This window comes from Petromyzon marinus (genome assembly GCF_048934315.1).
Source record: "Petromyzon marinus isolate PM22_M1 ecotype Great Lakes invasive population chromosome 70 unlocalized genomic scaffold, UKy_Petmar_22M1.pri1.0 chr70_unloc.4, whole genome shotgun sequence".
NCBI lineage: Eukaryota > Metazoa > Chordata > Hyperoartia > Petromyzontiformes > Petromyzontidae > Petromyzon > Petromyzon marinus.
In genome coordinates, this window is record NW_027422606.1 from 242,222 (window position 1) to 386,400 (window position 144,179).

Consider the following 144,179-nt stretch of genomic DNA (forward strand, 5'->3'; position numbering starts at 1 on the left):
ATATATAGAGCTGTGTGGTTTATATATAGAGCTGTGTGGTTTATATATATATATATAGAGCTGTGTGGTTGATATATAGAGCTGTGTGGTTGATATATAGAGCTGTGTGGTTTATATATAGAGCTGTGTGGTTTATATATAGAGCTGTGTGGTTTATATATAGAGCTGTGTGGTTTATATATAGAGCTGTGTGGTTTATATATAGAGCTGTGTGGTTTATATGTAGAGCTTTGTGGTTTATATATAGAGCTGTGTGGTTTATATCTAGAGCTGGTTTATATATAGAGCTGTGTGGTTTATATATAGAGCTGTGTGGTTTATATATAGAGCTGATTTATATATAGAGCTGTGTGGTTTATATATAGAGCTGTGTGGTTTATATATAGAGCTGTGTGGTTTATATATAGAGCTGTGTGGTTTATATATAGAGCTGTGTGGTTTATATATAGAGCTGTGTGGTTTATACATAGAGCGGTGTGGTTTATATACAGAGCTGTGTGGTTTATATGTAGAGCTGTGTGGTTTATATATATGGAGCTGTGTGGTTTATATCTAGAGCTGGTTTATATATAGAGCTGTGTGGTTTATATATAGAGCTGCGTGGTTTATATCTAGAGCTGTGTGGTTTATATATAGAGCTGTGTGGTTTATATATAGAGCTGGTTTATATATAGAGCTGTGTGGTTTATATATAGAGCTGTGTGGTTTATATATAGAGCTGGTTTATATATAGAGCTGTGTGGTTTATAATAGAGCTGTGTTGTTTATATATAGAGCTGTGTAGTTTATATATAGAGCTGTGTGATTTATATATAGAGCTGTGTGGTTTAAACATAGAGCTGGTTTATATATAGAACTGTGTGGTTTATATATAGAGCTGTGTGGTTTATATATAGAGCTGGTTTATATATAGAGCTGTGTGGTTTATATATAGAGCTGTGTGGTTTATATATAGGGCTGTGTGGTTTATATATAGAGCTGTGTGGCTTATATATAGAGCGGTGTGGTTTATATATAGAGCTGGTTTATATATAGAGATGTGTGGTTTATATATAGAGCTGTGTGGTTTATATATAGAGCTGGTTTATATATAGAGCTGTGTGGTTTATATAGAGAGCTGTGTGGTTTATATATAGAGCTGTGTGGTTTATATGTAGAGCTGGTTTATATATAGAGCTGTGTGGTTTATATATAGAGCTGTGTGGTTTATATATAGAGCTGTGTGGTTTATATATAGAGCTGTGTGGTTTATATATAGAGCTGTGTGGTTTATATATAGAGCTGTGTGGTTTATATATAGAGCTGTGTGGTTTATATATAGAGCTGTGTGGTTTATATATAGAGCTGTGTGGTTTATATATAGAGCTGTGTGGTTTATATGTAGAGATGTGTGGTTTATATATAGAGCTGTGTGGTTTATATCTAGAGCTGGTTTATATATAGAGCTGTGTGGTTTATATATAGAGCTATGTGGTTTCTATAGAAAGCTGGTTTATATATAGAGCTGTGTGGTTTCTACATAGAGCTGTGTTGTTTATATATAGAGCTGTGTGGTTTATATATAGAGCTGGTTCATATATAGAGCTGTGTGGTTTATATATAGAGCTGTGTGGTTTATATATATAGAGCTGTGTGGTTTATATATAGAGCTCTGAGGTTTATATATAGAGCTGTCTCGTTTTTAAATAGAGCTGTGTGGTTTATATATAGAGCTGTGTGGTTTATATATAGAGCTGTGTGGTTTATATCTAGAGCTGGTTTATATATAGAGCTGTGTGGTTTATATATAGAGCTGTGTGGTTTATATATAAAGCTGTGTGGTTTATATATAGAGCTGTGTGGTTTATATATAGAGCTGTGTGGTTTAGATATAGAGCTGTGTGGTTTATATATAGATCTGTGTGGTTTATATATAGATCTGTGTGGTTTATATATAGAGCTGTGTGGTTTATATATAGAGCTGTGTGGTTTATATATAGATCTGTGTGGTTTATATATAGAGCTGTGTGGTTTATATATAGAGCTGTGTGGTTTATATATAAAGCTGTGTGGTTTATATATAGAGCTGTGTGGTTTATATATAGAACTGGTTTATATATAGAGCTGGTTTATATATAGAACTGTGTGGTTTATATATAGAGCTGTGTGGTTTATATATAGAGCTGGTTTATATAGAGAGCTGTGTTGTTTATATATAGAGCTGTGTTGTTTATATATAGAGCTGTGTGGTTTATATATAGAGCTGTGTGGTTTATATATAGGGCTGTGTGGTTTATATATAGAGCTGTGTGGCTTATATATAGAGCGGTGTGGTTTATATATAGAGCTGGTTTATATATAGAGATGTGTGGTTTATATATAGAGCTGTGTGGTTTATATATAGGGCTGTGTGGTTTATATATAGAGCTGTGTGGCTTATATATAGAGCGGTGTGGTTTATATATAGAGCTGGTTTATATATAGAGATGTGTGGTTTATATATAGAGCTGTGTGGTTTATATATAGAGCTGGTTTATATATAGAGCTGTGTGGTTTATATAGAGAGCTGTGTGGTTTATATATAGAGCTGTGTGGTTTATATGTAGAGCTGGTTTATATATAGAGCTGTGTGGTTTATATATAGAGCTGTGTGGTTTATATATAGAGCTGTGTGGTTTATATATAGAGCTGTGTGGTTTATATATAGAGCTGTGTGGTTTATATATAGAGCTGTGTGGTTTATATATAGAGCTGTGTGGTTTATATATAGAGCTGTGTGGTTTATATATAGAGCTGTGTGGTTTATATATAGAGCTGTGTGGTTTATATGTAGAGATGTGTGGTTTATATATAGAGCTGTGTGGTTTATATCTAGAGCTGGTTTATATATAGAGCTGTGTGGTTTATATATAGAGCTATGTGGCTTCTATAGAAAGCTGGTTTATATATAGAGCTGTGTGGTTTCTACATAGAGCTGTGTTGTTTATATATAGAGCTGTGCGGTTTATATATAGAGCTGGTTCATATATAGAGCTGTGTGGTTTATATATAGAGCTGTGTGGTTTATATATATAGAGCTGTGTGGTTTATATATAGAGCTCTGAGGTTTATATATAGAGCTGTCTCGTTTTTAAATAGAGCTGTGTGGTTTATATATAGAGCTGTGTGGTTTATATATAGAGCTGTGTGGTTTATATATAGAGCTCTGTGGTTTATATATAGAGCTGTGTGGTTTATATGTAGAGCTGTGTGGTTTATATATAGAGCTGTGTGGTTTATATCTAGAGCTGGTTTATATATAGAGCTGTGTGGTTTATATATAGAGCTGTGTGGTTTATATATAAAGCTGTGTGGTTTATATATAGAGCTGTGTGGTTTATATATAGAGCTGTGTGGTTTAGATATAGAGCTGTGTGGTTTATATATAGATCTGTGTGGTTTATATATAGATCTGTGTGGTTTATATATAGAGCTGTGTGGTTTATATATAGAGCTGTGTGGTTTATATATAGATCTGTGTGGTTTATATATAGAGCTGTGTGGTTTATATATAGAGCTGTGTGGTTTATATATAAAGCTGTGTGGTTTATATATAGAGCTGTGTGGTTTATATATAGAACTGGTTTATATATAGAGCTGGTTTATATATAGAACTGTGTGGTTTATATATAGAGCTGTGTGGTTTATATATAGAGCTGGTTTATATAGAGAGCTGTGTTGTTTATATATAGAGCTGTGTTGTTTATATATAGAGCTGTGTGGTTTATATATAGAGCTGGTTTTTATATAGAGCTGTGTGGTTTATATATAGAGCTGTGTGGTTTATATATAGAGCTGTGTGGTTTATATATAGAGCTGTGTGGTTTATATATAGAGCTGTGTGGTTTATATATAGAGCTGTGTGGTTTATATATAGAGCTGTGTGGTTTATATGTAGAGCTGTGTGGTTTATATATAGAGCTGTGTGGTTTATATATAGAGCTGGTTTATATATAAAGCTGTGTGGTTTATATATAGAGCTGTGTGGTTTATATATAGAGCTGTGTGGTTTATATATAGAGCTGTGTGGTTTATATATAGAGCTGTGTGGGTTATATATAGAGCTGTGTGGTTTATATATAGAGCTGTGTGGTTTATATATAGAGCTGTGTGGTTTATATGTAGAGCTGTGTGGTTTATATATAGAGCTGTGTGGTTTATATCTAGAGCTGGTTTATATATAGAGCTGTGTGGTTTATATATAGAGCTGTGTGGTTTATATATAGAGCTGGTTTTTATATAGAGCTGTGTGGTTTATATATAGAGCTGTGTGGTTTATATATAGAGCTGTGTGGTTTATATATAGAGCTGTGTGGTTTATATATAGAGCTGTGTGGTTTATATATAGAGCTGTGTGGTTTATATATAGAGCTGTGTGGTTTATATATAGAGCTGTGTGGTTTATATGTAGAGCTGTGTGGTTTATATATAGAGCTGTGTGGTTTATATATAGAGCTGGTTCATATATAGAGCTGTGTGGTTTATATATAGATCTGTGTGGTTTATATATATAGAGCTGGTTTATATATAGAGCTGTGTGGTTTATATAGAGAGCTGTGTGGTTTATATATAGAGCTGTGTGGTTTATATGTAGAGCTGGTTTATATATAGAGCTGTGTGGTTTATATATAGAGCTGTGTGGTTTATATATAGAGCTGTGTGGTTTATATATAGAGCTGTGTGGTTTATATATAGAGCTGTGTGGTTTATATATAGAGCTGTGTGGTTTATATATAGAGCTGTGTGGTTTATATATAGAGCTGTGTGGTTTATATATAGAGCTGTGTGGTTTATATATAGAGCTGTGTGGTTTATATGTAGAGATGTGTGGTTTATATATAGAGCTGTGTGGTTTATATCTAGAGCTGGTTTATATATAGAGCTGTGTGGTTTATATATAGAGCTATGTGGTTTCTATAGAAAGCTGGTTTATATATAGAGCTGTGTGGTTTCTACATAGAGCTGTGTTGTTTCTATATAGAGCTGTGTGGTTTATATATAGAGCTGGTTCATATATAGAGCTGTGTGGTTTATATATAGAGCTGTGTGGTTTATATATATAGAGCTGTGTGGTTTATATATATAGCTCTGAGGTTTATATATAGAGCTGTCTCGTTTTTAAATAGAGCTGTGTGGTTTATATATAGAGCTGTGTGGTTTATATATAGAGCTGTGTGGTTTATATATAGAGCTCTGTGGTTTATATATAGAGCTGTGTGGTTTATATGTAGAGCTGTGTGGTTTATATATAGAGCTGTGTGGTTTATATCTAGAGCTGGTTTATATATAGAGCTGTGTGGTTTATATATAGAGCTGTGTGGTTTATATATAAAGCTGTGTGGTTTATATATAGAGCTGTGTGGTTTATATATAGAGCTGTGTGGTTTAGATATAGAGCTGTGTGGTTTATATATAGATCTGTGTGGTTTATATATAGATCTGTGTGGTTTATATATAGAGCTGTGTGGTTTATATATAGAGCTGTGTGGTTTATATATAGATCTGTGTGGTTTATATATAGAGCTGTGTGGTTTATATATAGAGCTGTGTGGTTTATATATAGAGCTGGTTTATATATAGAGCTGTGTGGTTTATATATAGAGCTGTGTGGTTTATATATAGAGCTGTGTGGTTTATATATAGAGCTGTGTGGTTTATATATAGAGCTGTGTGGTTTATATATAGAGCTGTGTGGTTTATATATAGAGCTGTGTGGTTTATATATAGAGCGGTGTGGTTTATATGTAGAGCTGTGTGGTTTATATATAGAGCTGTGTGGTTTATATCTAGAGCTGGTATATATAGAGCTGTGTGGTTTATATATAGAGCTGTGTGGTTTATATATAGAGCTGGTTTTTATATAGAGCTGTGTGGTTTATATATAGAGCTGTGGGGTTTATATATAGAGCTGTGTGGTTTATATATAGAGCTGTGTGGTTTATATATAGAGCTGTGTGGTTTATATATAGAGCTGTGTGGTTTATATATAGAGCTGTGTGGTTTATATGTAGAGCTGTGTGGTTTATATATAGAGCTGTGGGGTTTATATATAGAGCTGGTTCATATATAGAGCTGTGTGGTTTATATATAGATCTGTGTGGTTTATATATATAGAGCTGTGTGGTTTATATATAGAGCTGTGTGGTTTATATATAGAGCTGTGTGGTTTATAAATAAAGCTGTGTGGTTTATATATAGAGCTGTGTGGTTTATATATAGAGCTGTGTGGTTTATATATAGAGCTGTGTGGTTTATATATAGAGCTGTGTGGTTTATATGTAGAGCTGTGTGGTTTATATATAGAGCTGTGTGGTTTATATCTAGAGCTGGTTTATATATAGAGCTGTGTGGTTTATATATAGAGCTGTGTGGTTTATATATAGAGCTGTGTGGTTTATATATAGAGCTGTGTGGTTTATATATAAAGCTGTGTGGTTTATATATAAAGCTGTGTGGTTTATATATAGAGCTGTGTGGTTTAGATATAGAGCTGTGTGGTTTATATATAGATCTGTGTGGTTTATATATAGATCTGTGTGGTTTATATATAGAGCTGTGTGGTTTATATATAGAGCTGTGTGGTTTATATATAGATCTGTGTGGTTTATATATAGAGCTGTGTGGTTTATATATAGAGCTGTGTGGTTTATATATAAAGCTGTGTGGTTTATATATAGAGCTGTGTGGTTTATATATAGAGCTGTGTAGTTTATATATAGAGCTGTGTGGTTTATATATATATAGAGCTGTGTGGTTTAGATATAGAGCTGTGTGGTTTATATATAGATCTGTGTGGTTTATATATAGATCTGTGTGGTTTATATATAGAGCTGTGTGGTTTATATATAGAGCTGTGTGGTTTATATATAGATCTGTGTGGTTTATATATAGAGCTGTGTGGTTTATATATAAAGCTGTGTGGTTTATATATAGAGCTGTGTGGTTTATATATAGAACTGGTTTATATATAGAGCTGGTTTATATATAGAACTGTGTGGTTTATATATAGAGCTGTGTGGTTTATATATAGAGCTGGTTTATACATAGAACTGTGTGGTTTATATATAGAACTGTGTGGTTTATATATAGAGCTGTGTGGTTTATATATAGAGCTGTGTGGTTTATATATAGACCTGGTTTATATAGAGAGCTGTGTTGTTTATATATAGAGCTGTGTTGTTTATATATAGAGCTGTGTGGTTTATATATAGAGCTGGTTTTTATATAGAGCTGTGTGGTTTATATATAGAGCTGTGTGGTTTATATGTAGAGCTGTGTGGTTTATATAGAGAGCTGTGTGGTTTATATATAGAGCTGTGTGGTTTATATATAGAGCTGTGTGGTTTATATATAGAGCTGTGTGGTTTATATGTAGAGCTGTGTGGTTTATATATAGAGCTGTGTGGTTTATATCTAGAGCTGGTTTATATATAGAGCTGTGTGGTTTATATATAGAGCTGTGTGGTTTATATAGAAAGCTGGTTTATATATAGATCTGTGTGGTTTCTATATAGAGCTGTGTTGTTTATATATAGAGCTGTGTGGTTTAAATATAGAGCTGGTTCATATATAGAGCTGTGTGGTTTATATATAGAGCTGTGTGGTTTATATATATATAGAGCTGTGTGGTTGATATATAGAGCTGTGTGGTTGATATATAGAGCTGTGTGGTTTATATATAGAGCTGTGTGGTTTATATATAGAGCTGTGTGGTTTATATATAGAGCTGTGTGGTTTATATATAGAGCTGTGTGGTTTATATATAGAGCTGTGTGGTTTATATGTAGAGCTGTGTGGTTTATATATAGAGCTGTGTGGTTTATATCTAGAGCTGGTTTATATATAGAGCTGTGTGGTTTATATATAGAGCTGTGTGGTTTATATATAGAGCTGATTTATATATAGAGCTGTGTGGTTTATATATAGAGCTGTGTGGTTTATATATAGAGCTGTGTGGTTTATATATAGAGCTGTGTGGTTTATATATAGAGCTGTGTGGTTTATATATATGGAGCTGTGTGGTTTATATCTAGAGCTGGTTTATATATAGAGCTGTGTGGTTTATATATAGAGCTGTGTGGTTTATATCTAGAGCTGTGTGGTTTATATATAGAGCTGTGTGGTTTATATATAGAGCTGGTTTATATATAGAGCTGTGTGGTTTATATATAGAGCTGTGTGGTTTATATATAGAGCTGGTTTATATATAGAGCTGTGTGGTTTATAATAGAGCTGTCTTGTTTATATATAGAGCTGTGTAGTTTATATATAGAGCTGTGTGATTTATATATAGAGCTGTGTGGTTTAAACATAGAGCTGGTTTATATATAGAACTGTGTGGTTTATATATAGAGCTGTGTGGTTTATATATAGAGCTGGTTTATATATAGAGCTGTGTGGTTTATATATAGAGCTGTGTGGTTTATATATAGGGCTGTGTGGTTTATATATAGAGCTGTGTGGCTTATATATAGAGCGGTGTGGTTTATATATAGAGCTGGTTTATATATAGAGATGTGTGGTTTATATATAGAGCTGTGTGGTTTATATATAGAGCTGGTTTATATATAGAGCTGTGTGGTTTATATAGAGAGCTGTGTGGTTTATATATAGAGCTGTGTGGTTTATATGTAGAGCTGGTTTATATATAGAGCTGTGTGGTTTATATATAGAGCTGTGTGGTTTATATATAGAGCTGTGTGGTTTATATATAGAGCTGTGTGGTTTATATATAGAGCTGTGTGGTTTATATATAGAGCTGTGTGGTTTATATATAGAGCTGTGTGGTTTATATATAGAGCTGTGTGGTTTATATATAGAGCTGTGTGGTTTATATATAGAGCTGTGTGGTTTATATGTAGAGATGTGTGGTTTATATATAGAGCTGTGTGGTTTATATCTAGAGCTGGTTTATATATAGAGCTGTGTGGTTTATATATAGAGCTATGTGGTTTCTATAGAAAGCTGGTTTATATATAGAGCTGTGTGGTTTCTACATAGAGCTGTGTTGTTTATATATAGAGCTGTGTGGTTTATATATAGAGCTGGTTCATATATAGAGCTGTGTGGTTTATATATAGAGCTGTGTGGTTTATATATATAGAGCTGTGTGGTTTATATATAGAGCTCTGAGGTTTATATATAGAGCTGTCTCGTTTTTAAATAGAGCTGTGTGGTTTATATATAGAGCTGTGTGGTTTATATATAGAGCTGTGTGGTTTATATATAGAGCTCTGTGGTTTATATATAGAGCTGTGTGGTTTATATGTAGAGCTGTGTGGTTTATATATAGAGCTGTGTGGTTTATATCTAGAGCTGGTTTATATATAGAGCTGTGTGGTTTATATATAGAGCTGTGTGGTTTATATATAAAGCTGTGTGGTTTATATATAGAGCTGTGTGGTTTATATATAGAGCTGTGTGGTTTAGATATAGAGCTGTGTGGTTTATATATAGATCTGTGTGGTTTATATATAGATCTGTGTGGTTTATATATAGAGCTGTGTGGTTTATATATAGAGCTGTGTGGTTTATATATAGATCTGTGTGGTTTATATATAGAGCTGTGTGGTTTATATATAGAGCTGTGTGGTTTATATATAAAGCTGTGTGGTTTATATATAGAGCTGTGTGGTTTATATATAGAACTGGTTTATATATAGAGCTGGTTTATATATAGAACTGTGTGGTTTATATATAGAGCTGTGTGGTTTATATATAGAGCTGGTTTATATAGAGAGCTGTGTTGTTTATATATAGAGCTGTGTTGTTTATATATAGAGCTGTGTGGTTTATATATAGAGCTGTGTGGTTTATATATAGGGCTGTGTGGTTTATATATAGAGCTGTGTGGCTTATATATAGAGCAGTGTGGTTTATATATAGAGCTGGTTTATATATAGAGATGTGTGGTTTATATATAGAGCTGTGTGGTTTATATATAGGGCTGTGTGGTTTATATATAGAGCTGTGTGGCTTATATATAGAGCGGTGTGGTTTATATATAGAGCTGGTTTATATATAGAGATGTGTGGTTTATATATAGAGCTGTGTGGTTTATATATAGAGCTGGTTTATATATAGAGCTGTGTGGTTTATATAGAGAGCTGTGTGGTTTATATATAGAGCTGTGTGGTTTATATGTAGAGCTGGTTTATATATAGAGCTGTGTGGTTTATATATAGAGCTGTGTGGTTTATATATAGAGCTGTGTGGTTTATATATAGAGCTGTGTGGTTTATATATAGAGCTGTGTGGTTTATATATAGAGCTGTGTGGTTTATATATAGAGCTGTGTGGTTTATATATAGAGCTGTGTGGTTTATATACAGAGCTGTGTGGTTTATATATAGAGCTGTGTGGTTTATATGTAGAGATGTGTGGTTTATATATAGAGCTGTGTGGTTTATATCTAGAGCTGGTTTATATATAGAGCTGTGTGGTTTATATATAGAGCTATGTGGTTTCTATAGAAAGCTGGTTTATATATAGAGCTGTGTGGTTTCTACATAGAGCTGTGTTGTTTATATATAGAGCTGTGTGGTTTATATATAGAGCTGGTTCATATATAGAGCTGTGTGGTTTATATATAGAGCTGTGTGGTTTATATATATAGAGCTGTGTGGTTTATATATAGAGCTCTGAGGTTTATATATAGAGCTGTCTCGTTTTTAAATAGAGCTGTGTGGTTTATATATAGAGCTGTGTGGTTTATATATAGAGCTGTGTGGTTTATATATAGAGCTCTGTGGTTTTTATATAGAGCTGTGTGGTTTATATGTAGAGCTGTGTGGTTTATATATAGAGCTGTGTGGTTTATATCTAGAGCTGGTTTATATATAGAGCTGTGTGGTTTATATATAGAGCTGTGTGGTTTATATATAAAGCTGTGTGGTTTATATATAGAGCTGTGTGGTTTATATATAGAGCTGTGTGGTTTAGATATAGAGCTGTGTGGTTTATATATAGATCTGTGTGGTTTATATATAGATCTGTGTGGTTTATATATAGAGCTGTGTGGTTTATATATAGAGCTGTGTGGTTTATATATAGATCTGTGTGGTTTATATATAGAGCTGTGTGGTTTATATATAGAGCTGTGTGGTTTATATATAAAGCTGTGTGGTTTATATATAGAGCTGTGTGGTTTATATATAGAACTGGTTTATATATAGAGCTGGTTTATATATAGAACTGTGTGGTTTATATATAGAGCTGTGTGGTTTATATATAGAGCTGGTTTATATAGAGAGCTGTGTTGTTTATATATAGAGCTGTGTTGTTTATATATAGAGCTGTGTGGTTTATATATAGAGCTGGTTTTTATATAGAGCTGTGTGGTTTATATATAGAGCTGTGTGGTTTATATATAGAGCTGTGTGGTTTATATATAGAGCTGTGTGGTTTATATATAGAGCTGTGTGGTTTATATATAGAGCTGTGTGGTTTATATATAGAGCTGTGTGGTTTATATGTAGAGCTGTGTGGTTTATATATAGAGCTGTGTGGTTTATATATAGAGCTGGTTTATATATAAAGCTGTGTGGTTTATATATAGAGCTGTGTGGTTTATATATAGAGCTGTGTGGTTTATATATAGAGCTGTGTGGTTTATATATAGAGCTGTGTGGGTTATATATAGAGCTGTGTGGTTTATATATAGAGCTGTGTGGTTTATATATAGAGCTGTGTGGTTTATATGTAGAGCTGTGTGGTTTATATATAGAGCTGTGTGGTTTATATCTAGAGCTGGTTTATATATAGAGCTGTGTGGTTTATATATAGAGCTGTGTGGTTTATATATAGAGCTGGTTTTTATATAGAGCTGTGTGGTTTATATATAGAGCTGTGTGGTTTATATATAGAGCTGTGTGGTTTATATATAGAGCTGTGTGGTTTATATATAGAGCTGTGTGGTTTATATATAGAGCTGTGTGGTTTATATATAGAGCTGTGTGGTTTATATATAGAGCTGTGTGGTTTATATGTAGAGCTGTGTGGTTTATATATAGAGCTGTGTGGTTTATATATAGAGCTGGTTCATATATAGAGCTGTGTGGTTTATATATAGATCTGTGTGGTTTATATATATAGAGCTGGTTTATATATAGAGCTGTGTGGTTTATATAGAGAGCTGTGTGGTTTATATATAGAGCTGTGTGGTTTATATGTAGAGCTGGTTTATATATAGAGCTGTGTGGTTTATATATAGAGCTGTGTGGTTTATATATAGAGCTGTGTGGTTTATATATAGAGCTGTGTGGTTTATATATAGAGCTGTGTGGTTTATATATAGAGCTGTGTGGTTTATATATAGAGCTGTGTGGTTTATATATAGAGCTGTGTGGTTTATATATAGAGCTGTGTGGTTTATATATAGAGCTGTGTGGTTTATATGTAGAGATGTGTGGTTTATATATAGAGCTGTGTGGTTTATATCTAGAGCTGGTTTATATATAGAGCTGTGTGGTTTATATATAGAGCTATGTGGTTTCTATAGAAAGCTGGTTTATATATAGAGCTGTGTGGTTTCTACATAGAGCTGTGTTGTTTATATATAGAGCTGTGTGGTTTATATATAGAGCTGGTTCATATATAGAGCTGTGTGGTTTATATATAGAGCTGTGTGGTTTATATATATAGAGCTGTGTGGTTTATATATAGAGCTCTGAGGTTTATATATAGAGCTGTCTCGTTTTTAAATAGAGCTGTGTGCTTTATATATAGAGCTGTGTGGTTTATATATAGAGCTGTGTGGTTTATATATAGAGCTCTGTGGTTTATATATAGAGCTGTGTGGTTTATATGTAGAGCTGTGTGGTTTATATATAGAGCTGTGTGGTTTATATCTAGAGCTGGTTTATATATAGAGCTGTGTGGTTTATATATAGAGCTGTGTGGTTTATATATAAAGCTGTGTGGTTTATATATAGAGCTGTGTGGTTTATATATAGAGCTGTGTGGTTTAGATATAGAGCTGTGTGGTTTATATATAGATCTGTGTGGTTTATATATAGATCTGTGTGGTTTATATATAGAGCTGTGTGGTTTATATATAGAGCTGTGTGGTTTATATATAGATCTGTGTGGTTTATATATAGAGCTGTGTGGTTTATATATAGAGCTGTGTGGTTTATATATAAAGCTGTGTGGTTTATATATAGAGCTGTGTGGTTTATATATAGAACTGGTTTATATATAGAGCTGGTTTATATATAGAACTGTGTGGTTTATATATAGAGCTGTGTGGTTTATATATAGAGCTGGTTTATATAGAGAGCTGTGTTGTTTATATATAGAGCTGTGTTGTTTATATATAGAGCTGTGTGGTTTATATATAGAGCTGGTTTTTATATAGAGCTGTGTGGTTTATATATAGAGCTGTGTGGTTTATATATAGAGCTGTGTGGTTTATATATAGAGCTGTGTGGTTTATATATAGAGCTGTGTGGTTTATATATAGAGCTGTGTGGTTTATATATAGAGCTGTGTGGTTTATATGTAGAGCTGTGTGGTTTATATATAGAGCTGTGTGGTTTATATATAGAGCTGGTTTATATATAGAGCTGTGTGGTTTATATATAGAGCTGTGTGGTTTATATATAGAGCTGTGTGGTTTATATATAGAGCTGTGTGGTTTATATATAGAGCTGTGTGGGTTATATATAGAGCTGTGTGGTTTATATATAGAGCTGTGTGGTTTATATATAGAGCTGTGTGGTTTATATGTAGAGCTGTGTGGTTTATATATAGAGCTGTGTGGTTTATATCTAGAGCTGGTTTATATATAGAGCTGTGTGGTTTATATATAGGGCTGTGTGGTTTATATATAGAGCTGGTTTTTATATAGAGCTGTGTGGTTTATATATAGAGCTGTGTGGTTTATATATAGAGCTGTGTGGTTTATATATAGAGCTGTGTGGTTTATATATAGAGCTGTGTGGTTTATATATAGAGCTGTGTGGTTTATATATAGAGCTGTGTGGTTTATATATAGAGCTGTGTGGTTTATATGTAGAGCTGTGTGGTTTATATATAGAGCTGTGTGGTTTATATATAGAGCTGGTTCATATATAGAGCTGTGTGGTTTATATATAGATCTGTGTGGTTTATATATATAGAGCTGTGTGGTTTATATATAGAGCTGTGTGGTTTATATATAGAGCTGTGTGGTTTATAAATAAAGCTGTGTGGTTTATATATAGAGCTGTGTGGTTTATATATAGAGCTGTGTGGTTTATATATAGAGCTGTGTGGTTTATATATAGAGCTGTGTGGTTTATATGTAGAGCTGTGTGGTTTATATATAGAGCTGTGTGGTTTATATCTAGAGCTGGTTTATATATAGAGCTGTGTGGTTTATATATAGAGCTGTGTGGTTTATATATAGAGCTGTGTGGTTTATATATAGAGCTGTGTGGTTTATATATAAAGCTGTGTGGTTTATATATAGAGCTGTGTGGTTTATATATAGAGCTGTGTGGTTTAGATATAGAGCTGTGTGGTTTATATATAGATCTGTGTGGTTTATATATAGATCTGTGTGGTTTATATATAGAGCTGTGTGGTTTATATATAGAGCTGTGTGGTTTATATATAGATCTGTGTGGTTTATATATAGAGCTGTGTGGTTTATATATAGAGCTGTGTGGTTTATATATAAAGCTGTGTGGTTTATATATAGAGCTGTGTGGTTTATATATAGAACTGGTTTATATATAGAGCTGGTTTATATATAGAACTGTGTGGTTTATATATAGAGCTGTGTGGTTTATATATAGAGCTGGTTTATATATAGAACTGTGTGGTTTATATATAGAACTGTGTGGTTTATATATAGAGCTGTGTGGTTTATATATAGAGCTGTGTGGTTTATATATAGAGCTGGTTTATATAGAGAGCTGTGTTGTTTATATATAGAGCTGTGTTGTTTATATATAGAGCTGTGTGGTTTATATATAGAGCTGGTTTTTATATAGAGCTGTGTGGTTTATATATAGAGCTGTGTGGTTTATATGTAGAGCTGTGTGGTTTATATATAGAGCTGTGTGGTTTATATATAGAGCTGTGTGGTTTATATATAGAGCTGTGTGGTTTATATATAGAGCTGTGTGGTTTATATGTAGAGCTGTGTGGTTTATATATAGAGCTGTGTGGTTTATATCTAGAGCTGGTTTATATATAGAGCTGTGTGGTTTATATATAGAGCTGTGTGGTTTATATAGAAAGCTGGTTTATATATAGAGCTGTGTGGTTTCTATATAGAGCTGTGTTGTTTATATATAGAGCTGTGTGGTTTAAATATAGAGCTGGTTCATATATAGAGCTGTGTGGTTTATATATAGAGCTGTGTGGTTTATATATATATATAGAGCTGTGTGGTTGATATATAGAGCTGTGTGGTTTATATATAGAGCTGTGTGGTTTATATATAGAGCTGTGTGGTTTATATATAGAGCTGTGTGGTTTATATATAGAGCTGTGTGGTTTATATATAGAGCTGTGTGGTTTATATATAGAGCTGTGTGGTTTATATGTAGAGCTGTGTGGTTTATATATAGAGCTGTGTGGTTTATATCTAGAGCTGGTTTATATATAGAGCTGTGTGGTTTATATATAGAGCTGTGTGGTTTATATATAGAGCTGGTTTATATATAGAGCTGTGTGGTTTATATATAGAGCTGTGTGGTTTATATAAAGAGCTGTGTGGTTTATATATAGAGTTGTGTGGTTTATATATAAAGCTGTGTGGTTTATATATAGAGCTGTGTGGTTTATATATAGAGCTGTGTGGTTTATATATAGAGCTGTGTGGTTTATATATAGAGCTGTGTGGTTTATATATATAGAGCTGTGTGGTTTATATCTAGAGCTGTGTGGTTTATATATAGAGCTGTGTGGTTTATATATAGAGCTGTGTGGTTTATATCTAGAGCTGTGTGGTTTATATATAGAGCTGTGTGGTATATATAGAGAGCTGGTTTATATATAGAGCTGTGTGGTTTATATATAGAGCTGTGTTGTTTATATATAGAGCTGTGTCGTTTATATATAGAGCTGGTTTATATATAGAGCTGTGTGGTTTATATATAGAGCTGTGTGGTTTATATATAGAGCTGTGTGCTTTATATATATAGAGCTGTGTGGTTTATATATAGCGCTGTGTGGTTTATATATAGAGCTGTGTGGTTTATATATAGAGCTGTGTGGATTATATATAGAGCTGTGTGGTTTATATATAGAGCTGTGTGGTTTATATATAGAGTGGTGTGGTTTATATATAGAGCTGTGTGGTTTATATGTAGAGCTGTGTGGTTTATATATATGGAGCTGTGTGGTTTATATCTAGAGCTGGTTTATATATTGAGCTGTGTGGTTTATATATAGAGCTGTGTGGTTTATATCTAGAGCTGTGTGGTTTATACATAGAGCTGTGTGGTTTATATATAGAGCTGGTTTATATATAGAGCTGTGTGGTTTATATATAGAGCTGTGTGGTTTATATATAGAGCTGGTTTATATATAGAGCTGTGTGGTTTATAATAGAGATGTGTTGTTTATATATAGAGCTGTGTAGTTTATATATAGAGCTGTGTGATTTATATATAGAGCTGTGTGGTTTAAACATAGAGCTGGTTTATATATAGAGCTGTGTGGTTTATATCTAGAGCTGTGTGGTTTATATATAGAGCTGTGTGGTTTATATATAGAGCTGTGTGGTTTATATCTAGAGCTGTGTGGTTTATATATAGAGCTGTGTGGTTTATATAGAGAGCTGGTTTATATATAGAGCTGTGTGGTTTATATATAGAGCTGTGTTGTTTATATATAGAGCTGTGTCGTTTATATATAGAGCTGGTTTATATATAGAGCTGTGTGGTTTATATAGAGCTGTGTGGTTTATATATAGAGCTGTGTGGTTTATATATATAGAGCTGTGTGGTTTATATATAGCGCTGTGTGGTTTATATATAGAGCTGTGTGGTTTATATATAGAGCTGTGTGGTTTATATATAGAGCTGTGTGGTTTATATATAGAGCTGTGTGGTTTATATATAGAGCGGTGTGGTTTATATACAGAGCTGTGTGGTTTATATGTAGAGCTGTGTGGTTTATATATATGGAGCTGTGTGGTTTATATCTAGAGCTGGTTTATATATAGAGCTGTGTGGTTTATATATAGAACTGTGTGGTTTATATCTAGAGCTGTGTGGTTTATATATAGAGCTGTGTGGTTTATATATAGAGCTGGTTTATATATAGAGCTGTGTGGTTTATATATAGAGCTGTGTGGTTTATATATAGAGCTGGTTTATATATAGAGCTGTGTGGTTTATAATAGAGCTGTGTTGTTTATATATAGAGCTGTGTAGTTTATATATAGAGCTGTGTGATTTATATATAGAGCTGTGTGGTTTAAACATAGAGCTGGTTTATATATAGAACTGTGTGGTTTATATATAGAGCTGTGTGGTTTATATATAGAGCTGGTTTATATATAGAGCTGTGTGGTTTATATATAGAGCTGTGTGGTTTATATATAGAGCTGTGTGGTTTATATATAGAGATGTGTGGCTTATATATAGAGCGGTGTGGTTTATATATAGAGCTGGTTTATATATAGAGATGTGTGGTTTATATATAGAGCTGTGTGGTTTATATATAGAGCTGGTTTATATATAGAGCTGTGTGGTTTATATAGAGAGCTGTGTGGTTTATATATAGAGCTGTGTGGTTTATATGTAGAGCTTGTTTATATATAGAGCTGTGTGGTTTATATATAGAGCTGTGTGGTTTATATATAGAGCTGTGTGGTTTATATATAGAGCTGTGTGGTTTATATATAGAGCTGTGTGGTTTATATATAGAGCTGTGTGGTTTATATATAGAGCTGTGTGGTTTATATATAGAGCTGTGTGGTTTATATATAGAGCTGTGTGGTTTATATGTAGAGATGTGTGGTTTATATATAGAGCTGTGTGGTTTATATCTAGAGCTGGTTTATATATAGAGCTGTGTGGTTTATATATAGAGCTGTGTGGTTTATATAGAAAGCTGGTTTATATATAGAGCTGTGTGGTTTCTATATAGAGCTGTTGTTTATATATAGAGCTGTGTGGTTTATATATAGAGCTGTGTTGTTTATATATATAGCTGTGTCGTTTATATATAGAGCTGGTTTATATATAGAGCTGTGTGGTTTATATATAGAGCTGTGTGGTTTATATATAGAGCTGTGTGCTTTATATATATAGAGCTGTGTGGTTTATATATAGCGCTGTGTGGTTTATATATAGAGCTGTGTGGTTTATATATAGAGCTGTGTGGATTATATATAGAGCTGTGTGGTTTATATATAGAGCTGTGTGGTTTATATATAGAGTGGTGTGGTTTATATATAGAGCTGTGTGGTTTATATGTAGAGCTGTGTGGTTTATATATATGGAGCTGTGTGGTTTATATCTAGAGCTGGTTTATATATTGAGCTGTGTGGTTTATATATAGAGCTGTGTGGTTTATATCTAGAGCTGTGTGGTTTATACATAGAGCTGTGTGGTTTATATATAGAGCTGGTTTATATATAGAGCTGTGTGGTTTATATATAGAGCTGTGTGGTTTATATATAGAGCTGGTTTATATATAGAGCTGTGTGGTTTATAATAGAGCTGTGTTGTTTATATATAGAGCTGTGTAGTTTATATATAGAGCTGTGTGATTTATATATAGAGCTGTGTAGTTTAAACATAGAGTTGGTTTATATATAGAGCTGTGTGGTTTATATCTAGAGCTGTGTGGTTTATATATAGAGCTGTGTGGTTTATATATAGAGCTGTGTGGTTTATATCTAGAGCTGTGTGGTTTATATATAGAGCTGTGTGGTTTATATAGAGAGCTGGTTTATATATAGAGCTGTGTGGTTTATATATAGAGCTGTGTTGTTTATATATAGAGCTGTGTCGTTTATATATAGAGCTGGTTTATATATAGAGCTGTGTGGTTTATATAGAGCTGTGTGGTTTATATATAGAGCTGTGTGGTTTATATATAGAGCTGTGTGGTTTATATATAGCGCTGTGTGGTTTATATATAGAGCTGTGTGGTTTATATATAGAGCTGTGTGGTTTATATATAGAGCTGTGTGGTTTATATATAGAGCTGTGTGGTTTATATATAGAGCGGTGTGGTTTATATACAGAGCTGTGTGGTTTATATGTAGAGCTGTGTGGTTTATATATATGGAGCTGTGTGGTTTATATCAAGAGCTGGTTTATATATAGAGCTGTGTGGTTTATATATAGAGCTGTGTGGTTTATATCTAGAGCTGTGTGGTTTATATATAGAGCTGTGTGGTTTATATATAGAGCTGGTTTATATATAGAGCTGTGTGGTTTATATATAGAGCTGGTTTATATATAGAGCTGTGTGGTTTATATATAGAGCTGTGTGGTTTATATATAGAGCTGGTTTATATATAGAGCTGTGTGGTTTATAATAGAGCTGTGTTGTTTATATATAGAGCTGTGTAGTTTATATATAGAGCTGTGTGATTTATATATAGAGCTGTGTGGTTTAAACATAGAGCTGGTTTATATATAGAACTGTGTGGTTTATATATAGAGCTGTGTGGTTTATATATAGAGCTGGTTTATATATAGAGCTGTGTGGTTTATATATAGAGCTGTGTGGTTTATATATAGAGCTGTGTGGTTTATATATAGAGATGTGTGGCTTATATATAGAGCGGTGTGGTTTATATATAGAGCTGGTTTATATATAGAGATGTGTGGTTTATATATAGAGCTGTGTGGTTTATATATAGAGCTGGTTTATATATAGAGCTGTGTGGTTTATATAGAGAGCTGTGTGGTTTATATATAGAGCTGTGTGGTTTATATGTAGAGCTGGTTTATATATAGAGCTGTGTGGTTTATATATAGAGCTGTGTGGTTTATATATAGAGCTGTGTGGTTTATATATAGAGCTGTGTGGTTTATATATAGAGCTGTGGGGTTTATATATAGAGCTGTGTGGTTTATATATAGAGCTGTGTGGTTTATATATAGAGCTGTGTGGTTTATATATAGAGCTGTGTGGTTTATATATAGAGCTGTGTGGTTTATATGTAGAGATGTGTGGTTTATATATAGAGCTGTGTGGTTTATATCTAGAGCTGGTTTATATATAGAGCTGTGTGGTTTATATATAGAGCTGTGTGGTTTATATAGAAAGCTGGTTTATATATAGAGCTGTGTGGTTTCTATATAGAGCTGTGTTGTTTATATATAGAGCTGTGTGGTTTATATATAGAGCTGGTTCATATATAGAGCTGTGTGGTTTATATATAGAGCTGTGTGGTTTATATATATAGAGCTGTGTGGTTTATATATAGAGCTGTGTGGTTTATATATAGAGCTGTGTGGTTTATAAATAAAGCTGTGTGGTTTATATATAGAGCTGTGTGGTTTATATATAGAGCTGTGTGGTTTATATATAGAGCTGTGTGGTTTATATGTAGAGCTGTGTGGTTTATATATAGAGCTGTGTGGTTTATATCTAGAGCTGGTTTATATATAGAGCTGTGTGGTTTATATATAGAGCTGTGTGGTTAATATATAGAGCTGGTTTATATATAGAGCTGTGTGGTTTATATATAGAGCTGTGTGGTTTATATATAGAGCTGTGTGGTTTATATATAGAGCTGTGTGGTTTATATATAAAGCTGTGTGGTTTATATATAGAGCTGTGTGGTTTATATATATTACTGTGTGGTTTATATATAGAGCTGTTTGGTTTATATATAGAGCTGTGTGGTTTATATCTAGAGCTGTGTGGTTTATATATAGAGCTGTGTGGTTTATATATAGAGCTCTGTGGTTTATATCTAGAGCTGTGTGGTTTATATATAGAGCTGTGTGGTTTATATAGAGAGCTGGTTTATATATAGAGCTGTGTGGTTTATATATAGAGCTGTGTGGTTTATATATAGAGCTGTGTGGTTTATATGTAGAGCTGTGTGGTTTATATATAGAGCTGTGTGGTTTATATCTAGAGCTGGTTTATATATAGAGCTGTGTGGTTTATATATAGAGCTGTGTGGTTTATATATAGAGCTGGTTTATATATAGAGCTGTGTGGTTTATATATAGAGCTGTGTGGTTTATATATAGAGCTGTGTGGTTTATATATAGAGCTGTGTGGTTTATATATAAAGCTGCGTGGTTTATATATAGAGCTGTGTGGTTTATATATAGAGCTGTGTGGTTTATATATAGAGCTGTGTGGTTTATATATAGAGCTGTTTGGTTTATATATAGAGCTGTTTGGTTTATATCTAGAGCTGTGTGGTTTATATATAGAGCTGTGTGGTTTATATATAGAGCTCTGTGGTTTATATCTAGAGCTGTGTGGTTTATATATAGAGCTGTGTGGTTTATATAGAGAGCTGGTTTATATATAGAGCTGTGTGGTTTATATATAGAGCTGTGTTGTTTATATATAGAGCTGTGTCGTTTATATATAGAGCTGGTTTATATATAGAGCTGTGTGGTTTATATATAGAGCTGTGTGGTTTATATATAGAGCTGTGTGGTTTATATATAGAGCTGTGTGGTTTATATATATAGCTGTGTGGTTTATATATAGAGCTGTGTGGTTTATATATAGAGCTGTGTGGTTTATATATAGAGCTGTGTGGTTTATATATAGAGCTGTGTGGTTTATATATAGAGCTGTGTGGTTTATATATAGAGCTGTGTGGTTTATATATAGAGCTGTGTGGTTTATATGTAGAGCTGTGTGGTTTATATATATGGAGCTGTGTGGTTTATATCTAGAGCAGGTTTATATATTGAGCTGTGTGGTTTATATATAGAGCTGTGTGGTTTATATCTAGAGCTGTGTGGTTTATATATAGAGCTGTGTGGTTTATATATAGAGCTGGTTTATATCTAGAGCTGTGTGGTTTATATATAGAGCTGTGCGGTTTATATATAGAGCTGGTTTATATATAGAGCTGTGTGGTTTATAATAGAGCTGTGTGGTTTATATATAGAGCTGTGTAGTTTATATATAGAGCTGTGTGATTTATATATAGAGCTGTGTGGTTTAAACATAGAGCTGGTTTATATATAGAACTGTGTGGTTTATATATAGAGCTGTGTGGTTTATATATAGAGCTGTGTGGTTTATATATAGAGCTGTGTGGTTTATATATAGAGCTGGTTTACATATAGAGCTGTGTGGTTTACATATAGAGCTGTGTGGTTTATATATAGAGCTGTGTGGTTTATACATAGAGCTGTGTGGCTTATATATAGAGCGGTGTGGTTTATATATAGAGCTGGTTTATATATAGAGATGTGTGGTTTATATATAGAGCTGTGTGGTTTATATATAGAGCTGGTTTATATATAGAGCTGTGTGGTTTATATAGAGAACTGTGTGGTTTATATATAGAGCTGTGTGGTTTATATATAGAGCTGTGTGATTTATATATAGAGCTGTGTGGTTTATATATAGAGCTGGTTTATATATAGAACTGTGTGGTTTATATATAGAGCTGTGTCTTTTATATATAGAGCTGTTTGGTTTATATATAGAGCTGTGTGGTTTATATATAAAGCTGTGTGGTTTATATATAGAGCTGTGTGGTTTATATATAGAGCTGTGTGGTTTATATATAGAGCTGTTTGGTTTATATATAGAGCTGTGTGGTTTATATCTAGAGCTGTGTGGTTTATATATAGAGCTGTGTGGTTTATATATAGAGCTCTGTGGTTTATATCTAGAGCTGTGTGGTTTATATATAGTGCTGTGTGGTTTATATAGAGAGCTGGTTTATATATAGAGCTGTGTGGTTTATATATAGAGCTGTGTGGTTTATATATAGAGCTGTGTGGTTTATATGTAGAGCTGTGTGGTTTATATATAGAGCTGTGTGGTTTATATCTAGAGCTGGTTTATATATAGAGCTGTGTGGTTTATATATATAGAGCTGTGTGGTTTATATATAGAGCTGGTTTATATATAGAGCTGTGTGGTTTATATATAGAGCTGTGTGGTTTATATATAGAGCTGTGTGGTTTATATATAGAGCTGTGTGGTTTATATATAAAGCTGCGTGGTTTATATATAGAGCTGTGTGGTTTATATATAGAGCTGTGTGGTTTATATATAGAGCTGTGTGGTTTATATATAGAGCTGTTTGGTTTATATATAGACCTGTTTGGTTTATATCTAGAGCTGTGTGGTTTATATATAGAGCTGTGTGGTTTTTATATAGAGCTCTGTGGTTTATATCTAGAGCTGTGTGGTTTATATATAGAGCTGTGTGGTTTATATAGAGAGCTGGTTTATATATAGAGCTGTGTGGTTTATATATAGAGCTGTGTTGTTTATATATAGAGCTGTGTCGTTTATATATAGAGCTGGTTTATATATAGAGCTGTGTGGTTTATATATAGAGCTGTGTGGTTTATATATAGAGCTGTGTGGTTTATATATAGAGCTGTGTGGTTTATATATAGAGCTGTGTGGTTTATATATAGAGCTGTGTGGTTTATATATAAAGCTGTGTGGTTTATATATAGAGCTGTGTGGTTTATATATAGAGCTGATGTGGTTTATATATAGAGCTGTGTGGTTTATATGTAGAGCTGTGTGGTTTATATATATGGAGCTGTGTGGTTTATATCTAGAGCAGGTTTATATATTGAGCTGTGTGGTTTATATATAGAGCTGTGTGGTTTATATCTAGAGCTGTGTGGTTTATATATAGAGCTGTGTGGTTTATATATAGAGCTGTGTTGTTTATATATAGAGCTGTGTGGTTTATATATAGAGCTGGTTTTTATATAGAGCTGTGTGGTTTATATATAGAGCTGTGTGGTTTATATGTAGAGCTGTGTGGTTTATATATAGAGCTGTGTGGTTTATATATAGAGCTGTGTGGTTTATATATAGAGCTGTGTGGTTTATATATAGAGCTGTGTGGTTTATATGTAGAGCTGTGTGGTTTATATATAGAGCTGTGTGGTTTATATCTAGAGCTGGTTTATATATAGAGCTGTGTGGTTTATATATAGAGCTGTGTGGTTTATATAGAAAGCTGGTTTATATATAGAGCTGTGTGGTTTCTATATAGAGCTGTGTTGTTTATATATAGAGCTGTGTGGTTTAAATATAGAGCTGGTTCATATATAGAGCTGTGTGGTTTATATATAGAGCTGTGTGGTTTATATATATATATAGAGCTGTGTGGTTGATATATAGAGCTGTGTGGTTTATATATAGAGCTGTGTGGTTTATATATAGAGCTGTGTGGTTTATATATAGAGCTGTGTGGTTTATATATAGAGCTGTGTGGTTTATATATAGAGCTGTGTGGTTTATATATAGAGCTGTGTGGTTTATATGTAGAGCTGTGTGGTTTATATATAGAGCTGTGTGGTTTATATCTAGAGCTGGTTTATATATAGAGCTGTGTGGTTTATATATAGAGCTGTGTGGTTTATATATAGAGCTGTGTGGTTTATATATAGAGCTGTGTGGTTTATATAAAGAGCTGTGTGGTTTATATATAGAGTTGTGTGGTTTATATATAAAGCTGTGTGGTTTATATATAGAGCTGTGTGGTTTATATATAGAGCTGTGTGGTTTATATATAGAGCTGTGTGGTTTATATATAGAGCTGTGTGGTTTATATATATAGAGCTGTGTGGTTTATATCTAGAGCTGTGTGGTTTATATATAGAGCTGTGTGGTTTATATATAGAGCTGTGTGGTTTATATCTAGAGCTGTGTGGTTTATATATAGAGCTGTGTGGTATATATAGAGAGCTGGTTTATATATAGAGCTGTGTGGTTTATATATAGAGCTGTGTTGTTTATATATAGAGCTGTGTCGTTTATATATAGAGCTGGTTTATATATAGAGCTGTGTGGTTTATATATAGAGCTGTGTGGTTTATATATAGAGCTGTGTGCTTTATATATATAGAGCTGTGTGGTTTATATATAGCGCTGTGTGGTTTATATATAGAGCTGTGTGGTTTATATATAGAGCTGTGTGGATTATATATAGAGCTGTGTGGTTTATATATAGAGCTGTGTGGTTTATATATAGAGTGGTGTGGTTTATATATAGAGCTGTGTGGTTTATATGTAGAGCTGTGTGGTTTATATATATGGAGCTGTGTGGTTTATATCTAGAGCTGGTTTATATATTGAGCTGTGTGGTTTATATATAGAGCTGTGTGGTTTATATCTAGAGCTGTGTGGTTTATACATAGAGCTTTGTGGTTTATATATAGAGCTGGTTTATATATAGAGCTGTGTGGTTTATATATAGAGCTGTGTGGTTTATATATAGAGCTGGTTTATATATAGAGCTGTGTGGTTTATAATAGAGATGTGTTGTTTATATATAGAGCTGTGTAGTTTATATATAGAGCTGTGTGATTTATATATAGAGCTGTGTGGTTTAAACATAGAGCTGGTTTATATATAGAGCTGTGTGGTTTATATCTAGAGCTGTGTGGTTTATATATAGAGCTGTGTGGTTTATATATAGAGCTGTGTGGTTTATATCTAGAGCTGTGTGGTTTATATATAGAGCTGTGTGGTTTATATAGAGAGCTGGTTTATATATAGAGCTGTGTGGTTTATATATAGAGCTGTGTTGTTTATATATAGAGCTGTGTCGTTTATATATAGAGCTGGTTTATATATAGAGCTGTGTGGTTTATATAGAGCTGTGTGGTTTATATATAGAGCTGTGTGGTTTATATATATAGAGCTGTGTGGTTTATATATAGCGCTGTGTGGTTTATATATAGAGCTGTGTGGTTTATATATAGAGCTGTGTGGTTTATATATAGAGCTGTGTGGTTTATATATAGAGCTGTGTGGTTTATATATAGAGCGGTGTGGTTTATATACAGAGCTGTGTGGTTTATATGTAGAGCTGTGTGGTTTATATATATGGAGCTGTGTGGTTTATATCTAGAGCTGGTTTATATATAGAGCTGTGTGGTTTATATATAGAACTGTGTGGTTTATATCTAGAGCTGTGTGGTTTATATATAGAGCTGTGTGGTTTATATATAGAGCTGGTTTATATATAGAGCTGGGTGGTTTATATATAGAGCTGTGTGGTTTATATATAGAGCTGGTTTATATATAGAGCTGTGTGGTTTATAATAGAGCTGTGTTGTTTATATATAGAGCTGTGTAGTTTATATATAGAGCTGTGTGATTTATATATAGAGCTGTGTGGTTTAAACATAGAGCTGGTTTATATATAGAACTGTGTGGTTTATATATAGAGCTGTGTGGTTTATATATAGAGCTGGTTTATATATAGAGCTGTGTGGTTTATATATAGAGCTGTGTGGTTTATATATAGAGCTGTGTGGTTTATATATAGAGATGTGTGGCTTATATATAGAGCGGTGTGGTTTATATATAGAGCTGGTTTATATATAGAGATGTGTGGTTTATATATAGAGCTGTGTGGTTTATATATAGAGCTGGTTTATATATAGAGCTGTGTGGTTTATATAGAGAGCTGTGTGGTTTATATATAGAGCTGTGTGGTTTATATGTAGAGCTGGTTTATATATAGAGCTGTGTGGTTTATATATAGAGCTGTGTGGTTTATATATAGAGCTGTGTGGTTTATATATAGAGCTGTGTGGTTTATATATAGAGCTGTGTGGTTTATATATAGAGCTGTGTGGTTTATATATAGAGCTGTGTGGTTTATATATAGAGCTGTGTGGTTTATATATAGAGCTGTGTGGTTTATATGTAGAGATGTGTGGTTTATATATAGAGCTGTGTGGTTTATATCTAGAGCTGGTTTATATATAGAGCTGTGTGGTTTATATATAGAGCTGTGTGGTTTATATAGAAAGCTGGTTTATATATAGAGCTGTGTGGTTTCTATATAGAGCTGTTGTTTATATATAGAGCTGTGTGGTTTATATATAGAGCTGTGTTGTTTATATATATAGCTGTGTCGTTTATATATAGAGCTGGTTTATATATAGAGCTGTGTGGTTTATATATAGAGCTGTGTGGTTTATATATAGAGCTGTGTGCTTTATATATATAGAGCTGTGTGGTTTATATATAGCGCTGTGTGGTTTATATATAGAGCTGTGTGGTTTATATATAGAGCTGTGTGGATTATATATAGAGCTGTGTGGTTTATATATAGAGCTGTGTGGTTTATATATAGAGTGGTGTGGTTTATATATAGAGCTGTGTGGTTTATATGTAGAGCTGTGTGGTTTATATATATGGAGCTGTGTGGTTTATATCTAGAGCTGGTTTATATATTGAGCTGTGTGGTTTATATATAGAGCTGTGTGGTTTATATCTAGAGCTGTGTGGTTTATACATAGAGCTGTGTGGTTTATATATAGAGCTGGTTTATATATAGAGCTGTGTGGTTTATATATAGAGCTGTGTGGTTTATATATAGAGCTGGTTTATATATAGAGCTGTGTGGTTTATAATAGAGCTGTGTTGTTTATATATAGAGCTGTGTAGTTTATATATAGAGCTGTGTGATTTATATATAGAGCTGTGTAGTTTAAACATAGAGTTGGTTTATATATAGAGCTGTGTGGTTTATATCTAGAGCTGTGTGGTTTATATATAGAGCTGTGTGGTTTATATATAGAGCTGTGTGGTTTATATCTAGAGCTGTGTGGTTTATATATAGAGCTGTGTGGTTTATATAGAGAGCTGGTTTATATATAGAGCTGTGTGGTTTATATATAGAGCTGTGTTGTTTATATATAGAGCTGTGTCGTTTATATATAGAGCTGGTTTATATATAGAGCTGTGTGGTTTATATAGAGCTGTGTGGTTTATATATAGAGCTGTGTGGTTTATATATAGAGCTGTGTGGTTTATATATAGCGCTGTGTGGTTTATATATAGAGCTGTGTGGTTTATATATAGAGCTGTGTGGTTTATATATAGAGCTGTGTGGTTTATATATAGAGCTGTGTGGTTTATATATAGAGCGGTGTGGTTTATATACAGAGCTGTGTGGTTTATATGTAGAGCTGTGTGGTTTATATATATGGAGCTGTGTGGTTTATATCAAGAGCTGGTTTATATATAGAGCTGTGTGGTTTATATATAGAGCTGTGTGGTTTATATCTAGAGCTGTGTGGTTTATATATAGAGCTGTGTGGTTTATATATAGAGCTGGTTTATATATAGAGCTGTGTGGTTTATATATAGAGCTGTGTGGTTTATATATAGAGCTGGTTTATATATAGAGCTGTGTGGTTTATAATAGAGCTGTGTTGTTTATATATAGAGCTGTGTAGTTTATATATAGAGCTGTGTGATTTATATATAGAGCTGTGTGGTTTAAACATAGAGCTGGTTTATATATAGAACTGTGTGGTTTATATATAGAGCTGTGTGGTTTATATATAGAGCTGGTTTATATATAGAGCTGTGTGGTTTATATATAGAGCTGTGTGGTTTATATATAGAGCTGTGTGGTTTATATATAGAGATGTGTGGCTTATATATAGAGCGGTGTGGTTTATTATAGAGCTGGTTTATATATAGAGATGTGTGGTTTATATATAGAGCTGTGTGGTTTATATATAGAGCTGGTTTATATATAGAGCTGTGTGGTTTATATAGAGAGCTGTGTGGTTTATATATAGAGCTGTGTGGTTTATATGTAGAGCTGGTTTATATATAGAGCTGTGTGGTTTATATATAGAGCTGTGTGGTTTATATATAGAGCTGTGTGGTTTATATATAGAGCTGTGTGGTTTATATATAGAGCTGTGGGGTTTATATATAGAGCTGTGTGGTTTATATATAGAGCTGTGTGGTTTATATATAGAGCTGTGTGGTTTATATATAGAGCTGTGTGGTTTATATATAGAGCTGTGTGGTTTATATGTAGAGATGTGTGGTTTATATATAGAGCTGTGTGGTTTATATCTAGAGCTGGTTTATATATAGAGCTGTGTGGTTTATATATAGAGCTGTGTGGTTTATATAGAAAGCTGGTTTATATATAGAGCTGTGTGGTTTCTATATAGAGCTGTGTTGTTTATATATAGAGCTGTGTGGTTTATATATAGAGCTGGTTCATATATAGAGCTGTGTGGTTTATATATAGAGCTGTGTGGTTTATATATATAGAGCTGTGTGGTTTATATATAGAGCTGTGTGGTTTATATATAGAGCTGTGTGGTTTATAAATAAAGCTGTGTGGTTTATATATAGAGCTGTGTGGTTTATATATAGAGCTGTGTGGTTTATATATAGAGCTGTGTGGTTTATATGTAGAGCTGTGTGGTTTATATATAGAGCTGTGTGGTTTATATCTAGAGCTGGTTTATATATAGAGCTGTGTGGTTTATATATAGAGCTGTGTGGTTAATATATAGAGCTGGTTTATATATAGAGCTGTGTGGTTTATATATAGAGCTGTGTGGTTTATATATAGAGCTGTGTGGTTTATATATAGAGCTGTGTGGTTTATATATAAAGCTGTGTGGTTTATATATAGAGCTGTGTGGTTTATATATATTACTGTGTGGTTTATATATAGAGCTGTTTGGTTTATATATAGAGCTGTGTGGTTTATATCTAGAGCTGTGTGGTTTATATATAGAGCTGTGTGGTTTATATATAGAGCTCTGTGGTTTATATCTAGAGCTGTGTGGTTTATATATAGAGCTGTGTGGTTTTGTATAGAGAGCTGGTTTATATATAGAGCTGTGTGGTTTATATATAGAGCTGTGTGGTTTATATATAGAGCTGTGTGGTTTATATGTAGAGCTGTGTGGTTTATATATAGAGCTGTGTGGTTTATATCTAGAGCTGGTTTATATATAGAGCTGTGTGGTTTATATATAGAGCTGTGTGGTTTATATATAGAGCTGGTTTATATATAGAGCTGTGTGGTTTATATATAGAGCTGTGTGGTTTATATATAGAGCTGTGTGGTTTATATATAGAGCTGTGTGGTTTATATATAAAGCTGCGTGGTTTATATATAGAGCTGTGTGGTTTATATATAGAGCTGTGTGGTTTATATATAGAGCTGTGTGGTTTATATATAGAGCTGTTTGGTTTATATATAGAGCTGTTTGGTTTATATCTAGAGCTGTGTGGTTTATATATAGAGCTGTGTGGTTTATATATAGAGCTCTGTGGTTTATATCTAGAGCTGTGTGGTTTATATATAGAGCTGTGTGGTTTATATAGAGAGCTGGTTTATATATAGAGCTGTGTGGTTTATATATAGAGCTGTGTTGTTTATATATAGAGCTGTGTCGTTTATATATAGAGCTGGTTTATATATAGAGCTGTGTGGTTTATATATAGAGCTGTGTGGTTTATATATAGAGCTGTGTGGTTTATATATAGAGCTGTGTGGTTTATATATATAGCTGTGTGGTTTATATATAGAGCTGTGTGGTTTATATATAGAGCTGTGTGGTTTATATATAGAGCTGTGTGGTTTATATATAGAGCTGTGTGGTTTATATATAGAGCTGTGTGGTTTATATATAGAGCTGTGTGGTTTATATATAGAGCTGTGTGGTTTATATGTAGAGCTGTGTGGTTTATATATATGGAGCTGTGTGGTTTATATCTAGAGCAGGTTTATATATTGAGCTGTGTGGTTTATATATAGAGCTGTGTGGTTTATATCTAGAGCTGTGTGGTTTATATATAGAGCTGTGTGGTTTATATATAGAGCTGGTTTATATCTAGAGCTGTGTGGTTTATATATAGAGCTGTGCGGTTTATATATAGAGCTGGTTTATATATAGAGCTGTGTGGTTTATAATAGAGCTGTGTGGTTTATATATAGAGCTGTGTAGTTTATATATAGAGCTGTGTGATTTATATATAGAGCTGTGTGGTTTAAACATAGAGCTGGTTTATATATAGAACTGTGTGGTTTATATATAGAGCTGTGTGGTTTATATATAGAGCTGTGTGGTTTATATATAGAGCTGTGTGGTTTATATATAGAGCTGGTTTACATATAGAGCTGTGTGGTTTACATATAGAGCTGTGTGGTTTATATATAGAGCTGTGTGGTTTATACATAGAGCTGTGTGGCTTATATATAGAGCGGTGTGGTTTATATATAGAGCTGGTTTATATATAGAGATGTGTGGTTTATATATAGAGCTGTGTGGTTTATATATAGAGCTGGTTTATATATAGAGCTGTGTGGTTTATATAGAGAACTGTGTGGTTTATATATAGAGCTGTGTGGTTTATATATAGAGCTGTGTGATTTATATATAGAGCTGTGTGGTTTATATATAGAGCTGGTTTATATATAGAACTGTGTGGTTTATATATAGAGCTGTGTCTTTTATATATAGAGCTGTTTGGTTTATATATAGAGCTGTGTGGTTTATATATAAAGCTGTGTGGTTTATATATAGAGCTGTGTGGTTTATATATAGAGCTGTGTGGTTTATATATAGAGCTGTTTGGTTTATATATAGAGCTGTGTGGTTTATATCTAGAGCTGTGTGGTTTATATATAGAGCTGTGTGGTTTATATATAGAGCTCTGTGGTTTATATCTAGAGCTGTGTGGTTTATATATAGTGCTGTGTGGTTTATATAGAGAGCTGGTTTATATATAGAGCTGTGTGGTTTATATATAGAGCTGTGTGGTTTATATATAGAGCTGTGTGGTTTATATGTAGAGCTGTGTGGTTTATATATAGAGCTGTGTGGTTTATATCTAGAGCTGGTTTATATATAGAGCTGTGTGGTTTATATATATATAGAGCTGTGTGGTTTATATATAGAGCTGGTTTATATATAGAGCTGTGTGGTTTATATATAGAGCTGTGTGGTTTATATATAGAGCTGTGTGGTTTATATATAGAGCTGTGTGGTTTATATATAAAGCTGCGTGGTTTATATATAGAGCTGTGTGGTTTATATATAGAGCTGTGTGGTTTATATATAGAGCTGTGTGGTTTATATATAGAGCTGTTTGGTTTATATATAGACCTGTTTGGTTTATATCTAGAGCTGTGTGGTTTATATATAGAGCTGTGTGGTTTTTATATAGAGCTCTGTGGTTTATATCTAGAGCTGTGTGGTTTATATATAGAGCTGTGTGGTTTATATAGAGAGCTGGTTTATATATAGAGCTGTGTGGTTTATATATAGAGCTGTGTTGTTTATATATAGAGCTGTGTCGTTTATATATAGAGCTGGTTTATATATAGAGCTGTGTGGTTTATATATAGAGCTGTGTGGTTTATATATAGAGCTGTGTGGTTTATATATAGAGCTGTGTGGTTTATATATAGAGCTGTGTGGTTTATATATAGAGCTGTGTGGTTTATATATAAAGCTGTGTGGTTTATATATAGAGCTGTGTGGTTTATATATAGAGCTGTGTGGTTTATATATAGAGCTGTGTGGTTTATATGTAGAGCTGTGTGGTTTATATATATGGAGCTGTGTGGTTTATATCTAGAGCAGGTTTATATATTGAGCTGTGTGGTTTATATATAGAGCTGTGTGGTTTATATCTAGAGCTGTGTGGTTTATATATAGAGCTGTGTGGTTTATATATAGAGCTGGTTTATATCTAGAGCTGTGTGGTTTATATATAGAGCTGTGTGGTTTATATATAGAGCTGGTTTATATATAGAGCTGTGTGGTTTATAATAGAGCTGTGTGGTTTATATATAGAGCTGTGTAGTTTATATATAGAGCTGTGTGATTTATATATAGAGCTGTGTGGTTTAAACATAGAGCTGGTTTATATATAGAACTGTGTGGTTTATATATAGAGCTGTGTGGTTTATATATAGAGCTGTGTGGTTTATATATAGAGCTGGTTTACATATAGAGCTGTGTGGTTTACATATAGAGCTGTGTGGTTTATATATAGAGCTGTGTGGTTTATACATAGAGCTGTGTGGCTTATATATAGAGCGGTGTGGTTTATATATAGAGCTGGTTTATATATAGAGCTGTGTGGTTTATATAGAGAACTGTGTGGTTTATATATAGAGCTGTGTGGTTTATATATAGAGCTGTGTGATTTATATATAGAGCTGTGTGGTTTATATATAGAGCTGGTTTATATATAGAACTGTGTGGTTTATATATAGAGCTGTGTCTTTTATATATAGAGCTGTTTGGTTTATATATAGAGCTGTGTGGTTTATATATAGAGCTGGTTTATATATAGAGCTGTGTGGTTTATATATAGAGCTGTGTGGTTCATATATAGAGCTGTGTGGTTTATATATAGAGCTGTGTGGTTTATATATAGAGTTGTGTGGCTTATATATAGAGCTGTGTGGTTTATATAGAGAGCTGTGTGGTTTATATATAGAGCTGGTTTATATATAGAACTGTGTGGTTTATATATATAACTGTGTGGTTTATATATAGAGCTGTGTGGTTTATATATAGAGCTGTGTGGTTTATATATAGAGCTGTGTGGTTTATATTTAGAGCTGGTTTATATATAGAGCTGGTTTATACATAGAGGTGTGTGGTTTATATATAGAGCTGGTTTATATATAGAGGTGTGTGGTTTATATATAGTGCTGTGTGGTTTATGTATAGAGCTGTGTGGTTTATATATAGAGCTGGTTTATATATAGAGCTGTGTGGTTTATATATAGAGCTGTGTGGTTCATATATAGAGCTGTGTGGTTTATATATAGAGCTGTGTGGTTTATATATAGAGTTGTGTGGCTTATATATAGAGCTGTGTGGTTTATATGTAGAGCTGTGTGGTTTATATATATGGAGCTGTGTGGTTTATATATAGAGCTGGTTTATATATAGAGCTGTGTGGTTTATGTGTAGAGGTGTGACGGGAGGGGGTACACGTGGTTGTAGGGCAGTGGTTACAACCACGTCCGCTACGGACCACCCTGGGGGGCTCTGGGGGACGCTGGGATCCCTCCCGAGACCCCGCCCCTGAGTGAGGGACGCTGTAAAGGGTGGGAGCCGGGGTGCTGGGGTTGAGCTCGACTCACGCAAGACGAAGCACCGGTGAAGAAGGAAGGTCGGCTGGCTAGACCCTGGAGCTCCTTTGGCCCCGATGCCCTTCTGAGGGCCGGACTCGTGTGGCTGGTGGCCGTGACCTACGCCGTAGCGGGGCCAGGTCACACAGCCTCGGGAGATAGGCCCAGGTGTGAGGGAACCAGGGAGCTAGAGTCGTCTTGGGCCGTTCCCTCTGTAGGGTGCAGGTGGTGAGGCCGTCACCTCTCCAGGCATTAGATCCGTTACTGCGATCGAAGTGTTGGTCATAAATACGCGTTGCCTCTACGAACAGTCTCCGACGTTATTAAGGCCCACTACACATACACACAGCAGACGTACAACATGCATGCAACATACATACAACACGTATACAACATACACACGACTTACAGCATTCATACAACATGCATGCAACATACATACAACACGTATACAACATACACACGACTTACAGCAGATGTACAACATGCATGCAACATACATACAACACGTATACAACATACACACGACTTACAGCATACATACAACATGCATGCAACATACATACAACACGTATACAACATACACACGACTTACAGCATACATACAACATACATGCAACATACATACAACACGTATACAACATACACACGACTTACAGCATACATACAACATGCATGCAACATACATACAACACGTATACAACATACACACGACTTACAGCATTCATACAACATACATGCAACATACATACAACACGTATACAACATACACACGACTTACAGCATACATACAACATGCATGCAACATACATACAACACGTATACAACATACACACGACTTACAGCATTCATACAACATACATGCAACATACATACAACACGTATACAACATACACACGACTTACAGCATACATACAACATGCATGCAACATACATACAACACGTATACAACATACACACGACTTACAGCATACATACAACATACATGCAACATACATACAACACGTATACAACATACACACGACTTACAGCATTCATACAACATGCATGCAACATACATACAACACGTATACAACATACACACGATAAAGTCACCACGTAGAATGAGAATACAATAATAAATTGATAAAATAAAATAACACAATAATATTCTCACTGTCAATTTGTTGTTTTAATCTCATTTCTACGTGGTGGCGACTTTACCGAAAGAACCAAAGGAGATGATGAATCCTTGCAGTCACGAAAGCTTTCAATCGAAACATACAACACGACTTACAGCACACGTACAACATGGGTGCGTGGTGACTCCCTCGGAGACAGGGCTCTGTTTTCCACACCACACGCCAGCCACGCGCCCGTCTCTCCACGCGGCTCCACCGACCCCAGAAGAGTCCGCAGGCCGCCTGGCTAGCGGCGTCTCGACGGCGGCGACGGACGGCGGCACGGCAAGGCGGCGGCGGAGATCCACTTCCAGCGACAGCCCCGAGCTCCAATGCCGGGCACCCCTCTCGTCCTCGCTCCGGCCTCGCCACGCCCCCCTGGAACCTACCCGTCGGCTCTGGTCCTCTCCTCAGATCTCCTTCCCCCCGCCGTATCTCCCCTCTGCCGACGTGTGGTACCGGCCTCTGCTTGCCGGTACCACTTCCCCGCCAGCAGAGCCAGCGTGGTTACACCGCAGCACCCGGCTGACCCGGGGACCCCTCGACGCGAAGGGGGGGGGCCCTCGGGGCAAGAGACTCTCGGCCAAGCGCAGCGAGGGGAGCGCAGGGGCGGAGCGTCGTCAACGAGCCGAGCCTCGGCCGCCCCGCGGGGGGGTTAGCGGAGCGGCGAGAGGCGGAGCGGCGGAGCGGCGAGAGGCGGAGCGGCGAGAGGCGGAGCGGCGAGAGGCGGAGAGGCGGAGCGGCGAGAGGCGGAGTGGCGGGGAGAGGCGGAGCGGCGAGAGGCGGAGAGGCGAGAGGCGGAGCGGCGAGAGGCGGAGAGGCGGAGCGGCGAGAGGCGGAGCAGCGGGGAGAGGCGGAGCGGCGAGAGGCGGAGAGGCGAGAGGCGGAGCGGCGAGAGGCGGAGCGGCGAGAGGCGGAGCGGCGAGTGCCCGGCAGCCCCGCCCCGCTAGCCGGCGGAGCGGCGAGAGGCCGCTCGGGCGTCGGGCGCGGGGACCCCTGCGGACGGGGCAGAGCGCCGGGCGCCCGCCGCCGCTCCGGAGGGGGCGAGGCCGCCACGTGCACGGGGTGAAGCAGGCGGCTTCGACGGGAGGCGACGGGGAAGCAGCGAGGCCCCGGGGGGCGCCCCGGGGCCCCGGGGGCGCCCCCGGGGCCTCCGGCGGAGTCTCCCGTTTCCGTGCCTGCCGCCTTCCGGGATTCCCTTGGGGCCGCTTCGCGCCGATCGCCCGGGCGTGAGGTGCGTGGGCGAGGGTCGGGCGCGTCGCCACCCTGACCCGAGGGGAGGCGGAGGAAGCCGTAGAAGTGCGTGGGGTGGGGGGGTGGTCCGGCGCTGTTTTTACCACAACCCCGGCCCCCCGCCCCCCGCCCCGGGCTGGCTGAGAGTCCCTCCCGCGCCGCTAACGCTGCAGCTGACGTCACTCTCCGGGTGAACAAAAGCGCAGGGCCGCTGCACCTCCTTCCGCTCCGGTGGTGGGAGTACACCCAGGACCCCATTCAAACCCACAGCGGCCTGGTCTCAGCTATCGGATGAAAGTTGCGAGCGAGAATTTCATCGTCGCTTGCGGCTGGGATTGGCATCGTTCCCCGACTCCTCCTGATGTCGAGGGTAAATGGGCGAGGTTTAGGACTGTGACTCATGCAGCTGCAACGGCTGCTTTGGGTACGCGGTCCAGACCTCCCCAGAGACCCTGGCTGACAGAGGAGGTGTTCAGGATGGTTGAGAAAAAGCGACAGGCCCGCTGTCATCGGCTACAGAGTCCCACGTCAGAGAATGAGGAGGCTTACCGCAGCCTTCGCTCGGAGGTTCGGAGAGCCGTGAGGCGCTGCAAGGATGGGTGGTGGTCGCGGGTTGCTGAGGAGATGGAGTCTGCCTCAGTGGCCCCCGATCACAAATCTCTATTTAACTCCATCAAAAAAGTAACCTGCAGCGCCACACCTATTACCGTCATTAGGCGAAAAAAAGGTGATCCAATCTCCGACCCCCAGGAACCGGTTTGCAGATTTTCTGAGCATTTCTGTGAGGTCCTGGGGGAGGGAAAATCCCTCAGCCAAGAAAACATCGTGGCACAAAGTGAGGATGACCCTGCTGAGGCGGCGGTGCCTCAAATATGGGAAGAAGTCACCCCCTGTGAGTGGCTGGCTGAGGTGCCATCTGTTGAGGAAGTACTGAAGGCGATCCGGAGTCTGAGACCAGGAAAGGCAGCGGGCAGAGATGATCTCCCAAGCGAAATGCTGAGGGAGGGTAGCGTTTGTGCACAGACTGCCCTATATGACATCATAACAACAGTCTGGACCACTGGACGGGTTCCGCAGGATTGGAAGGATGCCCTGGTGGTCCCCCTCTTTAAGAAGGGGGACCGCACAGACTGTAACAACTACAGGGGCATCTCACTCCTCAGTGTGCCGGGAAAGGTCCTGGCAAGGATTATTCAGCATCGCCTTGCCAGGCACGCTGAGGAGAGGCTTGCGGAGCCCCAATGCGGTTTCAGGAAAGGGCGGTCCTGCACAGATGCCATATTTTCTGTCCGTCTGCTACAGCAGAGGTATAGGGAATTCCAACAAGACCTACATCTCTGCTTTATATACCTGGTCAAGGCCTATGAAACCATCAGTAGGCCTGGGCTCTGGGTCGTTCTTCGTGCTTTTGGAGTACCTGACCCTCTGCTCACGATCATTAAGGACCTTCATGATGGTGAGCGGGCCCGGGTAAAACTACGTGGCCGGGAGTCAGAGCCATTCCCTGTACACCTTGGGGTGCGACAGGGATGTCCTCTGGCTCCCACATTATTTAACATCTATTTTGACCACGTAGTTCGTGAAGCCTTCAATAGCTGTACCGGGGGAATCTCCACATGGTACAGATATAATGGGAGGCTAATCGATGCCCGGGTGCGGTCAAGGGATGGCTCCCTATTGCTCAACCACGTTATGTATGCTGATGATTTGGTAATAGCTGCTCAGTCAGAGGAGGAGTTGGAGACGCTGCTGCTGAGACTGGAGCGTGCCACTAAGAGGTGGGGCCTTACCATCAGCCCCACCAAAACTAAGCACCTGCCTGGGTATTTTGTACCATCGGACACTCCACCCCCACAACTCCCAATCGGTGATGGGGCAGTTGTGGAGAGAGTGGAGAGTTTCCAATACCTGGGCAGTGTGCTTATGACTGGCTCCAGTTTAACAGCAGAGGTCTCACTCCGAATCAGTCGAGCGGCAATATCTTTTCATCGGTTGCGTAACGCTGTGTGGAAGCTACCTGGTCTGTCGCTCCGCACTAAGCTTCAGGTCTTCTCGGCCACGGTCATTCCCTCCCTTCTCTACGCTTGGGAAACGTGGACCCCCCTAATGGAACATCTTCGCCGGTTAGAAACATTTAGGCTGGCCTGCCTACGATCCATCCTGGGTTTAACCAGACTGGATTGTGTGAGGAGCTCACAAATCCTTGAAAGATCTGGGCAGGGTCCCATCGGTGAGCTCCTCCGGCAGGCAAGGCTGCGATGGCTGGGTCATGTAGCCCGCATGCCCAGCCACCGCATGCCGAAACAGCTTTTGGTTGGCCGGATTGAGGGGGCTAAGCGGGCGCGGCATGGGCTAGAGAAGAGATGGAGTGATGTGGTACAGGAGGACGTGGAGCTGAGTGGACTTGCCGATGACTGGTACCAGCGGTGTCAAGATCGGCCTCTGTGGAGGAGGCTCGTGAAGGATGCTACTGGGCAGTTGGAGGCAGTCGCCCTCCAACAACAACGGAGGGCGGAGGAGCGACGCTCAGAACAACGAGCGGAGCGCCGGGTGGCTAAAGCACAGCAGGTTGGCACAGTAGGGGGCACAAGTGGTGCATCAGCCAGTCAACTCAGTCAGTCGACCCGTGGCACCTGGGTCTGCCCCGTGACCTCCTGCCAGCGGGCGTTCGACACTTCACGTGGCCTCAGGGTGCACATAGCCTGGCACAAGCGTCGTGGTGACGTCACCGCCACTTAGTGGCGAATGGCGGTTGTTGTGTATATGTGTGTGTGTTTGTGTGTGTATGTGTGTGTATGTACGTGTGTGAGTGTGTATGTGGGTGTGTATGTGTGTGTATGTGTGTGTATGTGTATGTGTGTGTATGTGTGTATGTGTATGTATGTATGTGTGTATGTGTGTGTATGTGTGTGTATGTGTGTATGTGTGTGTATGTGTGTATGTGTGTGTATGTGTTTGTCTATGTGTGTGTATCTGTGTATGTGTGTGTATGTGTGTGTGTGTATGTTTGTGTGTGTGTATGTGTGTGTATATGTGTGTAGTCCGGCAAAACAACCCCCTACCTCCTCGCGGTGCCGGACGGGCAACTCTGTCGTGGACAGTGCTGTGGGGGGCGATCCAATTTTGATTGGCTCCTCCCCTCATGGCATATGTGTCCACCACAGGGGCTAAACGGGGGCTCTGGATGGGTGCGAGGGGCTGGTAACCCCTCCACCTTCAATTAATTACCACGAAACCACGATTTAAACTGAAATATTTAAATAATAAGCTTGTCCTGGAGGCCCCGGGGGGCCAGGCGTCTATGACGTCTCCTGGCCAAACCCCAATTGACGGAGCCAGGAGATTGAATACCTACCCTCGGGGCTCCTCCAGAAACAACGAAAAGCCACTACGGGTGGCCACGTGGAATGTTCGAACGCTCACTGCGGAGGAGAGGCTGCCACTCCTCTGTCGGGAGCTGGACCGGTACCGCCTGGATCTATGCGGCATTCAGGAGGTCCGGTGGACCGGCTCTGGCTCCTGCCACCATGAGGGGTGGACAGTCCTCTACTCGGGGCAGCAGATTGCCAAACAACAGGGTGTGGCTCTTCTTTTGAACAAAAGAATGAAGGGGGCGTGGGAGCGTGGCGGTGAGGTGTGGGAAGCTGTTTTAGCCCCAGGCTACTTTAGGCTCGCCTTCCCATCAACCGGAGGCGAGGAATGGTGGTCGTGGTTACTTATGCCCCCACCGAAGATGAACATCCATGGAGGGATGCAGGCAAAGCCGATGAGTCAGATGCCTTCTATGACCTCCTGTCACAGGTGCTGGCTAAAGTGGCCCCTCGGGATAGAGTCATCATGTTGGGTGACTTCAGTGCCCGAGTTGGTCATGATACTGGCACCTGGTCTGGAGTGATTGGAGGGCATGGGCCAGATCAGCTCAATAACAACGGTAGGAGGCTGCTAGATTTTTTTGCAGCCCATGGGCTTGTAATTACCAACACGCTGTTCCTGCATCGGCGCATCCACACAACATCATGGATGCATGCCGGGTCCAAGCAAGAACATCAGCTGGACTACATAGTGACGGACCAGCGGATGCAAGCCCATGTCCTTGACACCAGGACCTACCGTGGAGCTGATCTGCCCTCTGACCATCGACTAGTCATCTGTAAGATGCGTCTGCCATTCTTCCACTCCGGTGGTGGGTGTACACCCAAGACCCCATTCAAACCTAAAGTGGCCTGGTCTCAGTTATCTGATGAAAGTTGCAAGCGAGAATTTCATCATCGTTTGCGGCTAGGGTTGGCATCGTCCCCGACTCTTCCTGTCATCGAGGGTAAATGGGCGAGGTTTAGGACTGTGACTCATGCAGCTGCAATGGCTGCTTTGGGTACCTCCCCAGAGACCCTGGCTGACAGAGGAGGTGTTCAGGATGGTTGAGAAAAAGCGACAGGCCCACTGTCATCGGCTACAGAATCCCACGTCAGAGAATGAGGAGGCTTTACCGCAGCCTTCGCTCGGAGGTTCCGAGAGCCGTGAGGCACTGCAAGGATGGGTGGTGTGAATGTCTCTGCTCTTACATTGACGTGTCAATGTCTCTGATCTTACATTGACGTGCGAATGTCTCTGATCTTACATTGACGTGTGAATGTGTCACTCTAACATCACTAGCCCCGCCCACTTCGCTGATGACCCGTGGGCTCCACCCATCTGAAGCTTCAGCTCTCCCGCTCTTTGTGCCCCTGATGACGATTGCCTGCGTTGCGATGGAAACGTGTTTTCTTGTTTTTTGTGTGTTAATTTTATTTGAACCGAACAACATCACTTTACCGAAAGACGCAAGCATATTAATAGGAATTGCTACTCCTACTGCTATTACTATAAAATAATTATTATACAAAGACACCCACACACGTTCTTTCCATTATAACGTCTTTAATAACGTCTTTAATAACAGCTGTGAAAGATGGTGGTGGTGATGGTGGTGGTGAAGATGGTGAAGGTGATGATGTTTATGGTGGTGGTGATGGTGGTCGTGATGGTGTTGATGGTGGTGATGATGGTGTAGGTGGTGGTGAAGATGGTGAAGGTGGTGATGATGTTGTTGGTGATGATGATGAAGGTGATGATGTTTGTGGTGGTGGTGGTGGTGATGGTGGTGGTGATGGTGAATGTGATGTTGATGGTGGTGATGATGGTCAAGGTGATGGTGGTGGTGATGGTGATGGTGATAATGTTGATGGTGGTGATGATGGTGAACATGATGGTGAAGGTGATGGTGGTCGTGATGGTGATGATGGTGAAGGTGATGGTGGTGAAGGTGATGGTGGTGGTGATGATGTTGATGGTGGTGATGATGGTGAAAGTGATGATGATGGTGAAGGTGATGGTGGTGATGGTGGTGATGGTGATGATGTTGATGGTGGTGATGCTGCTGCTGCTGATGATCCCACTCTCACGACGCCACCACCACCATCACCACCATCCAAGCGTCTTCTCACTTGGTCTGCTGCGGCTGCTGCTGCTGATCCCCCTCTTACCACAACAACACCACCACTACCACCACCACCTCCACCATCACTACCATCACCACCACCACCACCATCACCCACCTCCACCTCCACCACCTCCACCACCTCCACCGCCACCACCACCCCCACTACCACCGCCACCCCCACCACCACCCGCACCACCACCACCACCATCACCTCCACCATCACCTCCACCATCACCTCCACCATCACCTCCACCACCACCCCCACCACCACCATCACCACCTCCACCACCACCACCATCACCACCACCACCACCACCACCACCACCACCACCTCCACCACCACCACCACCCCCACCACCACCACCACCACCTCCACCACCCCCACCACCCCCACGTCACTTCGTCTTTTGCACCTTCTGTGCCGACTTGGTGACTTTCCCCTGCGAGGCGACCTTCTTCTCCACCTGCTTGATGACCCCCACGGCCACCGTCTGCCTCATGTCGCGCACCGCAAAGCGCCCTGGAAACAACAACAACAACAACAAAAATACACAACAACAATACACAACAACAACAATACACAACAACAATACACAACAACAACAATTAACAACACACAACAACAACAACAATAAACAACAAGAACAACAACAACAATTAACAACAATACACAACAACAACAATTAAGAATACACAACAACAATTAACAACAATACACAACAACAACAATTAACAACAATACACAACAACAATTAACAACAATACACAACAACAACAATTAACAACAATACACAACAACAACAACAATTAACAACAATACACAACAACAATTAACAACAATACACAACAACAACAACAATTAACAACAATACACAACAACAACAACAATTAACAACAATACACAACAACAATTAACAACAATACACAACAACAACAACAATTAACAACAATACACACCAACAATTAACAATACACAACAACAATTAACAACAATACACAACAACAATTAACAATGGTATTGGTGTGTTGGTGTGTTGGTGTGTGGGTGTTGGTGTGTTAGTGTTGGTGTGTTGGTGTTGGTGTGTTGGTGTTGGTGTGTTGGTGGCGGTGTGTTGGTGTTGGTGTTGGTGTGTTGGTGTGTTGGTGTGTTGGTGTGTTGGTGTTGGTGTGTTGGTGTGTTGGTGTGTTGGTGTTGGTGTGTTGGTGTTGGTGTGTTGGTGTTGGTGTGTTGGTGTTGGTGGCGGTGTGTTGGTGTTGGTGTGTGGGTGTTGGTGTGTTGGTGTGTGGGTGTTGGTGTGTTGGTGTTGGTGGCGGTGTGTTGGTTGGCGGTGTGTTGGTGTTGGTGTGTTGGTGGCGGTGTGTTGGTGTTGGTGTGTTGGTGTGTGGGTGTTGGTGTGTTGGTGTTGGTGTGTTGGTGTTGGTGTGTTGGTGTTGGTGGCGGTGTGTTGGTGTTGGTGTGTGGGTGTTGGTGTGTTGGTGTGTGGGTGTTGGTGTGTTGGTGTTGGTGGTGGTGTGTTGGTTGGCGGTGTGTTGGTGTTGGTGTGTTGGTGTTGGTGTTGGTGTGTTGGTGGCGGTTTGTTGGTGTTGGTGGCAGTGTGTTGGTGTTGGTGTGTTGGTGTGTGGGTGTTGGTGTGTTGGTGTTGGTGTGTTGGTGTGTTGGTGTTGGTGTGTGGGTGTTGGTGTGTTGGTGTGTGGGTGTTGGTGTGTTGGTGTTGGTGTGTTGGTGTGTTGGTGGCGGTGTGTTGGTGTTGGTGTGTTGGTGTTGGTGTGTTGGTGTTGGTGTGTTGGTGTTGGTGTGTTGGTGTTGGTGTGTTGGTGGCGGTGTGTTGGTGTTGGTGTGTTGGTGTTGGTGGCGGTGTGTTGGTGTTGGTGTGTTGGTGTTGGTGTGTTGGTGTTGGTGTGTTGGTGGCGGTGTGTTGGTGTTGGTGTGTTGGTGGCGGTGTGTTGGTGTTGGTGGCGGTGTGTTGGTGTTGGTGTGTTTGTGTTGGTGTTGGTGTGTTGGTGTTGGTGTGTTGGTGTTGGTGTGTTGGTGTTGGTGTGTTGGTGTGTTGGTGGCGGTGTGTTGGTGTTGGTGTGTGGGTGTTGGTGTGTTGGTGTGTGGGTGTGGGTGTGTTGGTGTTGGTGGCGGTGTGTTGGTGTTGGTGTGTTGGTGGCGGTGTGTTGGTGTGTTGGTGTTGGTGTGTTGGTGTTGGTGGCGGTGTGTTGGTGTTGGAGTGTGGGTGTTGGTGTGTTGGTGTGTGGGTGTTGGTGTGTTGGTGTTGGTGTGTTGGTGTTGGTGTGTTGGTGTGTGGGTGTTGGTGTGTTGGTGTTAGTGTGTTGGTGTGTTGGTGGCGGTGTGTTGGTGTGGGTGTGTTGGTGTTGGTGGCGGTGTGTTGGTGTTGGTGTGTTGGTGTTGGTGGCGGTGTGTTGGTGTTGGTGGCGGTGTGTTGGTTGGCGGTGTGTTGGTGGCGGTGTGTTGGTGTTGGTGGCGGTGTGTTGGTGTGTGGGTGTTGGTGTGTTGGTGTTGGTGTGTTGGTGTTGGTGTGTTGGTGTGTGGGTGTTGGTGTGTTGGTGTGTGGGTGTTGGTGTGTTGGTGTTGGTGTGTTGGTGTGTGGGTGTTGGTGTGTTGGTGTGTGGGTGTGTTGGTGTTAGTGTGTTGGTGTGTTGGTGTTGGTGTGTTGGTGTGTGGGTGTTGGTGTGTTGGTGTTGGTGTGTTGGTGTGTTGGTGTTGGTGTGTTGGTGTGTTGGTGTGTTGGTGTTGGTGTGTTGGTGTTGGTGTGTTGGTGTTGGTGGCGGTGTGTTGGTTTTGGTGTGTGGGTGTTGGTGTGTTGGTGTGTGGGTGTTGGTGTGTTGGTGTTGGTGGCGGTGTGTTGGTTGGCGGTGTGTTGGTGTTGGTGTGTTGGTGTTGGTGGCGGTGTGTTGGTGTTGGTGTGTTGGTGTGTGGGTGTTGGTGTGTTGGTGTTGGTGTGTTGGTGTTGGTGTGTTGGTGTTGGTGGCGGTGTGTTGGTGTTGGTGTGTGGGTGTTGGTGTGTTGGTGTGTGGGTGTTGGTGTGTTGGTGTTGGTGGCGGTGTGTTGGTTGGCGGTGTGTTGGTGTTGGTGTGTTGGTGTTGGTGTTGGTGTGTTGGTGGCGGTGTGTTGGTGTTGGTGGCAGTGTGTTGGTGTTGGTGTGTTGGTGTGTGGGTGTTGGTGTGTTGGTTTTGGTGTGTTGGTGTTGGTGTGTGGGTGTTGGTGTGTTGGTGTGTGGGTGTTGGTGTGTTGGTGTTGGTGTGTTGGTGTGTTGGTGGCGGTGTGTTGGTGTTGGTGTGTTGGTGTTGGTGTGTTGGTGTTGGTGTGTTGGTGTTGGTGTGTTGGTGGCGGTGTGTTGGTGTTGGTGTGTTGGTGTTGGTGGCGGCGTGTTGGTGTTGGTGTGTTGGTGTTGGTGTGTTGGTGTTGGTGTGTTGGTGACGGTGTGTTGGTGTTGTGGTGTTGGTGGCGGTGTGTTGGTGTGTTGGTGTTGGTGGCGGTGTGTTGGTGTTGGTGTGTTTGTGTTGGTGTTGGTGTGTTGGTGTGTTGGTGTTGGTGTGTTGGTGTTGGTGTGTTGGGGTGTTGGTGGCGGTGTGTTGGTGTTGGTGTGTGGGTGTTGGTGTGTTGGTGTGTGGGTGTTGGTGTGTTGGTGTTGGTGTGTTGGTGTTGGTGTGTTGGTGTTGGTGGCGGTGTGTTGGTGTGTTGGTGTTGGTGTGTTGGTGTTGGTGTGTTGGTGGCGGTGTGTTGGTGTGTTGGTGTTGGTGTGTTGGTGTTGGTGGCGGTGTGTTGGTGTTGGAGTGTGGGTGTTGGTGTGTTGGTGTGTGGGTGTTGGTGTGTTGGTGGCGGTGTGTTGGTGTTGGTGTGTTGGTGTGTGGGTGTTGGTGTGTTGGTGTTAGTGTGTTGGTGTGTTGGTGGCGGTGTGTTGGTGTGGGTGTGTTGGTGGCGGTGTGTTGGTGTTGGTGTGTTGGTGTTGGTGGCGGTGTGTTGGTGTTGGTGGCGGTGTGTTGGTTGGCAGTGTGTTGGTGGCAGTGTGTTGGTGTTGGTGGCGGTGTGTTGGTGTGTGGGTGTTGGTGTGTTGGTGTTGGTGTGTTGGTGTTGGTGTGTTGGTGTGTGGGTGTTGGTGTGTTGGTGTGTGGGTGTTGGTGTGTTGGTGTTGGTGTGTTGGTGTGTGGGTGTTGGTGTGTTGGTGTGTGGGTGTGTTGGTGTTAGTGTGTTGGTGTGTTGGTGTTGGTGTGTTGGTGTGTGGGTGTTGGTGTGTTGGTGTTGGTGTGTTGGTGTGTTGGTGTTGGTGTGTTGGTGTGTTGGTGGGTTGGTGTTGGTGTGTTGGTGTTGGTGTGTTGGTGTTGGTGGCGGTGTGTTGGTGTTGGTGTGTGGGTGTTGGTGTGTTGGTGTGTGGGTGTTGGTGTGTTGGTGTTGGTGGCGGTGTGTTGGTTGGCGGTGTGTTGGTGTTGGTGTGTTGGTGTTGGTGGCGGTGTGTTGGTGTTGGTGTGTTGGTGTGTGGGTGTTGGTGTGTTGGTGTTGGTGTGTTGGTGTTGGTGTGTTGGTGTTGGTGGCGGTGTGTTGGTGTTGGTGTGTGGGTGTTGGTGTGTTGGTGTGTGGGTGTTGGTGTGTTGGTGTTGGTGGCGGTGTGTTGGTTGGCGGTGTGTTGGTGTTGGTGTGTTGGTGTTGGTGTTGGTGTGTTGGTGGCGGTGTGTTGGTGTTGGTGGCAGTGTGTTGGTGTTGGTGTGTTGGTGTGTGGGTGTTGGTGTGTTGGTTTTGGTGTGTTGGTGTTGGTGTGTGGGTGTTGGTGTGTTGGTGTGTGGGTGTTGGTGTGTTGGTGTTGGTGTGTTGGTGTGTTGGTGGTGGTGTGTTGGTGTTGGTGTGTTGGTGTTGGTGTGTTGGTGTTGGTGTGTTGGTGTTGGTGTGTTGGTGGCGGTGTGTTGGTGTTGGTGTGTTGGTGTTGGTGGCGGCGTGTTGGTGTTGGTGTGTTGGTGTTGGTGTGTTGGTGTTGGTGTGTTGGTGGCGGTGTGTTGGTGTTGGTGTGTTGGTGGCGGTGTGTTGGTGTGTTGGTGTTGGTGGCGGTGTGTTGGTGTTGGTGTGTTTGTGTTGGTGTTGGTGTGTTGGTGTTGGTGTGTTGGTGTTGGTGTTGGTGTGTTGGTGTGTTGGTGGCGGTGTGTTGGTGTTGGTGTGTGGGTGTTGGTGTGTTGGTGTGTGGGTGTTGGTGTGTTGGTGTTGGTGTGTTGGTGTTGGTGTGTTGGTGGCGGTGTGTTGGTGTGTTGGTGTTGGTGTGTTGGTGTTGGTGTGTTGGTGGCGGTGTGTTGGTGTGTTGGTGTTGGTGTGTTGGTGTTGGTGGCGGTGTGTTGGTGTTGGAGTGTGGGTGTTGGTGTGTTGGTGTGTGGGTGTTGGTGTGTTGGTGGCGGTGTGTTGGTGTTGGTGTGTTGGTGTGTGGGTGTTGGTGTGTTGGTGTTAGTGTGTTGGTGTGTTGGTGGCGGTGTGTTGGTGTGGGTGTGTTGGTGGCGGTGTGTTGGTGTTGGTGTGTTGGTGTTGGTGGCGGTGTGTTGGTGTTGGTGGCGGTGTGTTGGTTGGCAGTGTGTTGGTGGCGGTGTGTTGGTGTTGGTGGCGGTGTGTTGGTGTGTGGGTGTTGGTGTTGGTGTGTTGGTGTTGGTGTGTTGGTGTGTGGGTTTTGGTGTGTTGGTGTGTGGGTGTTGGTGTGTTGGTGTTGGTGTGTTGGTGTGTGGGTGTTGGTGTGTTGGTGTGTGGGTGTGTTGGTGTTAGTGTGTTGGTGTGTTGGTGTTGGTGTGTTGGTGTGTGGGTGTTGGTGTGTTGGTGTTGGTGTGTTGGTGTGTTGGTGTTCGTGTGTTGGTGTGTTGGTGTGTTGGTGTGTTGGTGTTGGTGTGTTGGTGTTGGTGTGTTGGTGTTGGTGGCGGTGTGTTGGTGTTGGTGTGTGGGTGTTGGTGTGTTGGTGTGTGGGTGTTGGTGTGTTGGTGTTGGTGGCGGTGTGTTGGTTGGCGGTGTGTTGGTGTTGGTGTGTTGGTGTTGGTGGCGGTGTGTTGGTGTTGGTGTGTTGGTGTGTGGGTGTTGGTGTGTTGGTGTTGGTGTGTTGGTGTTGGTGTGTTGGTGTTGGTGGCGGTGTGTTGGTGTTGGTGTGTGGGTGTTGTTGTGTTGGTGTGTGGGTGTTGGTGTGTTGGTGTTGGTGGCGGTGTGTTGGTTGGCGGTGTGTTGGTGTTGGTGTGTTGGTGTTGGTGTTGGTGTGTTGGTGGCGGTGTGTTGGTGTTGGTGGCGGTGTGTTGGTGTTGGTGTGTTGGTGTGTGGGTGTTGGTGTGTTAGTGTTGGTGTGTTGGTGTGTTGGTGTTGGTGTGTGGGTTTTGGTGTGTTGGTGTGTGGGTGTTGGTGTGTTGGTGTTGGTGTGTTGGTGTGTTGGTGGCGGTGTGTTGATGTTGGTGTGTTGGTATTGGTGTGTTGGTGTTGGTGTGTTGGTGGCGGTGTGTTGGTGTTGGTGTGTTGGTGTTGGTGGCGGTGTGTTGGTGTTGGTGTGTTGGTGTTGGTGTGTTGGTGTTGGTGTGTTGGTGGCGGTGTGTTGGTGTTGGTGTGTTGGTGGCGGTGTGTTGGTGTGTTGGTGTTGGTGGTGGTGTGTTGGTGTTGGTGTGTTTGTGTTGGTGTTGGTGTGTTGGTGTTGGTGTGTTGGTGTTGGTGTGTTGGTGTTGGTGTGTTGGTGTGTTGGTGGCGGTGTGTTGGTGTTGGTGTGTGGGTGTTGGTGTGTTGGTGTGTGGGTGTTGGTGTGTTGGTGTTGGTGTGTTGGTGTTGGTGTGTTGGTGTTGGTGGCGGTGTGTTGGTGTTGGTGTGTTGGTGTTGGTGTGTTGGTGTTGGTGTGTTGGTGGCGGTGTGTTGGTGTGTTGGTGTTGGTGTGTTGGTGTTGGTGGCGGTGTGTTGGTGTTGGAGTGTGGGTGTTGGTGTGTTGGTGTGTGGGTGTTGGTGTGTTGGTGTTGGTGTGTTGGTGTTGGTGTGTTGGTGTGTGGGTGTTGGTGTGTTGGTGTTAGTGTGTTGGTGTGTTGGTGGCGGTGTGTTGGTGTGGGTGTGTTGGTGTTGGTGGCGGTGTGTTGGTGTTGGTGTGTTGGTGTTGGTGGCGGTGTGTTGGTGTTGGTGGCGGTGTGTTGGTTGGCGGTGTGTTGGTGGCGGTGTGTTGGTGTTGGTGGCGGTGTGTTGGTGTGTGGGTGTTGGTGTGTTGGTGTTGGTGTGTTGGTGTGTGGGTGTTGGTGTGTTGGTGTTGGTGTGTTGGTGTTGGTGTGTTGGTGTGTGGGTGTTGGTGTGTTGGTGTGTGGGTGTGTTGGTGTTAGTGTGTTGGTGTGTTGGTGTTGGTGTGTTGGTGTGTTGGTGTGTGGGTGTTGGTGTGTTGGTGTGTTGGTGTTGGTGTGTTGGTGTGTTGGTGTGTTGGTGTTGGTGTGTTGGTGTGTTGGTGTGTTGGTGTGTTGGTGTTGGTGTGTTGGTGTTGGTGTGTTGGTGTTGGTGGCGGTGTGTTGGTGTTGGTGTGTGGGTGTTGGTGTGTTGGTGTGTGGTTGTTGGTGTGTTGGTGTTGGTGGCGGTGTGTTGGTTGGCGGTGTGTTGGTGTTGGTGTGTTGGTGTTGGTGGCGGTGTGTTGGTGTTGGTGTGTTGGTGTGTGGGTGTTGGTGTGTTGGTGTTGGTGTGTTGGTGTTGGTGTGTTGGTGTTGGTGGCGGTGTGTTGGTGTTGGTGTGTGGGTGTTGTTGTGTTGGTGTGTGGGTGTTGGTGTGTTGGTGTTGGTGGCGGTGTGTTGGTTGGCGGTGTGTTGGTGTGTTGGTGTTGGTGTTGGTGTGTTGGTGGCGGTGTGTTGGTGTTGGTGGCGGTGTGTTGGTGTTGGTGTGTTGGTGTGTGGGTGTTGGTGTGTTAGTGTTGGTGTGTTGGTGTGTTGGTGTTGGTGTGTGGGTTTTGGTGTGTTGGTGTGTGGGTGTTGGTGTGTTGGTGTTGGTGTGTTGGTGTGTTGGTGGCGGTGTGTTGATGTTGGTGTGTTGGTATTGGTGTGTTGGTGTTGGTGTGTTGGTGGCGGTGTGTTGGTGTTGGTGTGTTGGTGTTGGTGGCGGTGTGTTGGTGTTGGTGTGTTGGTGTTGGTGTGTTGGTGTTGGTGTGTTGGTGGCGGTGTGTTGGTGTTGGTGTGTTGGTGGCGGTGTGTTGGTGTGTTGGTGTTGGTGGCGGTGTGTTGGTGTTGGTGTGTTTGTGTTGGTGTTGGTGTGTTGGTGTTGGTGTGTTGGTGTTGGTGTGTTGGTGTTGGTGTGTTGGTGTGTTGGTGGCGGTGTGTTGGTGTTGGTGTGTGGGTGTTGGTGTGTTGGTGTGTGGGTGTTGGTGTGTTGGTGTTGGTGTGTTGGTGTTGGTGTGTTGGTGTTGGTGGCGGTGTGTTGGTGTTGGTGTGTTGGTGTTGGTGTGTTGGTGTTGGTGTGTTGGTGGCGGTGTGTTGGTGTGTTGGTGTTGGTGTGTTGGTGTTGGTGGCGGTGTGTTGGTGTTGGAGTGTGGGTGTTGGTGTGTTGGTGTGTGGGTGTTGGTGTGTTGGTGTTGGTGTGTTGGTGTTGGTGTGTTGGTGTGTGGGTGTTGGTGTGTTGGTGTTAGTGTGTTGGTGTGTTGGTGGCGGTGTGTTGGTGTGGGTGTGTTGGTGTTGGTGGCGGTGTGTTGGTGTTGGTGTGTTGGTGTTGGTGGCGGTGTGTTGGTGTTGGTGGCGGTGTGTTGGTTGGCGGTGTGTTGGTGGCGGTGTGTTGGTGGCGGTGTGTTGGTGTGTGGGTGTTGGTGTGTTGGTGTTGGTGTGTTGGTGTGTGGGTGTTGGTGTGTTGGTGTTGGTGTGTTGGTGTTGGTGTGTTGGTGTGTGGGTGTTGGTGTTGGTGGCGGTGTGTTGGTGTTGGTGTTGGTGTGTTGGTGTTGGTGTGTTGGTGGCGGTGTGTTGGTGTGTTGGTGTTGGTGTTGGTGGCGGTGTGTTGGTGTGTTGGTGTTGGTGGCGGTGTGTTGGTGTTGGTGTGTTGGTGTTGGTGTGTTGGTGTTGGTGTGTTGGTGGCGGTGTGTTGGTGTGTTGGTGGCGGTGTGTTGGTGTGTTGGTGGCAGTGTGTTGGTGTGTTGGTGTTGGTGTTGGTGGCGGTGTGTTGGTGTTGGTGGTGTTGGTGTGTTGGTGTTGGTGTTGGTGGCGGTGTGTTGGTGGCGGTGTGTTGGTGTTGGTGGCGGTGTGTTGGTGTTGGTGGTGGTGTGTTGGTGTTGGTGGCGGTGTGTTGGTGGCGGTGTGTTGGTGTTGGTGGTGGTGTGTTGTTGTTGGTGTGTTGGTGTTGGTGGCGGTGTGTTGGTGGCGGTGTGTTGGTGTTGGTGGCGGTGTGTTGGTGGCGGTGTGTTGGTGTTGGTGGCGGTGTGTTGGTGTTGGTGTTGGTGGCAGTGTGTTGGTGGCGGTGTGTTGGTGTGTTGGTGGCGGTGTGTTGGTGGCGGTGTGTTGGTGTTGGTGGAGGTGTGTTGGTGTTGGTGGCAGTGTGTTGGTGACGGTGTGTTTGTGTTGGTGGTGGTGTGTTGGTGTGTTGGTGGCGGTGTGTTGGTGTTGGTGTGTTGGTGTTGGTGGCGGTGTGTTGGTGTTGGTGGCAGTGTGTTGGTGGCGGTGTGTTGGTGACGGTGTGTTGGTGTTCGTGGCGGTGTGTTGGTGTTGGTGGCAGTGTGTTGGTGTTCGTGGCGGTGTGTTGGTGTTGGTGGCAGTGTGTTGGTGGCGGTGTGTTGGTGGCGGTGTGTTGGTGTTGGTGGCGGTGTGTTGGTGGTGGTGTGTTGGTGTTAATGGCGGTGTGTTGGTGTTGGTGTGTTGGTGTTGGTGGTGGTGTGTTGGTGTTGGTGGTGGTGTGTTGGTGGCGGTGTGTTGGTGTTGGTGTGTTGGTGTTGGTGGCGGTGTGTTGGTGTTGGTGTGTTGGTGGCGGTGTGTTGGTGGTGGTGTGTTGGTGTTGGTGGCGGTGTGTTGGTGTTGGTGTGTTGTTGTTGGTGGCGGTGTGTTGGTGTTGGTGTTGGTGTGTTGGTGGTGGTGTGTTGGTGTGTTGGTGGCGGTGTGTTGGTGTGTTGGTGGCGGTGTGTTGGTGTGTTGGTGGCGGTGTGTTGGTGTTGGTGTGTTGGTGTTGGTGGCGGTGTTGCATGGTAACACTGCAATGAGCGGTGCCATGGGGGGAGGGCCAATTGAGATTGGCCATTCTCTTCACGGTGTGGGTAGCCACCACAGCGGCCAAAGGGGGATCTGGACGACAACATATTAAACTAAGCTCGTGCCGGAGGCCCCGGGGGACAGGCGTCTGTGACGTCTCCTGGCCAAACCCCAATTGGCGGAGCCAGGAGACTGAATCTTTACCCTCGGGGCTCCTCCAGAAATCAGCAAAATCCACTGCGGGTGGCCACGTGGAATGTTCTAAAGCTCACTACGGAGGAGAGGCTGCCACTCCTCTGTCGGGAGCTGGACCGGTACCGCCTGGATCTCTGTGGCATTCAGGAGGTCCGGTGGACCGGTTCTGGCTCCTGCCACCATGATGGGTGGACAGTCCTCTACACGGGGCAGCAGACTGCCAAACAACAGGGTGTGGCTCTTCTTCTGAACAAAATGATGAATGGGGGCGTGGGAGCGTGGCGGTGAGGTGTGGGAAGCTGTAAGCCCCAGGCTACTTTGGGCTCGCCTTCCCATCAACCGGAGGCGAGGAGTGGTGGTCGTGGTTGCTTATGCCCCCACCGAAGACGAACATCCGTGGAGGGATGCAGGCAAAGCCGATGAGTCAGATGCCTTCTATGACCTCCTGTCACAGGTGCTGGCTAAAGTGTCCCCTCGGGATAGAGTCATCTTGTAGGGTGACTTCAATGCCCGAGTTGGTCATGATGCTGGCACCTGGTCTGGAGTGATTGAAAGGCATGGGCCAGATCAGCTCAATAACAACGGTAGGGGGCTGCCACGCTGAGGAGAGGCTTGCGGAGCCCCAATGCGGTTTCAGGAAAGGGCGGTCCTGCACAGATGCCATGTTTTCTGTCCGTCTGCTACAGCAGAGGTGTAGGGAATTCCAGCAAGACCTACATCTCCGCTTTATTGACCTGGTCAAGGCCTATGATACCATCAGTAGGCCTGGGCTCTGGGTTGTTCTTCGTGCTTTTGGAGTACCTGACCCTCTGCTCACGATCATTAAGGACCTTCATGATGGTGAGCAGGCCCGGGTAAAACTACGTGGCCGGGAGTCAGAGCCATTCCCTGTACACCTTGGGGTGCGACAGGGATGTCCTCTGGCTCCCACATTATTTAACATCTATTTCGACCACGTGGTTCGTGAAGACTTCAATAGCTGTACCGGGGGAATCTCCATATGGTACAGATATAATGGGAGGCTGATCGATGCCCGGGTGCGGTCAAGCGATGGCTCCCTATTGGTCAACCACGTTATGTATGCTGATGATTTGGTAATAGCTGCTCAGTCAGAGGAGGAGTTGGAGACGCTGCTGCTGAGACTGGAGCGTGCCACTAAGAGGTGGGGCCTTACCATCAGCCCCACCAAAACTAAGCACCTGCCTGGGTATTTTGTACCATCGGACACTCCACCCCCACAACTCCCAATCGGTGATGGGGCAGTTGTGGAGAGAGTGGAGAGTTTCCCATACCTGGGCAGTGTGCTTATGACTGGCTCCAGTTTAACAGCAGAGGTCTCACTCCGAATCAGTCGAGCGGCAATATCTTTTCATCGGTTGCGTAACGCTGTGTGGAAGCTACCTGGTCAATCGCTCCGCACTAAGCTTCAGGTCTTCTCGGCCACGGTCATTCCCTCCCTTCTCTACGCTTGCGAAACGTGGACCCCCCTATTGGAACATCTTCGCCGGTTAGAAACATTTAGGCTGGACTGCCTACGATCCATCCTGGGTTTAACCAGACTGGATTGTGTGAGGAGCTCACAAATCCTTGAAAGATCTCGGCAGGGTCCCATCGGTGAGCTCCTCCGGCGGGCAAGGCTGCGATGGCTGAGTCATGTAGCCCGCATGCCCAGCCAACGCATGCCAAAACAGCTTTTGTTTGGCCGGATTGAGGGGGCTAAGCGGGCGCGGCACGGGCTAGAGAAGAAATGGAGTGATGTGGTACAGGAGGACGTGGAGCTGAGTGGACTTGCCGATGACTGGTACCAGCGGTGTCAAGATCGGCCTCTGTGGAGGAGGCTCGTGAAGGACGCTACTGGGCAGTTGGAGGCAGTCGCCCTCCAACAACAACGGAGGGTGGAGGAGCGACGCTCAGAACAACGAGCGGAGCGCCGGGTGGCTAAAGCACAGCAGGTTGGCACAGTAGGGGGCACAGGTGGTGCATCAGCCAGTCATCTCAGTCAGTCGACCCGTGGCACCTGGGTTTGCCCTGTGACCTCCTGCCAGCGGGCGTTCGACACTTCACGTGGCCTCAGGGTGCACATAGCCTGGCACAAGCGTCGTGGTGACGTCACCGCCACTTAGTGGCGAATGGCGGTTGTTGTGTGTATCACTGTGTGTATGTGTCACTGTGTGTGTGCCACTGTGTGTGTCACTGTGTGTATGTGTGTCACACTGTGTATGTGTAACTGTGTGTAACTGTGTGTTTGTCACTGTGTCACCACTGTGTGTGTGACACTGTGTGTGAGGTCACCGCCACTTAGTGGCGAATGGCGGTTCTTGTTGTTGTTGTGTATCTGTGTGTATGTGTCTGTGTGTGTGTATGTGGGGAGCGGTAGTGTAGCGGTTAGCGCGCTGCGCTATGAACCTGGCGACCCGGGTTCGATTCCCGCTCACGGCCAACACCAGTGACGATTATCTGAACCGGTCCCGGGCCTCCCCTAGGTCGACTCAGCCTCAAATGAGTACATGGTGCGGTGTGTAAACATTGCCACTAGGGAGACAAAGGCGGTCGGGCGTGGTGCTGGCCACCCACCCCCTCGTGTACCGTTCCGGCCTTCATAGGTGCTCGCTAACAGCACTTGCCCCTACAGTCTGTTAAGGCTATATGGGGGATCTTTGTCTTTGTTGTCACCACTGTGTCATACCGAGTGGAGGATACTTGGCGAAGCTCTCCACACACATGGTGTGTGACACTGTGTGTGACACTGTGTGTGTCACTGTGTGTGTGTCACTGTGTGTGTGTCACTGTGTGTGTCACCACTGAGTCTTACCGAGTGGTGGGTACTTGGCGAAGCTCTCCACACACATGGGCTTGCCGGGCACCATGATGACGATGGCGGCGTCCCCGCTCTTGAGGCTCTTGGGGTTCTCCTCCAACTTCTTGCCCGAGCGGCGATCGATCTTCTCACGCAGCTCGGCGAACTTGCAGGCGATGTGAGCTGTGTGGCAGTCCACCACCGGGGCGTAGCCCGCAGAGATCTGGCCCGGGTGGTTCAAGATGATCACCTGGGGAGAGGAGGGGGAGGGTGGGTGAGTGGGTGGGTGAGTGAGTGGGTGAGTGGGTGAGTGGGTGTGTGGGTGGGTGGGTGAGTGGGTGGGTGAGTGAGTGGATGAGTGGGTGAGTATGTGAGTGAGTGTGTGGGTGGGTGAGTTTGTGGGTGAGTGTGTGGGTGTGTGAGTGATTGAGTGTGTGAGTGTGTGGGTGAGTGGGTGAGTGTGTGGGTATGTGGGTGAGTGAGTGAGTGTGTGGGTGGGTGGGTGAGTGGGTGAGTGAGTGAGTGGGTGAGTGTGTGGGTGAGTGTGTGGGTGAGTGAGTGTGTGAGTGAGTGTGTGGGTGTGTGTGTGAGTGTGTGGGTGTGTGTGTGGGTGTGTGGGTGAGTGAGTGTGTGAGTGAGTGTGTGAGTGTGTGGGTGAGTGAGTGAGTGAGTTTGTGAGTGTGTGTGTGGGTGTGTGGGTGAGTGTGTAAGTGAGTGAGTGTGTAAGTGTGTAAGTGAGTGTGTAAGTGAGTGTGTAAGTGAGTGTGTAAGTGAGTGTGTAAGTGAATGAGTGTGTAAGTGAGTGTGTAAGTGTGTGTAAGTGTGTGTAAGTGTGTGTAAGTGTGTAAGTAAGTGTGTAAGTGTGTAAGTGAGTGTGTAATTGTGTAAGTGAGTGTGTAAGTGAGTTTGTAAGTGTGTAAGTGAGTGTGTGAGTGTGTAAGTGTGTGTGTGTAAGTGAGTGTGTAAGTACGTGTGTAAGTGAGTGTGTAAGTAAGTGTGTAAGTAAGTGTGAGTGTGGAAGTGTGTAAGTGAGTGTGTAAGTGAGTGTGTAAGTAAGTGTGTAAGTGAGTGTGTAAGTAAGTGTGTAAGTGTGTAAGTAAGTGTGTAAGTGAGTGTGTTTAATTTGTAAGTAAATGTGTAAGTGTGTAAGTGAGTGTGTAAGTGAGTGTGTGAGTGTGTGAGTGTAAGTGAGTGTGTAAGAGTGTAAGTGTGTAAGTAAATGTGTAAGTGTGTAAGTGTGTAAGTAAGTGTGTAAGTGTGTAAGTGAGTGTGTAAGTGAGTGTGTAAGTGTGTAAGTGAGTGTGTAAGTGTGTGTGTAAGTGTGTAAGTGAGTGTGTAAGTGTGTAAGTGAGTGTGTAAGTTTGTAAGTAAGTGTGTAAGTGAGTGTGTAAGTGTGTAAGTGTGTGAGTGTGCAAGTGTGTAAGTGAGTGTGTAAGTGTGTAAGTGAGTGTGTAAGTGTGTAAGTAAGTGTGCAAGTGAGTGTGTAAGTGTGTAAGTGTATAAGTGTATAAGTAAGTGTGTAAGTAAGTGTGTAAGTGAGTGAGTGTGCAAGTGAGTGTGTAAGTGTGTAAGTAATAGTGTAAGTGAGTGTGTAAGTGTAAAAGTGTGTAAGTGTAAAAGTGTGTAAGTGTATAAGTAAGTGTGTAAGTAAGTGTGTAAGTAAGTGTGTAAGTGAGTGTGTAAGTGAGTGTGTGTGTAAGTGAGTGTATAAGTGTGTAAGTGTATAAGTGTGTAAGTGTATAAGTAAGTGTGTAAGTAAGTAAGTGTGTAAGTGTGTGAGTAAGTGTGTAAGTGAGTGAGTGTGTAAGTGAGTGTGTAAGTCTGTAAGTAAGAGTGTAAGTGAGTGTGTAAGTGTGTAAGTGAGTGTGTAAGTGTGTAAGTAAGTGTGTAAGTGTGTGTGAGTGTGTAAGTGTGTAATTGAGTGTGTAAGTAAGTGTGTAAGTGTGTGTTTAAGTGTGTAAGTAAGTGTGTAAGTGTGTGTGTGAATGTGTAAGTGTGTAAGTGAGTGTGTAAGTGTGTAAGTGTGTGTGTGAGTGTGTAAGTGTGTAAGTAAGTGAGTGTGTAAGTGAGTGTGTAAGTGTGTAAGTAAGAGTGTAAGTGAGTGTGTAAGTGTGTAAGTGTGTAAGTGAGTGTGTAAGTGAGTGTGTAAGTGAGTGTGTAAGTAAGAGTGTAAGTGAGTGTGTAAGTGTGTAAGTGAGTGTGTAAGTGTGTAAGTAAGTGTGTAAGTGTGTGTGTAAGCGTGTAAGTGTGTAAGTGAGTGTGTAAGTGTGTAAGTGAGTGTGTAAGTGAGTGTGTAAGTGTTTAAGTGTGTAAGTGTGTGTGTGAGTGTGTAAGTGTGTAAGTGTGTGAGTGTGTAAGTGTGTAAGTGTGTAAGTAAGTGTGTAAGTGAGTGAGTGTGTAAGTGAGTGTGTAAGTGAGTGTGAAAGTGTGTAAGTGAGTGTGTAAGTGTGTAAGTGTGTGTGTGAGTGTGTAAGTGTGTAAGTGAGTGTGTAAGTGTGTGAGTGTGTAAGTGAGTGTGTAAGTGAGTGTGTAAGTGAGTGTGTAAGTGTGTAAGTGAGTGTGTAAGTGTGTGTGTAAGTGTGTAAGTGAGTGTGTAAGTGTGTAAGTGAGTGTGTAAGTGAGGTGTGTAAGTGAGTGTGTAAGTGAGTGTGTAAGTGTGTGTGTAAGTGTGTAAGTGTGTAAGTGAGTGTGTAAGTGTGTAAGTGAGTGTGTAAGTGTGTAAGTAAGTGTGTAAGTGAGTGTGTAAGTGTGTAAGTGTGTGAGTGTGTAAGTGAGTGTGTAAGTGAGTGTGTAAGTGTGTAAGTGAGTGTGTAAGTGTGTAAGTGAGTGTGTAAGTGTGTAAGTAAGTGTGTAAGTGAGTGTGTAAGTGTGTAAGTGTATAAGTGTATAAGTAAGTGTGTAAGTAAGTGTGTAAGTGAGTGAGTGTGCAAGTGAGTGTGTAAGTGTGTAAGTAATAGTGTAAGTGAGTGTGTAAGTGTAAAAGTGTGTAAGTGTATAAGTAAGTGTGTAAGTAAGTGTGTAAGTGAGTGTGTAAGTGAGTGTGTGTGTAAGTGAGTGTATAAGTGTGTAAGTGTATAAGTGTGTAAGTGTATAAGTAAGTGTGTAAGTAAGTAAGTGTGTAAGTGTGTGAGTAAGTGTGTAAGTGAGTGAGTGTGTAAGTGAGTGTGTAAGTCTGTAAGTAAGAGTGCAAGTGAGTGTGTAAGTGTGTAAGTGAGTGTGTAAGTGTGTAAGTAAGTGTGTAAGTGTGTGTGAGTGTGTAAGTGTGTAATTGAGTGTGTAAGTAAGTGTGTAAGTGTGTGTTTGAGTGTGTAAGTGTGTAAGTAAGTGTGTGTGTGAGTGTGTAAGTGTGTAAGTGTGTAAGTAAGTGTGTGAGTGTGTAAGTGAGTGTGTAAGTGTGTAAGTAAGAGTGTAAGTGAGTGTGTAAGTGTGTAAGTAAGAGTGTAAGTGAGTGTGTAAGTGTGTAAGTAAGAGTGTAAGTGAGTGTGTAAGTGTGTAAGTGTGTAAGTGAGTGTGTAAGTGAGTGTGTAAGTGAGTGTGTAAGTAAGAGTGTAAGTGAGTGTGTAAGTGTGTAAGTGAGTGTGTAAGTGTGTAAGTAAGTGTGTAAGTGTGTGTGTAAGCGTGTAAGTGTGTAAGTGAGTGTGTAAGTGTGTAAGTGAGTGTGTAAGTGAGTGTGTAAGTGTGTAAGTGTGTGTGTGAGTGTGTAAGTGTGTAAGTGTGTGAGTGTGTAAGTGTGTAAGTGTGTAAGTAAGTGTGTAAGTGAGTGAGTGTGTAAGTGAGTGTGTAAGTGTGTAAGTGAGTGTGTAAGTGTGTAAGTGTGTGTGTGAGTGTCTAAGTGTGTAAGTGAGTGTGTAAGTGTGTGAGTGTGTAAGTGTGTAAGTGTGTGTGTGTGTGAGTGTGTAAGTGTGTAAGTGTGTAAGTGTGAGTGTGTAAGTGTGTAAGTGAGTGTGTAAGTGTGTGTGTGTGAGTGTGTAAGTGTGTAAGTGTGAGTGTGTAAGTGTGTAAGTGAGTGTGTAAGTGTGTGTGTGTGTGTAAGTGTGTAAGTGTGAGTGTGTAAGTGTGTAACCTGTGCTGTGAAGTTTGCGGCCTCCATGGGGGGGTCGTTCTTGCTGTCACCTGTCACGTTACCTCGCCTCACGTCTACAGCACACACAGCACACACTTACTTACTTATACACTTACTTATACACTTACTTACACACTTACACACTCACTCACTTACACACTTACTTACACACTTACTTACACACTTACTTACTCACTTACACACTCACTTACACACTCACTTACACACTTACTTACACACTCACTTACTTATACACTTACTTATACACTTACTTACTCACTTACACACTCACTCACTTACACACTTACTCACACACTCACTTACTTACACACTTACTTATACACTTACTTACACACTTACACACTCACTCACTTACACACTTATTACACACTTACTTACACACTCACTTATACACTCACTTACACTCTTACTTACCCACTCACTTACACACTGACTTACACACTCACTCACTTACACACTCACTTACACACTCACTTACACACTCACCACACACACACTTACACACTCACTTACACACTCACTTACACACCTCACTTACACACTCACTTACACACTTACACACTCACTTACACACTTACACACACACTTACACACTCACTCACTTACACACTCACTTACACACTCACTTACACACTCACTCATACACTCACTCACACACTCACTTACACACTCACTTACACACTCACCACACACTCACTTACACACTCACTTACACACTCACTCACTTACACACTCACTGTGTCACACACAGTGATACACACACGGGCAACTCTGTCGTGGACAGTGCTGTGGGGGGAGGTCCAATTTCGATTGGCTCCTCCCCTCATGGCGTCTGTGTCCACCACAGTGTGTATCACTGTGTGTGTATCACTGTGTATGTATCACTGTGTGTATCACTGTGTATGTATCACTGTGTGTATCACTGTGTATGTATCACTGTGTGTATCACTGTGTATGTATCACTGTGTGTGTATATTTCACTGTGTATGTGTGTATGTATCACTGTGTATCACCGTATGTGTATCACTGTGTGTGTATCACTGTGTGTATCACTGTTTGTATCACTGTGTGTGTATCACTGTGTGTATCACTGTATGTATCACTGTGTGTATGTATCACTGTGTGTATCACTGTGTCTATCACTGTGTGTATCACTGTATGTATCACTGTGTGTGTGTGTATCACTGTATGTATCACTGTGTGTATGTATCACTGTATGTGTATCACTGTATGTATCACTGTGTGTGTATCACTGTGTGTGTATGTATCACTGTGCATCACTGTGTGTGTATCACTGTGTGTATGTATCACTGTGTATGTATCACTGTGTGTATCACTGTGTGTGTGTGTATCACTGTGTGTATGTATCACTGTGTATGTATCACTGTGTGTATCACTGTGTGTGTATCACTGTGTGTGTGTGTATCACTGTGTGTGTATCATTGTGTATGTATCACTGTGTGTATGTATCACTGTGTGTATCACTGTGTATCACTGTGTGTGTATCACTGTTTGTATCACTGTGTCTATCACTGTGTGTATCACTGTATGTATCACTGTGTGTGTATCACTGTATGTATCACTGTGTGTATGTATCACTGTATGTGTATCACTGTATGTATCACTGTGTGTGTATCACTGTGTGTGTATGTATCACTGTGCATCACTGTGTGTGTATTACTGTGTGTATGTATCACTGTGTATGTATCACTGTGTGTGTGTATCACTGTGTGTATGTATCACTGTGTATGTATCACTGTGTGTATCACTGTGTGTGTATCACTGTGTGTGTGTATCACTGTGTGTGTGTATCACTGTGTGTGTATCATTGTGTATGTATCACTGTGTGTATGTATCACTGTGTGTGTATCACTGTGTATCACTGTGTGTGTATCACTGTGTGTATCACTGTGTGTATGTATCACTGTGTGTGTATCACTGTGTGTGTATCACTGTATGTATCACTGTGTGAATGTATCACTGTGTGTGTATGTATCACTGTGTGTGTATCACTGTGTGTATCACTGTGTGTATGTATCACTGTGTGTATCACTGTGTGTATGTATCACTGTGTATATGTATCACTGTGTGTATCACTGTGTGTGTGTATCACTGTGTGTATCACTGTGTGTATGTATCACTGTGTGTATCACTGTCTGTGTGTATCACTGTGTGCATCACTGTGTGTGTGTATCACTGTGTGTATCACTGTCTGTGTGTATCACTGTGTGCATCACTGTGTGTGTGTATCACTGTGTATGTATCACTGTGTGTGTATCACTGTATGTATCACTGTGTGTGTGTATCACTGTGTGTGTATCACTGTGTGTGTGTATCACTGTGTGTGTGTATCACTGTGTGTGTGTGTGTCACTGTGTGTGTGTATCACTGTATGTATCACTGTGTGTGTATCACTGTGTGTATGTATCACTGTGTGTGTATCACTGTGTGTGTGTGTATCACTGTATGTATCACTGTGTGTGTGTATCACTGTGTGTGTGTGTGTCACTGCGATAGTGTAGCGGTTAGCGCGCTACGCTATGAACCTGGCGACCCGGGTTCGATTCCCGCTCACGGCCACCACCAGTGACGATTATCTGAACCGGTCCCGGGCCTCCCCTAGGTCGACTCAGCCTCAAATGAGTACCTGGTGCGGTGTGTAAACATTGCCACTAGGGAGACAAAGGCGGTCGGGCGTGGTGCTGGCCACCCACCCCCTCGTGTACCGTTCCGGCCTTCATAGGTGCTCGCTAACAGCACTTGCCCCTACAGTCTGTTAAGGCTATATGGGGGATCTTTGTGTGTGTCACTGTATGTATCACTGTGTGTGTATCACTGTGTATCTATCACTGTGTGTATGTATCACGGTGTGTATGTATCACTGTGTGTATGTATCACTGTGTGTATGTATCACTGTGTGTATGTATCACTGTGTGTATGTATCACTGTGTGTACGTATCACTGTGTGTACGTATCACTGTGTGTACGTATCACTCTGTGTATGTATCACTCTGTGTATGTATCACTGTGTGTATGTATCACTGTGTATCACTGTATGTATCACTGTGTGTGTGTATCACTGTGTGTATGTATCTCTGTGTATATCACTGTGTGTATCACTGTGGGGAGCGATAGTGTAGCGGTTAGCGCGCTGCGCTATGAACCTGGCGACCCGGGTTCGATTCCCGCTCACGCCCAACATCAGTGACGATTATCTGAACCTGTCCTGGGCCTCCCCTAGGTCGACTCAGCCTCAAATGAGTACCTAGTGCGGTGGATAAAAACATTGCCACTGGGGAGACAAAGGCGGTCGGGCGTGGTGCTGGCCACCCACCCCCTCGTGTACCGTCCCGGCCTTCATAGGTGCTCGCTAACAGCACTTGCCCCTACAGTCTGTTAAGGCTATACGGGGGATCTTTGTCTTTGTCTTTTTTATCACTGTGTGTGTGTATCACTGTGTGTGTATCACTGTGTGTATCACTGTGTGTGTGTATCACTGTATGTATCACTGTGTGTATGTATCACTGTGTGTATGTATCACTGTGTGTATCACTGTGTGTGTATCACTGTGTGTGTGTGTCACTGTGTGTATCACTGTATGTATCAGTGTGTGTGTATCACTGTGTGTATCACTGTATGTATCACTGTGTGTATCATGTGTGTATGTATCACTGTGTGTATGTATCACTGTGTGTATCACTGTGTGTGTGTATCACTGTGTGTGTGTATCACTGTGTGTGTGTCACTGTGTGTATCACTGTGTGTGTATCACTGTGTGTATGTATCACTGTGTATGTATCACTGTGTGTATCACTGTGTGTGTGTATCACTGTGTGTGTGTATCACTGTGTGTATCACTGTGTATGTGTATCACTGTGTGTGTGTGTATCATGTGTGTATGTATCACTGTGTGTATCACTGTGTGTGTATCACTGTGTGTATCACTGTGTGTATCACTGTGTGTATCACTGTGTATATGTATCACTGTGTGTGTATCACTGTGTGTGTATCACTGTGTATATCACTGTGTATCACTGTGTATGTATCACTGTGTGTGTATGCACCCTTGACGGAGACGTTCTTGACGTTGAATCCGACGTTGTCCCCCGGCAGGGCCTCTGTGAGCGCCTCGTGGTGCATCTCCACAGACTTCACCTCCGTGGTGATGTTCACCGGAGCGAAGGTCACCACCATGCCCGGCTTGAGCACTCCGGTCTCCACGCGGCCCACGGGCACCGTGCCGATGCCTGGACACAACAACAACAACAAACAACAACAATAAACAACAACAAACAACAACCAACAACAACCAGCAACAACAATAAACAACAAACAACAAACAACAACAACCAGCAACAACAACAAACAACAACAATAAACAACAACAAACAACAACCAACAACAACCAGCAACAACAATAAACAACAACAACAATAAACAACAAACAAACAAGAACAATAAACAACAACAACAAACAATAAACAACAACAACAACAAACAATAAACAACAACAACAATAAACAACAACAATAAACAACAAACAAACAAGAACAATAAACAACAACAGACAATAAACAACAACAACAATAAACAACAACAATAAACAACAACAACAATAAACAACAAACAAACAAGAACAATAAACAACAACAACAACAACAAACAATAAACAACAACAACAAACAATAAACAACAACAACAATAAACAACAACAACAATAAACAACAAACAAACAAGAACAATAAACAACAACAACAACAAACAATAAACAACAACAACAAACAATAAACAACAACAACAATAAACAACAACAATAAACAACAAACAAACAAGAACAATAAACAACAACAGACAATAAACAACAACAAACAATAAACAACAACAAACAATAAACAACAACAACAATAAACAACAACAACAATAAACAACAAACAAACAAGAACAATAAACAACAACAACAAACAATAAACAACAACAAACAATAAACAACAACAACAATAAACAACAACAACAATAAACAACAAACAAACAAGAACAATAAACAACAACAACAACAAACAATAAACAACAACAACAACAAACAATAAACAACAACAACAATAAACAACAACAATAAACAACAAACAAACAAGAACAATAAACAACAACAACAAACAATAAACAACAACAAACAATAAACAACAACAACAATAAACAACAAGAACAATAAACAACAACAACAATAAACAACAAACAAACAAGAACAATAAACAACAACAACAAACAATAAACAACAACAACAAACAACAACCAGCAACAACAACAATAAACAACAACAAACAACAATAAACAACAACAATAAACAACAACAAACAAACAACAACAAGCAACAACAATAAACAACAACAAACAATAAACAACAACAACAATAAACAACAACAACAAACAAGAACCAACAACAACAAACAACAACAACAATAAACAACAAACAATAAACAACAACAATAAACAAACAACAACCACGCACTCATCCACTAACTCACCCCACGTCTCTCTCCCCGTGTCTCTCTCCCCGCGTCTCTCTCCCCGTGTCTCTCTCTCCCTGTGTCTCTCTCCCCGCGTCTCTCTCCCCGCGTCTCTCCCCCCGCGTGTCTCTCTCCCCGTGTCTCTCTCCCCGTGTCTCTCTCCCCGTGTCTCTCTCCCCGTGTCTCTCTCCCCGTGTCTCTCTCTCCCTGTGTCTCTCTCCCCGCGTCTCTCTCCCCGCGTCTCTCCCCCCGCGTGTCTCTCTCCCCGTGTCTCTCTCCCCGTGTCTCTCTCCCCGTGTCTCTCTCCCCGTGTCTCTCTCCCCGTTTCTCTCTCCCCGCGTCTCTCTCCCCGTGTCTCTCTCCCCGCGTCTCTCCCTCCCCGTGTCTCTCTCCCCGCGTCTCTCTCCCCGCGTCTCTCTCCCCGTGTCTCTCTCCCCGTGTCTCTCTCCCAAGTGTCAATCTCCCCGTGTCTCTCCGTGTCTCTCACCCCGCGGCTCTCTCCCCGTGTCTCTCTCCCCGTGTCTCTCTCCCCGTGTCTCTCTCCCCGTTTCTCTCTCCCCGTGTCTCCACGTGTCTCCCCGTGTCTCTCCCCCCGTATCTCCCCGTGTCTCCCCGCGTCTCCCTTCCCGTGTCTCCCCGTGTCTCCCTCCCCGTGTATCTCTCCCCGTGTCTCCCCGTGTCTCTCCGTGTCTCTCTCCCCGTGTCTCTCTCCCCGTGTCTCCCCGCGTCTCTCCGTGTCTCTCTCCCCGCGTCTCTCTCCCCGCGTCTCCCCGCGTCTCTCCGTGTCTCTCTCCCCGTGTCTCTCTCCCCGTGTCTCCCCGTGTCTCCCCGTGTCTCTCCGCGTCTCTCTCCCCGTGTCTCCCCGCGTCTCTCTCCCCGTGTCCCTCACCGCCGATCTTGTAGACGTCTTGTAAAGGCAGCCGCAGGGGCTTGTCCGTGGGTCGAGAGGGAGGCAGAATGCTGTCCAGCGCCTCCAGCAGAGTCACTCCCACAGAGTTGCCCTCCTTGCGCTCGACCTTCCAGCCCTTGAACCACGGCATCTGTGGGGTTCAGCGTTTAGTGGGGCAACCCGGAACGGTGGCCAGGGTAGCACACACACACACCACACTCATCATACACACATCATACATCATACACACATCATACACACCACTCACCACACACATCATACACACATCATACACACCACTCACCACACACATCATACACACACATCATACATACACACACCACACACACCACACACTACACATCATACACACATCATACACACATACATACACATCATACACACATCATACATACATCATACACACATCATACATACACACCATACACACCGCACACACACATACACACACCACACACACACCATACACATCATACACACATCATACATACACACCATACACACCACACACACACACATACACACACCACACACACAGCACACCATACACACACATCATACACCACACTCACCACACACACCACACACCATACATCATACACACATCATACACACACATCATACACACACACATCATACACACACATCATACACACACACACATCATACACACATCATACACACACAACACACACACCAAACATACACACACACCACACACACACCACACACACATCACACACACACACCACACACAAACCATACACACACCACACACACACCACACACACCACACACACCACACACCATACATCATACACAACTATACACACATCATACACACACCATACACACCACACACACACATACACACACCACACACACACCACACACACACCATACACATCATACACACATCATACACACACACCATACACATCATACACACACCATACACACATCATACACACACACATCATACACACATCATACACACATCATACACATCATACACACCACACACACATCATACACACACCACACATACACACATCATACACACATCATACACACACCATATACACACCACACACACACACACACACCATACACACATCATACACACACCATACACACACCACACACATCATACACACACATCATACACACATCATACACACACCACACACACACACCATAAACACCACACACACCACAAACACACCATTCACACCACACACACACACCACACACACACACATCACACACCATTCACACCACACACACACACACCACACACACCACACACACACCACACACCACACACACCACACACACACACCACACACCATTCACACCACACACACACACCACACACCATTCACACCACACACACATCATACACACACCATACACACCACACACACCATTCACACCACACACACACACGACACACACCATAAACACCACACACACACTACACACACCACAAACACCACACACACCACACACACCATAAACACCACACACACCATTCACGTGCTGTAGCCACCCGGCGCTCCGCTCGTTGTTGTGAGCGTCGCTCCTCCGCCCTCCGTTGTTGTTGGAGGGCGACTACCTCCAACTGCCCAGTAGCGTCCTTCACGAGCCTCCTCCACAGAGGCGAATCTTGACACCACTGGTACCAGTCATCGGCAAGTCCACTCAGCTCCACGTCCTCCTGTACCACATCACTCCATCTCTTCTCTAGCCGGTGCCGCGCCAGTTTAGCCCACTCGATCCGGCCGAACAAAATCTGTTTAGGCATGCAGTGGCTGGGCATGCGGGCTACATGACCCAGCCAACGCAGTCTTGCCTGCCGGAGGAGCTCACCGATGGGACTTTGCCCAGATCTTTCAAGGATTTGTGAGCTCCTCACACAATCCAGCCTGGTTAAACCCAGAATTGATCGTAGGCAGGCCAGCCTAAATGTTTCTAACTGGCGAAAATGTTCCATTTGGGGGGTCCACGTTTCGCAAGCAAAGAGAAGGGAGGGAATGACCGTGGCCGAGAAGACCTGAAGCTTAGTGCGGAGCGACAGACCAGGTAGCTTCCACACAGCGTTACGCAACCGATGAAAAGAAATTGCCGCTCGACTAATTCGGAGTGAGATCTCTGCTGTCAAACCGGAGCCGGTCATGAGCACACTGCCCAGGTATGGGAAACTCTCCACTCTCCCCACAACTGCCCCATCACCGATTGGGAGTTGTGGGAATGGAGTGCCCGATGGTACAAAATGCCCAGGAAGGTGCTTAGTTTTGGTGGGGCTGATGGTAAGGCCCCATCTATTAGTGGCACGCTCCAGTCTCAGCAGCAGCGTCTCCAACTCCTGCTCTGAATGAGCAGCTATTACCAAATCATCGGCATACATAACGTGGTTGACCAATAGGGAGCATCCCTTGACCGCACCCGGGCATCGATCAGCCTCCCATTGTATCTGTACCAAATGGAGATTCCACCGGTACAGCTATTGAAGGCTTCACGAACTACGTGGTCAAAATAGATGTTAAATAATGTGGGAGCCAGAGGACATCCCTGTCGCACGCCAAGGTGAACAGGGAATGGCTCGGACTCCCGGCCACGTAGTTTTACCTGGGCCCGCTCACCATCATGAAGGTCCTTAATGATCGTGAGCAGAGGGTCAGGTACTCCAAAAGCATGAAGAACAACCCAGAGCCCAGGCCTAGTGATGGTATCATAGGCCTTGACCAGGTCAATAAAGCAGAGATGTAGGTCTTGTTGGAATTCCCTACACCTCTGCTGTAGCAGACGGACAGAAAATATGGCATCCGTTCAGGATCGCCCTTTCCTGAAACCACATTGGGGCTCTGGAAGCCTCTCCTCAGCGTGCCGAGCAAGGCGATATTGAATAATCCTTGCCAGGACCTTTACCGGCACACTGAGGAGTGAGATGTCCCTGTAGTTGTTACAGTCTGTGCGGTCCCCCTTCTTAAAGAGGGGGACCACCAGGGCATCCTTACAATCCTGCGGAACCCGTCCAGTGGTCCAGACTGTGTTATGATGTCATGTAGGGCAGTCTGTGCACAAACGCCACCCTCCCTCAGCATTTCGCTTGGGAGACCATCTCTGCCCAGTGCCTTTCCTGGTCTCAGACTCTGGATCGCCTTTAGTACTTCCTCAACAGATGGTACCTCAGCCAGCCACTCACAGGGGATGACTTCTACCTCCAATATTTGAGGCATCGCAGCCTCAGCAGGGTCATTCCCACTTTGCCCCACGATGTTTTCCAATTCGAGGGATTTACCCTCCCCCAGGACTTCACAGAAATGCTCAGCAAATCTGCAAACCTGTTCCTGGCAGTCGGAGATTGGATCACCGTTTTTTCCCCTAATGATGGTAATAGGTGTGGCGCTGCAGGTTACTTTTTTGATGGAGTTAAATAGCGATTTGTGATCACGGGCCACTGAGGCCGACTCCATCTCCTCAGCAACCCGCGACCACCACCCATCCTTGCAGTGCCTCACGGATCTCCGAACCTACAAGTGAAGGCTGCGGTAAGCCTCCTCATTCTCTGACGTCGGATGCTGTAGCCGATTAGAGTGGGCCTGTCGCTTTTGCTCAGCCATCCTGAACACTTCCTCTGTCAGCCAGGGTCTCTGGGGAGGTCTGGACCACGTACACAAAGCAGCCATTGCAGCTGCCTGAGTCACAGTCCTAAACCTCGCCCATTTACCCTCGACATCAGGAGGAGTGGGGGACGATGCCAACCCCAGCCACAAGCGATGATGAAATTCTCGCTTGCAACTTTCATCAGATAAGTGAGACCAGATCACCTTAGGTTTGAATGGGGTCCTGGGTGTACACCCACCACCGGAGTGGAAGAATGGCAGGCGCATCTTACAGATGACAAGTCGATGGTCAGAGGGCAGATCAGCTCCATGGTAGGTCCTGTTGACAAGGACATGGGCCTGCATCCGCTGTTGCGTCACTATGTAGTCCAGCAGCTGTTCTTGCTTGGACCCGGCATGCATCCATGATGTTGTGTAGATGTGCCGATGCCGAAACAGTGTATCGTTAATTACAAGCCCATGGGCTGCACAAAAATCTAGCAGCCTCCTACCATTGTTAGTGAGCTGATCTGGCCCATGCCTTCCAATCAATCCAGACCAGGTGCCAGTATCATGACCAACTCGTGCATTGAAGTCACCCAGATGACTCTATCCTAAGGGGCCACTTTAGCCAGCATCTGTGACAGGAGGTCATAGAAGGCATCTGACTCATCGGCCTTGCATGCATCCCTCCACGGATGTTCGTCTTCGGTGGGGGCATAAGTAACCACGACCACCATTCCTCGCCTCCGGTTGATGGGAAGGCGAGCCCAAAGTAGCCTGGGGCTTACAGCTTCCCACACCTCACCGCCACGCTCCCACGCCCCCTTCATTCTTTTGTTCAGAAGAAGACCCACACCCTGTTGTTTGGCAGTCTGCTGCCCCGAGTAGAGGACTGTCCACCCCTCATGGTGGCAGGAGCCAGAACCGGTCCACCAGACCCCCTGAATGCCGCATAGATCCAGGCGGTACCGGTCCAGCTCCCGACAGAGGAGTGGCAGCCTCTCCTCTGCAGTGAGCGTTCGAACATTCCACGTGGCCACACGAAGTGGCTTTTTTGTTGTTTTTGGAGGAGCCCCGAGGGTAAAGATTCAATCTCCTGTCTCCGCTACACACATCGACACACGCACACACACATGTACACACACACACACATGTACACACACACTGACACACACGTACACACACACACGTACACACGTACACACTGACACACTCACTCACGTTGGGGCTGGCCTCCAGCATGTTGTCGCCGTGCCAGCCCGACACGGGCACGAAGGCCACGGAGCCGGTGTTGTATCCGATCTTCTTGATGTAGGCGCTCACTTCCTTGACGATCTCGTCGAAGCGCCGGTCGCTGTACGGGGGCTCCGTCGAGTCCATCTTGTTGACCCCCACGACCATCTGCTTCACCCCCAGCGTGTAGGCGAGCAGGGCGTGCTCGCGCGTCTGGCCGCTCTTCGAGATGCCCGCCTCGAACTCGCCCACGCCGGCAGCCACAATGAGCACGGCGCAGTCCGCCTGGGCCGGGGATGGGGATGGGGAGAGGAGGAGGAGGAGGAAGGGGGGTCGACCGTAGTGCCGTAGCAGCATAGCAGCATACCATAGCAGCATACCATAGCAGCATACCATAGCACCATAGCATAGCAGCATACCATAGCAGCATACCATAGCAGCATACCATAGCAGCATACCATAGCAGCATACCATAGCAGCATACCATAGCACCATAACACTACACCATAGCACTACAATGTAGCACCATACCATAGCACCATAGCACTACAATGTAGCACCATACCATAGCACCATAGCACTACGACGTAGCACCATACCATAGTACCATAGCACTACACCATAGCACTACACCATAGCACCACACCATACCATAGCACCATAGCACTACACCATAGCACTACACCATAGCACCATACCATGGCACCATACCATAGCAGCATAGCATCATACCACACCACAGCACTACACCACAGTACTACAATGTAGCACTACACTATAGCACTACACCATAGCACCATACCATAGCAGCATACCATAGCACCATACCATAGCACCATACCATAGCACCATAGCACTACACTGTACCAGCATAGCACCATAGCACTACAATGTAGCACCATACCATAGCACTACACCATAGCACTACACCATAGCACTACACCATAGCACTACACCATAGCACTACACCATAGCACTACACCATAACACTACACCATAGCACTACACCATAGCACTACACCATAGCACTACACCATAGCACTACACCATAGCACTACAATGTAGCACCACCCCATAGCACTACACCATAGCACTACACCATACCACTACACCATAGCACTACAATGTAGCACTACACCATAACACTACACCATAGCACTACACCATAGCACTACACCATAGCACCACACCATAGCACTACACCATAGCATTACACAATAGCACTACACCATAGCACTACACCATAGCACTACACCATAGCACTACACCATAGCACCACACCATAGCACCACAACCTTAGCACTACACCATAGCACCACACCATAGCACTACACCATAGCACTAAACCATAGCACTACACCATAGCACTACACCATAGCACCACACCACAGCACTACAATGTAGCACCATACTATAGCACTACACCATAGCACTACACCATAGCACCACACCATAGCACCACACCGTAGCACTATACCGTAGCACTACACCATAGCACTACACCATAGCACTACACCATAGCACTACACCATAGAACTAAAATGTAGCACCATACCATAGCACTACACCATAGCACTACATGATAGCACTACACCATAGCACTACACCATAGCACCACACCATAGCACCACACCATAGCACTAGACCGTAGCACTACACCATAGCACTACACCATAGCACTACACCATAGCAATACACCATAGCACCACACCATAGCACCACACCATAGCACTACACCATAGCACTACACCATAGCACTACACCATAACACTACACCATAACACTACACCATAGCACTACACCATAGCACTACACCATAGCACTACACCATAGCACTACACCATAGCACTACACCATAACACTACACCATAGCACTACACCATAGCACTACACCATAGCACTACACCATAGCACTACACCATAACACTACACCATAGCACTACACCATAGCACCACACCATAGCACTACACCATAGCACTACACCATAGCACCACACCATAGCACTACACCATAGCACTACACCATAGCACCACACCATAGCACTACACCATAGCACTACAGTGACTACACCATAGCACTACACCATAGCACTACACCATAGCACTACAATGTAGCACTACACCATAGCACTACACCATAGCACTACACCATAGCACTACAATGTAGCACCACCCCATAGCACTACACCATAGCACCACAACATAGCACTACACCATAGCACTACAATGTAGCACCACCCCATAGCACTACACCACAGCACTACACCATAGCACTACACCATAGCACTACACCATAGCACTACAATGTAGCACCACCCCATAGCACTACACCATAGCACCACACCATAGCACTACACCATAGCACTACAATGTAGCAGCACACCATAGCACTACACCATAGCACCACACCATAGCACTACACCATAGCACTACACCATAGCAGCACACCATAGCACTACACCATAGCACCACACCATAGCACTACACCATAACACTACACCATAGCACTACACCATAACACTACACCATAGCACTACACCATAGCACTACAATGTAGCAGCATAGCACTACACTGTATCACAATGCACTGTAACACCACACTGAATCACAATGTACTGTATCACCACACTGTATAACAATACACTGTATCACCACACTCTATCACAATACACTGTATCACCACACTGTATAACAATGCACTGTAACACCACACTGTATAACAATGCACTGTAACACCACACTGTACCACAATGTACTGTATCACCACACTGTATAACAATACACTGTATCACCACACTCTATCACAATACACTGTATCACAACACTGTATCACAATGCACTGTAGCACCACACTGTATCACAATGCACTGTAGCACCACACTGTATCACAATACACTGCATCACCACACTGTACCACAATACACTGCAGCACCACACTGCATAACAATGCACTGCAACACCACACTGTACCACAATGTACTGTATCACCACACTGTATAACAATGCACTGTAACACCACACTGTATCACAATGCACTGTAGCAACACACTGCATCACAATGCACTGCAGCACCACACTGTACCACAATGCACTGCAGCACCACACTGTATAACAATACACTGTATCACCACACTGTATCACAATACACTGTATCACCACACTGTAAAACAATGCACTGTAGCACCACACTGTATCACAATGCACTGTAGCACCACACTGTATCACAATACACTGCATCACCACACTGTACCACAATACACTGCAGCACCACACTGCATAACAATGCACTGCAACACCACACTGTACCACAATGTACTGTATCACCACACTGTATAACAATGCACTGTAACACCACACTGTATCACAATGCACTGTAGCAACACACTGCATCACAATGCACTGCAGCACCACACTGTGACAATACACTGTATCACCGCACTGTATCACAATACACTGTAGCACCACACTGTATCACAATACACTGTAGCACCACACTGTATCACAATGCAATGATGGTGATGATGGTGGTGATGGTGGTGATGATGATGGTGGTGATGGTGATGATAGTGATGGTGGTGGTGATGATGATGGTGATGATGATGGTGGTGATTGTGGTGATGATGGTGATGGTGGTGATGGTGATGATAGTGATAGTGGTGGTGATGATGATGGTGGTGATGATGATGGTGGTGATGGTGGTGATGATGGTGGTGATGGTGGTGATGATGATGGTGGTGATGGTGATGATAGTGATGGTGGTGGTGATGATGATGGTGGTGATGATGATGATGGTGGTGATTGTGGTGATGATGGTGATGGTGGTGATGATGGTGATGGTGGTGATGATGGTGATGGTGGTGACGATGGTGATGATGGTGATGATAGTGATGATGGTGGTGATGGTGATGATAGTGATGATGGTGATGATGGTGATGATAGTGATGATGGTGATGAGATGATTGTGATGGTGATGAAGGTGATGGTGGTGATGATGGAGATGATGATGGTGGTGATGGAGATGATGATGGTGATGATGATGGTGGTGATGATGGAGATGATGATGGTGATGATGGTGACGGTGTCTCACCTGTGAGGTGCCGGTGATCATGTTCTTGATGAAGTCGCAATGTCCTGGTGCATCGATGATGGTGATGATGATGATGGTGGTGATGGTGGTGATGGTGGTGATGATGGTGATGATGATGGTGGTGATGGTGGTGATGGTGATGATGGTGATGGTGATGATGATGGTGGTGTCTCACCTGCGAGGTGCCGGTGATCATGTTCTTGATGAAGTCGCGATGTCCTGGTGCATCGATGATGGTGATGATGATGATGGTGGTGATGGTGGTGATGATGGTGATGATGATGGTGGTGATGGTGGTGATGGTGATGATGGTGATGGTGATGATGGTGGTGTCTCACCTGCGAGGTGCCGGTGATCATGTTCTTGATGAAGTCGCGATGTCCTGGTGCATCGATGATGGTGATGATGATGGTGGTGATGGTGGTGATGGTGGTGATGATGGTGATGATGGTGGTGATGATGGTGATGATGGTGGTGGTGATGGTGGTGGTGATGGAGATGGTGATGATAGTGATGGTGGTGGTGATGATGATGGTGGTGATGATGATGATGGTGGTGATTGTGGTGATGATGGTGATGGTGGTGATGATGGTGATGGTGGTGATGATGGTGATGGTGGTGATGATGGTGATGGTGGTGACGATGGTGATGATGGTGATGATAGTGATGATGGTGATGATGGTGATGATAGTGATGATGGTGGTGATGGTGATGATAGTGATGATGGTGATGATGGTGATGATAGTGATGATGGTGATGAGATGATTGTGATGGTGATGAAGGTGATGGTGGTGATGATGGAGATGATGATGGTGGTGATGGAGATGATGATGGTGATGATGATGGTGGTGATGATGGAGATGATGATGGTGATGATGGTGACGGTGTCTCACCTGCGAGGTGCCGGTGATCATGTTCTTGATGAAGTCGCGATGTCCTGGTGCATCGATGATGGTGATGATGATGATGGTGGTGATGGTGGTGATGGTGGTGATGATGGTGATGATGATGGTGGTGATGGTGGTGATGGTGATGATGGTGATGGTGATGATGATGGTGGTGTCTCACCTGCGAGGTGCCGGTGATCATGTTCTTGATGAAGTCGCGATGTCCTGGTGCATCGATGATGGTGATGATGATGATGGTGGTGATGGTGGTGATGGTGGTGATGATGGTGATGATGATGGTGGTGATGGTGGTGATGGTGATGATGGTGATGGTGATGATGATGGTGGTGTCTCACCTGCGAGGTGCCGGTGATCATGTTCTTGATGAAGTCGCGATGTCCTGGTGCATCGATGATGGTGATGATGATGATGGTGGTGATGGTGGTGATGATGGTGATGATGATGGTGGTGATGGTGGTGATGGTGATGATGGTGATGGTGATGATGATGGTGGTGTCTCACCTGCGAGGTGCCGGTGATCATGTTCTTGATGAAGTCGCGATGTCCTGGTGCATCGATGATGGTGATGATGATGATGGTGGTGATGGTGGTGATGATGGTGATGATGATGGTGGTGATGGTGGTGATGGTGATGATGGTGATGGTGATGATGATGGTGGTGTCTCACCTGCGAGGTGCCGGTGATCATGTTCTTGATGAAGTCGCGATGTCCTGGTGCATCGATGATGGTGATGATGATGATGGTGGTGATGGTGGTGATGGTGGTGATGATGGTGATGATGATGGTGGTGATGGTGGTGATGGTGATGATGGTGATGGTGATGATGATGGAGATGATGATGGTGATGATGGTGACGGTGTCTCACCTGCGAGGTGCCGGTGATCATGTTTTTAATGAAGTCGCGATGTCCTGGTGCATCGATGATGGTGATGTAGAACTTCTGCGTCTCGAACTTCCACAGCGAGATGTCGATGGTGATGCCTCGCTCACGCTCCGCCTTCAGCTTGTCCAGCACCCACGCGTACTTGAACGAGCCCTTGCCCATCTGCCGTGGTGGTGATAGTGGTGGTGGTGGTGGTGGTCGTGGTGGTGGTTGTAGTGGTGGTGGTCACGGTGGTGGTGGTGGCGGTGGTGGTGGTGGCCATGGAGGTGTTGGTAGTCGTGGTGGTGGTGGTGACGGTGGTGGTGGTATTGGTGGTGGTGGTCGTGGTGGTGGTGGTGGTGATGGTGGTGGTGGTGGTGGTGGTAGTGGTGGTGGTGATGGTGGTGGTCGTGGTGGTGGTAGTGGTGGTGATGGTGGTGGTGGTCGTGGTGGTGGTAGTGGTTGTGGTGGTGGTGGTGATGGTGGTGGTGGTGGTTGTGGTGGTGGTGATGGTGGTAGTGGTCGTGGTGGTGGTGGTCGTGGTGATGGTCGTGGTGGTGACGGTGGTTGAGGTGGTGTTGATAGTGGTGGTGGTGGTGGCGGTGGTGGTGGTGACGGTGGTGGTGGTGGCCATGGAGGTGTTGGTAGTCGTAGTGGTGGTGGTGGTGACGTTGGTGGTCGTGGTGGTGGTGGTGATGGTGGTGGTGGTCGTGGTGGTGGTCGTGGTGATGGTAGTGGTGGTGGTGGTTGAGGTGGTGACGGTGGTGGTGGTGACGGTGGTGGTGGTGGTCGTGTTGGTGGTGTTTGTAGTGGTGGTGGTAGTAACAGTAGTGGTGGTAGCAATGGTGGTGTTGTTGATAGCAGTGGTGGTAGTAGTGGTTGGTGGTGGTGGTGATGGTTGCAATGGTGGTGGTGGTAGTGAGGGTAGCGGGGAGCGGTGGTGCAGCAGTTAGCACGCTGCACTCCGAGCCCGATTCCCGTTCACGGCTCGCTAACAGCACTTGCTCCAACAGTCTGCGTAGGCTACACGGGGGATCTTTGTCTTTGGTAGCGATGGTGGTGGTACCATCGGTATCACCAGAACTAGCATGAGCAGCAGCAACACCACCACCACCATCAACACCACCATCAACACCACCTCCACCACCACCACCTCCACCACCTCCATCACCTCCACCACCACCACCAGCACCATCAACACCACCTCCACCACCACCACCACCACCTCCATCACCTCCACCACCACCTCCACCACCACCACCACCACCACCACCACCACCACCACCTCCACCATCACCATCAACACCACCTCCACCACCACCACCTCCATCACCTCCACCACCACCTCCACCACCACCACCCCCACCACCACCACCACCACCATCACCACCATCACCTCCACCACCTCCATCACCTCCATCACCACCACCACAACCACCACCACCATCAACACCACCTCCACCACCTCCATCACCACCACCACCACCACCACCTCCACCACCACCACCACCATCACCTCCACCAACACAACCACCACCACCTCTACAACCACCACCACCTCCACCACAACCACCACCATCAACACCACCACCATCAACACCACCATCAACACCACCTCCACCACCACCATCAACACCACCTCCACCACCACCTCCATCACCACCACCTCCACCACCACCATCAACACCACCTCCACCACCACCACCTCCACCACCACCATCACCACCACCACCATCACCTCCACCACCACCACCTCCATCACCTCCATCACCACCACCACCACAACCACCACCATCAACATCACCTCCACCACCTCCATCACCACCACCTCCACCACCACCACCATCACCTCCACCACCTCCACTTCCACCACCTCCACCACCACCACAACCACCACCACCTCCACAACCACCACCACCTCCACCACAACCACCACCATCAACACCACCATCACCACAACCACCACCACAACCACCACTACCTCCATCACCACCACCTCCACCATCACCACCACCACTATCACCACCACTACCACCTCCACCTCCACCACCACAACCTCCATCACCTCCATCACCACCACCACCACCACAACCACCACCATCAACACCACCTCCACCACCTCCATCACCACCACCTCCACCACCACCACCACCATCACCTCCACCACCTCCACCACCACCACAACCACCACCACAACCACCACCACCTCCACAACCACCACCATCAACACCACCACCACCATCACCACAACCACCACCACAACCACCACTACCTCCATCACCACCACCTCCACCATCACCACCACCACCACCATCACCACCACTACCACCACCACCATAACCACCACCACAACAACCACCACAACCACCACCACAACCACCACCACCCTCACCTCTGCCGCCTCCTTCTCGAACTTCTCGATAGTCCTCTTGTCGATGCCGCCGCACTTGTAGATGAGGTGCCCCGTGGTGGTCGACTTCCCCGAGTCCACGTGGCCGATGACCACGATGTTGATGTGGATCTTCTCCTTCCCCATGGTGCTCGCCTTGCCTTGGTGCACGCCAATCGATCTCCGCTCGCCCAGCCCCTCTGGGCTCGCACGCACAGAGCCGAGGGGTTGACGGATCACGAACACGCATCGCCCCCGCGGTGGTTGTGGTGTGGTGGTAGTGGTTGTGATGGTGGTGGTGATGGTGTTGGGTGAACACAGTATGGTGGTGGTTGTGGTGTTTGTGGTGGTGTTTGTGATGGTGGTGGTGATGATGGGTGAACACAGTATGGTGGTGGTTGTGGTGGTTGTGGTGATGGTGGTGGTGATGGTGGGTGAACACAGTATGGTGGTGGTTATAGTGGTTGTTGTGGTGGTTGTGGTTGTTATGATGGTGATGGTGGTGATTGTTGTGATAGTGGTGGTGATGGTGGTGGTTGTGGTGGTGGTTGTGGTGGTGGTGGTGATGGGGGTGGTGATGGTGGTGGTGATGGTGGGTGAGCACAGTATGGTCGTGGTTTTGGTGTTTGTGGTGGTGATTGTGATGGTGGTGGTGATGGTGATGGTGGGTGAGCACAGTATGGCGGTGGTTATAGTGGTTGTTGTGGTGGTTGTGGTTGTTATGATGGTGATGGTGGTGATTGTTGTGATAGTGGTGGTGATGGTGGTGGTTGTGGTGGTGGTGATGGGGGTGGTGATGGTGGGTGAACACAGTATGGTGGTGGTTGTGGTGGGATGGTGGTGGTGGTTGTAGTGGTGGTTGCGATGGTGGTGGGTGAACACAGTATGGTGGTGGTTGTGGTGTTTGTGGTGGTGGTTGTGATGGTGGTTGTGGCTATTGTGCTGGTGGTTATAGTGGTTGTTGTGGTGGTTGTGGAGGTTGTGGTGGTTGTCGTTGTTATTATGGTGATGGTTGTGGTTGTTGTGATAGTGGTTGTTGTGGTTGTTGTGGTTGTTATGATGGTGATGGTGGTGGTTGTGGTTGTTGTGCTTGTTGTGATGGTGGTTGTGGTTATTGTGATGGTGGTGGTTATAGTGGTTGTTGTGATAGTGGTTGTTGTGGTTGTTGTGGTGGTTGTGGTTGTTATGATGGTGGTGATGTTGGTTGTGGTGGTGGAGGTTGTGGTGATGGTGGTGGTTGTGGTTGTTGTGATGGTGGGGGTTATATTGGTTGTTGTGGTGGTTGTGGTTGTTATGATGGTGGCGATGGTGGTTGTGGAGGTTGTGGTGGTGGAGGTTGTGGTGATGATGGTGATGGTGGTGATTGTTGTGGTGGTGGTGGTGATGTTGGTGGTTGTGGTGGTGGTTGTGATGGTGGTGGTTGTGGTTGTTGTGATGGTTGAGACAGTAACAGAGGCAGTTTCTGGTCGCGTCATGGTGGAACCAGCGGGTCACTGGGCGCGTGTTGCTCGGGAAGAGAGAAGAGAGATGAGATGTTGACTACCTCGCCAGATACACACGAGGTCGTGGGTCTCCACCCCTCACCCTGACGATGACTGAGTGAGTGGGTGAGATGTTGACTACCTCGCTAGGTACACACGAGGTCGTGGGTCTCCACCCCTCACCCTAAACGATGTCTGAGTGAGTGGGTGAGATGTTGACTACCTCGCCAGGTACACAGGAGGTCGTGGGTCTCCACCCCTCACCCTGACGATGACTGAGTGAGTGGGTGAGATGTTGACCCTGACGATGACTGAGTGAGTGGGTGAGATGTTGACTACCTCGCCAGGTACGCAGGACGTCGTGGGTCTCCACCCCTCACCCTGACGATGACTGAGTGAGTGGGTGAGATGTTGACTACCTCGCCTGGTACACAAGAGGTCGTGGGTCTCCACCCCTCAACCTGACGATGACTGAGTGAGTGGGTGAGATGTTGACTACCTCGCCAGGTACACAGGAGGTCGTGGGTCTCCACCCCTCACCCTGACGATGACTGAGTGAGTGGGTGAGATGTTTACTACCTCGCCTGGTACACAGGAGGTCGTGGGGGAGATGTTGACTACCTCGCCAGGTACACACGAGGTCGTGGGTCTCCACCCCTCACCCTGACGATGTCTGAGTGAGTGGGTGAGATGTTGACTACCTCGCCTGGTACACAGGAGGTCGTGGGTCTCCACCCCTCACCCTGACGATGACTGAGTGAGTGGTGAGATGTTGACTACCTCGCCCGGTGTCCGGTGTGCAGGAGTTCGTGGGTTCGATCCTGACCCCTGGCGATGTCTGAGTGAGTGGGTGAGATGTTGACTACCTCGCCAGGTACGCAGGACGTCGTGGGTCTCCACCCCTCACCCTGACGATGACTGAGTGAGTGGGTGAGATGTTGACTACCTCGCCTGGTACACAAGAGGTCGTGGGTCTCCACCCCTCAACCTGACGATGACTGAGTGAGTGGGTGAGATGTTGACTACCTCGCCAGGTACACAGGAGGTCGTGGGTCTCCACCCCTCACCCTGACGATGACTGAGTGAGTGGGTGAGATGTTTACTACCTCGCCTGGTACACAGGAGGTCGTGGGGGAGATGTTGACTACCTCGCCAGGTACACACGAGGTCGTGGGTCTCCACCCCTCACCCTGACGATGTCTGAGTGAGTGGGTGAGATGTTGACTACCTCGCCTGGTACACAGGAGGTCGTGGGTCTCCACCCCTCACCCTGACGATGACTGAGTGAGTGGTGAGATGTTGACTACCTCGCCCGGTGTCCGGTGTGCAGGAGTTCGTGGGTTCGATCCTGACCCCTGGCGATGTCTGAGTGAGTGGGTGAGATGTTGACTACCTCGCCTGGTCCATACGAGGTCGTGGGTTCGATTCCGGACCCTGGCGATGTCTGAGTGAGTGGGTGAGATGTTGACTACCTCGCCTGGTGCACACGAGGTCGTGGGTTCGATTTGTCTCCCTCCACATTTAGAATAAACATCACACGTGTAGATGATTTGGATGCTGCTATAAATTGCCACGCGACTTTGCACAGCTTACCGGTGTTTGCGTATTCTGTTTGTGTTTGTTGTTGTTGTTGTAGCGGTCTGACCCCTTGCCCCCTACTGGAACATCTCGCGAAAAAAGAGCTTTATAGCTTTTCGGATTCATCCTCCTGATGCTGATTCACTTTGGTTGAGCAGCTATCATTTGATAAAGACTCCAACGTTAAAGTCTCCCATAGACTCCAACGTCAAATTCTCCCATAGACTCCAATGTTAAAGTCTCCCATAGACTCCAATGTTAAAGTCTCCCATAGACGCCAATGTCAAAGTCTCCCATAGACTCCAATGTTAAAGTCTCCCATAGACTCCAATGCTAAAGTCTCCCATAGACTCCAATGTTAAAGTCTCCCATAGACTCCAATGTTAAAGTCTCCCATAGACGCCAATGTTAAAGTCTCCCATAGACGCCAATGTCAAAGTCTCCCATAGACTCCAATGTTAAAGTCTCCCATAGACTCCAGTGTTAAAGTCTCCCATGAACTCCAATGTCAAAGTCTCCAATAGACTCCAACGTTAAAGACTCCCATAGACTCCAATGTCAAAGTCTCCCATAGACCCCAATGTTAAAGTCTCCCATAGACTCCAATGTTAAAGTCTCCCATAGACTCCAATGTTAAAGTCTCCCACAGACTCCAATGTTAAAGTCTCCCATAGACTCCAATGTTAGAGTCTCCCATAGACTCCAATGTTAAAGTCTCCCATAGACTCCAATGTTAAAGTCTCTACCCATAGACTCCAATGTTAAAGTATCCCATAGACTCCAATGTTAAAGTCTCCCATAGACTCCAATGTTAGAGTCTCCCATAGACTCCAATGTTAAAGTCTCCCATAGACTCCAATGTTAAAGTCTCCCATAAACTCCAATGTCAAAGTCTCCAATAGACTCCAACGTTAAAGACTCCCATAGACTCCAATGTCAAAGTCTCCCATAGACTCCAATGTTAAAGTCTCCCATAGACTCCAATGTTAAAGTCTCCCATAAACTCCAATGTCAAAGTCTCCAATAGACTCCAACGTTAAAGACTCCCATAGACTCCAATGTCAAAGTCTCCCATAGACCCCAATGTTAAAGTCTCCCATAGACTACAATGTTAAAGTCTCCCATAGACTCCAATGTTAAAGTCTCCCATAGACTCCAATGTCAAAGTCTCCCATAGACCCCAATGTTAAAGTCTCCCATAGACTCCAATGTTAAAGTCTCCCATAGACTCCAATGTTAAAGTCTCCCATAGACTCCAATGTTAAAGTCTCCCATAGACTCCAATGTTAGAGTCTCCCATAGACTCCAATGTTAAAGTCTCCCATAGACTCCAATGTTAAAGTCTCTACCCATAGACTCCAATGTTAAAGTATCCCATAGACTCCAATGTTAAAGTCTCCCATAGACTCCAATGTTAGAGTCTCCCATAGACTCCAATGTTAAAGTCTCCCATAGACTCCAATGTTAAAGTCTCCCATAAACTCCAATGTCAAAGTCTCCAATAGACTCCAACGTTAAAGACTCCCATAGACTCCAATGTCAAAGTCTCCCATAGACCCCAATGTTAAAGTCTCCCATAGACTACAATGTTAAAGTCTCCCATAGACTCCAATGTTAAAGTCTCCCATAGACTCCAATGTCAAAGTCTCCCATAGACCCCAATGTTAAAGTCTCCCATAGACTCCAATGTTAAAGTCTCCCATAGACTCCAATGTTAAAGTCTCCCATAGACTCCAATGTTAAAGTCTCCCATAGACTCCAATGTTAGAGTCTCCCATAGACTCCAATGTTAAAGTCTCCCATAGACTCCAATGTTAAAGTCTCTACCCATAGACTCCAATGTTAAAGTATCCCATAGACTCCAATGTTAAAGTCTCCCATAGACTCCAATGTTAGAGTCTCCCATAGACTCCAATGTTAAAGTCTCCCATAGACTCCAATGTTAAAGTCTCCCATAAACTCCAATGTCAAAGTCTCCAATAGACTCCAACGTTAAAGACTCCCATAGACTTCAATGTCAAAGTCTCCCATAGACTCCAATGTTAAAGTCTCCCATAGACTCCAATGTTAAAGTCTCCCATAAACTCCAATGTCAAAGTCTCCAATAGACTCCAACGTTAAAGACTCCCATAGACTCCAATGTCAAAGTCTCCCATAGACCCCAATGTTAAAGTCTCCCATAGACTACAATGTTAAAGTCTCCCATAGACTCCAATGTTAAAGTCTCCCATAGACTCCAATGTTAAAGTCTCCCATAGACTCCAATGTTAGAGTCTCCCATAGACTCCAATGTTAAAGTCTCCCATAGACTCCAATGTTAAAGTCTCTACCCATAGACTCCAATGTTAAAGTCTCCCATAGACTCCAATGTTAAAGTCTCCCATAGACTCCAATGTTAGAGTCTCCCATAGACTCCAATGTTAAAGTCTCCCATAGACTCCAATGTTAGAGTCTCCCATAGACTCCAATGTTAAAGTCTCCCATAGATTCCAATGTTAAAGTCTCCCATAGACTCCAATGTTAGAGTCTCCCATAGACTCCAATGTTAAAGTCTCCCATAGACTGCAATGTTAAAGTCTCCCATAGACTCCAATGTTAGAGTCTCCCATAGACTCCAATGTTAAAGTCTTCCATAGACTCCAATGTTAAAGTCTCCCATAGACTCCAATGTTAGAGTCTCCCATAGACTCCAATGTTAAAGTCTCCCATAGACTCCAATGTTAAAGTCTCCCATAGACTCCAATGTTAAAGTCTCCCATAGACCCCAATGTTAAAGTCTCCCATAGACCCCAATGTTAGAGTCTCTACCCATAGACTCCAATGTTAAAGTCTCTACCCATAGACCCCCAATGTTAAAGTCTCCCATAGACCCCAATGTTAGAGTTTCTACCCATAGACTCCAATGTTAGAGTCTCTACCCATAGACTCCAATGTCCAAATTAAATAATTTGTTTGGGAGTTTCCACGCACGGAGGCTGCTGTTGCGACTGCTATCCCGTCGGCTGTCACCAGGAGCTGCTGTTGCTGCAGCTATCCCGTCGGCTATGGCCAGGAGCTGCTGTTGCTGCAGCTATCCCGTCGGCTATGGCCAGGAGCTGCTGTTGCTGCAGCTATCCTGTCGGCTATGGCCAGGAGCTGCTGTTGCTGCAGCTATCACGTCGGCTATGGCCAGAAGCTGCTGTTGCTACAGCTATCCCGTCTGCTGTAGCCAGGAGCTGCTGTTTCTGCAGCTATCCCGTCAGCTGTCGCCAGGAGCTGCTGTTGCTGCAGCTATCCCGTCAGCTATCAACAGGAGCTGCTGTTCCTGCAGCTATCCCGTCGGCTATCAACAGGAGCTGCTGTTCCTGCAGCTATCCCGTCGGCTATAACCAGGAGCTGCTGTTGCTGCAGCTATCCCGTCGGCTATTGCCAGGAGCTGCTGTTGCGACTGCTATCCCGTCGGCTATAACTAGGAGCTGCTGTTGCGACTGCTATCCCGTCAGCTATGGCCAGGAGCTGCTGTTGCCACAGGTATCCCGTTGGCTATGGCCAGGAGCTGCTGTTGCTGCAGCTATCCCGTCGGCTATGGCCAGGAGCTGCTGTTGCTGCTATTCCGTCAGCTGTCGCCAGGAGCTGCTGTTGCGACTGCTATCCCGTCGGCTATGGCCAGGAGCTGCTGTTGCTGCAGCTATCCCGTCGGCTGTCACCAGGAGTCGCTGTTGTGACTGCTATCCCGTCAGCTGTCACCAGGAGTCGCTGTTGCGACTGCTATCCTGTCAGCTGTCGCTAGGAGCTGCTGTTGCTGCAGCTATCCCGTCATCTGTCACCAGGAGCTGCTGTTGCTGCAGCTATCCCGTCAGCTATGGCCAGGAGCTGCTGTTGCGACTGCTATCCTGTCAGCTGTCGCTAGGAGCTGCTGTTGCTGCAGCTATCCCGTCATCTGTCACCAGGAGCTGCTGTTGCTGCAGCTATCACGTCGGCTGTCACCAGGAGCTGCTGTTGCGACTGCTATCCCGTCGGCTATCGCCAGGAGCCGCCGTGCGGAAATATATAACAGCAGTGAAGTACCTCTAAAAGCGTGATGATGATGACGTTGATTGTATATATGGAGGGGGGAAAAACCGGAGGGCCAGGAGAAAATCCACGCGACCATCACGGGGAGAGAGAGAAGCAGACTCCAAATATACAGCAGCGGGCGTCAGGTTCCGGGATGGAACCCACGACCTCCTGTACACCAGGCGAGGTAGTCAACATCTCATAGCCATCGTGATGATGATGATGAGAGAGAGACACTCAAACTCCACATCTACAGCAGCAGCAGCAGGCATCGTGAGGGTCGCGATTAAACCCACGACCTCCTGTAGACCAGGTGAGGTAGTTAACATCTCATAGCCACCGTGATGATGAGAGAGAGAGACTCAAACTCCACATCTACAGCAGCAGCAGCAGGCATCGTGAGGATTGGGATTGAACCTACGACCTCCTGTACACCAGGCGAGGTAGTCAACATCTCATAGCCACCGTGATGATGATGATGAGAGAGAGACACTCAGAGACTCCACATCTACAGCAGCAGCAGCAGCAGGCATCGTGAGGATTGGGATTGAACCTACGACCTCCTGTACACCAGGCGAGGTAGTCAACATCAATCCGGTACGAAGACCAGCGGGAGGGGTTGGTCAATGCCGTCACACTAATAACAAGGGGCGTGGATTGCTGCTTCGTGGGCTATTCACAGTGGTTTCTTGTGCCAGGGAGGGTATTGAAGGCACTTCTGATAATAGGTTGTTCCCGTTTTATCTGGCAACAAAACGCAGCTGTGTTAAGATGTTAAAACACCAAACCGAAACCTTTAACAAGGAATCGCGTGGTGCATTAACCACAATATTTGCGGTGAAAAAAATAACAACACACTCTGATAATCGAATTGGCATTGTCCTTGAAACTGATTGGTCCACACCAGAGACGGCTTTTTTTATTTTGAGCCTCGTCTCAAACGGTGCTAGACCAGAGGACGCCAAAAGGGGTCACACAGCCCAAAGACAACGCCACTATCAGAGTAATGAGGGCTCGTGGTGAGCATCTACATCATTAGACCTCCTCTGCCGGTACCAGAATACAATAATAGAGTTTGTCCCCTTTTTGTCTGGCAACAAATCTGAAACCTTCTGACAAGGAATCACGTGGTGCATTACCCACAATACACTTGTGGTCAAAATGCAAAAAAACCACACTGATAATGTATATGCATTGTCCTTGAATCTGATTGGTCCACACCAGAGACGGCTTTTTCTTTTGAGCCTCGTCTCAAACGGTGCTAGACCAGAGGACGCCAAAAGGCGTCACACAGCCCAAAGACAACGCCACTATCAGAGTATTGAGGGCTCGTGGTGAGCATCTACATCATTAGACCTCCTTTGTCAGTACCAAACAATATTAATAATAGAGTTTGTCCCCTTTTTGTCTGGCAACAAATCTGAAACCTTTTGACAAGGAATCACGTGGTGCATTACCCACAATACACTTGTGGTCAAAATGCAAAAAAAACACACTGATAATGTATATGCATTGTCCTTGAATCTGATTGGTCCACACCAGAGACGGCTTTTTCTTTTGAGCCTCGTCTCAAACGGTGCTAGACCAGACGACGCCAAAAGGCGTCACACAGCCCAAGGACAACGCCACTATCAGAGTATTGAGGGCTCGTGGTGAGCATCTACATCATTAGACCTCCTCTGCCGGTACCAGAATACAATAATAGAGTTTGTCCCCTTTTTGTCTGGCAACAAATCTGAAACCTTTTGACAAGGAATCACGTGGTGCATTACCCACAATACACTTGTTAAAATACAAAAAAACACACTGATAATGTATATGCATTGTCTTTGAATCTGATTGGTCCACACCAAAGACAGTTTTCTTTTGAGCCTCGTCTCAAACGGTGCTAGACCAGAGGACGCCAAAAGGCGTCACACAGCCCAAAGACAACGCCACTATCAGAGTATTGAGGGCTCGTGGTGAGCATCTACATCATTAGACCTCCTTTGTCAGTACCAAACAATATTAATAATAGAGTTTGTCCCCTTTTTGTCTGGCAACAAATCTGAAACCTTTTGACAAGGAATCACGTGGTGCATTACCCACAATACACTTGTGGTCAAAATACAAACAACCACACTGATAATGTATATGCATTGTCCTTGAATCTGATTGGTCCACACCAAAGACAGCTTTTTCTTTTGAGCTTCGTCTCAAACGGTGCTAGACCAGAGGACGCCAAAAGGCGTCACACAGCCCAAGGACAACGCCACTATCAGAGTATTGAGGGCTCGTGGTGAGCATCTACATCATTAGACCTCCTTTGTCAGTACCAAACAATATTAATAATAGAGTTTGTCCCCTTTGTTTCTGGCGACAAAACTGGCGTAGCTGAGATGCTGAAACTACCAAAACGAAATCTTCTGCAGGGGATCTTAGCAAAGCTGTTTCTGTTTGTTGCCGGGGGAAAAAAAAATGGGTGGAGGGGAGCGGCAAAAACCCTGCAGCATCAATCTTGATTCGAAACTTTCGTGAGTGCAGGTGCCCACACTCGCTGGCCCTGTCGGTAGAGTCATCACGTGGGGTAGAAAGACAATAGATCACGTGACGTTCCGCGCGCAGCACAAGCATTCGTCATGAGGTTGGGACAATGCTGCGGCTGTCCCGCCTGGCGATGCCCGCTTGCGTTGAGCCCGAAACGTCACGTGACCTCTTTCGTTTTCTACCCACGTGACTTTACAGGAAGAAGCAGAGTGCCTATTATTATTATATTATTATTATTATATTTTGGTGATGGCAAAGGGGATCCCATGATGAAGGCCCTTCTGTTGGGTACCGAACCACCGCTAGCCCCGCCCACCACCCTCGGCCCCGCCCCCCCCACCCTCGGCCCCGCCCCCCACCACCCTCGGCCCCGCCCCCACACCCACCCCACCCACCCCACCCACTCCCACACCCACTCCACCCACCCCCAGCCCCACCCCCCACACTCTCAGCCCTGCCCCCACCCCCACCCCACCCACTCCCACCCTCACCCCCACACCCACTCCACCCCACCCCACCCCACACCCACCCACTCCACCCACCCACACCCCACCCCACCCACTCCCATCCCCACACCACCCACACCCACCCACACCACCCACACCCACCCACTCCACCCACCACTAGCCCCACACCCCCACCCACCCCCACTCCACCCACACCCCCACTCCACCCACTCCACCCACTCCACCCACCCCGCACAGCGATTCAAATTTCCTTCCAACGTGTGGTAAGGGAGCCGCCTGACCCTTGCTCGCCTCCGCTCCACGCCACTCCCATCCCCACACCCACCCACACCCACCCACACCACCCACACCCACCCACTCCACCCACCACTAGCCCCACACTCACACCCACCCCCACTCCACCCACACCCCCACTCCACCCACTCCACCCACTCCACCCACCCCGCACAGCGATTCAAATTTCCTTCCAACGTGTGGTAAGGGAGCCGCCTGACCCTTGCTCGCCTCCGCTCCACGCCACTCCCATCCCCACACCCACCCACTCCACCCACACCACCCACACCCACCCACTCCACCCACCACTAGCCCCACACTCACACCCACCCCCACCCACCCCACCCCCACCCACCCCCACTCCACCCACACCCCCACTCCACCCACTCCACCCACTCCACCCACCCCACACAGCGATTCAAATTTCCTTCCAACGTGTGGTAAGGGAGCCGCCTGACCCTTGCTCGCCTCCGCTCCATGCCACAAGCTTCGGCCAGTGACGTGCCAGCAGCTGAGTTTCAACTTTCACCGGCTTTGTTTCAATACCCCAATAGGGGGGTTTTGTTTTTACCCTTTTACCTGGCACCAGAGCTGACGTCCTTTATACGAGGGGACCATGTTTTACAATAACCACAACACACGAGCAATCGAAATATAAAATATATAACAAGAGAAAAATCAACGAGAGACAACTCTGATCATCATATTGGCACTGCCCTTGAGTTTGATTGGTCCACAGCCGAGACGGCTTTTCTTAGAGCCCTTGAGTTCTCCACATCGGTGTTGGACCAGATGACGACAAAAGGCGTTTCAACGTCTTAGGGGACGTCCATGAATGACGTCACACCCCCCCAACCCCCACCCACCTCCCACCACTTCGTCACACGACGTCACAAAAAGCCAGACCTCCCCACCTCAAATATGACGTCACAAAGCTCTGCCCACCACCCCCCTCCCCCACCCCCCCAAAAAAAATATAAATATAAAAAACATTCTTCAAATCGCTTTGAACTATTGTCGTTGCAGTTGCATGCTTAACGCGTTGTCTGTATTTATTTAAAGTCGCGCATTTTGATGTGACGTCACATTTCTAAAACCCCCTACCCCCCCCCCCCCTTCATCACACAACGTCACAAACGTCTGACCGCCCCCCCCCCACACACCCCCTAGGTGCTTGACGTCATTTATGGACGGCCCCATATTACACCTCGACAAGATGTTCGGGCTCCACCCACCCGCCATGTAGTGGCTATTTCATTTAAGAAGCGACGTTGGCTATCCACGTGACCATAGCTGCCCGATGAAGTGACGGCTTACCATCGCCATCACGTGGACATTAATAGCAGCAGCAGTAGCAGGCAAATAACTCTCGGGACGCGTCACGTGGATTCTAAATGTGGAGGGGAAAAACACGGGGAGAGAGAGACTCCAAATATACAGCAGCAGCAGCAATAGGCGTCGTCAGGGTCGGGATCGAACCCACGACCTCCTGTACACCAGGCGAGGTAGTCAACATCTCCTAGCCACCGTGATGATGATGATGAGAGAGAGACACTCAGAGACTCCAAATATACAGCAGCAGCAGGCATCGTCAGGGTCGGGATCGAACCCACGACCTCCTGTACACCAGGCGAGGTAGTCAACATCTCCTAGCCACCGTGATGATGATGATGAGAGAGAGACACTCAGAGACTCCAAATATACAGCAGCAGCAGTAGGCGTCGTCAGGGTCGGGATCGAACCTACGACCTCCTGTACACCAGGTGAGGTAGTCAACATCTCATAGCCATCGTGATGATGATGATGATGAGAGAGACACGCAGACTCCAAATATACAGCAGCAGGCATCGTCAGGGTCGGGATCGAACCCACGACCTCCTGTACACCAGGCGAGGTAGTTAACATCTCATAGCCACCGTGATGATGATGATGATGATGAGAGAGAGAGACACTCAAACTCCACATCTACAGCAGCAGCAGCAGGCATCGTGAGGATCGGGGTAGAACCCACGACCTCCTGCACACCAGGTGAGGTAGTTAACATCTCATAGCCACCGTGATGATGATGATGATGAGAGAGACACGCAGACTCCACATCTACAGCAGCAGCAGGCATCGTGAGGATCGGGATCGAACCGACGACCTCCTGTACACCAGGCGAGGTAGTGAACATCTCCTAGCCACCGTGATGCCCCAAAATACATCGTTGTTTTAATGTCTATTAAATCGTCACCTGGTGAGCGACTGACTTCCGGTGGCGTCTAGGAAAGGACCTCAACCACGTGGCCAATCTCGGGATAATTCCTGCCTTGTATCCCCTAGAAGCCTAATCCATGAACATATAACCATGGTGTTGTTTGTTTTGTTTAAAAATCTTATTGGACCTCCAGCTGGCGAGCGACCGACTTCCATTTCGGACCTGCTAAAGGCCTCAACCACGTGGCCAATCTCGGGCAAAACCTTCCTTGCATCCCTTGTAAGCTTAATCGAGTAAACATGTAAATATAATTTTGATTTAAAGCTTTCGTGAATGCAGGGATTCATATTCTTGGTTGTTTCCGGTAAAGTCACCACGTAAGAAGGGAAACGATAAAATAATAAAAATATAAAAAACAATAAAAATTATAAAACAATAAATTATTGTTTCATATTTTTATGATCTCATTGTTTCCCTTGTACGTGGCTTTACCGAAAGAACCAAGAATATGTAAAAATAATGTCGTTGTTTTGTTTTAATATCTCATTGGACCTCCGGCTGGCGAGCGAGCGAGCGACTTCCATTTCGGGGGCGTTACCACAAAGGGGCTCGAGCCACGTGGCCCCGCGACCAATCAGATCTGGAGCCACGGGGGGGGGGTGGTGGTGGGAGTGTAGGGGTGGGTCACGCCCTGCAAGCTCTGCGCCGACGTCACCACCGCCGCGTCCAGCCAATAGGAGCCGCTCTAGGGAGCAGGCGGTGACGCTGTCCGCAAAGCCCCACCCCCACACTCGACTCTTGTCTCTCCAAGCGTAGAAGAGTGTGCTGGTTTTTGGCCTACTCTTCCGCGCTTAAGACCCAGTCAGCACGCGCATTCGGGGTGTGTGACGAGTTGTGTTTGTGCGTTGGGCTCCTATCACACCGTACGTAGCCCACCGTGCCAATCGCAGGTTCTAAAGAAATTAGTTTGGCTATCTCGACGATGATTTTAAAGTGCAGAAGAGCTCCCGAGTGACTTCCTGATATCGAAGGGAAGAGATCCATAGAGACCCACACAGAGATCCAGAGACCCATGTAGAACCATAGAGACCCACACAGAGATCCACAGACTCATGTAGAACCATAGAGATCCACACAGAGATCCAGAGACTCTTGTAGAACCATAGAGACCCACACAGAGATCCAGAGACTCTTGTAGAACCATAGAGACCCACACAGAGATCCACAGACTCATGTAGAACCATAGAGACCCACACAGAGACCCAGAGACTCATGTAGAACCATAGAGACCCAAACAGAGACCCACAGACTCATGTAGAACCATAGACACCCACACAGAGATCCAGAGACTCATGTAGAACCATAGAGACCCACACAGAGATCCACAGACTCATGTAGAACCATAGAGACCCACACAGAGATCCAGAGACTCATGTAGAACCATAGACACCCACAGAGAGATCCAGAGACTCATGTAGAACCATAGACACCCACACAGAGATCCACAGACTCATGTAGAACCATAGAGACCCACACAGAGATCCAGCGACTCATGTAGAACCATAGAGACCCACACAGAGATCCAGAGACTCATGTAGAACCATAGAGACCCACACAGAGATCCAGAGACTCATGTAGAACCATAGAGACCCACACAGAGATCCACAGACTCGTGTAGAACCATAGACACCCACACATAGATCCAGAGACTCATGTAGAACCATAGAGACCCACACAGAGATCTAGAGACTCATGTAGAACCATAGAGACCCACACAGAGATCCAGAGACTCATGTAGAACCATAGAGACCCACACAGAGATCTAGAGACTCATGTAGAAGCATAGAGACCCACACAGAGATCCACAGACTCCTGTAGAACCATAGACACCCACACAGAGATCCAGAGACTCATGTAGAACCATAGAGACCCACACAGAGATCCAGAGACTCATGTAGAACCATAGAGACCCACACAGAGATCCACAGACTCATGTAGAACCATAGAGACCCACACAGAGATCCAGAGACTCATGTAGAACCATAGACACCCACAGAGAGATCCAGAGACTCATGTAGAACCATAGACACCCACACAGAGATCCACAGACTCATGTAGAACCATAGAGACCCACACAGAGATCCACAGACTCCTGTAGAACCATAGACACCCACACAGAGATCCAGAGACTCATGTAGAACCATAGAGACCCACACAGAGATCCAGAGACTCATGTAGAACCATAGAGACCCACACAGAGATCCAGAGACTCATGTAGAACCATAGAGACCCACACAGAGACCCACAGCCTCATGTAGAACCATAGACACCCACACAGAGATACAGAGACTCATGTAGAACCATAGAGACCCACACAGAGATCCAGAGAATCATGTAGAACCATAGACACCCACACAGAGATCCACAGACTCATGTAAAACCATAGAGACCCACACAGAGATCCAGAGAATCATGTAGAACCATAGAGACCCACACAGAGATCCAGAGACTCATGTAGAACCATAGACACCCACACAGAGATCCACAGACTCATGTAGAATCATAGAGACCCACACAGAGATCCACAGACTCATGTAGAACCATAGAGACCCACACAGAGATCCAGAGACTCATGTAGAACCATAGACACCCACACAGAGATCTAGAGACTCATGTAGAACCATAGAGACCCACACAGAGATCCAGAGCCTCATGTAGAACCATAGAGACCCACACAGAGATCCACAGACTCATGTAGAACCATAGACACCCACACAGAGATCCACAGACTCATGTAGAACCATAGAGACCCACACAGAGACCCACAGACTCATGTAGAACCATAGAGACCCACACAGAGACCCACAGACTCATGTAGAACCATAGACACCCACACAGAGATCCAGAGACTCCTGTAGAATCATAGAGACCCACACAGAGAACCAGAGACTCATGTAGAACCATAGACACCCACACAGAGATCCAGAGACTCATGTAGAATCATAGAGACCCACACAGAGATCCAGAGACTCATGTAGAACCATAGAGACCCACACAGAGATCCAGAGACTCATGTAGAACCATAGACACCCACACAGAGATCTAGAGACTCATGTAGAACCATAGAGACCCACACAGAGATCCAGAGACTCATGTAGAACCATAGAGACCCACACAGAGATCCACAGACTCCTGTAGAACCATAGACACCCACACAGAGATCCACAGACTCATGTAGAACCATAGAGACCCACACAGAGACCCACAGACTCATGTAGAACCATAGAGACCCACACAGAGACCCACAGACTCATGTAGAACCATAGACACCCACACAGAGATCCAGAGACTCCTGTAGAATCATAGAGACTCACACAGAGATCCACAGACTCATGTAGAACCATAGAGACCCACACAGAGATCGAGAGACTCATGTAGAACCATAGAGACCCACACAGAGATCCAGAGACTCTTGTAGAACCATAGAGACCCACACAGAGATCCACAAACTCATGTAGAATCATAGAGACCCATAGAGATCCAGAGACTCATGTGGAACCATAGACACCCACACAGAGATCCACAGACTCATGTAGAACCATAGACACCCACACAGAGACCCACAGACTCATGTAGAACCATAGAGACCCACACAGAGATCCACAGACTCATGTAGAACCATAGACACCCACACAGAGATCTAGAGACTCATGTAGAACCATAGACACCCACACAGAGATCCACAGACTCATGTAGAACCATAGAGACCCAGAGACTCATGTAGAACCAGAGAGACCCACACAGAGATCCACAGACTCCTGTAGAACCATAGACACCCACACAGAGATCCAGAGACTCATGTAGAACCATAGAGACCCAGAGACTCATGTAGAACCATAGAGACCCACACAGAGATCCACAGACTCCTGTAGAACCATAGACACCCACACAGAGATCCAGAGACTCATGTAGAACCATAGAGACCCACACAGAGATCCACAGACTCATGTAGAACCATAGAGACCCACACAGAGATCCAGAGACTCATGTAGAACCATAGAGACCCACACAGAGATCCACAGACTCATGTAGAACCATAGACACCCACACAGAGACCCACAGACTCATGTAGAACCATAGACACCCACACAGAGATCCACAGACTCATGTAGAACCATAGAGACCCACACAGAGATCCACAGACTCATGTAGAACCATAGAGACCCACACAGAGATCCAGAGACTCATGTAGAACCATAGAGACCCACACAGAGACCCACAGACTCATGTAGAACCATAGAGACCCACACAGAGATCCACAGACTCATGTAGAACCATAGAGACCCACACAGAGATCCAGAGACTCATGTAGAACCATAGAGACCCACAGAGAGATCCACAGACTCATGTAGAACCATAGACACCAACACAGAGATCCAGAGACTCATGTAGAACCATAGAGACCCACAGAGAGATCCACAGACTCATGTAGAACCATAGACACCAACACAGAGATCCACAGACTCATGTAGAACCATAGACACCCACAGACTCATGTAGAACCATAGACACCCACACAGAGATCCAGAGACTCATGTAGAACCATAGACACCCACACAGAGATCCAGAGACTCATGTAGAACCATAGAGACCCACACAGAGATCCACAGACTCATGTAGAACCATAGAGACCCACACAGAGATCCAGAGACTCATGTAGAACCATAGACACCCACAGACTCATGTAGAACCATAGACACCCACACAGAGATTCAGAGACTCATGTAGAACCATAGAGACTCACACAGAGATCCAGAGACTCATGTAGAACCATAGACACCCACACAGAGATCCAGAGACTCATGTAGAACCATAGAGACCCACACAGAGATCCACAGACTCATGTAGAACCATAGAGACCCACACAGAGATCCACAGACTCATGTAGAACCATAGAGACCCACACAGAGATCCACAGACTCATGTAGAACCATAGAGACCCACACAGAGATCCAGAGACTCATGTAGAACCATAGACACCCACACAGAGACCCACAGACTCATGTAGAACCATAGACACCCACACAGAGATCCACAGACTCATGTAGAACCATAGAGACCCACACAGAGATCCACAGACTCATGTAGAACCATAGACACCCACACAGAGATCCAGAGACTCATGTAGAACCATAGAGACCCACACAGAGATCCAGAGACTCATGTAGAACCATAGACACCCACACAGAGATCCAGAGACTCATGTAGAACCATGGAGACCCACACAGAGACCCAGAGACTCATGTAGAACCATAGAGACCCACACAGAGACCCACAGACTCATGTAGAACCATAGACACCCACACAGAGATCCACAGACTCATGTAGAACCATAGACACCCACACAGAGATCCACAGACTCATGTAGAACCATAGAGACCCACACAGAGATCCACAGACTCATGTAGAACCATGGAGACCCACACAGAGACCCAGAGACTCATGTAGAACCATAGAGACCCACACAGAGACCCACAGACTCATGTAGAACCATAGAGACCCACACAGAGATCCACAGACTCATGTAGAACCATAGACACCGACACAGAGATCCACAGACTCATGTAGAACCATAGAGACCCACACAGAGATCCACAGACTCATGTAGAACCATAGAGACCCACACAGAGACCCACAGACTCATGTAGAACCATAGACACCCACACAGAGATCCACAGACTCATGTAGAACCATAGAGACCCACACAGAGATCCACAGACTCATGTAGAACCATAGAGACCCACACAGAGATCCAGAGACTCATGTAGAACCATAGAGACCCACACAGAGATCCAGAGACTCATGTAGATCCATAGAGACCCACACAGAGACCCACAGACTCTTGTAGAACCATAGAGACCCACACAGAGACCCACAGACTCATGTAGAACCATAGACACCCACACAGAGATCCAGAGACTCTTGTAGAACCATAGAGACCCACACAGAGATCCAGAGACTCATGTAGATCCATAGAGACCCACACAGAGACCCACAGACTCTTGTAGAACCATAGAGACCCACACAGAGATCCACAGACTCATGTAGAACCATAGAGACCCACACAGAGACCCACAGACTCATGTAGAACCATAGACACCCACACAGAGATCCAGAGACTCATGTAGAACCATAGAGACCCACACAGAGACCCACAGACTCATGTAGAACCATAGACACCCACACAGAGATCCACAGACTCATGTAGAACCATAGAGACCCACAAAGAGATCCAGAGACTCATGTAGAACCATAGACACCAACACAGAGATCCAGAGACTCATGTAGAACCATAGAGACCCACACAGAGATCCAGAGACTCATGTAGAACCATAGACACCAACACAGAGATCCAGAGACTCATGTAGAACCATAGAGACCCACACAGAGATCCAGAGACTCATGTAGAACCATAGAGACCCACACAGAGATCCAGAGACTCCTGTAGAACCATAGAGACCCATACAGAGATCCACAGACTCATGTAGAACCATAGAGACCCTCACAGAGACACACAGACTCATGTAGAACCATAGATACCCACACAGAGATCCAGAGACTCATGTAGAACCATAGAGACCCACACAGAGATCCACAGACTCATGTAGAACCATAGAGACCCACACAGAGATCCACAGACTCATGTAGAACCATAGAGACCCACACAGAGATCCACAGACTCATGTAGAACCATAGAGACCCACACAGAGATCCACAGACTCATGTAGAACCATAGACACCCACACAGAGATCCACAGACTCATGTAGAATCATAGACACCCACACAGAGATCCAGAGACTCATGTAGAACCATAGACACCCACACAGAGATCCACAGACTCATGTAGAACCATAGACACCCACACAGAGATCCACAGACTCATGTAGAACCATAGAGACCCACACAGAGATCCACAGACTCATGTAGATCCATAGAGACCCAAACAGAGACCCACAGACCCATAGAGACCCATAGTCATAGAGACCCACAGAGATCCATATGGACTCATGGAGACCCACAGACCCATAGAGACCCATAGTCAGAGACCCACAGAGATCCACATGGACTCATGGAGACCCATAGAGATCCGTAGAGACCCATAGTCAGAGACCCACAGAGATCCATATGGACTCATGGAGACCCATAGAGATCCGTAGAGACCCATAGTCAGAGACCCACAGAGATCCACATGGACTCATGGAGACCCATAGAGATCCGTAGAGACCCATAGTCAGAGACCCACAGAGATCCACATGGACTCATGGAGACCCACAGAGATCCATAGAGACCCATAGTCATAGAGACCCACAGAGATCCATATGGACTCATGGAGACCCACAGAGACCCATAGAGACCCATAGTCAGAGACCCACAGAGATCAATATGGACTCATGGAGACCCATAGAGACCCATAGAGACCCATAGTCATAGAGACCCATAGAGACCCATAGTTATAGAGATCCATAGAGATCCAGAGACCCACAGAGATCCACATGGACTCATAGACCCACAGAGATCCATAGAGACCCATAGTCAGAGACCCATAGAGATCAATATGGACTCATGGAGACCCACAGAGACCCATAGAGACCCATAGTCATAGAGACCCACAGAGATCCACATGGACTCATGGAGACCCATAGAGATCCATAGAGACACATAGTCAGAGACCCACAGAGATCCACACGGACTCATGGAGACCCATAGAGATCCATAGAGACCCATAGTCAGAGACCCATAGAGATCCATAGAGACCCATAGTCAGAGACCCACAGAGATCCACATGGACTCATAGAGACCCACAGAGATCCATAGAGACCCATAGTCAGAGACCCATAGAGACTCACAGAGACCCACAGAGATCCATATGGACTCATGGAGACCCACAGAGATCCATAGAGACCCATAGTCATAGAGACCCACAGAGATCCACATGGACTCATGGAGACCCATAGAGACCCATAGAGACCCATAGTCATAGAGACCCATAATCATAGAGACCCATAGAGACCCATAGTCAGAGACCCACAGATATCCATATGGACTCATGGAGACCCATAGAGACCCATAGAGACCCACAGAGACGCATACTAAAACTCAAGTGTTTTCATGTTAGCAGGTGTAAGGCTCCTCCAAGCATCACCACTGTGTGGGAATGTGGAACAGGAGCGAAATAACTCCAAAAGCGTGATGATGATGATGATCAATGTAGAGAGGGAGAAGCAAATCACATGACCAGAGAAATCCACAACCACGCACAGAGACAGAGCAGAACATTGAGACGTTATCTGTCTCCCTGTCTGTCTCTCTGTCTGTCTCTGTGTCTCTCTGTCTCTCTCTGTCTGTCTCTGTGTCTCTCTGTGTCTCTGTCTCTGTGTCTCTGTCTCTCTGTCTGTCTCTCTGTCTGTCTCTGTGTCTCTCTGTCTGTCTCTGTGTCTCTCTGTCTCTCTGTCTGTCTCTCTGTCTGTCTCTGTGTCTCTCTGTCTCTCTGTCTGTCTCTCTGTCTGTCTCTGTGTCTCTCTGTCTCTCTGTCTGTCTCTGTGTCTCTCTGTCTCTCTGTCTGTCTCTCTGTCTGTCTCTCTGTCTGTCTCTGTGTCTCTCTGTCTCTCTGTCTGTCTCTCTGTCTGTCTCTGTGTCTCTCTGTCTCTCTGTCTGTCTCTCTGTCTGTCTCTGTGTCTCTCTGTCTCTCTGTCTGTCTCTGTGTCTCTCTGTCTCTCTGTCTGTCTCTCTGTCTGTCTCTCTGTCTGTCTCTGTGTCTCTCTGTCTCTCTGTCTGTCTCTCTGTCTGTCTCTGTGTCTCTCTGTCTCTCTGTCTGTCTCTCTGTCTGTCTCTGTGTCTCTCTGTCTCTCTGTCTGTCTCTGTGTCTCTCTGTCTCTGTCTCTCTGTCTGTCTCTCTGTCTGTCTCTCTGTCTGTCTCTGTGTCTCTCTGTCTCTGTGTCTCTGTGTCTCTCTGTCTGTCTCTCTGTCTGTCTCTCTGTCTCTCTGTCTGTCTCTCTGTCTGTCTCTGTGTCTCTCTGTCTCTGTGTCTCTCTGTCTGTCTCTCTGTCTGTCTCTCTGTCTCTCTGTCTGTCTCTCTGTCTGTCTCTGTGTCTCTCTGTCTCTGTGTCTCTGTGTCTCTCTGTCTGTCTCTCTGTCTGTCTGTGTGTCTCTCTGTCTCTGTGTCTCTGTCTGTCTCTGTATCTCTCTCTGTCTCTCTGTCTGTCTCTCTGTCTGTCTCTGTGTCTCTGTGTCTCTCTGTCTGTCTCTCTGTCTGTTTCTCTGTCTGTCTCTGTGTCTCTCTGTCTCTGTGTCTCTGTCTGTCTCTGTATCTCTCTGTCTGTCTCTCTGTCTGTCTCTCTGTCTGTCTCTCTGTCTGTCTCTGTGTCTCTCTGCCTCTGTGTCTCTCTGTCTGTCTCTCTGTCTATCTCTGTGTCTCTCTGTCTCTCTGTCTCTCTGTCTCTGTGTCTATCTGTCGGTCTGTCTCGCTGTCTCTCTGTCTGTCTCCCTGTCTCCCTGTCTCTCTCTGTCTGTCTCCCAGTCTCTCTGTCTGTCTCTCTGTCTGTCTCCCTGTCTCTATGTCTGTCTCGCTGTCTCTCTCTGTCTGTCTCTGTGTGTCTCTCAGTCTGTCTCTCTGTCTCTCTGTCTGTCTCCCTGCCTCTTTGTCTGTCTCGCTGTCTCTGTCTGTCTCTGTCTGTCTCTGTATCTCTCTGTCTCTGTATCTCTCTGTCTCTCTGTCTGTCTGTCTCTGTGTCTATCTGTGTGTCTCCCTGTCTCTCTGTCTGTCTCTCTGTCTGTCTCTCTGTCTGTCTCCTTGTCTCTCTGTCTGTCTCTCTGTCTGTCTCTCTGTGTCTCTGTGTCTCTCTGTCTGTCTCTCTGTCTCTCTCTGTCTGTCTGTCTCTGTGTCTCTCTCTCTGTCTCTGTATCTCTCTGTCTCTCTGTCTGTCTCTCTGTCTGTCTCTCTGTCTCTTTGTCTGTCTCGCTGTCTCTCTCTGTGTCTCTGTGTGTCTCTGTGTCTCTCTGTGTCTCTGTGTCTCTCTCTGTCTCTGTGTCTCTCTGTCTCTGTGTGTCTGTGTCTCTCTGTGTCTCTCTGTCTGTCACTCTGTGTCTCTGTGTCTCTCTGTCTCTGTGTATCTGTGTCTCTCTGTGTCTCTCTGTCTTTGTGTCTCTCTGTCTCTGTGTCTCTCTGTCTGTCTGTCACTCTGTGTCTCTCTCCCTGTCTGTCTCTGTGTGTCTCTGTGTCTCTCTGTGTCTCTCTGTCACTCTGTGTCTCTGTGTCTGTCTGTCACTCTGTGTCTCTGTGTCTCCCTGTCTGCCACCCACCTTGCCTCGGGTTCCAACTGCGATGACAAAAAGGGAGCTGAGGGATCGTGGGGAGACTTTATGACTGGGGCACCGCAGCGGGGAACCAATGGGGATCGTGTGGAGCACGTGACCTTAAAGTAACCCCCCCGCTCTCTACTCACCACCCACACACCACACACTCACCACACACCACACACACACACCACACATACACCACACACACACCACACACACACCACACACACACCACCCACACACTACCACACACCACCCACACACTACCCACACACCACCCACACACCACCCACACACCACCCACACAACCCACACACCACCCACTCACCACACACACACCACCTACCCACCACCCACTCACCACCCACACAACCCACATACAACCCACACACCACCCACACAACCCACACACCACCCACACACCCCCCACACACCACCCACACACCACCCACACACAACCCACACACCCCCTACACACCACCCACACACATCACCCACACACAACCCACACACCCCCTACACACCACCCAACACACCCCCCACACACCACCCACACACCACCCACACACAACCCACACACCCCCTACACACCACCCACACACATCACCCACACACCACCCAACACACCCCCCACACACCACCTACATACCACCCACACACCACCCACCATGCCACCCACGCAGCACCCACTCACCACCCACACACCACCCACACACCACCCCACACACCCCCCACACACTACCCACACACCACCCACATACCACCCACACACCACCCACCATGCCACCCACGCAGCACCCACACACCCCCCACACACCACCCACACACCACCCACACACAACCCACACACCACCCACACACCACCCACACACCACCCACACACCACCCAGACACCACACACACACCACCCACACACTACCCACACACCACCCACACACCACCCACACACCCCCCACACACCCCCCACACACCCCCTACACACCCCCCACACACCACACACACACCACCCACACACCACCCACACACCCCCCACACACCACCCACATACCACCCACACACCACCCACCATGCCACCCACGCAGCACCCACTCACCACCCACACACCACCCACACACCACCCCACACACCCCCCACACACTACCCACACACCACCCACATACCACCCACACACCACCCACCATGCCACCCACGCAGCACCCACACACCCCCCACACACCACCCACACACCACCCACACACAACCCACACACCACCCACACACAACCCACACACAACCCACACACCACCCACACACCACCCACACACCACCCACATACTACCCACACACACCACCCACACAACCCACACACCACCCACACACCCCCCACACACCCCCTACACACCCCCCACACACCACACACACACCACCCACACACCACCCACACACAACCCACACACCACCCACATACCACCCACACACCACCCACCATGCCACCCACGCAGCACCCACTCACCACCCACACACCACCCACCATGCCACCCACACACAACCCACACACCACCCACATACCACCCACCCATCAACCATGCCACCCACCCAGCACCCACTCACCACCTTCTCCCTGTGTCTCGGTGGGAATTTTTAAATAGTACTGCGTGTGTGCGTGTCAGGTTCTGAGAGCCGTGAGGCTCTGCAAGGATGGGTGGTGGGCGCTGGTTGCTGAAGAGATGGAGTCTGCCTCAGTGGCCCGCGATCACAAATCTCTATTTAACTCCATCAAAAAAGTAACCTGCAGCGCCATACCTATTAACATCATTAGGGGAAAAAAACGGTGATCCAATCTCCGACCCCCAGTAACAGGTTCGCAGATTTTCTGAGCATTTCTGTGAGATCCTGGGGGAGGGGAAATCCCTCAGCCAGGAAAACATCGTGGCACAAGGTGAGGATGACCCTGCTGAGGCTGCGGTGCCTCAAATATTGGAAGAAGTCACCCCCTGTGAGTGGCTGGCTGAGGTGCCATCTGTTGAGGAAGTACTGAAGGCGATCCGGAGTCTGAGACCAGGAAAGGCACCGGGCAGAGATGATCTCCCAAGCAAAATGCTGAGGGAGGGTGGCGTTTGTGCACAGACTGCCCTATATGACATCATAACAACGGTCTGGACCACTGGACGGGTTCCGTAGGATTGGAAGGATGCCCTGGTGGTCCCTCTCTTTAAGAAGGGGGACCGCACAGACTGTAACAACTACAGGGGCATCTCACTCCTCAGTGTGCCGGGAAAGGTCCTGGCAAGGATTATTCAGCATCGCCTTGCCAGGCACGCTGAGGAGAGGCTTGCGGAGCCCCAATGCGGTTTCAGGAAAGGGCGGTCCTGCACAGATGCCATATTTTCTGTCCGTCTGCTACAGCAGAGGTGTAGGGAATTCCAACAAGACCTACATCTCTAATTTATTGAAACACACACAGACACTCGCCCCAACACACACAGACAGACACTTGCCCCAACACACACACACAGACACTTGCCCCAACACACACACACAGACACTCGCCCCAACACACACACACAGAGACACTTGCTCCAACACACACACACACAGACACTCGCCCCAACACACACACACAGAGACACTTACCCCAACACACACACACTCAGACACTCGCCCCAACACACACACTCAGACACTCGCCCCAACACACACACACAGACACTCGCCCCAACACACACACACAGACACTCGCCCCAACACACACACACAGACACTTGTCCCAACACACACACACACAGACACTTGCCCCAACACACACACACACAGACACTTGCCCCAACACACACACACACAGACACTTGCCCCAACACACACACACACAGACACTCGCCCCAACACACACACACACAGACACTCGCCCCAACACACACACACACACAGACACTTGCCCCAACACACACACAGAGACACTTGCCCCAACACACACACAGAGACACTTGCCCCAACACACACACACAGACACTCGCCCCAACACACACACAGACACTCGCCCCAACACACACACACAGAGACACTTGCCCCATTACACACACACAGAGACACTTGCCCCAACATGCCCGGCCAGGCTACTCGGGGGATCTTTGCCTTTAGAGGTCATTCACGAACACGCCCCGATCTGACACCGCGGGGGGGAGGGTGGGGGCGAGTCTCACAAACCCACCACAGCCCCGCCCCCTACGACGCACAGCCCCCCGTAGCCACGCCTTCCATCCCCAGCCCCGCCCCTCAGCCCTGCCCCTCTAGCTCCGCCCACTTCCCCCCTTGCCTCCCATAGCCCCGCACCGCCTCCACCTACTCCTCCACAGCCCCGCCCCCCTGCTCCACCTCCTGCCTCGCCCCGCCCCCTCTCCCATAGTCCAGTATACAGCCCCGCCCTCTCTCCCAAGCCCCGCCCCCAGACCCCCCACTAGTCCCGCCCCCAGCCACCCCATCCCGCCCCCTCCCCAACTCCAGCCCCGCCCCCAACCCCACCCTCCCCCCCACAGTACCCCAGCCCCACCCCCACCTGTTCCCCCAGCCCCGCCCCCAGCCCCTCCAACCCCGCCCCTCCCCCAACAAGCCCCGCCCTATTCCGCCACCACCCCGCCCCCAGCCCCCACCTCATCCCCCCCAGGCCCCTGTCACCACCTGCTGCGTTCATTCAAGACATGGACGAGGGTTCATTCTCCTTTCATTCCCCTCTCATTCACCTTTCATTCCCCTTTCATTCTCCTTTCATTCCCATCTCATTCCCTTTCATTCCCCTCTCATTCCCTTTCATTCACCTTTCATTCCCTTTCATTCCCATCTCATTCCCTTTCATTCCCCTCTCATTCCCCACATTCCCTTTTCATTCCCATCTCATTCCCTTTCATTCTCCTCTCACTCCCCTTTCATTCCCATCTCATTCCCTTTCATTCCCCTCTCATTCACCTCTCATTCCTTTCTCATTCTCCTCTCATTCCCTTCTCATTCACCTCTCATTCCTCTCTCATTCTCTTCTCATTCTCCTCTCATTCACCTCTCATTCACCTCTCATTCACCTTTCATTCCCTTCTCATTCTCCTCTCATTCTCCACTCATTCCCCTCTCATTCCCCTCTCATTCCCTTCTCATTTTCCTCTCATTCTCCACTCATTCCCCTCTCATTCCCCTCTCATTCCCATCTCATTCCCTTCTCATTCTCCTCTCATTCTCCACTCATTCCCCTCTCATTCCCCTCTCATTCACCTCTCATTCACCTATCATTCTCCTCTCATTCTCCTTTCATTCTCCTCTCATTCCCCTCTCATTCCCTTCTCATTCTCCTCTCATTCTCCACTCATTCCCCTCTCATTCCCCTCTCATTCCCTTCTCATACCCTTCTCATTCTCCACTCATTCCCCTCTCATTCCCCTCTCATTCACCTCTCATTCACCTATCATTCTCCTCTCATTCTCCTCTCATTCTCCTCTCATTCACCTCTCATTCTCCTCTCATTCTCCTCTCATTCTCCTCTCATTCACCTCTCATTCCCCTCTAATTCTCCACTCAATCCCCTCTCATTCTCCTCTCATTTCTCTCTCATTCCCCTCTCATTCACCTCTCATTCCCCTCTCATTCCCCTCTCATTCCCCTCTCATTCTCCTCTCATTCACCTCTCATTCCCCTCTCATTCGCTTCTCATTCCCCTCTCATTCCGGTCTCATTCGCCTCTCATTCCCCTCTCATTCTCCTCTCATTCTACTCTCATTCCCCTCTCATTCTCCTCTCATTCCCCTCTCATTCCCCTGTCATTCTCCTCTCATTCCCTTCTCACTCCCCTCTCATTCCACTCTCATTCTCCTCTCACTCCTCTCTCATTCCTCTCTCATTCCCTTCTCACTCCCCTCTCATTCCCCTCTCACTCCCCTTTCATTCCCCTCTCACTCCCGTCTCATTCTCCTCTCATTCCCCTCTCATTCCCCTCTAATTCCCCTCTCATTCTCCTCTCATTCACCTCTCATTCCTCTCTCATTCGCCTCTCATTCCCCTCTCATTCTCCTCTCATTCGCCTCTCATTCACCTCTCATTCTCCTCTCATTCCACTCTCATTCTCCTCTCATTCTCCTCTCATTCACCTCTCATTCCCCTCTCATTCGCCTCTCATTCCCTTTTCACTCCCCTCTCAATCCCCTCTCATTCTGCTCTCACTCCCCTCTCATTCCCCTCTCATTCCCTTCTCACTCCCCTCTCATTCCCCTCTCACTCCCTTCTCATTCCCCTCTCATTCTCCTCTCATTCCCTTTAATTCCCCTCTCATTTCCCTCTCTTTCTCCTCTCATTTCCCTCTCATTCCCTCTCATTCCCTTCTCATTCTCCTCTCATTCTTCAATCATTCCCCTCTCATTCTCCTCTCATTCTTCTCTCATTTTCCTCTCATTCTCCTCTCAGTCACCTCTCATTCCCCTCTAATTCTCCTCTCATTCCCTTTCATTCCCCTCTCATTCCCCTCTCATTCTCCTCTCATTTCCCTCTCATTCCCCTCTCATTCCCTTCTCATTCTCCTCTCATTCTCCACTCATTCCCCTCTCATTCCCCTCTCATTCTCCTCTCATTCTCCTCTCATTCCCTTCTCATTCTCCTCTCATTCACCTCTCATTCCCCTCTAATTCTCCACTCATTCCCCTCTCATTCCCCTCTCATTCCCCTCTCATTCCCCTCTCATTCTCCTCTCATTCAACTCTCATTCCCCTCTCATTCTCCTCTCATTCCCCTCTCATTCTCCTCTCATTCGCCTCTCATTCCCCTCTCATTCTCCTCTCATTCACCTCTCATTCCCCTCTCATTCTCCTCTCATTCCCCTCTCATTCCCCTGTCATTCTCCTCTCATTCCCTTCTCACTCCCCTCTCATTCCCCTCTCATTCCCCTCTCACTCCCCTCTCATTCCCCTCTCATTCCCTTCTCACTCCCCTCTCATTCCCCTCTCACTCCCCTCTCATTCCCCTTTCATTCCCCTCTCATTCCCCTCTCATTTCCCTCTCACTCCCCTCTCATTCCCCTCTCATTCCCCTTTCATTCACCTCTCATTCTCCTCTCATTTCCCTCTCATTCTCCTCTCATTCCCCTCTCATTCCCCTCTTATTCCCCTCTCATTCTCCTCTCATTCCCCTCTCATTCTCCTCTCATTCCCCTCTCATTCTCCTCTCATTCCCCTCTCATTCCCCTCTCATTCCCCTCTCTCCTCTCATTCTCCTCTCATTCCCCTTTCATTCCCCTCTCATTCTCCTCTCATTCTCCTCTCTTTCCCCTTTCATTCCCCTCTCATTCCCCTCTCATTCTCCTCTCATTCTCCTCTCATTCCCCTCTCATTCCCCTCTCATTCCCCTCTCTCCTCTCATTCGCCTCTCATTCTCCTTTCATTCCCCTCTCATTATCCTCTCATTCTCCTTTCTTTCCCCTCTCATTCACCTCTCATTCTCCACTCTCATTCCCCTCTCATTCTCCTCTCATTCTCCACTCATTCTCCTCTCATTCTCCTCTCATTCCCCTCTCACTCTTCTCTCATTCTCCTCTCATTCTCCTCTCATTCCCCTCTCATTCCCCCTCATTCCCCTCTCATTCTCCTCTCATTCTCCTCTCATTCTCCTTCGTGGCACAAAGTGAGGATGACCCTGCTGAGGCTGCCATGTCTCAAATATTGGAAGAAGTCACCCCCTGTGAGTGGCTAGCTGAGGTGCCATCTGTTGAGGAAGTACTGAAAGCGATCCAGAGTCTGAGACCAGGAAAGGCAGCGGGCAGAGATGATCTCCCAAGTGAAAAGCTGAGAAAGGGTGGCGTTTGTGCACAGACTGCCCTATATGACATCATAACAACAGTCTGGACCACTGGACGGGTTCCGCAGGATTGGAAGGATGCCCTGGTGGTCCCCCTCATTAAGAAAGAGGACCGCACAGACAGTAATTAGGACAGGGGCATCTCAATCCTCAATGTGTCGGGAAAGGTCCTGGCAAGGATTATTCAACATCGCCTTGCCAGGCACGCTGAGGAGAGGCTTGCGGAGCCCCAATGCGGTTTCAGGAAAGGGCGGTCCCACACAGCAAAGGTATAGGGAATTCCAGCAAGACCTACATCTCTGCTTTATTGACCTGGTCAAGGCCTATGATGCCATCAGTAGGCCTGGGCTCTGGGTTGTTCTTCGTGCTTTTGGAGTCCCTGACCCTCTGTTCACAATCATGAAGGACCTTCATGATGGTGAGTGGGCCCGGGTAAATCTACGTGGCCAGGAGTCGGAGCCATTCCCTGTTCACGTTGGAGTGTGACAGGGATGTCCTCTGTCTCCCACATTATTGATCTATTTCGACCACGTAGTTTGTGAAGCCTTCAATGGCTGTACCGGAGGAATTTCCATCTGGTACAGATGCCATGGGAGGCTGATCGATGCCCGGGTGCGGTCAAGGGATGGCTCTCTATTACTGAACCACGTTATGTATCCCGATGATTTGGTGATTGCTGTTCGCTCAGAGGAGGAGTTGGAGACGCTGCTGCTGAGACTGGAGCGTGCCACTAAGAGATGGGGCCTTACCATCAGCCCCACCAAAACTAAGCACCTGCCTGGGTATTTTGTACCATCGGACACTCCACCCCCACAACTCCCAATTGGTGATGGGGCAGTTGTGGAGAGAGTGGAGAGTTTCCCATTCCTGGGCAGTGTGCTCATGACCAGCTCCGGTTTAACAGCAGAGGTCTCACTCCGAATCAGTCGAGCGACAATATCTTTTCATCGGTTGCGTAACGCTGTGTGGAAGCTACCTGGTCTGTCGCTCCGCACGAAGCTTCAGATCTTCTCGGCCACGGTCATTCCCTCCCTTCTCTACGCTTGCGAAACGTGGACCCCCTTAATGAAAATGTCCGTCCTGGGTTTATCCAGGCTGAATTGTGTGAGGAGCTCACATTCTAGAAAGATCTGGACAAAGTCCTATCGGTGAGCTCCTCCGGCAGACAAGGCTACGTTGGCTGAGTCATGTAGCCCGCATGCCCAGCCACCGCATGCCGAAACAGCTTTTGTTTGGCCGGATTGAGGGGGCTAAGCGGGCGCGGCACGGGCTAGAGAAGAGATCGAGTGATGTGGTACAGGAGGACGTGGAGCTGAGTGGACTTGCCGATGACTGGTACCAGCGGTGTCAAGATCGGCCTCTGTGGAGGAGGCTCGTGAAGGACGCTACTGGGCAGTTGGAGGCAGTCGCCCTCCAACAACAACGGAGGGCGGAGGAGCGACGCTCACAACAACGAGCGGAGCGCCGGGTGGCTAAAGCACAGCAAGTTGGCACAGTAGGGGGCACAGGTGGTGCATCAGCCGGTCATCTCGGTCATCTGAGTCAGTCGACCCGTGGCACCTGGGTCTGCCCCGTGACCTCCTGTCAGCGGGCGTTCGACACTTCACGTGGCCTCAGGGTGCACATAGCCTGGCACAAGCGTCGTGGTGACTTCACCGCCACTTAGTGGCGAATGGCGGTTGTTGTTGTTGTTGGTGGGGTAGTGCATAGAGTGGTGGTGGTGGTGAAGGTGGTGGGGGTGGTGTTGGGGGTAGTGGTGGTGGTGGTGATGGTAGTGGTGGTGCTGTTGGTAGGGGTGGTGGTGGTAGTGGTGATGGTGGTGATAGTGGTCGTGGTGGTAGTGGTGGTGCTGTTGGTAGGGGTGGTGCTGGGAGGGGTGGTGGTGGTAGGGGTGGTGGTGGTGGTAGGGGTGGTGGTGGTGGTAGGGGTGGTGCTGGTAGGGGTGATGGTGGTGGTAGTGGTGGTGGTGGTAGTGGTGCTGCTGTTGGTAGGGGTGGTGGTGGTAGGGGTAGTGGTAGTAGGGGTGGTGGTGGTGGTGGTGGTAGGGGTGGTGGTGGTGGTAGGGGTGTGGTGCTGGTAGGGGTGGTGCTTCTAGCGGTGATGGTGGTGATAGTGGTGGTGGTAGTGGTGGTGCTGTTGGTAGGGGTAGTGGTGGTGGTAGGGGTGGTGGTGGTAGGGGTGGTGGTGGTAGGGCTAGTGCTGTTGGTAGGGGTGGTGGTGGTGGTGGTAGGGGTGTGGTGGTGGTAAGGGTGGTGCTGGTAGGAGTGATGGTGGTGGTAGTGGTGGTAGCTGTGAGTGGATTCACCAATTCTATTTTTTCTCTGCAACGAGAATTCCGCAGCTAAACTTACCGTCTCTCCAGCTCGCTCGCTCGCTCACTGTACAGAGACACTCGGAGGCTGGGTTCGAGCCCAGGGTCTGGGTGTGTCTCTCTCTGTCTCTCTCTTACTCAGTGTGTTCACAATGGCCATGTCGGAGACAGATTTCCTGGGTTCGAGTCCAGGGTCTGGGTGTGTCTCTCTGTGTCTCTCTGTCTCTCTGTGTCTCAGTGTGTTCACAATGGCCATGTCGGAGACACAGATAGCCTGGGTTCGAGCCCAGGGTCTGGGTGTGTCTCTCTGTGTCTCTCTTACTCAGTGGGTTCACAATGGCCATGTCGGACACACTGATAGCCTGGGTTCGAGCCCAGGGTCTGGGTGTGTCTCTATGTCTCTCTGTGTAACAGTGTGTTCACAATGGTCGTGTTAACGATACAGAGGGCCAGGTGTTCGAACCCTGGGTCTGGAGGTCTTTCTGTGTCTCTGTGTCTCTCAGTGGGTTCGCAAAGACCGTGTCGGAGACTCTGAGACCCTCGGTTCGAGCCGTGGGTCTGGGTGTGTCTCTCTGTCTCTCTATCTATGTCCATCAGGGGATTCCAATGGCCGGGGCTCACAGCCCTGCAACTCTATCCCGCTTTAGCCAGCACCTGGGACAGGAGGTTATACACAGGCATCGAATTCATCTTCAGCCTTGCCTGCATCCCTCCACTGACGTTCATCTTCTGTGGTTGGCGTGTAAACAACCATTACAACCACCACTACCACCACCTCCTCCACCCCTACCACCACCACCACTACCACCACCTCCTCCACCCCTACCACCACCACCACCACCACCACACCTACCACCACTACCCCCAAAACGACGACCACCCGTATGATCACCACCACCACCACCCTCCACCACCATTACCCCCACCAGCTCCACCACCACCCCAATCACCACTCCCACCACCTCCACCCCTCCCACCACCACCACTCCATCCACTACCCCACCAACAACAACAACCGCCATTCGCCACTAAGTGGCGGTGACGTCACCACGACGCTTGTGCCAGGCTATGTGCACCCTGAGGCCACGTGAAGTGTCGAACGCCCGCTGGCAGGAGGTCACGGGGCAGACCCAGGTGCCACGGGTCGACTGACTGAGATGACTGGCTGATGCACCACCTGTGCCCCCTACTGTGCCAACCTGCTGTGCTTTAGCCACCCGGCGCTCCGCTCGTTGTTGTGAGCGTCGCTCCTCCGCCCTCCGTTGTTGTTGGAGGGCGACTGCCTCCAACTGCCCAGTAGCGTCCTTCACGAGCCTCCTCCACAGAGGCCGATCTTGACACCGCTGGTACCAGTCATCGGCAAGTCCACTCAGCTCCACGTCCTCCTGTACCACATCACTCCATCTCTACCCCCACCACCTCCACCACCTCCACCACCACCTCCACCACCTCCACCACCTCTACCACCACCTCCACCACCACCACCACCACCTCCACCACCACCACCACCTTGGGACTCGCAGCTCCCCACAGCTCTATCGCGACGCTCCCACGCACAACCCCCCGTCGTGATTACGTTCAGAAGCAGAGCCACTCCACGTTAGTGTGGCAGGCGCCTGCAACGTGGTCGCGCACTGTCCACTCCTCATGCTGGCTGGAGCCAGAGCCCGGCCACCGGACCCTTCCGACTACCGTAGGAGGTCACAGCGGTAGTGGTCCAGGTGGTAGTGGTCACAGCGGTAGTGGTCCAGGTGGTAGTGGTCACAGTGGTAGTGATCCAGGTGGTAGTGGTCCAGGTGCTGGTGGTCACGGTGGTAGTGGTCACAGAGGTAGTGGTCACAGTGGTAGTGGTCACAGTGGTAGTGGTCACAGTGGTAGTGGTCCAGGTGGTAGTGGTCACGGTGGTAGTGGTGACAGCGGTAGTGGTCACAGTGGTAGTGGTCACAGTGGTAGTGGTCCAGGCGGTAGTGGTCACAGTGGTAGTGGTCCAGGTGGTAGTGGTCACAGTGGTAGTGGTCACAGTGGTAGTGGTCACAGTGGTAGTGGTCACGGTGGTAGTGGTCACAGTGGTAGTGGTCCAGGTGGTAGTGGTCACGGTGGTAGTGGTCACGGTGGTAGTGGTCACAGTGGTAGTGGTCCAGGTGGTAGTGGTCCAGGTGGTAGTGGTCCAGGTGGTAGTGGTCCAGGTGCTGGTGGTCCAGGTGGTAGTGGTCCAGGTGGTAGTGGTCCAGGTGGTAGTGGTCCAGGTGGTAGTGGTCCAGGTGGTAGTGGTCCAGGTGGTAGTGGTCCAGGTGGTAGTGGTCACGATAGTAGTGGTCACAGTGGTAGTGGTCACAGTGGTAGTGGTCACAGTGGTAGTGGTCACAGTGGTAGTGGTCCAGGTGGTAGTGGTCCAGGCGGTAGTGGTCCAGATGGTAGTGGTCACGGTGGTAGTGGTCACAGTGGTAGTGGTCCAGGTGGTAGTGGTCACGGTGGTAGTGGTCACAGTGGTAGTGGTCACAGTGGTAGTGGTCACAGTGGTAGTGGTCACGGTGGTAGTGGTCACAGTGGTAGTGGTCACAGTGGTAGTGGTCCAGGTGGTAGTGGTCACAGTGGTAGTGGTCACAGTGGTAGTGGTCACAGTGGTAGTGGTCACGGTGGTAGTGGTCACAGTGGTAGTGGTCACGGTGGTAGTGGTCACGGTGGTAGTGGTCCAGGTGCTGGTGGTCACAGTGGTAGTGGTCCAGGTGGTAGTGGTCACGGTGGTAGTGGTCACAGTGGTAGTGGTCACAGTGGTAGTGGTCACAGTGGTAGTGGTCCAGGTGGTAGTGGTCCAGGTGGTAGTGGTCACAGTGGTAGTGGTCACAGTGGTAGTGGTCCAGGTGGTAGTGGTCACGGTGGTAGTGGTCACAGTGGTAGTGGTCACAGTGGTAGTGGTCCAGGTGGTAGTGGTCACGGTGGTAGTGGTCACAGTGGTAGTGGTCACGGTGGTAGTGGTCCAGGTGCTTGTGGTCACGGTGGTAGTGGTCACGGTGGTAGTGGTCACAGTGGTAGTGGTCACAGTGGTAGTGGTCACAGTGGTAGTGGTGACAGTGGTAGTGGTCACAGTGGTAGTGGTCCAGGTGGTAGTGGTCACAGTGGTAGTGGTCCAGGTGGTAGTGGTCACAGTGGTAGTGGTCCAGTGGTAGTGGTCACGGTGGTAGTGATCCAGGTGGTAGTGGTCACAGTGGTAGTGGTCACAGTGGTAGTGGTCACGGTGGTAGTGGTCCAGGTGGTAGTGATCACAGCGGTAGTGGTCACAGTGGTAGTGGTCACAGTGGTAGTGGTCCAGGTGGTAGTGGTCACAGTGGTAGTGGTCACAGTGGTAGTGGTCACGGTGGTAGTGGTGACAGTGGTAGTGGTCACGGTGGTAGTGGTGACAGTGGTAGTGGTGACAGCGGTAGTGGTCACGGTGGTAGTGGTGACAGTGGTAGTGGTCACAGTGGTAGTGGTGACAGTGGTAGTGGTCACAGTGGTAGTGGTCACAGTGGTAGTGGTCCAGGCGGTAGTGGTCACAGTGGTAGTGGTCCAGGTGGTAGTGGTCACAGTGGTAGTGGTCACAGTGGTAGTGGTCACAGTGGTAGTGGTCACGGTGGTAGTGGTCACAGTGGTAGTGGTCCAGGTGGTAGTGGTCACGGTGGTAGTGGTCACGGTGGTAGTGGTCACAGTGGTAGTGGTCCAGGTGGTAGTGGTCCAGGTGGTAGTGGTCCAGGTGGTAGTGGTCCAGGTGCTGGTGGTCCAGGTGGTAGTGGTCCAGGTGGTAGTGGTCCAGGTGGTAGTGGTCCAGGTGGTAGTGGTCCAGGTGGTAGTGATCCAGGCGGTAGTGGTCCAGGTGGTAGTGGTCCAGGTGGTAGTGGTCACGATAGTAGTGGTCACAGTGGTAGTGGTCACAGTGGTAGTGGTCACAGTGGTAGTGGTCACAGTGGTAGTGGTCCAGGTGGTAGTGGTCCAGGCGGTAGTGGTCCAGATGGTAGTGGTCACGGTGGTAGTGGTCACAGTGGTAGTGGTCCAGGTGGTAGTGGTCACGGTGGTAGTGGTCACAGTGGTAGTGGTCACAGTGGTAGTGGTCACAGTGGTAGTGGTCACGGTGGTAGTGGTCACAGTGGTAGTGGTCACAGTGGTAGTGGTCCAGGTGGTAGTGGTCACAGTGGTAGTGGTCACAGTGGTAGTGGTCACAGTGGTAGTGGTCACGGTGGTAGTGGTCACAGTGGTAGTGGTCACGGTGGTAGTGGTCACGGTGGTAGTGGTCCAGGTGCTGGTGGTCACAGTGGTAGTGGTCCAGGTGGTAGTGGTCACGGTGGTAGTGGTCACAGTGGTAGTGGTCACAGTGGTAGTGGTCACAGTGGTAGTGGTCCAGGTGGTAGTGGTCCAGGTGGTAGTGGTCACAGTGGTAGTGGTCACAGTGGTAGTGGTCCAGGTGGTAGTGGTCACGGTGGTAGTGGTCACAGTGGTAGTGGTCACAGTGGTAGTGGTCCAGGTGGTAGTGGTCACGGTGGTAGTGGTCACAGTGGTAGTGGTCACGGTGGTAGTGGTCCAGGTGCTTGTGGTCACGGTGGTAGTGGTCACGGTGGTAGTGGTCACAGTGGTAGTGGTCACAGTGGTAGTGGTCACAGTGGTAGTGGTGACAGTGGTAGTGGTCACAGTGGTAGTGGTCCAGGTGGTAGTGGTCACAGTGGTAGTGGTCCAGGTGGTAGTGGTCACAGTGGTAGTGGTCCAGTGGTAGTGGTCACGGTGGTAGTGATCCAGGTGGTAGTGGTCACAGTGGTAGTGGTCACAGTGGTAGTGGTCACGGTGGTAGTGGTCCAGGTGGTAGTGATCACAGCGGTAGTGGTCACAGTGGTAGTGGTCACAGTGGTAGTGGTCCAGGTGGTAGTGGTCACAGTGGTAGTGGTCACAGTGGTAGTGGTCACGGTGGTAGTGGTGACAGTGGTAGTGGTCACGGTGGTAGTGGTGACAGTGGTAGTGGTGACAGCGGTAGTGGTCACGGTGGTAGTGGTGACAGTGGTAGTGGTCACAGTGGTAGTGGTGACAGTGGTAGTGGTGACAGCGGTAGTGGTCACGGTGGTAGTGGTCCAGGTGGTAGTGGTCACAGTGGTAGTGGTCCAGGTGCTGGTGGTCACAGTGGTAGTGGTCACGGTGGTAGTGGTCCAGGTGGTAGTGGTCACGGTGGTAGTGGTCACGGTGGTAGTGGTCACAGTGGTAGTGATCCAGGTGGTAGTGGTCACAGTGGTAGTGGTCACGGTGGTAGTGGTCACAGCGGTAGTGGTCCAGGTGCTGGTAGTCACAGCGGTAGTGGTCCAGGTGGTAGTGGTCACGGTGGTAGTGGTCACAGTGGTAGTGGTCACAGTGGTAGTGGTCACGGTGGTAGTGGTCACGGTGGTAGTGGTCACAGTGGTAGTGATCCAGGCGGTAGTGGTCCAGGCGGTAGTGGTCCAGGTGGTAGTGGTCCAGGTGGTAGTGGTCCAGGTGGTAGTGATCCAGGCGGTAGTGGTCCAGGTGGTAGTGGTCTAGGTGGTAGTGGTCCAGGTGGTAGTGGTCACAGTGGTAGTGGTCACAGTGGTAGTGGTCACAGTGGTAGTGGTCACAGTGGTAGTGGTCCAGGTGGTAGTGGTCACAGCGGTAGTGATCCAGGTGGTAGTGGTCCAGGTGGTAGTGGTCCAGGTGGTAGTGGTCACAGTGGTAGTGGTCCAGGTGGTAGTGGTCACGGTGGTAGTGGTCACAGTGGTAGTGGTCACAGTGGTAGTGGTCACGGTGGTAGTGGTCACGGTGGTAGTGGTCACGGTGGTAGTGGTCACGGTGGTAGTGGTCCAGGCGGTAGTGGTCCAGGTGGTAGTGGTCACAGTGGTAGTGGTCACAGTGGTAGTGGTCACGGTGGTAGTGGTCACGGTGGTAGTGGTCACGGTGGTAGTGGTCACGGTGGTAGTGGTCCAGGTGGTAGTGGTCCAGGTGGTAGTGGTCACAGTGGTAGTGGTCCAGGTGGTAGTGGTCCAGGTGGTAGTGGTCCAGGTGGTAGTGGTCCAGGCGGTAGAGGTCCAGGCGGTAGTGGTCCAGGTGGTAGTGGTCCAGGTGGTAGTGGTCCAGGCGGTAGTGGTCCAGGTGGTAGTGGTCCAGGTGGTAGTGGTCACAGTGGTAGTGGTCATGGTGGTAGTGGTCACAGTGGTAGTGGTCCAGGTGGTAGTGGTCCAGGTGGTAGTGATCCAGGCGGTAGTGGTCCAGGTGGTAGTGGTCCAGGTGGTAGTGATCCAGGCGGTAGTGGTCCAGGTGGTAGTGGTCCAGGTGGTAGTGGTCCAGGTGGTAGTGGTCCAGGTGGTAGTGGTCACAGTGGTAGTGGTCACGGTGGTAGTGGTCACAGTGGTAGTGGTCCAGGCGGTAGTGGTCCAGGTGGTAGTGGTCCAGGTGGTAGTGGTCCAGGTGGTAGTGGTCCAGGTGGTAGTGGTCACAGCGGTAGTGGTCACGGTGGTAGTGGTCACAGTGGTAGTGGTCACGGTGGTAGTGGTCACAGTGGTAGTGGTCACGGTGGTAGTGGTCACAGTGGTAGTGGTCCAGGTGGTAGTGGTCCAGGTGGTAGTGGTCCAGGTGGTAGTGATCCAGGCGGTAGTGGTCCAGGTGGTAGTGGTCCAGGTGGTAGTGGTCCAGGTGGTAGTGGTCCAGGTGGTAGTGGTCACGGTGGTAGTGGTCACAGTGGTAGTGGTCACAGTGGTAGTGGTCACGGTGGTAGTGGTCCAGGTGGTAGTGGTCCAGGTGGTAGTGGTCCAGGTGGTAGTGGTCACAGTGGTAGTGGTCACGGTGGTAGTGGTCCAGGTGGTAGTGGTCCAGGTGGTAGTGGTCACGGTGGTAGTGGTCACAGTGGTAGTGGTCACGGTGGTAGTGGTCCAGGCGGTAGTGGTCCAGGTGGTAGTGGTCACAGTGGTAGTGGTCACGGTGGTAGTGGTCACAGTGGTAGTGGTCCAGGTGGTAGTGGTCCAGGTGGTAGTGGTCCAGGTGGTAGTGATCCAGGCGGTAGTGGTCCAGGTGGTAGTGGTCCAGGTGGTAGTGGTCCAGGTGGTAGTGGTCCAGGTGGTAGTGGTCACGGTGGTAGTGGTCACAGTGGTAGTGGTCACAGTGGTAGTGGTCACGGTGGTAGTGGTCCAGGTGGTAGTGGTCCAGGTGGTAGTGGTCCAGGTGGTAGTGGTCACAGTGGTAGTGGTCACGGTGGTAGTGGTCCAGGTGGTAGTGGTCCAGGTGGTAGTGGTCACGGTGGTAGTGGTCACAGTGGTAGTGGTCACGGTGGTAGTGGTCCAGGCGGTAGTGGTCCAGGTGGTAGTGGTCACAGTGGTAGTGGTCCAGGTGGTAGTGGTCACAGTGGTAGTGGTCCAGGTGGTAGTGGTCACAGTGGTAGTGGTCCAGGTGGTAGTGGTCCAGGTGGTAGTGGTCCAGGTGGTAGTGGTCACAGCGGTAGTGGTCACGGTGGTAGTGGTCACAGCGGTAGTGGTCACAGTGGTAGTGGTCACAGTGGTAGTGGTCACAGTGGTAGTGGTCCAGGTGGTAGTGGTCACAGTGGTAGTGGTCACGGTGGTAGTGGTCCAGGCGGTAGTGGTCCAGGTGGTAGTGGTCACAGTGGTAGTGGTCCAGGTGGTAGTGGTCCAGGTGGTAGTGGTCCAGGTGGTAGTGGTCACAGTGGTAGTGGTCACGGTGGTAGTGGTCACGGTGGTAGTGGTCACAGTGGTAGTGGTCACGGTGGTAGTGGTCCAGGCGGTAGTGGTCACGGTGGTAGTGGTCACGGTGGTAGTGGTCACAGTGGTAGTGGTCCAGGCGGTAGTGGTCACAGTGGTAGTGGTCCAGGTGGTAGTGGTCACAGTGGTAGTGGTCACAGTGGTAGTGGTCCAGGCGGTAGTGGTCCAGGTGGTAGTGGTCCAGGTGGTAGTGGTCCAGGTGGTAGTGGTCCAGGTGGTAGTGGTCCAGGCGGTAGTGGTCCAGGCGGGAGTGGTCCAGGTGGTAATGGTCCAGGTGGTAGTGATCCAGGCGGTGGTGGTCCAGGTGGTAGTGGTCCAGGCGGTAGTGGTCCAGGCGGTAGTGGTCCAGGCGGTAGTGGTCCAGGCGGTAGTGGTCCAGGTGGTAGTGGTCCAGGTGGTAGTGGTCCAGGCGGTGGTGGTCCAGGTGGTAGTGGTCCAGGCGGTGGTGGTCCAGGCGGTAGTGGTCCAGGCGGTAGTGGTCACGGTGGTAGTGGTCCAGGTGGTAGTGGTCCAGGTGGTAGTGGTCCAGGTGGTAGTGGTCCAGGTGGTAGTGGTCCAGGTGCCAGTGGTCCAGGCGGTAGTGGTCCAGGCGGTGGTGGTCCAGGTGGTGGTGGTCCAGGCGGTAGAGGTCCAGGTGGTAGTGGTCCAGGTGGTAGTGGTCCAGGCGGTAGTGGTCCAGGTGGTAGTGGTCACAGCGGTAGTGGTCCAGGCGGTGGTGGTCCAGGTGGTGGTGGTTACAGTGGTAGTGGTCCAGGTGGTAGTGATCCAGGCGGTGGTGGTCCAGGTGGTAGTGGTCACAGTGGTAGTGGTCACGGTGGTAGTGGTCCAGGTGGTAGTGGTCCAGGTGGTAGTGGTCCAGGCGGTAGTGGTCCAGGCGGGAGTGGTCCAGGTGGTAATGGTCCAGGTGGTAGTGATCCAGGCGGTGGTGGTCCAGGTGGTAGTGGTCCAGGCGGTAGTGGTCCAGGCGGTAGTGGTCCAGGTGGTAGTGGTCCAGGCGGTGGTGGTCACGGTGGTAGTGGTCCAGGCGGTAGTGGTCCAGGTGGTAGTGGTCCAGGCGGTAGTGGTCCAGGCGGTAGTGGTCCAGGCGGTGGTGGTCCAGGTGGTAGTCGTCCAGGTGGTAGTGGTCCAGGCGGTGGTGGTCCAGGTGGTAGTGGTCCAGGCGGTGGTGGTCCAGGCGGTAGTGGTCCAGGTGGTAGTGGTCCAGGTGGTAGTGGTCTAGGTGGTAGTGGTCCAGGTGCCAGTGGTCCAGGCGGTAGTGGTCCAGGCGGTGGTGGTCCAGGTGGTGGTGGTCCAGGCGGTAGAGGTCCAGGTGGTAGTGGTCCAGGTGGTAGTGGTCCAGGCGGTAGTGGTCCAGGTGGTAGTGGTCACAGCGGTAGTGGTCCAGGCGGTGGTGGTCCAGGTGGTGGTGGTCACAGTGGTAGTGGTCCAGGTGGTAGTGGTCCAGGCGGTAGTGGTCCAGGTGGTAGTGGTCCAGGCGGTAGTGGTCACAGTGGTAGTGGTCACGGTGGTAGTGGTCCAGGTGGTAGTGGTCACAGTGGTAGTGGTCACGGTGGTAGTGGTCCAGGTGGTAGTGGTCCAGGTGGTAGTGGTCACGGTGGTAGTGGTCCAGGTGGTAGTGGTCCAGGTGGTAGTGGTCCAGGTGGTAGTGGTCCAGGTGGTAGTGGTCCAGGTGGTAGTGGTCCAGGTGGTAGTGGTCCAGGTGGTAGTGGTCCAGGCGGTAGTGGTCCAGGTGGTAGTGGTCCAGGCGGTAGTGGTCCAGGCGGTAGTGGTCCAGGCGGTAGTGGTCCAGGTGGTAGTGGTCCAGGTGATAGTGATCCAGGTGGTAGTGGTCCAGGCGGTAGTGGTCCAGGTGGTAGTGGTCCAGGTGGTAGTGATCCAGGTGGTAGTGGTCCAGGCGGTAGTGGTCACAGTCGTAGTGGTCATGGCGGTAGTGGTCCAGGTGGTAGTGGTCACGGTGGTAGTGGTCCAGGTGCTGGTGGTCCAGGCGGTAGTGGTCCAGGTGGTAGTGGTCCAGGTGGTAGTGGTCCAGGTGGTGGTGGTCCAGGTGGTAGTGGTCCAGGTGGTAGTGGTCCAGGTGGTAGTGGTCCAGGCGGTAGTGGTCCAGGTGGTAGTGGTCCAGGCGGTAGTGATCCAGGTGGTAGTGGTCACAGTGGTAGTGATCCAGGTGGTAGTGATCCAGGCGGTAGTGGTCCAGGCGGTAGTGGTCCAGGTGGTAGTGGTCCAGGCGGTAGTGGTCCAGGCGGTAGTGGTCCAGGCGGTAGTGGTCCAGGTGGTAGTGGTCCAGGTGGTAGTGATCCAGGCGGTAATGGTCCAGGCGGTAGTGGTCCAGGCGGTAGTGGTCCAGGCGGTAGTGGTCCAGGTGGTAGTGGTCCAGCTCCCGACGTGGTAAGCGGGAACCTCTCCCTGCCAATTCTCCGCCTATTCAAGGCGCTGTTGGGACCGGCGAAAGGGAACTTCCAGACTCCGTGGGGAAAAGTCGCCCAGATCGAGAAATCCAAAGGGTCACTGCGTCACTCTCACCGCAGGGTCCCTTTAAGAACACCCGCCCCATTGCAGTGTCCCGTTAAGAACCCTATCACTCAAGCAGGGTCCCTTTAAGAACCCTCTCACTTACCAAAGGGTTCCTTTAAGAACCCTTTCACTCACAACAGGATCCCTTTAAGAACCCTCTCACTCAAGCAGGGTCCCTTTAAGAACCCTCTCACTCAAGCAGGGTCCCTTTAAGAACCCTCTCACTCAAGCAGGGTCCCTTTAAGGACCCTCTCACTCAAGCAGGGTCCCTTTAAGGACCCTCTCACTTACCAAAGGGTTCCTTTAAGAACCCTTTCACTCACCACAGGGTCCCTTTAAGAACCCTCTCACCACAGGGTCCCTTTAAGAACCCTCTCAAGCAGGGTCCGTTTAAGAACCCTCACACACAAAAGGCTCCTTTTAAGAATCCTCCCACTCAAGGCAGGGTCCCTTTAAGAGCCTTTAACTCAGCAGGGTCCCTTTAAGAACCCTCTCACTCACCACAGGGTCCCTTTAAGAACCCTCTTACTCAAACAGGGTCCCTTTAAGAACCCTCTTACTCAAGCAGGGTTCCTTTAAGAACCGTTTCATCAAGCAGGGTCCCTTTAAGAACTCTATCACTCGAGCGGGGTCCCTTTAAGAACCCTCACCACAGGGTCTCTTTAAGAACCCTCTTACCACAGGGTCCCTTTAAGAACCCTCTCAGGCAGGGTCCGTTTAAGAACCCTCACACACAAAAGGCTCCTTTTAAGAATCCTCCCACTCAAGGCAGGGTCCCTTTAAGAACCCTCTTACTCAAGCAAGGTCCCTTTAATAACCCTTTCACTCACCGCAGGGTCCCTTTAAGAACCCTCTCACTCATGCAGGGTCCCTTTAAGAACCTTCTCACTCAAGCAGGGTCCCTTTAAGAACCCTCTAACTCGAACAGGGTCCCTTTAAGAACCCTCTTACTCGAGCAGGGTCCCTTTAAGAACCCTCTTACTCGAACAGGGTCCCTTTAAGAACCCTCTTGCTCAAGCAGGGTCCCTTTAAGAACCCTCTAACTCGAACAGGGTCCCTTTAAGAACCCTCTTACTCGAGCAGGGTCCCTTTAAGAACCCTCTTACTCAAGCAGGGTCCCTTTAAGAACCCTTTCACTCACCGCAAGGTCCCTTTAAGAACCCTCTCACTCATGCAGGGTCCCTTTAAAAGCCATCTCACTCAAGCAGGGTCCCTTTAAGAACCCTCTTACTCGAACAGGGTCCCTTTAAGAACCCTCTTGCTCAAGCAGGGTCCCTTTAAGAACCCTCTTGCTCATGCAGGGTCCCTTTAAGAACCCTCTTAGTCAAGCAGGGTCCCTTTAAGAACCCTCTTACTCGAGCAGGGTCCCTTTAAGAACCCTCTTACTCGAACAGGGTTCCTTTAAGAGCCCTTTAACTCACAGCAGGGTCCCTTTAATAACCCTCTTACTCAAGCAGGGTCCCTTTAAGAACCCTCTCAACCAGGGTCCCTTTAAGAACCCTCTCACTCAAGCAGTGTCCCTTTAAGAACCCTCTCACTCACCACAAGGTCCTTTTAAGAACCCTCTTACTCAAGCAGGGTCCCTTTAAGAACCCTCACTAACAGGTCGGTTAACCCCGCCCATTAGTGGAGTAACCCCGCCCACAGGTCGGTTAACTCCGCCCACTAGTGGGGTAAACCCGCCCACAGGTCGGTTAACCCCGCCCACTAGTGACGTAACTCCGCCCACTAGTGACGTAACCCCGCCCACTAGTGGCGTGACCCCGCCCACTAGTGGCGTGACCCCGCCCACTAGTGGCGTGACCCCGCCCACAGGGGGTGAGGGGTGGATGTGGTTGGGCCTGGGGGAGGGGGTTTGCGGGGTGGACACGGCCATTATGAACCCAGCAGGGTGCAAGCACGGAACGTCGGACAACAGCGAGGCACGAGCGAGCTCCGTCTCAATTTCTCATCTTTAATGGGTGCTACAGAATCCGCCGCTGTTGATAATCAACCAGCAGTGGATAGACCATGGTGGCGGTGAGGAATGCCTCGAATTATAGTGAGAGAGGAGGAAGTGGGTGGGTGACTAGGTGGGTGACTAGGTGAGTGACTAGGTGAGTGACTAGGTGAGTGAGTGACTAGGTGGGTGACTAGGTGAGTGACTAGGTGGGTGACTAGGTGGGTGGCTAGGTGAGTGACTAGGTGAGTGGCTAGGTGAGTGACTATGTGAGTGAGTGACTAGGTGGGTGACTAGGTGAGTGACTAGGTGGGTGGCTAGGTGAGTGACTAGGTGGGTGACTAGGTGAGTGACTAGGTGAGTGACTAGGTGGGTGAATAGGTGAGTGGCTAGGTGAGTCACTACGTGAGTGAGTGACTAGGTGAGTGGCTAGGTGAGTGACTACGTGAGTGAGTGACTAGGTGAGTGGCTAGGTGAGTGACTAGGTGGGTGACTAGGTGAGTGACTAGGTAGGTGACTAGGTGAGTGAGTGACTAGGTGAGTGACTAGATGGGTGACTAGGTGAGTGACTAGTTGAGTGACTAGGTGAGTGAGTGACTACGTGAGTGACTAGGTGAGTGACTGCGTGAGTGAGTGTCTAGGTGAGTGACTAGGTGGGTGACTAGGTGAGTGACTAGGTGAGTGATTAGGTGAGTGAGTGACTAAGTGAGTGACTAGGTGGGTGACTAGGTGAGTGAGTGACTAGGTGAGTGAGTGACTCGGTGAGTGACTAGGTGAGTGACTAGGTGAGTGACTAGGTGAGTGGCTAGATGGGTGGGTTACTAGGTGAGTGAGTGACTAGGTGAGTGACTACGTGGTTGACTAGGTGAGTGAGTTGCTAGGTGAGTGACTAGGTGGGTGACTAGGTGAGTGACTAGGTGAGTGATTAGGTGAGTGAGTGACTAAGTGAGTGACTAGGTGGGTGACTAGGTGAGTGAGTGACTAGGTGAGTGACTAGGTGGGTGACTAGGTGAGTGAGTGACTAGGTCAGTGAGTCACTAGGTGAATGACTAGGTGAGTGGCTAGATGGGTGAGTGACTAGGTGAGTGAGTGACTAGGTGAGTGACTAGGTGAGTGACTAGGTGAGTGGCTAGATGGGTGGGTTACTAGGTGAGTGAGTGACTAGGTGAGTGACTACGTGGTTGACTAGGTGAGTGAGTGACTAGGTGAGTGACTAGGTGAGTGACTAGGTGAGTGGCTAGATGGGTGACTGACTAGGTGAGTGAGTGACTAGGTGAGTGACTAGGTGAGTGGCTAGATGGTTGAGTGGCTAGGTGAGTCACTAGGTGAGTGAGTGGGTGAGTGGCTAGATAGGTGAATGACTAGGTGAGTGAGTGACTAGGTGAGTGACTAAGTGGGTGACTAGGTGAGTGAGTGACTAGGTCAGTGAGTGACTAGGTGAATGACTAGGTGAGTGGCTAGATGGGTGAGTGACTAGGTGAGTGAGTGACTAGGTGAGTGACTAGGTGAGTGACTAGGTGAGTGGATAGATGGGTGGGTGACTAGTGAGTGAGTGACTAGGTGAGTGACTAGGTGGTTGACTAGGTGAGTGAGTGACTAGTTGAGTCACTAGGTGAGTGGCTAGATGGGTGAGTGACTAGGTGAGTGACTAGGTGAGTGACTAGGTGAGTGGCTAGATGGTGAGTGACTAGGTGAGTGGCTGGATGGGTGGGTGACTAGGTGAGTGAGTGACTAGGTTAGTGACTAGGTGGGTGACTAGGCGAGTGAGTGACTAGGTGAGTGACTAGGTGAGTGACTAGGTGAGTGGCTAGATGGGTGACTGACTAGGTGAGTGAGTGACTAGGTGAGTGACTACGTGGTTGACTAGGTTAGTGAGTGACTAGGTGAGTGACTAGGTGAGTGACTAGGTGAGTGGCTAGATGGATGACTGACTAGGTGAGTGAGTGACTAGGTGAGTGACTAGGTGAGTGGCTAGATGGTTGAGTGGCTAGGTGAGTCACTAGGTGAGTGACTGGGTGAGTGGCTAGATAGGTGACTGACTAGGTGAGTGAGTGACTAGGTGAGTGACTAGGTGGGTGACTAGGTGAGTGAGTGACTAGGTCAGTGAGTGACTAGGTGAATGACTAGGTGAGTGGCTAGATGGGTGAGTGACTAGGTGAGTGAGTGACTAGGTGAGTGACTAGGTGAGTGACTAGGTGAGTGGCTAGATGGGTGGGTGACTAGGTGAGTGAGTGACTAGTTGAGTGACTAGGTGGTTGACTTGGTGAGTGAGTGACTAGTTGAGTGACTAGGTGAGTGGCTAGATGGGTGAGTGACTAGGTGAGTGACTAGGTGAGTGACTAGGTGAGTGGCTAGATGGTGAGTGACTAGGTGAGTGGCTAGATGGGTGGGTGACTAGGTGAGTGAGTGACTAGGTTAGTGACTAGGTGGGTGACTAGGCGAGTGAGTGACTAGGTGAGTGACTAGGTGAGTGACTAGGTGAGTGGCTAGATGGTTGAGTGACTAGGTGAGTCACTAGGTGAGTGACTGGGTGAGTGGCTAGATAGGTGAGTGATTAGGTGAGTGAGTGACTAGGTGAGTGACTAGGTGGGTGACTAAGTGAGTGAGTGACTATGTGAGTGACTAGGTGAGTGAGTGACAAGGTGAGTAGCTAGATGGGTGCGTGACTAGGTGAGTGACTAGGTGAGTGACTCTCACTCAAGCAGGGTCCCTTTAAGAACCCTCTCACTCACCGCAGGGTCCCTTTAAGAAATCCTCTTACTGAAGCAGGGTCCCTTTAAGATCCCTCTTATTCAAGCAGGGTCCCTTTAAGAACCCTCACACTCAAGCAGGGTCCCTTTAAGAACCCTCTCACTCAAGCAGGGTCCCTTTAACAACCCTCTCACTCACTGGAGCGTCTCTTTAAGAACTCTCTTACTCAAGCAGGGTCCCTTTAAGAACCCTCCCACTCAAGGCCCCTGCATTGAAGTACCCTCTCACTCACTGGAGGGTCCCTTTAAGAACCCTCTTACTCAAGCAGGGTCCCTTTAATAACCCTCTCATTCAAGCAGGGTCCCTTTAATAACCCTCTCACTCAAGCAGGGTCCCTTTAAGAACCATCTCACTCACGGAAGGATCCCTTTAAGAACCCTCTCACTCACAGTGGGGTCCCATTAAGAACCCTCTTACTTAAGCAGGGTCCCTTTAAGAACCCTCCCACTCAAGGCCCCTGCCTTTAAGAACACTCACTCACTGGAGGTTCCCTTTAAGAACCCTCTTACTCACTGGAGGTTCCCTTTAAGAACCCTCTCACTCACTGGAGGTTCCCTTTAAGAACCCTCTTACTCAAGCAGGGTCCCTTTAAGAACCCTCTCACCCACCGCAGGGTCCCTTTAAGATCACTCTCACTTAAGCAGTGTCCCTTTAAGAACCCTCTCACTCACCACAAGGTCCCTTTAAGAACCCTCTTACTCAAGCAGGGTCCCTTTAAGAACCCTCACCAACAACAGGTCGGTTAACTCCGCCCACTAGTGGGGTAAACCCGCCCACAGGTCGGTTAACCCCGCCCACTAGTGACGTAACCCCGCCCACTAGTGGCGTGACCCCGCCCACTAGTGGCGTGACCCCGCCCACTAGTGGCGTGACCCCGCCCACAGGGGGTGAGGGGTGGATGTGGTTGGGCCTGGGGGAGGGGGTTTGCGGGGTGGACACGGCCATTATGAACCCAGCAGGGTGCAAGCACGGAACGTCGGACAACAGCGAGGCACGAGCGAGCTCCGTCTCAATTTCTCATCTTTAATGGGTGCTACAGAATCCGCCGCTGTTGATAATCAACCAGCAGTGGATAGACCATGGTGGCGGTGAGGAATGCCTCGAATTATAGTGAGAGAGGAGGAAGTGGGTGGGTGACTAGGTGGGTGACTAGGTGAGTGACTAGGTGAGTGACTAGGTGAGTGAGTGACTAGGTGGGTGACTAGGTGAGTGACTAGGTGGGTGACTAGGTGGGTGGCTAGGTGAGTGGCTAGGTGAGTGGCTAGGTGAGTGACTAGGTGAGTGAGTGACTAGGTGGGTGACTAGGTGAGTGACTAGTTGGGTGACTAGGTGAGTGGCTAGATGGGTGACTAGGTCAGTGAGTGACTAGGTGACTGGCTTTATGGGTGAGTGACTAGGTGATCGCGTGACTAGCTGAGTGGCTAGATGGGTGACTAGGTGAGTGATTGACTAGTTGGGTGAATAGGTGAGTGACTAGGTGGGTGGCTAGGTGAGTGACTAGGTGAGTGAGTGACTAGTTGGGTGAATAGGTGAGTGACTAGGTGGGTGGCTAGGTGAGTGACTAGGTGGGTGACTAGGTGAGTCACTAGGTGAGTGACTAGGTGGGTGACTAGGTGAGTGGCTAGGTGAGTGAGGAGGTGAGTGGCTAGGTGAGTGACTACGTGAGTGAGTGACTAGGTGAGTGACTAGGTGAGTGAGTGACTAGGTGGGTGACTAGGTGAGTGACTAGGTGGGTGACTAGGTGGGTGGCTAGGTGAGTGACTAGGTGAGTGACTAGGTGAGTGGCTAGATGGGTGGGTGACTAGGTGAGTGAGTGACTAGGTGAGTGACTAGGTGGGTGGCTAGGTGAGTGACTAGGTGGATGACTAGGTGAGTGACTAGGTGAGTGACTAGGTGGGTGACTAGGTGAGTGGCTAGGTGAGTGACGAGGTGAGTGGCTAGGTGAGTGACTACGTGAGTGAGTGACTAGGTGAGTGGCTAGGTGAGTGACTACGTGAGTGAGTGACTAGGTGAGTGACTAGGTGAGTGACTAGGTGGGTGACTAGGTGAGTGACTAGGTGGGTGACTAGGTGAGTGAGTGACTAGGTGAGTGACTAGGTTATTGACTAGGTGAGTGACTAGGTGGGTGACTAGGTGAGTGACTAGGTGGGTGATCAGGTGAGTGAGTGACTAGGTGGGTGACTAGGTGAGTGAGTGACTAGGTGAGTGACTAGGTGGGTGACTAGGTGAGTGAGTGACTAGGTGGGTGACTAGTTGAGTGACTAGGTGGGTGACTAGGTGAGTGACTTGGTGGGTGACTAGGTGAGTGACTAGGTGAGTGAGTGACTAGGTGAGTGAGTGACTAGGTGAGTGACTAGGTGAGTGAGTGACTAGGTGAGTGACTAGGTGAGTGACTAGGTGAGTGAGTGACTAGGTGGGTGACTAGGTGAGTGACTAGGTGGGTGACTAGGTGGGTGGCTAGGTGAGTGGCTAGGTGAGTGGCTAGGTGAGTGACTAGGTGAGTGAGTGACTAGGTTGGTGACTAGGTGAGTGACTAGTTGGGTGACAAGGTGAGTGGCTAGATGGGTGACTAGGTCAGTGAGTGACTAGGTGACTGGCTTTATGGGTGAGTGACTAGGTGATCGTGTGACTAGCTGAGTGGCTAGATGTGTGACTAGGTGAGTGATTGACTAGGTGAGTGACTAGGTGAGTGGCTAGATGGGTGACTAGGTGAGTGATTGACTAAGTGAGTGACTAGGTGAGTGGCTAGATGGGTGAGTGACTAGGTGAGTGACTAAGTGAGTGACTAGGTGAGTGGCTAGATGGTTGAGTGACTAGGTGAGTGAATGACTAAGTGAGTGACTAGGTGAGTGGCTAGATGGGTGAGTGACTAAGTGAGTGAGTGACTATGTGAGTGACTAGGTGAGTGGCTAGATGGGTGAGTGACTAGGTGAGTGAGTGACTAGGTGAGTGACTAGGTGAGTGGCTAGATGGGTGAGTGACTAGGTGATCGCGTGACTAGGTGAGTGGCTAGTTAGGTGACTAGGTGAGTGAGTGACTAGGTGAGTGACTAGGTGGGTGAGTGACTAGGTGAGTAGCTATATGGGTGAGTGACTAGGTGAGTGAGTGACTAGGTGAGTGACTAGGTGGGTGAGTGACTAGGTGAGTAGCTAGGTGGGTGAGTGACTAGGTGAGTGAGTGAGTAGGTGAGTGACTAGGTGAGTGGCTAGATGGGTGAGTGACTAGGTGAGTGAGTGACTAAGTGAGTGACTAGGTGAGTGGCTAGATGGGTGACTAGGTGAGTGATTGACTAGTTGGGTGAATAGGTGAGTGACTAGGTGAGTGGCTAGGTGAGTGACTAGGTGAGTGAGTGACTAGTTGGGTGAATAGGTGAGTGACTAGGTGGGTGGCTAGGTGAGTGACTAGGTGGGTGACTAGGTGAGTGACTAGGTGAGTGACTAGGTGGGTGACTAGGTGAGTGGCTAGGTGAGTGACGAGGTGAGTGGCTAGGTGAGTGACTACGTGAGTGAGTGACTAGGTGAGTGACTAGGTGAGTGACTAGGTGAGTGAGTGACTAGGTGGGTGACTAGGTGAGTGACTAGGTGGGTGACTAGGTGGGTGGCTAGGTGAGTGACTAGGTGAGTGACTAGGTGAGTGGCTAGATGGGTGGGTGACTAGGTGAGTGAGTGACTAGGTGAGTGACTAGGTGGGTGGCTAGGTGAGTGACTAGGTGAGTGACTAGGTGAGTGACTAGGTGGGTGACTAGGTGAGTGGCTAGGTGAGTGACGAGGTGAGTGGCTAGGTGAGTGACTACGTGAGTGAGTGACTAGGTGAGTGGCTAGGTGAGTGACTACGTGAGTGAGTGACTAGGTGAGTGACTAGTTGAGTGACTAGGTGGGTGACTAGGTGAGTGACTAGGTGGGTGACTAGGTGAGTGAGTGACTAGGTGAGTGACTAGGTGATTGACTAGGTGAGTGACTAGGTGGGTGACTAGGTGAGTGACTAGGTGGGTGATCAGGTGAGTGAGTGACTAGGTGGGTGACTAGGTGAGTGAGTGACTAGGTGAGTGACTAGGTGGGTGACTAGGTGAGTGAGTGACTAGGTGGGTGACTAGGTGAGTGACTAGGTGGGTGACTAGGTGAGTGACTTGGTGGGTGACTAGGTGAGTGACTAGGTGAGTGAGTGACTAGGTGAGTGAGTGACTACGTGAGTGACTAGGTGAGTGAGTGACTAGGTGAGTGACTAGGTGAGTGACTAGGTGAGTGAGTGACTAGGTGGGTGACTAGGTGAGTGACTAGGTGGGTGACTAGGTGGGTGGCTAGGTGAGTGGCTAGGTGAGTGGCTAGGTGAGTGACTAGGTGAGTGAGTGACTAGGTTGGTGACAAGGTGAGTGGCTAGATGGGTGACTAGGTCAGTGAGTGACTAGGTGACTGGCTTTATGGGTGAGTGACTAGGTGATCGTGTGACTAGCTGAGTGGCTAGATGTGTGACTAGGTGAGTGATTGACTAGGTGAGTGACTAGGTGAGTGGCTAGATGGGTGACTAGGTGAGTGATTGGCTAAGTGAGTGACTAGGTGAGTGGCTAGATGGGTGAGTGACTAGGTGAGTGACTAAGTGAGTGACTAGGTGAGTGGCTAGATGGGTGAGTGACTAGGTGAGTGAATGACTAAGTGAGTGACTAGGTGAGTGGCTAGATGGGTGAGTGACTAAGTGAGTGAGTGACTATGTGAGTGACTAGGTGAGTGGCTAGATGGGTGAGTGACTAGGTGAGTGAGTGACTAGGTGAGTGACTAGGTGAGTGGCTAGATGGGTGAGTGACTAGGTGATCGCGTGACTAGGTGAGTGGCTAGTTAGGTGACTAGGTGAGTGAGTGACTAGGTGAGTGACTAGGTGGGTGAGTGACTAGGTGAGTAGCTAGATGGGTGAGTGACTAGGTGAGTGAGTGACTAGGTGAGTGACTAGGTGGGTGAGTGACTAGGTGAGTAGCTAGGTGGGTGAGTGACTAGGTGAGTGAGTGAGTAGGTGAGTGACTAGGTGAGTGGCTAGATGGGTGAGTGACTAGGTGAGTGAGTGACTAAGTGAGTGACTAGGTGAGTGGCTAGATGGGTGAGTGACTAGGTGAGTGAGTGACTAGGTGAGTGACTAGGTGAGTGGCTAGATGGGTGAGTGACTAGGTGAGCACGTGGATGAGTGACTAGGTGAGTGACTAGGTGAGTGACTAGGTGAGTGACTAGGTGAGTGACTAGGTGAGTGGCTAGATGGGTGAGTGACTAGGTGAGTGACTAGGTGAGTGACTAGGTGAGTGACTAGGTGAGTGGCTAGATGGGTGAGTGACTAGGTGAGTGACTAGGTGAGTGACTAGGTGAGTGACTAGGTGAGTGACTAGGTGAGTGACTAGGTGAGTGGCTAGATGGGTGAGTGACTAGGTGAGCGCGTGAATGAGTGACTGAGTGAGGGGTGTGATGATGATGCTGCTGCTGCTGATGATGCTGATGTTGATGATGCTGCTGCTGCTGATGATACTGCTGCTGATGCTGCTGCTGATGCTGCTGCTGATGATGCTGCTGATGATGACGATGATGATGATGCTGCTGATGCTGCTGTTGATACTGCTGCTGATGCTGATGATGATGCTGCTGCTGATGCTGCTGATGATGACGATGATGATGATGCTGCTGATGCTGCTGCTGATACTGCTGCTGATGCTGATGACGCTGCTGCTGTGGTGTCACGTGCGGACGATGACGTCGCCCCTGGATCCGTTCTCCGCTCCTCCCTCTCCTCCGCCCCCGGCGCCCAGTTTCGACGCCTCCGCCGTAACCGCGACTGCGTCGTAGCGTCGTCTGTAAACGCCCCGCGAGACGAGCGCCACCAGGAACATCTCCACGACGAGCAGCTGCTGGTTCATGCCTCCAGGGGTGAGGGCAGGCGGCGTGGTGACCGTGCAGGAGAAATTATGGACGGTGGTTTGATGGGTCGGTTGGGGGTTTTTCATCGGAGTTCAAAACGAAACGCGAAGAAATGTTTTTTTTTTAAGTGAAATGATTTTGAGACTTCTTATCAGGGGTGTGAACTCGTGGGAGGGAGGGGGGGTTGGGGTTTGGGGGATGGTGGCACATTTTGGAAGAGTGGGTTCGGGTTGGTCGGTGAGTGGGTGGGTGAGTGAGTGAGTGGGTGAGTGGGTGGGTGAGTGAGTGGGTGAGTGGGTGGTGGGTGAGTGAGTGAGCGGGTGAGTGAGTGGGTGGGTGGATTGGTGAGTGGGTGGGTGGGTGAGTGAGTGGGTGGGTGAGTGAGTGGGTTAGTGGGGGAGTTTGTGGGTGAGTGGGTGGGTGGGTGGGTGAGTGAGAGAGTGGGTGGGTGGGTGAGTGGGTGGGTGAGTGGGTGGGTGAGTGGGTGGGTGGGTGAGTGGGTGAGTGAATGGGTGGGTGGGTTGGTGAGTGGGTGGGTGGGTTGGTGAGTGGGTGGGTGGGTGAGTGAGTGAGTGGGTGAGTGAGTGGGTGGGTGGGGGAGTGGGTGGGTGGGTGAGTGGGTGGGTGAGTGGATGGGTGGGTGGGTGAGTGGGTGGGTGGGTGAGTGGGTGAGTGGGTGAGTGAATGGGTGGGTGAGTGAGTGGGTTAGTGGGGGAGTGGGTGGGTGAGTGGGTGGGTGGGTGGGTGAGTGAGTGAGTGGGTGAGTGGGTGGGTGGGTGGGTGAGTGAGTGGGTGAGTGAGTGGGTGGCTGGGTGAGTGGGTGGGTGGGTGGGTTAGTGAGTGGGTGGGTGAGTGGGTGGGTGGGTGGGTGAGTGAGTGAGTGGGTGAGTGAGTGGGTGAGTGGATGGGTGAGTGGGTGAGTGAGTGTGTGTGTGAGTGGGTGGGTGAGTGGGTGAGTGGGTGGGTGGGTGAGTGGGTGGGTGGGTGAATGAGTGAGTGAGTGGGTGAGTGAGTGGGTGGGTGGATGGGTGAGTGAGTGAGTAAGCGGGTGAGTGAGTGAGTGGGTGGGTGAGTGGGTGGGTGGGTGAGTGAGTGGGTGAGTGAGTGGGTGGGTGGGTGAGTGAGTGTGTGTGTGAGTGGGTGGGTGAGTGTGTGAGTGGGTGGGTGAGTGGGTGGGTGAGTGGGTGGGGGAGTGGGTGGGGGGGTGGGTGAGTGGGTGGGTGGGTGCAAAACAACCCCCTACCTCCTCGCGGTGCCGGACGGGCAACTCTGTCGTGGACAGTGCTGTGGGGGGAGGGCCAATTCCGATTGGCTCCTCCCCTCATGGCGTCTGTCACCACCACAGGGGCTAAACAGGGGCTCTGGACGGGTGCGAGGGGCTGGTAACCCCTCCACCTTCAAAAATGTACCACTAAACCACGTCTAAAATATATAACTAATAAGTTTGTGCCGGAGGCCCCGGGGGGACAGGCGTCTATGACGTCTCCTGGCCAAACCCCAATTGGCGGAGCCAGGAGATTGAATCTCTACCCTCGGGGCTCCTCCAGAAACAACAAAAAGCCACTTCGTGTGGCCACGTGGAATGTTCGAACGCTCACTGCAGAGGAGAGGCTGCCACTCCTCTGTCCGCAGCTGGACCGGTACCGCCTGGATCTCTGTGGCATTCAGGAGGTCGGGTGGACCGGTTCTGGCTCCTGCCACCATGAGGGGTGGACAGTCCTCTACTCGGGGCAGCAGACTGCCAAACAACAGGGTGTGGGTCTTCTTTTGAACAAAAGAATGAAGGGGGAGTGGGAGCGTGGCGGTGAGGTGTGGGAAGCTGTAAGCCCCAGGCTACTTTGGGTTCGCCTTCCCATCAACCGGAGGTGAGGAGTGGTGGTCGTGGTTACTTATGCCCCCACCGAAGACGAACATCCGTGGAGGGATGCAGGCAAAGCCGATGAGTCGGATGCCTTCTATGACCTCCTGTCGCAGGTGCTGGCTAAAGTGGCCCCTCGGGATAGAGTAATTTTGTTGGGTGACTTCAATGTCCGAGTTGGTCATGATGCTGGCACCTGGTCTGAAGTGATTGGAGGGCATGGGCCAGATTAGCTCAATAACAGCGGTAGGAGGTTGCTAGATTTATGTGCAGCCCATGGACTTGTAATTACCAACACGCTATTCCGGCATCGGCACATCCACACAACATCATGGATGCATGCCGGGTCCAAGCAAGAACATCTGCTGGACTGCATAGTGACGGACCAGCGGATGCAAGCCCATGTCCTTGACACGAGGACCTACCGTGGAGCTGATCTGCCCTCTGACCATCGACTTGTCATCTGTAAGATGCGCCTGCCATTCTTCCACTCCGGTGGTGGGTGTACACCCAGGACCCCATTCCGACCTAAAGTGGCCTGGTCTCAGTTATCTGATGAAAGTTGCAATCGAGAATTTCATCATTGCTTGCGGCTGGGGTTGGCATCGTCTCCCACTCCTCCTGATGTCGAGGGTAAATGGGCGAGGTTTAAGACTGTGACTCATGCACCTGCAATGGCTGCTTTGGGTACACGGTCCAGACCTCCCCAGAGACCCTGGCTGACAGAGGAGGTGTTCAGGATGGTTGAGAAAAAGCGACAGGCCCACTGTCAACGGCTACAGAATCCCACGTCAGAGAATGAGGAGGCTTACCGCAGCCTTCGCTCGGAGGTTCTGAGAGCCGTGAGGCGCTGCAAGGATGGGTGGTGGTCGCGGGTTGCTGAGGAGATGGAGTCTGCCTCAGTGGCCCGCGATCACAAATCTCTATTTAACTCCATCAAAAAAGTAACCTGCAGCGCCACACCTATTACCATCATTAGGGGAAAAAACGGTGATCCAGTCTCCGACACCCAGGAACAGGTTTGCAGATTTGCTGAGCATTTCTGTGAGGTCCTGGGGGAGGGAAAATCCCTCAGCCAGGAAAACATCGTGGCACAAAGTGAGGATGACCTTGCTGAGGCTGCGGTGCCTAAAATATTGGAAGAAGTCACCCCCTGTGAGTGGCTGGCTGAGGTGCCATCTGTTGAGGAAGTATTGAAGGCGATCCGGAGTCTGAGACCAGGAAAGGCAGCGGGCAGAGATGATCTCCCAAGCGAAATGCTGAGGGAGAGTGGCGTTTGTGCACAGACTGCCCTATATGACATCATAACAACAGTCTGGACCACTGGACGGGTTCCGCAGGATTGGAAGGATGCCCTGGTGGTCCCCCTCTTTAAGAAGGGGGACCGCACAGACTGTAACAACTACAGGGGCATCTCTGTCTGTGTGTGTGTCTGTGAGTGTCTGTGTGTGTCTTTGTGTCTGTGTGTCTGTGTGTGTCTGTGTGTGTGTCTGTGTGTGTGTCTCTGTGTGTGTCTGTGAGTGTCTGTGTGTGTCTGTGAGTGTCTGTGTGTTTCTGTGTCTGTGAGTGTCTGTGTGTCTGTATGTGTCTGTGTGTGTCTGTGTGTCTGTGTGTGTCTGTGTGTGTGTCTGTGTGTGTGTCTCTGTGTGTGTGTCTCTGTGTGTGTCTGTGAGTGTCTGTGTGTGTCTGTGAGTGGCTGTGTGTGTCTGTGTGTCTGTGAGTGTCTGTGTGTGTCTGTGAGTCTGTAAGTGTGTCTGTGTGTCTGTGTGTGTGTGTGTCTGTGTGTGTGTGTGTCTGTGTGTGTCTGTGTGTGTGTGTCTGTGTGTGTGTAGTCTGTGTGTGTCTGTGTGTGGCTGTGTGTCTGTGTGTGTGTGTCTGTGTGTCTGTCCGGCAAAACAACCCCCTACCTCCTCGCGGTGCCGGACGGGCAACTCTGTCGTGGACAGCACTGTGGGGGGAGATCCAATTTTGATTGGCTCCTCCCCTCATGGCATATGTGTCCACCACAGGGGCTAAACGGGGGCTCTGGACGGGTGCGAGGGGCTGGTAACCCCTCCACCTTCAATTAATTACCACGAAACTACGAATTAAACTGAAATATGTAACCACTAAGCTTGTGCCGGAGGCCCCGGGGGGCCAGGCGTCTATGACGTCTCCTGGCCAAACCCCAATTGGCGGAGCCAGGAGATTGAATACCTACCCTCGGGGCTACGCCAGAAACAACGAAAAGCCACTACGGTTGGCCACGTGGAATGTTCGAACGCTCACTGCAGAGGAGAGGCTGCCACTCCTCTGTCGGGAGCTGGACCGGTACCGCCTGGATCTATGCGGCATTCAGGAGGTCCGGTGGACCGGCTCTGGCTCCTGCCACCATGAGGGGTGGACAGTCCTCTACTCGGGGCAGCAGACTGCCAAACAACAGGGTGTGGGTCTTCTTTTGAACAAAAGAATGAAGGGGGCGTGGGAGCGTGGCGGTGAGGTGTGGGAAGCTGTAAGCCCCAGGCTACTTTGGGCTCGCCTTCCCATCAACCGGAGGCGAGGAATGGTGGTCGTGGTTACCTATGCCCCCACCGAAGATGAACATCCGTGGAGGGATGCAGGCAAAGCCGATGAGTCAGATGCCTTCTATGACCTCCTGTCACAGGTGCTGGCTAAAGTGGCCCCTCGGGATAGAGTCTTCATGTTGGGTGACTTCAATGCCCGAGTTGGTCATGATACTGGCACCTGGTCTGGAGTGATTGGAGGGCATGGGCCAGATCAGCTCAATAACAACGGTAGGAGGCTGCTAGATTTTTGTGCAGCCCATGGGCTTGTAATTACCAACACGCTGTTCCGGCATCGGCGCATCCACACAACATCATGGATGCATGCCGGGTCCAAGCAAGAACATCTGCTGGACTACATAGTGACGGACCAGCGAATGCGAGCCCATGTCCTTGACACCAGGACCTACCGTGGAGCTGATCTGCCCTCTGACCATCGACTAGTCATCTGTAAGATGCGCCTACCATTCTTCCACTCCGGTGGTGGGTGTACACCCAGGACCCCATTCCAACCTAAAGTGGCCTGGTCTCAGTTATCTGATGAAAGTTGCAAGCGAGAATTTCATCATCGCTTGCGGCTGGGATTGGCATCGTCCCCGACTCCTCCTGATGTCGAGGGTAAATTGGCGAGGTTTAGGACTGTGACTCATGCAGCTGCAATGGCTGCTTTGGGTACGCGGTCCAGACCTCCCCAGACACCCTGGATGACAGAGGAGTTGTTCAGGATGGTTGAGAAAAAGCGACAGGCCCACTGTCATCGGCTACAGAATCCCACGTCAGAGAATGAGGAGGCTTACCGCAGCCTTCGCTCGGAGGTTCGGAGAGCCGTGAGGCGCTGCAAGGATGGGTGGTGGTCGCGGGTTGCTGAGGAGATGGAGTCTGCCTCAGTGGCCCGTGATCACAAATCTCTATTTAACTCCATCAAAAAAGTAACCTGCAGCGCCACACCTATTACCATCATTAGGGGAAAAAACGGTGATCCAATTTCCGACCCCCAGGAACAGGTTCGCAGATTTGCTGAGCATTTCTGTGAGGTCCTGGGGGAGGGAAAATCCCTCAGCCAGGAAAACATCGTGGCACAAAGTGAGGATGACCCTGCTGAGGCTGCGGTGCCTCAAATATTGGATGAAGTCACCCCCTGTGAGTGGCTGGCTGAGGTGCCATCTGCTGAGGAAGTATTGAAGGCGATCCGGAGTCTGAGACCAGGAAAGGCAGCGGGCAGAGATGATCTCCCAAGCGAAATGCTGAGGGAGGGTGGCGTTTGTGCACAGACTGCCCTATATGACATCATAACAACAGTCTGGACCACTGGACGGGTTCCGCAGGATTGGAAGGATGCCCTGGTGGTCCCCCTTTTTAAGAAGGGGGACCGCACAGACTGTAACAACTACAGGGGCATCTCACTCCTCAGTGTGCCGGGAAAGGTCCTGGCAAGGATTATTCAGCATCGCCTTGCCAGGCACGCTGAGGAGAGGCTTGCGGAGCCCCAATGCGGTTTCAGGAAAGGGCGGTCCTGCACAGATGCCATATTTTCTGTCCGTCTGCTACAGCAGAGGTGTAGGGAATTCCAACAAGACCTACATCTCTGCTTTATTGACCTGGTCAAGGCCTATGATACCATCAGTAGGCCTGGGCTCTGGGTCGTTCTTCGTGCTTTTGGAGTACCTGACCCTCTGCTCACGATCATTAAGGACCTTCATGATGGTGAGCGGGCCCGGGTAAAACTACGTGGCCGGGAGTCAGAGCCATTCCCTGTACACCTTGGGGTGCGACAGGGATGTCCTCTGGTTCCCACATTATTTAACATCTATTTTGACCACGTAGTTCGTGAAGCCTTCAATAGCTGTACCGGGGGAATCTCCATATGGTACAGATATAATGGGAGGCTAATCGATGCCCGGGTGCGGTCAAGGGATGGCTCCCTATTGCTCAACCACGTTATGTATGCTGATGACTTGGTAATAGCTGCTCAGTCAGAGGAGGAGTTGGAGACGCTGCTGCTGAGACTGGAGCGTGCCACTAAGAGGTGGGGCCTTACCATCAGCCCCACCAAAACTAAGCACCTGCCTGGGTATTTTGTACCATCGGACACTCCACCCCCACAACTCCCAATCGGTGATGGGGCAGTTGTGGAGAGAGTGGAGAGTTTCCCATACCTGGGCAGTGTGCTTATGACTGGCTCCAGTTTAACAGCAGAGGTCTCACTCTGAATCAGTCGAGCGGCAATATCTTTTCATCGGTTGCGTAACGCTGTGTGGAAGCTACCTGGTCTGTCGCTCCGCACTAAGCTTCAGGTCTTCTCGGCCACGGTCATTCCCTCCCTACTCTACGCTTGCGAAACGTGGACCCCCCTAATGGAACATCTTCGCCGGTTAGAAACATTTAGGCTGGCCTGCCTACGATCCATCCTGGGTTTAACCAGACTGGATTGTGTGAGGAGCTCACAAATCCTTGAAAGATCTGGGCAGGGTCCCATCGGTGAGCTCCTCCGGCAGGCAAGGCTGCGATGGCTGGGTCATGTAGCCCGCATGCCCAGCCACCGCATGCCGAAACAGCTTTTGTTCGGCCGGATTGAGGGGGCTAAGCGGGCGCGGCACGGGCTAGAGAAGAGATGGAGTGATGTGGTACAGGAGGACGTGGAGCTGAGTGGACTTGCCGATGACTGGTACCAGCGGTGTCAAGATCGGCCTCTGTGGAGGAGGCTCGTGAAGGATGCTACTGGGCAGTTGGAGGCAGTCGCCCTCCAACAACAACGGAGGGCGGAGGAGCGACGCTCACAACAGCGAGCGGAGCGCCGGGTGGCTAAAGCACAGCAGGTTGGCACAGTAGGGGGCACAGGTGGTGCATCAGCCAGTCATCTCAGTCAGTCGACCCGTGGCACCTGGGTCTGCCCCGTGACCTCCTGCCAGCGGGCGTTCGACACTTCACGTGGCCTCAGGGTGCACATAGCCTGGCACAAGCGTCGTGGTGACGTCACCGCCACTTAGTGGCGAATGGCGGTTGTTGTTGTTGTTGTGTGTCTGTGTCTCTGTGTGTCTGTGTGTGTGTCTGTGTGTGTCGTCTGTGCCGCCTCTCACTGGCAGCGCGTGCGCGCGAGGGGAAGGGCGGCACGCACGCCACGGTCCCCGCGGTGCCCAGCATGGCGAGGATGGCGAGCTGCAGGCTGCTGAGGATCAGAATCATCTGCAGCGATAGCGGGGGTGGGGGGGCATGGGGGAACAGGCAGGGATGGATTGAGTGTGTGGGTGAGTGTGTGTGTGAGTGTGTGGGTGAGTGTGTGTGTGGGTGAGTGTGTGGGTGAGTGTGTGGGTGAGTGTGTGTGGGTGAGTGTGTGGGTGAGTGTGTGGGTTGGTGGATGGGTGGGTTGGTGAGTGGATGGGTGAGTGGGTGGATGGGTGGATGAGTGAGTGAGTGGGTGGATGAGTGAGTGGGTGGGTGGGTGGGTGAGTGAGTGAGTGGGTTGGTGGATGGGTGGGCTGGTGAGTGGATGGGTGAGTGGGTGGATGGGTGGATGAGTGAGTGAGTGGGTGGATGAGTGAGTGGGTGGGTGGGTGAGTGAGTGAGTGGGTGAGTGAGTGAGTGGGTCGGTGGATGGGTGGGCTGGTGAGTGGATGGGTGAGTGGGTGGATGGGTGGATGAGTGAATGAGTGAGTGGGTGGATGAGTGAGTGGGTTGGTGGATGGGTGGACAGGTGAGTGGATGGGTGAGCGTGTGACCTGGTTGAGGGCGAACTTGGGTATGATGTTGAGGCTGGCCAGGTTGGTGCGGGCGTGGCTGAACATGATGCCGATCGCCCACAGGGACACGATCGTCGCCACGCCCGAGATGCAGCTGATCCACAGGTAGGCGCCCGTCACGGACATCTGGAGAGACGGGTGGGTGGGTGAGTTGGTGGGTGGGTGAGTTGGTGGGTGGGCGAGTTGGTGGGTGGGTGAGTTAGTGGGTGAGTGGGTGGGTGAGTGGGTGAGTTGGTGGGTGGGTGAGTTGGCGGGTTGGTGAGTTGGCGGGTGAGTGGGTTGCTGAGTGAGTGAGTTGCTGGGTGGTTGAGTGGGTGGGTGAGTGGGTGAATTGGTGGGTGGGTGCGTTGGTGGGTTGGTGAGTTGGTGGGTGAGTGAGTTGGTGGGTGGTTGAGTGGGTGTGTGAGTGAGTGGGTGAGTTGGTGGGTGGTTGAGTTGGTGGGTGAGTGGGTGGGTGAGTGGGTGAGTTGGTGGGTTGGTGAGTTGGTGGGTGGGTGAGTGGGTGGGTGAGTTGGTCGGTGGGTGGGTGAGTTGGTGGGTTGGTGAGTTGGTGGGAGAGTTGGTGGATGAGTGAGTGAGTGAGTTGGTGGGTGGGTGGGTGAGTTGGTGGGTTGGTGAGTTTGTGGGTGAGTGAGTTGGTGGGTGGTTGAGTGGGTGGGTAATTGGGTGAGTTGGTGGGTGGGTGAGTTGGTGGGTGGGTGGGTGAGTGGGTGAGTTGGTGGGTGGGTGAGTGAGTTGGTGGGTTGGTGAGTTGCTGGGTGAGTGAGTTGCTGGGTGGTTGAGTGGGTGGGTGAGTGGGTGGGTGAGTGGGTAGGTGGGTGAGTGAGTGAGTTGGTGGGTGGGTGGGTGAGTTGGTGGGTTGGTGAGTTGGTGGGTGAGTGAGTTGGTGGGTGGTTGAGTGGGTGGGTGAGTGGGTGGGTGAGTGGGTAGGTGGGTGAGTGAGTTGGTGGGTGGGTGGGTGAGTTGGTGGGTTGGTGAGTTGGTGGGTGAGTGAGTTGGTGGGTGAGTTGGTGGGTGGGTGAGTTGGTGCCTGGATGGGTGGGTGAGTTGGTGCGTGGGATGGTGGGTGAGTTGGTGGGTGGGTGGGTGAGTTGGTGGGTTGGTGAGTTTGTGGGTGAGTGAGTTGGTGGGTGGGTGGTTGAGTGGGTGGGTAATTGGGTGAGTTGGTGGGTGGGTGAGTTGGTGGGTGCGTGGGTGAGTTGGTGGGAGGGTGGGTGAGTTGGTGGGTTGGTGAGTTGGTGGGTGAGTGAGTTGGTGGGTGGTTGAGTGGGTGGGTAATTGGGTGAGTTGGTGGGTGGGTGAGTTGGTGGGTGGGTGAGTTGGTGGGTGAGTGGGTGAGTTGGTGGGTGGGTGAGTGAGTTGGTGGGTTGATGAGTTGCTGGGTGAGTGAGTTGCTGGGTGGTTGAGTGGGTGGGTGAGTGGGTGGGTGAGTGTGTAGGTGGGTGAGTGAGTGAGTTGGTGGGTGGGTGGGTGAGTTGGTGGGTTGGTGAGTTGGTGGGTGAGTGAGTTGGTGGGTGGTTGAGCGGGTGGGTGAGTGGGTGGGTGAGTGGGTGGGTGAGTGGGTAGGTGGGTGAGTGAGTGAGTTGGTGGGTGGGTGGGTGAGTTGGTGGGTTGGTGAGTTGGTGGATGAGTGAGTTGGTGGGTGGTTGATTTGTGGGTGAGTGGGTGGGTGAGTGGGTGAATTGGTGGGTGGGTGAGTTGGTGGGTGAGTGAGTTGGTGGGTAGTTGAGTGGGTGAGTGGGTGGGTGAGTGGGTAGGTGGGTGAGTTGGTGGTTGGGTGAGTTGGTGCGTGGGTGGGTGGTTGAGTGGGTGGGTGGTTGAGTGGGTGAGTGGGTTGGTGGGTGAGTTGGTGGGTGGGTGGGTGAGTTGGTGGGTTGGTGAGTTGGTGGGAGCGTTGGTGGATGGGTGAGTGAGTGAGTTGGTGGGTGGGTGGGTGAGTTGGTGGGTTGGTGAGTTTGTGGGTGAGTGAGTTGGTGGGGGTTGAGTGGGTGGGTAATTGGTTGAGTTGGTGGGTGGGTGAGTTGGTGGGTGGGTGAGTTGGTGGGTGAGTGGGTGAGTTGGTGGGTGGGTGAGTGAGTTGGTTGGTTGGTGAGTTGCTGGGTGAGTGAGTTGCTGGGTGGTTGAGTGGGTGGGTGAGTGGGTGGGTGAGTGGGTAGGTGGGTGAGTGAGTGAATTGGTGTGTGGGTGGGTGAGTTGGTGGGTTGGTGAGTTGGTGGGTGAGTGGGTTGGTGGGTGGTTGAGTGGGTGGGTGAGTGGGTGGGTGAGTGGGTAAGTGGGTGAGTGAGTGAGTTGGTGGGTGGGTGGGTGAGTTGGTGGGTTGGTGAGTTGGTGGGTGAGTGAGTTGGTGGGTGGTTGAGTGGGTGGGTGAGTGGGTGGGTGAGTGGGTAGGTGGGTGAGTTGGTGGGTGGGTGAGTTGGTGCGTGGGTGGGTGGTTGAGTGGGTGGGTGGTTGAGTGGGTGAGTGGGTTGGTGGGTGAGTTGGTGGGTGGGTGGGTGGGTGAGTTGGTGGGTTGCTGAGTTGGTGGGTGAGTGAGTTGGTGGGTGAGTTGGTGGGTGGGTGAGTTGGTGCCTGGGTGGGTGGGTGAGTTGGTGCGTGGGTTGGTGGGTGCGTTGGTGGGTGGTTGGGTGAGTTGGTGGGTTGGTGAGTTTGTGGGTGAGTGAGTTGGTGGGTGGGTGGTTGAGTGGGTGGGTAATTGGGTGAGTTGGTGGGTGGGTGAGTTGGTGGGTGCGTGGGTGTGTTGGTGGGAGCGTGGGTGAGTTGGTGGGTTGGTGAGTTGGTGGGTGAGTGAGTTGGTGGGTGGTTGAGTGGGTGGGTAATTGGGTGAGTTGGTGGGTGGGTGAGTTGGTGGGTCGGTGAGTTGGTGGGTGAGTGGGTGAGTTGGTGGGTGGGTGGGTGAGTGAGTTGGTGGGTTGATGAGTTGCTGGGTGATTGAGTTGCTCGGTGGTTGAGTGGGTGGGTGAGTGGGTGGGTGAGTGGGTAGGTGGGTGAGTGAGTGAGTTGGTGAGTGGGTGGATGAGTTGGTGGGTTGGTGAGTTGGTGGGTGCGTGAGTTGGTGGGTGGTTGAGCGGGTGGGTGAGTGGGTGGGTGAGTGGGTGGGTGAGTGGGTAGGTGGGTGAGTGAGTGAGTTGGTGGGTGGGTGGGTGAGTTGGTGGGTTGGTGAGTTGGTGGATGAGTGAGTTGGTGGGTGGTTGAGTGGGTGGGTGAGTGGGTGGGTGAGTGGGTGAATTGGTGGGTGGGTGAGTTGGTGGGTGAGTGAGTTGGTGGGTGGTTGAGTGGGTGGGTGAGTGGGTGGGTTTATGGGTAGGTGGGTGAGTTGGTGGGTGGGTGAGTTGGTGCGTGGGTGGGTGGTTGAGTGGGTGGGTGGTTGAGTGGGTGAGTGGGTTGGTAGGTGAGTTGGTGGGTGCGTGGGTGAGTTGGTGGGTTGGTGAGTTGGTGGGTGAGTGAGTTGGTGGGTGAGTTGGTGGGTGGGTGAGTTGGTGCCTGGGTGGGTGGGTGAGTTGGTGCGTGGGTAGGTGGGTGAGTGGGTGGGTTGATGGGTGATTGAATAGTGGGTGGTTGAGTGGGTGGGTGGTTAAGTGGGTGGGTGGTTGAGTGGGTGGGTGGTTAAGTGGGTGGGTGGTTGAGTGGGTGGGTGGGTTGGTGTGTGAGTTGGTGGGTGGGTGAGTTGGTGGGTTGGTGAGTTGGTGGGTGAGTGAGTTGCTGGGTGGTTGAGTGGGTGGGTGAGTGTGTGAGTTGGTGGGTGGGTGGGTGACTTGGTGGGTTGGTGAGTTGGTGGGTGAGTGAGTAGGTTGGTGAGTTGGTGGGTGCGTGAGTTTGTGCGTGGGTGGGTGGGTGAGTGGGTGGGTTGATGGCTGGTTGAGTGGGTGGGTGGTTGAGTGGGTGGGTGGTTAAGTGGGTGGGTGGTTGAGTGGATGGGTGGGTGGTTTGGTGGGTGAGTTGGTGGGTGGGTGGTTGAATTAATGCGTGATTGGGTGGGGGGTGGGTGGTTGAAGTGATTGATAATTTTGCTGATAAGTTTACTCCTGATAATTAAAATCCTGCTTCAACTACTACTGCTGCTACTACTATTGCTGATACTGATACTACTGCTGCTACTACTACTGCAGCAACTACCGCTGCTGATACTACTGATACTGCTACTGATACTACTATTACTAATGATGGTGCTGCTGCTACTAATGCTTTTACTACTGCTGCTACTACTACTACTGCTGCTACTACTGCTGCCACTGCTACTACTGCTGCTACTACTACTACTGCAGCAACTACTGCTGCTGCTACTACTGATACTGCTACTGATACTACTATTACAAATGCTGGTGCTGGTGCTACTAATGCTTCTACTACTGCTGCTACTGCTGCTACTACTGATGCTACTACTACTACTGCTGCCGCTACTGCTACTATTGCTGGTACTACTACTGCTACTAATGTTACTACTACTTCTACTGCTGCTACTACTGCTGCTGCTTCTACTTCTTATGCTACTACTGCTGCTGCTAAGACTACTACAGCTGCTACTACTGCTGCTGCTACTACTGCTGCTGCTACTACTACAGCTGCTACTACTGCTGCTACT

General features: G+C 48.1%; 2 protein-coding genes and 1 long non-coding RNA gene across 7 annotated transcripts in view; 1 reads left to right on the plus strand and 2 right to left on the minus strand.

Annotated features, from left to right (window-relative positions):
- Positions 1–42,290: 42,290 nt before the first annotated feature.
- On the minus strand, positions 42,291–101,652 carry LOC116937796 (elongation factor 1-alpha 2). Its single transcript, XM_032944907.2, has 9 exons — positions 101,535–101,652; positions 78,621–78,817; positions 76,232–76,411; positions 70,359–70,655; positions 65,506–65,656; positions 63,177–63,359; positions 59,092–59,165; positions 55,044–55,278; positions 42,291–42,443 (listed from the first exon to the last, which is right to left on the minus strand). The coding sequence occupies exons 2-9, from the start codon at positions 78,762–78,764 to the stop codon at positions 42,319–42,321; spliced, it is 1,389 nt and encodes a 462-aa protein (XP_032800798.1). The 5' UTR covers positions 78,765–78,817; positions 101,535–101,652; the 3' UTR covers positions 42,291–42,318.
- Positions 101,653–124,266: 22,614 nt separating this feature from the next.
- LOC142908113 (uncharacterized) lies at positions 124,267–125,182 on the plus strand. The gene is made up of 4 exons (XR_012931601.1): positions 124,267–124,340; positions 124,436–124,487; positions 124,951–125,018; positions 125,115–125,182. It is a non-coding gene; the product is annotated as an uncharacterized LOC142908113 (long non-coding RNA).
- A 1,395-nt stretch (positions 125,183–126,577) lies between these two features.
- The window catches only part of LOC116937797 (organic solute transporter subunit alpha-like), a 136,436-nt gene continuing 118,834 nt past the window's right edge, over positions 126,578–144,179 (minus strand). For all 5 annotated transcript variants that reach the window (XM_076058366.1, XM_076058365.1, XM_076058367.1 and 2 more), the window contains 3 exons: positions 139,580–139,726; positions 138,941–139,046; positions 126,578–131,463 (listed from right to left, as the gene is read on the minus strand). In XM_076058366.1, the coding sequence (XP_075914481.1) occupies positions 131,282–131,463; positions 138,941–139,046; positions 139,580–139,726 (435 nt within the window). In that variant the 3' untranslated portion in view covers positions 126,578–131,281. The remainder of the gene's footprint in view (positions 131,464–138,940; positions 139,047–139,579; positions 139,727–144,179) is intronic.

Coding starts and splice junctions, on each gene's coding strand:
- LOC116937796 (XM_032944907.2), bottom strand. CDS start 78,764: ATGGGGAAGGAGAAGATCCACATCAACATCGTGGTCATCGGCCACGTG. Junction 59,166..63,176: donor CAAGAACGTCTCCGTCAAGG/GTGCATACACAC, acceptor TGTGTGCTGTAG/ACGTGAGGCGAGGTAACGTG. Junction 55,279..59,091: donor CCGCAAACTTCACAGCACAG/GTTACACACTTA, acceptor TCCTCTCCCCAG/GTGATCATCTTGAACCACCC.